General features: G+C 39.8%; 9 protein-coding genes, 1 long non-coding RNA gene and 1 pseudogene across 15 annotated transcripts; 7 read left to right on the top strand and 4 right to left on the bottom strand.

Annotated features, from left to right (window-relative positions):
• Positions 1-10,243: 10,243 nt before the first annotated feature.
• Positions 10,244-18,525, top strand: LOC103711971 (uncharacterized). The gene is made up of 3 exons (XR_604868.5): positions 10,244-10,382; positions 12,992-13,050; positions 18,385-18,525. It is a non-coding gene; the product is annotated as an uncharacterized LOC103711971 (long non-coding RNA).
• Positions 18,526-18,720: 195 nt separating this feature from the next.
• SMC3 (structural maintenance of chromosome 3) lies at positions 18,721-35,944 on the bottom strand. The gene is made up of 28 exons (XM_008798319.5): positions 35,712-35,944; positions 35,224-35,313; positions 34,892-34,993; positions 34,645-34,821; positions 34,203-34,333; positions 31,901-31,979; positions 31,670-31,827; positions 31,518-31,593; positions 30,233-30,361; positions 29,998-30,142; positions 29,744-29,874; positions 29,247-29,399; positions 28,968-29,157; positions 27,857-27,990; positions 24,863-25,021; positions 24,037-24,342; positions 23,750-23,926; positions 23,423-23,506; positions 23,141-23,350; positions 22,949-23,038; positions 22,719-22,840; positions 22,480-22,635; positions 22,293-22,400; positions 22,123-22,183; positions 21,778-21,912; positions 19,439-19,526; positions 19,289-19,361; positions 18,721-19,127 (listed from the first exon to the last, which is right to left on the bottom strand). Exons 1-28 carry the CDS (start codon positions 35,859-35,861, stop codon positions 19,007-19,009), a joined length of 3,735 nt encoding a protein of 1,244 aa, XP_008796541.3. The 5' UTR covers positions 35,862-35,944; the 3' UTR covers positions 18,721-19,006.
• A 3,108-nt stretch (positions 35,945-39,052) lies between these two features.
• LOC103711963 (putative receptor-like protein kinase At2g21480 pseudogene) lies at positions 39,053-42,294 on the bottom strand (annotated as a pseudogene).
• Positions 42,295-46,539: 4,245 nt separating this feature from the next.
• On the top strand, positions 46,540-54,034 carry LOC103711948 (hydroxyproline-rich glycoprotein family protein). Of its 2 annotated transcripts, none has more exons than XM_008798284.3 (3): positions 46,540-47,190; positions 52,027-53,230; positions 53,568-54,034. In XM_008798284.3, exons 1-3 carry the CDS (start codon positions 47,083-47,085, stop codon positions 53,783-53,785), a joined length of 1,530 nt encoding a protein of 509 aa, XP_008796506.1. In that variant the 5' UTR covers positions 46,540-47,082; the 3' UTR covers positions 53,786-54,034. The 2 variants fall into 2 exon arrangements, with proteins under 2 accessions (XP_008796506.1, XP_038971951.1); XM_039116023.2 differs by having other exon boundaries at positions 53,346-54,034.
• A 1,381-nt stretch (positions 54,035-55,415) lies between these two features.
• Positions 55,416-58,480, bottom strand: LOC103711939 (small ribosomal subunit protein uS19). The gene is made up of 5 exons (XM_008798271.4): positions 58,359-58,480; positions 58,091-58,242; positions 57,939-57,996; positions 56,245-56,379; positions 55,416-55,733 (listed from the first exon to the last, which is right to left on the bottom strand). The coding sequence occupies exons 1-5, from the start codon at positions 58,359-58,361 to the stop codon at positions 55,620-55,622; spliced, it is 462 nt and encodes a 153-aa protein (XP_008796493.3). The 5' UTR covers positions 58,362-58,480; the 3' UTR covers positions 55,416-55,619.
• Positions 58,481-63,923: 5,443 nt separating this feature from the next.
• On the top strand, positions 63,924-66,869 carry LOC103711927 (Lojap-related protein). Of its 2 annotated transcripts, XM_026806690.4 has the most exons (6): positions 63,924-64,186; positions 64,405-64,534; positions 65,473-65,611; positions 65,809-65,897; positions 66,296-66,465; positions 66,567-66,805. In XM_026806690.4, the coding sequence occupies exons 1-5, from the start codon at positions 64,004-64,006 to the stop codon at positions 66,415-66,417; spliced, it is 663 nt and encodes a 220-aa protein (XP_026662491.1). In that variant the 5' UTR covers positions 63,924-64,003; the 3' UTR covers positions 66,418-66,465; positions 66,567-66,805. The 2 variants fall into 2 exon arrangements, with proteins under 2 accessions (XP_026662491.1, XP_008796472.1); XM_008798250.5 differs by having other exon boundaries at positions 66,296-66,869.
• LOC103711893 (amino acid transporter ANT1-like) lies at positions 66,860-71,936 on the top strand. 2 transcript variants are annotated; one of them, XM_026806683.3, is made up of 4 exons: positions 66,860-68,721; positions 68,858-69,514; positions 71,028-71,148; positions 71,254-71,576. In XM_026806683.3, exons 1-4 carry the CDS (start codon positions 68,491-68,493, stop codon positions 71,436-71,438), a joined length of 1,194 nt encoding a protein of 397 aa, XP_026662484.3. In that variant the 5' UTR covers positions 66,860-68,490; the 3' UTR covers positions 71,439-71,576. The 2 variants fall into 2 exon arrangements, with proteins under 2 accessions (XP_026662484.3, XP_008796438.3); XM_008798216.5 differs by having other exon boundaries at positions 68,339-68,721; positions 71,028-71,936.
• Positions 71,937-72,647: 711 nt separating this feature from the next.
• Positions 72,648-78,443, bottom strand: ANT1 (aromatic and neutral transporter 1). 2 transcript variants are annotated; one of them, XM_008798225.4, is made up of 3 exons: positions 77,994-78,443; positions 75,175-75,840; positions 72,648-73,408 (listed from the first exon to the last, which is right to left on the bottom strand). In XM_008798225.4, exons 1-3 carry the CDS (start codon positions 78,261-78,263, stop codon positions 73,004-73,006), a joined length of 1,341 nt encoding a protein of 446 aa, XP_008796447.3. In that variant the 5' UTR covers positions 78,264-78,443; the 3' UTR covers positions 72,648-73,003. The 2 variants fall into 2 exon arrangements, with proteins under 2 accessions (XP_008796447.3, XP_026662482.3); XM_026806681.3 differs by having other exon boundaries at positions 78,008-78,388.
• A 3,732-nt stretch (positions 78,444-82,175) lies between these two features.
• On the top strand, positions 82,176-84,283 carry LOC120104607 (putative calcium-binding protein CML31). Its single transcript, XM_039116022.2, has one exon. It carries the CDS (start codon positions 82,769-82,771, stop codon positions 83,351-83,353), a length of 585 nt encoding a protein of 194 aa, XP_038971950.2. The 5' UTR covers positions 82,176-82,768; the 3' UTR covers positions 83,354-84,283.
• A 7,557-nt stretch (positions 84,284-91,840) lies between these two features.
• On the top strand, positions 91,841-97,135 carry LOC113463060 (wall-associated receptor kinase 2-like). Of its 2 annotated transcripts, none has more exons than XM_039116015.2 (4): positions 91,841-92,935; positions 94,123-94,278; positions 94,422-95,586; positions 96,478-97,135. In XM_039116015.2, the coding sequence occupies exons 1-4, from the start codon at positions 92,035-92,037 to the stop codon at positions 96,491-96,493; spliced, it is 2,238 nt and encodes a 745-aa protein (XP_038971943.2). In that variant the 5' UTR covers positions 91,841-92,034; the 3' UTR covers positions 96,494-97,135. The 2 variants fall into 2 exon arrangements, with proteins under 2 accessions (XP_038971943.2, XP_026662477.3); XM_026806676.3 differs by having other exon boundaries at positions 96,428-97,135.
• Positions 97,136-100,947: 3,812 nt separating this feature from the next.
• On the top strand, positions 100,948-105,064 carry LOC103713485 (putative wall-associated receptor kinase-like 16). The gene is made up of 3 exons (XM_026806673.3): positions 100,948-102,001; positions 103,552-103,707; positions 103,846-105,064. Exons 1-3 carry the CDS (start codon positions 101,149-101,151, stop codon positions 104,931-104,933), a joined length of 2,097 nt encoding a protein of 698 aa, XP_026662474.1. The 5' UTR covers positions 100,948-101,148; the 3' UTR covers positions 104,934-105,064.
• The last annotated feature ends 3,584 nt before the right edge of the window (positions 105,065-108,648 follow it).

The following is a 108,648-nucleotide window of genomic DNA, read 5'->3' as shown; positions in this document are numbered from 1 at the left end:
ACATGTAGTGTACAGTAGTTTGAACAGTGCAATATAAGGGGAAGTTGGAATGTGCGCATGCTAGCTAGAGGAGATAGAATTTGAGAAGGTTTGCTGGATTTCTCGTGACATATATTCACCTTTCGACGTATTTATATTATGGCATGATTTACTAACTTTTATGAATCATGCCCTCATTTGGTGCACACTAACTGGAGGGTTGAAATTTGGGAAAAAGTTGGAAACGCCATGGCATGAAGTCATCTTCATATGTGCCCTGCGACATGGTTTATTCATCTTTGCAAGTCATGTCCTCATCTGAAGTCACCAGATAGAGATGATATGCCAATACACTAATTTACATGATAAGATGAAGATTATAATCAATTATTTTTTATGTATTGATTTTGGTGTTTGATCATCAAGAACCTCATTAAGATAGCAGTAACAGTATTAAAAGATATCGAATAATCTATCGTTAACATGTTCATTGGTATTTTTGGAACATATAAACTTATAAGGACTAAGATAACATCGATAGTTTTAACTCCACCATTTATATGATTAAATTAGAAGGTTGATGCACAGCAAGGCATGAGATAACAGGTTCATACGAATTGTGTTTCTGTTCAGCATAAATTATCTAAATAGAATGGGATTCAAGGAGGCTGCTAAATTTCATGTGACACATATATTCATCTTTCGATGTGTTTATATTATAATAGGACTTGTGAACACCTTTACTAAGTCATGTTTTAGAGGGGTGGAATCTAAGGAAGAAGTAGGAAACTGCATAGCAAGCAATTATCTTCATATATGGTGTGATTCATTTACCCTTGTGAATCGTATTCTTTAGAGCACAACGGATAAGATTAATACATCAGTAAGTTAACCAATATCATAATTAAGATTATAATTACTATTTTGATTCTTTTTGATTGATTATCAGGAATCTCGTTGAGATAGTAATAAAAAGATTAAAGGATCTCTGCTAATGTTTTACTACCAGTTTGCTTGATGTTCTTGAAATATATTGATTCATACTAATTGAGATAACACAAAATTGTTGCAACTCATTGAATTACGAGGTGGATGCACATCATGATAGTATCCAATTCAGTCTTTTGAGTCATGGCCTTGTTTAGCATGTGCTAGTTGGAGAAGAAGATGCAATTCAAAAGGGATGTTGGACTTCCAACTCACCAAACTTGACGACTCATATTCCCATCCAGTGTGCACTGGCTAAAAGGGTAAAAATCGAGGGGAAGTTAGAAACAACATGAGATGCAGTCACCTTTGCATATGCCTTGTGACATGGTTTATTGACCCTTGTAGATCATACCTTTACCTAAAGCACACCTACAATAGAGGATATATCAGTATATCGATTAATATCATAAAATTAAAATGATAATTGTTATTTTAGGTATGGATCTCTGCATTTGATGATTAAGAACCTCATTGAGACAGTAGTAGCAAGATTAAAAGATCTTAACTAATATAGTAGTACCATATCATTCGACATTTTCAGAATACACTAGTTTATTCAATAGCATGAAATAATTTTGACTCCTCTTAATTTGATCAAGTTAGTAGGTGGGTGCACGCTATTACAGTATCCAATTGGCTATCGCAAATCATAGCCTTGTCCTGTATGCAATAGTTGGAGATCGTTGGATTTCTGTTTTTACCTCTTTCATCTGGAGAGAGAGAGAGAGAGAGATAGGTATGCCAAAAAGCTTCCATTACTAATTAGAGTACACTAGCAAGAGTAATGCATGCATCAAGTGCCTTTTAATGTCATGAACATGATTGATCAACATCTTGGTCATCAGAAAATAATACACCAAGGAATTAGGTAGAGAGAGACATCACCAAGATACCGCAATCCACTATAACAACTAATTTTAGGACACCGTAAAGTATCCCCAGATCATCACTAGATTTTGGACAACTCCTTGAGAAGGGGAAAGGATGGAAGTAGAACAAAAGGAGCTTGTATTTTATCGATTTTATTCAATGGGCATGATTATCTTGGCTTTCTTACTAAATGTTCTAATGTTATCTCAATAGTCTCCAATTTGCTTTTTTTTTTTTGGCCTGTAACCCAGATGAGAGACTCCATCCCTCTATTTAGTAATGCTCACTACCACTCATGCTTCTCTCTCTGGCCCCAATTAGGTGACATCGAGACAAAGAAGCTTGGTTGGTAGCCAGTCTCACAATGACCCTCTTAAAAGCCAAAGGATTGAAAGGATTCTTTGATGGTGCGCTGGCCCATTATATCATGCTGCACGCCACATATATTTGCTCTCTCTCTCTCTCTCATTTACATGACATTCTTCCTGCTTTGGAGAGTTCTAACAAGTTGCCTTTTTTTTTTTTTTTTTGCTAAAACGAATAATTAACTCATATCTGATGAATATGAATACATTCAATAAAATCAGAAAACAAAATATCTCAAAGTATCCGGTCCCATCCCAGGCTATAAGGTACCATCTGCATAGCTGGCTACATAAGCGGCATCTCAACTTTATTGTCAAATAAGAAAGAAAGGGGGAAAGATGAGGAGATTAGGATAAGATAACAGTCCACCCTTGTTTGCACATGCTTTGGTGGATTAAAAAAAGATGAGAATACAGTCATTAACAAGCATGAAGGGCTTCCCTGTATTATTCTTTCTTTTCACCACCTTTCCTCCCACCAACTTCGGCAAAGGACTTTAACTAAAACATTTTTAATACAGTAGCGTAACTTATATATAGTGCTGCTTCCAACTGGATGTACGGTTTAGAAAACAACATTTCAACCGTAGGTGTAGCATTGAGCTTGGCATCTCTACGTTATATGAGGTTCATTTATTCCCAAGTCCTAAAAGCCGGTTAGTTGCAGGCAGAGACCATCGAATTATCGAGATCTGGAAGCTGCATTAGATGCCCTTTTCTACTTGGTTGTCTTTTCTTCCGAGGCCACACCGACAAGAAGGGGGAGACCTGTTTAACTGTAGATCCAGAGAGTGAAAGTAACCCATCAAGCAAGGTTTACAAATAACAGCCAATCAATGTTGTTATAATAATCGTTCCCCACTTCTAGTTTCAGGCCCCTCCCCATTTGTTACATTTATAATGACCATCACATAATAATGCAAATAACCAAGTTGTTATCATTCTCTTTGGAAATAATGCAAATGCCAAGTTGGGGCTGCTTAGGTAAATGGGCACCACTATATAAGTACCCAAGATATATCAAGCGAATAACCGATGTAGAACTAAACACACGCCCGCACGAGTCTTCACATATTCTTTGCGTTTAAGTTTTGACATTTTTTATCAGGCTAAGAATTCAAATCCATTTAAATCTAATCATAAGCACCACGATCGACCTATGACCAACTCCAATAGAACCATGCTCCAGTATCCCCTAATCCATATAGGTTATGGACTGGGGTCTGCTTTTATATCATTTGTCGCAATTCAATATCTCACCCAAAAAAAGTTAGTCGAAAAGTATTTTTTAAGTTTCTTAATTTCGTATAAGTATTTAAGATTTTCTTGGCGAATAACTGATACAGGATTATTTTTATTTTAATTATGAAAAAACAAAAAAAATCATCAATCAGAGCAAACATTAGCCATTATTTTTATTTCAGGGACATTGGTGGTTGAAAATCTTAGCACTGATACTATTTAAGTTATGGAGGAGGTCGACAATTCATGCTTTAAAAGCTAGGCCCAGCTTTTAAAGACACAGCGAGCAACAAATAGCATGCAGTTCTGGACTTGGAGAGAATCTAGGCAGTTGGTTAGGTCCGAACCATTCCAATATCTCCGTTAGCCGAGTGTCATGTCTCATGTGCCCCTTCATCAACAGCACCTTAATGCCTATTCCCTTTGCTTGGGTATCCTCCTTTTATACATTGCACGCGTTCTTGATAAAGGATGGAGCCTAGAGATCAACATTTTGTAAGAGGAAAGTGGATTTGGGAGCCCCAATAATTGCCGTTGCCACTACTGATGGAAGTTTCCCAAGAAGATTCTGCAATCCATGGCCTGAAAGCTACCTTAACTTTTTCTTCTATTCTTATTATTTTTCTCATACACCTCTCTCTAGTCTCTCTATATATATATATACATATATATATATATATATATATATATATATGTTCAACGTGGCTTTTCTCATACATAAAATTAACTCTCTCACGTCTCTCTCCGCTGCCATCTTTAAAGCCGCCCGCTTTTCGTCATTTTTTACTACCTACTTACCGTTAGGTGACACTACATCCATAATTCTAATGAGTCATCCAATGCTTGATAGCTATTTACCGAATGGTGCCTCCCTAATTATTTTCTCTTTGACAACGACCCTTCTCTGCAACTCGGCTTTTTTTAAGCCCTAATCATTGGGTAGCGATTTACTACTTGTAACAGTGCGTGATAAACTCAATTATATACGTGGAAGTTTGGGTGCTGATGATAGTGAAAGCCCAACCTACGAAACTGACACTGACTACCCATTTAATTCACTCGGTCCTCTCATATCCACTACTTGTCAAAGTAGCCCATTCTTTCAGCTTTTTCATCTTCTTCATATATATTTTTTTTTACCCCATCTACTGCTACTACTATACTAATATAAATAGATTTGCCAAAATCCGGTCCTTACTTTTATTTTTGTAAAAAGAGGGCTCTTGCTTTTATTTTACACCTAACTTTACTGAGTCATTAGCACCAATCTTATCTTATTTTATCAGGTGAAGACAGGAACTGAATCCAAGTGCAAAACTTTCCTAACCCTATCATTAGCACCAATTTTGGTGAAGAAAATTGCCACATTAAGGACTATGATACGATGCTTTGATAAATTACAAAATAAAATGTTCTGGGGAAATTACCAGAACTATCATTTTATAAAAAATTAAAAAGTGATATTGCTCTTATTACCATATATAGAATAACAATATATCAGGGGATATGAACTTTGAGGGCTAGAAAATGATGAGTGACGAAGGGTATTAAAAAGGGCCTTCGAGACTTAGTTTTAAAAAGTCAACAAAAGCAAGAGGAAGAGATTCGGCCATCGTGATTAGCTGGTGACTCCATTAGCTGGTGACTCCAGCGGTGGTGGAACGAGCCACCCCTATTTTGAAATATATTGGAGCTATGATGAGTGTTAGCATGGTCTTTCAGACTAAGCATGTGTTCAGAGAGGCAAACAGAGCTGTGGGCTAAGTGATTTTGTATATGGTCAGTCACTTTAAGTGTATTTTGTGGACTAGAAAGGAAGAGTTGTCTAAAGTATTTTTAAATTTGATATTTTTTTAATTTTATTGGATGTACCATATTTGCATTGTATGAATTATTTATTTTTTTTAAAAAAAAAGAAAAAAAAAAGAAGCAAAGAATAGAAGAGCAGCCAAAGAAAAACGAGACACGAAGAATAGGTCGAACAAAAATATACAAAGGGCGACACGAGCACCACTCACGCCGACGGCAGCTTCTCCCTTTCATCACCAGCGATGTCCGGTTCTTTGCGGGCCCGGGGATATAATCTACAAAAACAGGAGTGCAAATATCAAGATGCACATAGCAAGGAAGAGGCCAGGACGACGGTGGGGCCCCTGCGTGGGAGGGATCCAGCACGGCATGGACCAATGGCGACCGTCCGATCCACAAGTCCAACGGTAGATATCTCATTACAGCCTGGCTGGGTTCCGGACTTTTCCTGCCGACAACTCGTCTCACCTTTTCTTTATTTATTTCATATATTTTCCTTAATTATAAAACTAAATTTTTGAGCGCCAGTTAATCTCCACGTCACTGAGTCGCCGTTGCTTATAAAATTAAATTTATTATTTATTTATTGTCGTCTGTAAAATAATATAAGTATACTAAATAGTTGATAAGGACGTGAGATGTCACGTTTCTTAGATGAGCAAAAAGTTAAGGAGCCCAATCACAATACCGAATCGGTTCTTTTGATATCCGGATTCACGTGCCATAACCTATCGGTGCTTATAACCGAAATCACACGTAACAACCGAACGTGGGGTAGTTCTAAATACACCCCCCCTATTGCTCAGGACACCCCCCAAAAATTAAAAAAAAAATACCCAAACTAACCTTTAGTGTAATTACCATATTGCCCTTGAAATTTTCTCAGTACACCCCCCTTCCTCCTCCTCCGTTTCGTGCTCCGTTCGGCACTGGATCGCCGAACAAAATCCTTCTGTTCGGCTGAACGGTGCCGAACAGAAGGCTTCTGTTCGGCGATCCAGTGCCAAACAGAAGGCTTCTGTTCGGCAACCCTCAACCGAACAGAATCCTTCTGTTCGGCGGAGGGAAGGGGAGGAGGGGTAGGAGGGTGGGGAGGAGGCGGCGGAGGGGGGAGGGGTAGGAGGGGTAGTTGGAGGAGGGGGAGGTGGAGGAGAAGGGGGAGGAGGGGTAGGAGGAGAAGGAGGAATGGGAGCAGGGAGGAATAGGGGGTGGAGGAGGAGGCAAAGAAGGGGGAGAAGGCGGAGGGGGATGCAGAGTAAGAGGGGATGGGGATGGGGGGCGGAGGTAGAGGGGTGGAGGAGTAGGAGGAGGGAGGAGGGAGGAGGAGGAGGAGGGTGAATAGGCGGAGGAGGAGGGGAGAGGGATGAGGGGGAGGCAGAGGTGGGCGGGAAGAGGGGGAGGGGGAGGAGGAGGAGGCAGAGGCGGGGCGGAGGAGGAGGGGAGAGGGATGAGGGGGAGGCAGAGGTGGGCGAGAAGAGGGGGAGGGGGAGGAGGAGGATGAGGAGGGGGAGGAGGAGGAGGCAGAGGCGGGGGGTGGGGAGGTGGGGGGTGGGGAGGGTGGGGGTAATTTAGGAATTTTTAAATTTTTAGGGGTGTCCTTAGCAAATGGGGGGGTGTAGAGAGTATTTAATTTTTTTTTAATTTTTGGGGGGTGTCCTTAGCAATAGGAGGGGTGTATTTAGAACTAAACGTGGCGTGACGGCTGAAGGACCAGAGTTTGGTACCAGGATTGGGCTTCGTAGACGTGTGAGGTTAATACGGGCAGCGGGCAGCGGGCAGTGGGCAGCGTCGGCAGCGGGCAGGTTGACCGGGAGTCCGCGGGAGAGCGAAATGCGCTGCTCCGCGCGCGCGCATTTTTTTGAGAATGGAGATGACGGCATCCACAGTCGGCAAATCCCCAAGTCCTTCACATAGGAGTCGTCACAATGGTGGGGCCCGCCGTCTAGTCGTAGGCTTTCCATCGAGAGTTTGTTTGTTACTTCAGATCTTGAGAACATGATGAGGTATTGAAAGTACGCAAAAAAAAAAAAAATGGCGCACGATAGTTAAAGAGAAACTCGGGACAGCGCACTGGTGGCACGTGGGTTCGGGTGGGATCTTTTGCAGCCACCTGCACGGATCGTAAAGCGATCTTTGCGCGATCCAACGGTGGATTCGCGCGAAGGAAGGTGAATCCTTCATTAGGGAATGGGCCTTCTTTTGGTTCGGTCCAAAAGGGTCACTTAGGATCAAGGGGCCAACTTGGAGCCCATATTCAATTTTCAAAGCATGACTGCCTCTAACAAGGATGTCTTCTATCTAGAGACATGATCAAAGAAAGGTCTGTTCTCCTCCCTTCCATCCTTCTTCTTATAGACTTAGGTGAAAAGGGTCAACAACTGAAGGTAGTGCTTGTGCTAGTTTTGAAAATGAGTATGGTGCTTTATACAAAAGAGGCTATATCAGAAATTACGCAAACAAGAGTAGTTAGAGAAAGAACATGATCGATTAGAGCTTGTCCATAAAATGTTGATTTTGCTACCAATAATGTTCGGCTTTATGATGTCCAATATCACATGAATAGAATTCTATTGAGCGAAAATCTCCATATGTTGCACTGCCTAAATGAGTAATCATTTTGATCGCCTGTCTTTTTTTCTTTCTTTCTTCGCTAGTTCACCAAAGAGGCCCCGGTAAATCAGCACGTAAGATCCCTCTAGAATTGAACTTCCATTTTTCATATAAAAGGATGTTTTAAGTAGCTAGCAATAGCTTGGACTTCGGTGTAGGGTTGGATAGTAATCTCTTTTGTTGTTGATGGGTGATGATAAATATTAGTCATGGTCCAAAACAAATAATTAACATGCTATATTTTTGCAAGTTTCTTTTTTTTCATGATGCGAATTAAGGTACCTATGAGAACTAGGGTTATATTAATTTTTGGGTCTAAGCTGTCTTTTCCAAGACATAACTTGAGTTTTACATTCCCATTTAGGTCACAAGAGTACTCATTTCGAAGCTAACTTCAGTCTTGAAAAGTTTTAATTATGAGTTTTAACTTGTTTGCTTATATAGGGATCAAAATTAGGCTTGAAGTTGATAAACAAGCTTATTCCTAAGTTTGAGTTGTTTCGGGAGAGACTTTACTGATATGTTTTTTTATGTTTTATTAGGAGTTTTTAATGATACACTATTGGCTGAGAATGTCCTTCAGGTATCCTATTTGATCTAGGAGTTATCTTGATGGTTTTATAAATAAGAAAAGATATATCTATGAACTTAATAATTTTTTTCTTATTTACGAATAAAATTTCTTTTCATGGTAGATCTTATAAAAAAGGTTCTCCCCTCAATTTTTTCATTTTGCGTCGCTCCAATATTGTGATTTAAGCATAGAAAACAAGTCCTCCTAACAAGTTTTTATGAAGATAAGTCATCCTAACAAGTTGTGAAGTTGGTCAAGGAAGTAGCTAGGGATCTTAGACCAACAAGACTTTACAAAAAGCGGGACAACATCTTCTACATTTTTCGATGAGGAAATCATCCTACTGGTTATCTTGCAAACTTGGCTCATAGTCACCCAAGTGCTTCTTCGTGGCTTCTCAATTTTCCTGTGATATTATCTTGTTTGTAAATGCTGATGGTCAGGGTTGCACCTATTTAATAATAATATAAAGGGTATCCCTTGCTTCTTTCCAAAATTTTTTGGTAAAGTTGTTAACCATGAACAAGTTGAGACTTGCTAATGGATTACCATTTACTTTTCATGCCAAAGAAAACTATGGCAGACATTTTTTTGTCTCATATGGAGTGTAGAAAATTATACTTTCATGATTTGAGTGGAGTGTTTCTTGATATGTATATGTAAGGTTTTTTTGATGCAAGGCTCCCCTTTCTTACCCTTTTTTTTTCCCCACCTATTTTGTCAAGGGGTTTCGGCGTGTCCTCTAGATAATTTACACTTATAATTGGGATCAAGGAGGTAGTCTATTGACCTGCCATTGGCATCATGTTAACGGTAGCCAGTGACATTTTTTAGTATGTTTTGGATATAAAAGTTAACTAAAAACATTAGTTTTTATATATAAATTAATATATATATTAATTTATGATTTATAAATGTACAAATATATTAGAGATACGTTTTGTTTGAGATCTGAATCAGAATTGAAATCGAAATTAGAATTGAAATAAATTAAAATATAAATTGGAATGGCCGTATCTTTCAATATGTTTGATTTATAACTAAAATCAAAATGAGATTTGAATACTTGAAAAAGGTGAGAATTGAGTTTTGAAATATTGGAACATTTTTATTCTCTTTTGAATGAGAGTAAAACTTCTTCTAACTAAATAACTCTAATTGAATCACTTGTTCACGTTCCCATTTCACAATCCAACTTTTTTTCATCCAAATATACTTTAGATTTTTTTTTTTTTCGGTGAAGGCATGGAGTTAGCCTAATCAATAGTTGGAAATTGAATAAATGTGGCTTGAAAACCTTGGCACTAAGTAAAATATTGTACAAATCCAAAGGGCTTCCATTCCAAATGCCATTGAAAGGATGGCATATTAGAGAAGAAAACTTTAACCCTCAAGCCGACGTCTCCATGTAACGAGCCTTGTCCGGACCAGACTACGAGTTCACCCATCCCAACCCATCTCAGCCACTCGTTTTCTGGTCGATTCCTATCGAACGGATGCAAATAGAGATCCTGTTCCGAGCCACTAAGCCCGTGTGATCCATGGATCCCGCGCCCAGAGTCCTCATGTTATTAATGAGCTATTTCCGGCCTCCCCAAATTACCTTTTTCTATCATCTCCTCACCGTCGTCTCTCCTCGGCCGCTCCCCCGCCCACCCCCCGGCGCCGGCGCCCCGGCCCCGGGGGCACCCTCCTCTCTCTCTCTTCTCCTTCTTCTCTCTCTATCTCTGTGCCCCCATCTTGCCCTCTCCCTTCCTTTTGGGATCTCTTTTCTCGTTTAAACCCTATTGCCGATGTCTTCTTGAGGCCCCAATCTTGCTTCGCTGGGCTCGAGATCGCATCGTAGTGTTCGACTCAGAGGACGGTTTGATCTCCAGAAGCCGCAGATCTGTCTCGCTCCTCCGCGCGGCCCTTCCCGGATCGTCTGCTCCCTCTCGGCTTCGGTGAGTTTCCTATCGGTTCTTGAAGTTTTGGATGCAATTTATGGTTTGATTTCGTCGCGTCAAAAAGAGGCATATATTAACTTGGTTTATTAATCTAGAAGGAAAAGCCAGCCGTACGTGGTTTTCTTTTATCCTGTCGAGTGTCGTTTCAAATCTGGAAGGATTAGGGCTATAAAAGTAGAAAACAAGAACTGATTTTGGATTGTTCTTTCCAGATGTCCGCAAAAACCCTAGAAAACTATCGATTATCGTGAAAATTTTTCTTGTTTACCCTATCGAATATTGTTTTAGATCTGTTCGTGGCATCCCATGTTTACTATTAGTTCCTTCTTATTAGCATGGAATTTGCATGATCGGAATGCTGTTTTTCATGAACAGTTATAATGATTAATAAAATCGGTTATTTATTTGTTTTTTTTGTTTTTTTCCCACCGTTATCTGCAATCAAGATTTGATTATTCCCCATTTGATTTTGTTATTTGCATAAGAAGGACTGTTGGGGTTTTATCATATAGTAATAGAAGCATAATAGAAGTATCATGTAATGATTTGGTGCTGGATTTATAAATCTGTCTTGCCTTTAGTTTCCAGCGAAGGCCAAGTTTTACATAATGGAAATGTATTCAAATTCCTCAGTGCCATCGCCGTTGTATTCAAGTTCCTTCCCACCACTATTCCTAGGTTGAGATCTTGATTATACCACTAACCAGTGACAACAGCATAAATAAGCATGAGTGGCATGTTAATTAGAAGCTTGATGGGGTCAATTGAGGTAAGATTTGAGTGAAAATGCTACAAATTTAAATTGAGGTCCTATCGGGGAATGTCAAGGATATGGGGTTATTAATTTACAAGTATGTAAAGGGGGAGTCTCTATATGCGAATAACATATAAAAGAAGCATTTTTATGCAAAAGCCTCAAATAAAAAAAAAATGTTATTCTAAAAGCCATATTATTTGTAATGTAAAGAACTGCATGACAGGTTTAAGGTGTTTTGAGAACAAAAATTGGGGCAAACTGATTATACCTAAAATAATCCTAAAATTCAAAACCGTCTTTCCGAAGAGTATAGACTGGAGCATAGAATGCAACACAGACTGCATATTCAACCATTAGATTGGAACTTATAATATGTAATAATTGTGAGTTGTCCTTTAATTGTTTCAGTCATTGGCTTCAATTTATATTACTGACATGCTTCCAAGGATAGATCAGTACTTAAGGTTTCCCATGATATGCGATTGTACCATATCATTAGTTAAGTTGTTTCCTTCTTTTTAATTAGATTTGTCTACCTATTTTTGACTTTATCTCTTCAAGCGATGTTATTTGATTTGTTTAACATTTTCAATTTCAGTTGACTTGTCATCATTTTTGAGTCATGGGATGAAAGGTTTTGTAATAGCCTAAGATCTCACCCAAAAAAGCTAGCCGAAAGGTGTTATTTGAATTTTTTGGCCTTGCATTGTTACCTCAGATCTACCTAGTGCATACTGACGTAAGGACCTATGCAGGCGTTCATTAGTCCCATGTCTAATATGCATTGGGCAGATCTTAGTTACTTATACAGGACTAAAAAATCCATATAACACTTTTTGGCTAGCTTTTTTGGGTGAGGTCTTAGGTTGCTACTAATAACATCGAAGCAAACTTGACCCATGGCCCGTGCGGACTAGGGGATGCTGTTGCATGAGCCTAGTTGGGGCTAAAAACTAGCTGGTCATAGTATTTCTGATTGGATTTAGCTCTTAGCCTTGCGAGGACACTAAAGCTTACATGGGGAGATTAAGTAAGAGCCCATATTGGCATGTGTTTAGTCCCACATATTTTGTGCATTGGAGAGATCTTGGATATATATGCAAGGCCAAGAAAACTAAATAATACATTCTAGATAGCCTTTTTAAATGAGGTTCCGGGTTATTACAGGATCACTTTCTTCCCCTTTTTGCAAATTTGGGTTTTCTTTACTAGTTAAGTGATGCAAATGCCTAAAAAGTATGAAAAGGTTGAGTTTGCTTCTCTGAACATCAGAAACCAATAGTACCTGGAGTTTAGAATTTGTAGTGGGTGCAGTTCATTTTCAAATTGGACCCATAAATCTATCCTTAAACTAAATATTTGCTCAGCTTAAATATGCACTTTCTACGAAATCGTACCTAATAGGTAAAGTGTTTTTTTTCACCATATGATATCTGTAATGGTCAGAAATATCCATACAGTGTGTGGTCCCCAAGAGGGGTAAATTGAAGGAAGATAGAAGGGTAGTCGCATTTGGGTATCTGGATATAAAGGTCTCGTTGTCCCCAAAAAAAATCTTTGATGACTAAATTTTAAGCTGCAACTTATATTTTGCATGCTAATTGGTAGTACTTTATTTTGACAATGGTCTAACCTTTTCTTACTTTTGAGTATGTGCAACATATCATTGAATTAGTAACAGAGCTTTACTGTTTCTCATGGTGTGTATGGCATGTTTCCTTATTATTATTCTTTTTATAGTTTCTGGTCTTAGTTTTATGTGGAATTACAATTTCTGTTAAATCAATGGTTGTCCATCTTATATATTTTCTTATTATGTTTAATATTTGCTAAACTAAAATTTTTATAGGTCATTTTATCTGTCGCTCTTGGATAGGCCAGCGATGAGTTTGTAATTGTTTCCTTGAGGTATGAAGTTATATTCCAAGAACTTTTCTCTTGGATTTTTTCCTCATGGTTGGTGATGCTATTATTAGTGGTGTGCAACAATACCAGCCAAACCATAAAACCGTTCCGAACCGGTTATTTCGGTTCGGTTTGGATTTTTTTTTTTGGTAAATGCGGCAATTTATATAGCTCTAACTTGAGTACATCCTGCCAATTTGTTTTTTCCATATTCAATTCGATTTTAGTTTGGATTTTTGGAAGCAGAAAAATCAATTCTGTTTAGGTTTAAGTTAGAAAAAAACCAACTTAAACCGAACCGATGTGCATATATACTGTTACTTAAAACGGGCGAACCAACCCAATGCATTGATCACACCCAAACCCATAACCCTTAAACCAAACCCAAATGTAAACTCGTCTATATTACGCTTCGGTGAAAAAATCTGAAAGGATTCTCCCTTTAAAAGAAGAAGCTTTCAATTAAATAGCCGTTGTGGGACTAAAAGGAACCTATAAGTTATCCAAACACATATGAGTCATTCGATCAAATATAAACGGCCTCCATCCCCCAAGCCCTAATATATATTTGAAACGATGGATTCCCCTAAATCCTAGTCGTCCTCTTGCCTCCCTCCCCCCTCCAACTCTCCTTGCTGCATGGCCTCCTTCCCTTCGAAAATTGCTGCCTCTCTTGCGGCTCCCTGCGAGCCCCCAGCCATCCAACGTCAAGCCTCTCTTGCTTCTCCAGCACTCTCCTCATTGCTCGGCTTCCTTCCCTCAAGAAACTGCCGCCACTCTCATGGCTCCCCCCGAGCCCCCAACCATCCAAGGCTCCTAACCCAAACCAATGATCCCTCTTCTGACCCCCCTCTTTGATCCCCCTTGTCGGCCTTCTCTCATGGTTGCCGCCACCGTCACCTCATCTTTCCCCCTCTGGCATGGATTGGGCGCTTTCTGCTCCTTCACCAGGAGTTTTGAGGCCAATGTGAGGAGATAACTCTTATTCTCTCCCCAACTTCACCATTCATAGCAATGGCGAACCTCACAATGGAAATCATTTCCGGTTTGGTTACCCAACTTCTTCCTAATCCTCTCTTCCCCTAAAATTGTCTTCCAGGATGCAATGAAGAGGAAGTAATCTCTACCCAGATTGCTGGATTCGTGTGTGCGGATCAGGCGAGATGATATACTTCTATATGGTTCGTATTCACCGAGCATCCAATCTACCATCTCGTTCTTTTTTTTTTTTTAATTTTTATCCGAATTCAATCTCTAAAACGAAGGCCCTATGGAGGGATCGCTTTAGAATGATGCGATCTTATCCAAGTTTGCCTTCAAATAGGAAAAAAAAGTGATTATTGGATCGGCGAATTTTGAACTATGTTTAAAGTTTGATCTTTGATCTGTCTGTTATCAGATTTTGTTTTCACACTGAGAAATTGGGTAAAGACCACTCATCTCCCTCCTTACTCTCTTTCTCTCTTCATCGTCTTTTCCTCTTCTAACTCGATAAACCGAACTGAATCCAAACCAAAATTTTCGGTTCAGTTTGAACCGGTTTTCCTATTAGTTTGGTTTCAGTTTTAGTTTAAGGAAACCAATTTAAGTTGGTTTGGTTTCAAACATATATTTAAACTGACCAGACCTGAATCGTACACACCCTTAGCTATTATGCTGCCCTCTTTCTCCTGCTACCGATATGCTCTCGGCAACCAATGGGTTTAGACTGCAATCAAGAAGTAAATTATAAAAGGATGTGCTAAGGCTTGTTGAACTACTTCATAGTTTACATTCATGATTCAAGATTCAAGTCTGACAATTATTTGAATATGATATGGTGTGTCGGTTTCTAACTTTCTGTTATAAACTTGCATGGTACACATTTTAAATTGACATTATGCTGCTTATGCTAACATCTTTTGAGTGTCTTATATCTTTATCAAACAAAGCTGCAATAAAAAATGATGGGCATAACAAACTAAAGCTTTATAAATGTATTTTGGGCATATATGAGCTGAAACATTGTATATTTTGGGCAAAAATAAGCTGGAAGTTTGTTTGCGTATTTTGGGCCTGAAGCGAAAATTCACACCGAAAGAACATTGGCACTCTTTTTAATAGATGCTAGGATTATTATTTGATCGAGTCCACATCAGCAATTCATGATTCATATCCTGAAATCCAAGGGAAAACCCTTCAGTCATCTAACAGCAATTTAAGGAACTCCTGGATGCTGGTTTTACCCAGCCATCAAAAGCACCCTATGGAGCCCCCTTTTTTTCCTGGAAGAAGATTGATAGGGCCTCCATCAATGTATCAACTATCAGGCACTTAACAAGGTGACCATCAAAAACAAGTATCCCATCCCTCTAGCGGCAAGCCTCTTTGGTTGGCTTGGTGAGGCCCGATTCTTTATTAAGCTTGACTTGTAGTCGAGATACTATCAACTAAGGATCGCGGAAGGGGTCGAGGCCAAGATAACTTGTGTCATTATGTATAGCTCTTTTGTGATCCTGGTTATGCCATTCCATTTGGGTTGATGAATGCTCTAGCCACATTTTGCACCCTCATGAATAAGCTCTTCCAGCCCTACCTTACAAACAAGCAGCAGTTAAATTTTCGATGCACAAGGTTCATCTGTATGCATAAAACAGTGTAGAACAATTTAGCTTCAGCTAAGGGACACAGCATACAGCACCAAAACCTCCAACAATCGTATTTACACTTACCTTAAGTTAATGAAACCAGTACTAGAAAGTAGTAAGTGACAGAATGGGTACTTCATGTTGGGAAGAAGAATGACCAATATTCTTTGTTTTTTATGTTAGGAAGGAGGAGGAGGAGAAACAAGTTGAACATGTGCACATGCATGTGGCCATTGGACAAGAAAATCACAAGTTCGTCTAGGTTCTACTAGTTGATAAAATAATTAATACAAAACTACTTGCATCTATACTTCCAATATAGGACTAAAAACAATGAACTAGTTAGTAATATTACTGGCATGGGGGTTTTATAAATAATGTTCTGCCTAAGCATATCTTAAGCTGTATCAAAAGGAAAGAGCAGGTGGGGCCTTTTCCGTGCCAATGCTGGCATTTGTTTTGGTAGAAGATTATATCTGAAAAGTTTATTCTAACGGCAAATTACTTTGAATATTAGAAAATACATGCTATTCTCTGGTTAGCTTTGACTAAAGTTATCCATATCTCAACTCTAATTGAAGAGAATCTTTAGAGGAATGCTAAATTAACAAAGGGGTCTTGCGGAAAATTCTTAGTAAACAGTATCAGGGCCTCAGGAAATCATTGTGAGGGGTGACGTCCATGTTGTTAGGTGGCAGGTCCTTTGGGCAAAGCCTTCTTGCGGCCTCACTCTTTTAAAAGGGATGTATATAAGTGTTGTTGCTTGAGCAATTCTTCTCCGGGTTCCATATTGATCACGTTTCTCCCTCGACGTCATGCACGTCTGGTGGTAACTTGTGTGATCTAAAGAGGCACTTCGCGTTATGTTCCTGTCAATATTTTTATTCTCTGCTCCTTTTTGTACTTTCATTTGTTGTTTACGCGGGAAGGTCGTTTGCGGGTGAATAAACAGCCTTGGTATATCTTCCTTCCCCGCCTACCACCCTTCATCTTTGTTGGCTTAGTTGTGCTATTTCCACGGGCCCTTAGGCCAGGAGCTATTCTGAACATGACTTAGATCTTGATGGGTTGGCCGCCTCTCTCTCCTCCCCTTCTCATAATCATTCTATCGGGAATCAGGCTTGTGGAGAATCAAATCGTCAAGACCCGCTTTCAGAAATCCAGGTTATGCAATATATTCTACTATGGTTCAATTTTGAGTGGAGTGCCTTAACCGGTTTCATTTATTGCAACTGAGATATATTCATTGTCTAGGTGAATCTGGTTGGGCTTTGCCAAAGTCTTTCACTTGAAAAAAAATAAATAAAAAAACAATATTCTCTAAGGTATTCATTTAAAATAAGGATTTTTTTTTAATCTTTTCTTGGAGCAAGGTATACGGAAAGATGCGTATGTTTCAGCCTTGGTTTAGTGACTTTCAAACAAAATGAATTCTATGTTACCCTGTTACTCGCAAATTGGAACCATATTGTGCGTGTTGAAACAGCATATTCACGTCTCTACATCTTTCACTTTGATATTTCTCTTCAGTTATTCCTGCTTAATTACAGGCAGGCCATTTTAAGCAGTCTTGCATTTGGAATAAATGTGTTCCTCAATTATAATTAATTTTCAATGCATTAGCACCTCTCTGGTTCTTAATGGTTTTGATTTTGTCTCATATTTGGAATAAATGCATTCTTCAATGAGAATTAATTTCCAACGCATTAGCACCCCTCTGGTTCTAATGCATTAGCACCACTCTGGTTCTTAATGGTTTTGATTTTTAGTCTCGAACATTTGGAATAAATGCATTCCTCAATGATGATTAATTTCCAATGCATTAGCACCCCTCTGGTTCTTAGTGGTTTTGATTTTTAGTTCCTTGATGGTGGGTGATTCATTTGGCATTACTTGCTCGAAGATAGGAGGATTGAGGTTTAGAGTTCCTCCATTTGGCATGACTACTAAAAGACAGGCAGGCATATGTGGGATATTTTCAGTTTTTGGAAGTGAAAATTAACTTATTGTCTCCGTACCCGTGCCTTCCGCCAAACACTGATGCTCCTATATCTTGTATGGTAAAAATTGAGGCCCGACTTTATGGCAGTCGGAGGATCTCGCCTGGCGAATTTTTATAGCTTCCTATAATCATCGGTTTGTTTCACATTCATCAAGCTGGCAGCTGCAGTCCTTTGCATGCTATTGCTGTCTAGAGCATATGTATACACCTGGCATTTGCCTTGGTTCCGGTGTGGGCTCAAAAAGCCAAATGAGTTTTCTAATCAATTGGCTTTGCTTTGACAGAAAACAGAACTCTAATTTTATTGATGCGTATATGATTGGATATTAAAACATAGTTTTAGCTGTAGAAAAGTTTTCAACGAAATGGTAGCGCTCGAGTAGATTAACGGGTAACATCTCTGTACGAAGCTAAACTCGATTCACCATTTTCCTCATGACCAACCGAATTATTTAAAGGTCTGGAGTTGCATTGCTGCATTTGTGGTAGGTTGTGAAGAAAAGAGAGGGCACGGCGCGGAAGCCGTCTCTGCCGAATGGCTGGCCTGTCCAATATTCTTTGTGCTGAAACACAACCGTCCCTGAGACAGAAAAATGATCCTTTCACCTATACTCCTCGTATCCTGATAAATTTAAGATTTGTTTCTATGTCATTTAGTACAACCATTACGGGCTTTACCGGCTTGATAAGCTCTCATTCATGCAACAGAGATTTCTCCCTGCCACTTGTTACAAGGAGATTAGTGTGGCTTCCAGAAATTGATGCATCGTGAAGGCTGAATTGAGTTGACAAGCCAGCATGACATGGCCCAAAGGAACGTCGTTTCATCTGCACTAAACGGGCAACCTCGAAACATTTCCAGGGATAATGGACAGTGCCAACTCTTAACATCCAGGCGACTGGAGCAACAGATGGTGGTTCAGGTAGAGAGCAGAGCATCGCAGAGGGTTGCAGACAACTCATGATGAAAGAGTCTGCTTGACGACCCACCACATTATTTTTGAGCAAGGTCCTTTTTCTCCTGACCACCACTACAGGAATCCGGAGCGAGAAATACTAGACGATTCTCATTTACCTGTACGCCAGCAGAAAGCATTGGGGATTAAAAGAAAACATGTAGTTCTCCGCGTCCACCCTAATGTCCATATCAATCTTGTGATCTAAATATTTTGGAGGATACCCTTTTCTGCCCACAATAGAATAGACTTAGTAAATGCGTGGCTTGCATGATAAAGCCCCATATTTTACAACTTGATTTCACAAAAGGATCAAAACATCGCTGTACGATTGTTATGCATTAGGCAAGCGTCGTCTCCTGTCTGAGGCGAACTTAAGCAGCCTTTCCACAATCCACAAAGCTCCCAGGGTTGATGGTTATACTCTTAGTGCAATTGTCAGTCTTATAAATGCCTACGAGTCGGTCAGCTAGTTCAAACATGTTATTTCTTAGACTGCATGCAAAACAAAAGAATTGGTACGCACAGTTGCATGTTAGCAAGGGACAAAATCTGTAACAAGAATATAAATCAACTATTGACAATAACAATAAAGATTAAACCAATGCATGAACATAAATCACCCAGGAAAAAAAAAAAAAAACAAACGAGCTTACCTAATGATAATAAATTGGGCATCGCTTGTTCGCTCCTTGACATAATGACCAACGATCGAAACATTTTTGAAATCTACGAGGCAGTGCTAAAAGCCAGCTCAAAAGAATAATGACAAGAAGCAAATAGAAGAATGAATTGAAAGCACATACCCAGTGCAGCATCTATCTCATCCATAACATACAGTGGAGTGGGCTTGTAATGATGGAGAGCAAATACAAGAGCTAACGAACTAAGCGTCTGCAAGTATCAGTTTTGGTCAAACAATGATAAATGGCTTTTCTATCTGGACTCTAGGCTATACCAGTATTTAGATAAAACAGAATGTACTGGCAATTAAGATTTTAGGAATATCTTAGCATTTAAAAGCCAATTTTTATTCCAACCCCCAAAATTCAGGAACTTTAATTAAAGGTGAGAAGTAAATTTTTATTCTTACGAAATTTGAATTTGTGTAATTTCATTTGACTCAGAAGGAGGGTGTTTCTTATTAGTATGTCAGATCTGACTTAAATGGATATAAAAAGAAATACATGAAGTTTAGACCTAACTTTGGATAGGCTTTTGATAGAGCGGATGTAAGTATAAGACAAGGATTTTGCGATCTTTCTTTGGTATTAAACTACAAGTAACTTTCTCCATGCGTTTGAATTTAATATTTGATTGGTGTTTTCAAGTCTTGTCACTTTCAACCTTATGCATTCATTTGAATTTCTAAACTATATTATTGTAAGCCCAGGCCAAATAGCACATTCTATGTTAAGCCAATACCGGCACCTTGCAGAGGACGACATGATACTAAGGGCTATGCAACAGATTTCCAAAAACCAGTTTTATCGGTCAAAGGGCATGGATGTTAAATGTGTCAAATGAATAAACTCCATTTATTTTGCTTGTTTATTTATTCTATTATTTGAAATTGAGGGGGGAGAGAGAAGGATTAATTTGGCAAAGCATTACTGATATAAAAGGAATACTCTATATGCTACTCTCTTTGTGAGCTGATTGCAATGAAGTTGTACAAAAATATTCAAGTGATCTTAAATTCTTAGATTAAATGTCACTTCCTCTGGATTGCAATCACATCCATGGAATAGTTCTTACCCACCCATCTAATAAGAAATCAAGAGAGTCACCCTCATCAGCCACTTAACATTATGAACAAAAATGTAAACAATTTGTAACTCAATGACTTGTCCTGCTTGATCCATGCTTTCTTTTAGTGTGTCCGCTGAGAAGAAAGATTTATTAAAATAGGCTCTTACTTCTTTACTCTTCAATTTTTTCCTACCATCATAACCTTAATCTGAGCATCAAGGTCTCATATATTGGCATCAAGATCTGTTACCCCATGAAATAATTTTGACACATTGGTTTATTTCTTATATATTTTGGGTGAAGCAGTTTGGAACTAGAAAAGAATTTTTAAAATAATAAGAAAAAAGAGAAATATTCATGATGAATGTCCAAGTAAAAAAAAGGTAAAATGTTATTTCAAACTTCTTGTAATGGTGTCTCTATTATAACTATAAAGTGTACTTTTTGTTGATAGATCAATACATTCAACAAGTAAAAAGTGTTGATTTGCATATGTCATTAAATAGAAAAGAAAAGAAAGTATTCGCCAATATAAACAACAGTTTCAACCCAACAGAATAATATTGATAAATTACAATTTTGGCATCTGTCTAAATTTCATAGGTTGATTCAAGATTCTTCAAGCTAAACAATTTATTTCAAACTAAATTTCATGTCATCCCAAGTGATTTTTCATAATTTTGCCATCTATTGATATCGCTGCTAGTATTCCTTTGATATTATCATCCACATTATTCCTCCTCTTTACAAGCATATACACAGGTCCTTCTCACTTCCCACCAATCAGATTCATGCAATTGAACTGGTCCTATGGCCTCACATAATGTTCTTTTGGGTCTCAACAGAGCAGAATTTTTACTTGCACACAATGTTTGATCCAGTTGGAGACATCCTCCACTATCTTCTTCTAATTCAAGGTAGTCAAAGAAAGTTTTGTTTGGCAAAACTCTTGTTCCTCAATTTTTTTACCTCTGCCGCTATAACCATTTAGGTGCAACTGCCTGTATACTCAATTTTGTTACAACTATTATACTCAAAAAATTTCATTGATATCACCTTTTTAAGCTATTTTCATCCTAATCTAGAAATCTCATCTACCAATGCTTCAATAATTGCAAATAACAAATTCTAAATGCCTTAAGTAGAGGTAAGGAAAAAAATTAAAACAGAGTGAAGGTCTATCCTGACTTTGACATTGTAATCAAGGCTTCAAGCAAAAGCATACGTATGATACAGCCAAATGTTATGCTCTACTTTTCAAATCTTATGCTAGTAAAAATGAGGTAAGTTACCAAGATTATGAAATGGCAGGTAAAAGGGCGGAACTTACCCAAGCAGGCCATAGTAAGCAATAAGAGTATTGTAGTATGATATGTCTGATGCTAGAACATACCTTCTCACCACCAGATAAATTAGCAATATTCTTCCAGCTTTTCTTGGGGGGCCTAACACTGAAAACAACACCTTCTGAGAAAGGATCCAAGGAATCAACAAGTTCCAGTTCCGCATCACCTCCAAGAGTGATCATCTGCAGTCCAAATTAAAAATTTTCCATATATATGGTTTATAAATACTACTCTCATATTATGAGAAAAAAAAATGAATATACATCTTGATAAACCATCTCAAGAAAAACCAATGTTACAAACAGTTCATACAAATGACAATGAAAACAAGGGAAAGATAAAATTTCCAGCCACGCACCCCAAAATTTAACTTAAGAAGTTATTTGCCATACCTGATACATTTCCTTCAACTTTAGGGATATTATATTGAATCCCAACATGAATTCGTCTAACCTGAAATGTCATTCAACCAGGCAGCAATCTGATTAATATTTTCAGGAGCACATTAACTGGTCAGTGCACATATGGATTCACTTGAAATAGAAAGTGAGGAAGCACTTGCCGTTTCTTTCTCAATCCATCATATTGCCTTTTCAGATCATCACGCTCCTGTGTTGCGGCATTCAGCTCTTCAACACGTTCATTATACAAGAGAGCCTTCTTCCGGTATCTGGTCAATCCAGAATACTTTTTTAAGCATTTTGAGCAACAATGTTATGAAAGAAGTCCAACTAATGAAATATTCATACTCTGAAACTGAATCCAGGTTCGGATTCATGTCTTTCAGCTGAGCTTCTAGTAATGCCACTATTTCCATTGCTCTTTTCATATCACAGGCATCGTTTAGTGACTCATCACTTATAGTTGCTTGAAGCTTTTCTGGGTCAATTGCATCTTTTTGAATTCTGCCACCACATATACTCATTCAAAAAGCTAAAATGAACAATTGACTTGAGAGTTTCAGGAATGCAAAGCAATCGCAACTTACTGGTCCATGTGTTTCACAAGATCCCTCTGAATATCATCAAGCTTTTTATTAAAGCCCTTCACCTTCATTTCCCAGTCCTTCATAAGCTTCTTCATATCTTGCAATTTGTAATCAACATCAACCTGTAATATTGGTAAATGTTACTGTGGGTAAATGGCGGCGAAAAAAGGTAAGACGTTTGTTATAACAACAGCAGCAGAAAAGGATTGGATAGGTTCATCCAACAAAACCTCAGCAGCTCGTAGCTCATCCATAGATTTCTTTAGTTTGTTGTATTCTGCCTTTGTTTCATCCAGTACATCCTTATGCTGGTCAAGGAGCTGCAGAAAGCATAAGATTAGCACAGTGCATTTGAGATGAAGCCATGCATTTAACAATTACTTTAGTCACTAACACCAGGTTAACAAAAGCTAGCTTAATACCTCTTGAGTTTTTTTATAGTTTTCTTGAACCAAAAATGCCTTCTGCTCTATCTCTTTAAAAACAGTCATCATTTTCTCCTTCTCCTCAATAAATTTTTCTTTTTCCTTCTTTGACTCTTCAATTCCTTTAGTCAATTTTTTTACCATCTTCTCTCCAGTAGCGATCTTAACTCTGTGGCGGTTGATTTCAGTACTGGTTTTATCGATATCCTGAAAGGAAGATTGCAGATATCAACAAGATATTTTCTGGCACCAAGACAATCCACTAAAACATATACTCACAGACTGGATCTTCATGACTTTTAACTTTTGATTTTTCAGCATTTCACCGCCAGCATTTTCAATTTTCTTCTGAAGTTCAGTGGCCTAGAATTACATAAAGAAGCAAACAAGTTATCAAAAGTTGCACAATCCCACCGGTACCAATAACTGTGTAACCATTACTATATGTCTGAAATTATCCAGAAAGCAGATAAATTACAAAGCTTGTGGAAGGAACATGCTTTTAGGACATATATGCTCTACCAAGACAGGAGTTATTCTCCATGTATCTGCAACTTGAAACTAGTAAGAATTCTTCAAAACCAACTCTTATATTTGACCACTTACTCTCTCTTTAAGATTACTAGAGCATTTAACAAGTCTCTCTAGTTCTGCTTGCTCAGCAGATATAATTCTATCCAGCTCCTTCAATCTGTTCACCTCATCTTTTTTCGGTTCTGTTGCAGACTTCAGTGAATCAAGCTGTTTTTCGATGTAGCTGTGTTGAACATTCAGACTGTCTATCTGCATGAGAGAGAATTAACACATCATGGCATCAAGTGCACAGTCATGAGGCACATGGAAACACAATATAGAAATTATCTGCTGCAAACAGAAGCACAACAAATACTTGCCTCCTTCTGACTCTTAGCTAATTCCATTTCTAAATGGGCTTCAGCTTTCTCAGAGGCCTGATAACGCCTTGTAGCTTCACCAATTCTTTGACGCAAGTCATTGAGTTGGTCAACAAGTTGTGCGAGCTCCTTGTCAGCATTTGCAACAGCTTCTCCTGAAACACTTTCCCTGATTGATGTACCCATCTTACCACCTCGGGGCTTGCCCCCACCACCACTCATTGTACCAGACTTCTCAAAAAGTGCACCTTCCAGTGTCACCACACGTCGAAATTCTCTCTCTCCACCATACGCAATTCTAGTAGCCTAACACAAGAAGGAAAAGGACTTCAATCAAAGATGAACAATTTTTTTTCAATCATTACTATCAGGAGATGATTTTTTGCATCATAGGCTGAGTCTCCAAGAAGGAAAAGGTAATAGCCGATGAAGTCTTGCAAGACCAACCATGAAACCCGTACAGACAAGTAGCAACAATGAGTCCATAAAAATTCCTAAAATAAAGCACCGGAAAAATCTAATCTCTCCTTTAATAAATGTCAGCTCAAGCTGCTCAACAGCGGCTAATATTTACTCGCACAGGACCTTCTGTGAACAGATAGTTTTCTTAGTGACAGCTCAGAATAAATTACACACTGCTGAAAAATTTTAGGCACAAGTATATGAATCATTCCTAGCAGCCAAAATAAAAGCATAACATTTGGTTAGCCAGGTGGTGACAGCATATCATCTCAGAAACACAAAGCAAGAAGATTGTCCCACCATGTATACCAATTTTCATGGAAACCAGAACTGTGGAAGTCATGAAAAGAGTAAAGAACCTTACTTGATCAAGGTCTTTTGCTACAACAGTGTTTCCCAATGCAGCAAAAAAGGCTAGCTTCAGCCTCTCATCCTTTACTGTAACCAGATCAAAAAGGCGAGGAACTCCCTCGGGGGTTTTGACTTTCTCCTTCAACTTGCGTAGATGATCTACCTGTTTTTCCTGCATTAGAATATAAACAATTTATACTTCAAGCATGACAGCTCAGCAACAACATAGGCAAGATGCCATAACTTGCGTAGTGTTTCCCAAAACAAGGCTGTATTTAACATTTAGGTGAAAAATTCAGTGAACTAAGATTTCTGTTGTTGCTGGACGGCAAGGATAAAGGAGACAAGTTGAAGGAGTTATGGCAAATAAATGTGCAAATAAGAGTTTAGATTTGATAAACATAAGGATTTTTTTAAGTCGATAATATAGTATAATCTAGATCTGACGTCAAGAGATTCAAAATAGCTTCTTTGCAGAAAGAGCGTACAACAAAGAAAAAATCATGATCTATATGAGTAGGAATTATGTTAGTCAAGGTTGTCAAAAGTAAAAGGAGCCCTTAATGTTGTATGCTCTTTCTAAAGGCGCTCATCTAAAGAAGCAAGGCACCAATTTAAAGAAAATTCAAGAAAATCATTAAAAATAAATACCATTTGTATCTAAAAACAACACTACCATCATAACGTTAATTGTTCAAATTTTAACATCCCAAATCATAATCATCTAGAAGATTAGACATCATTTTCCACATATTTCAAAACATCAATGAAAAAACCACTTCACCTGACATGTTTTTACAAAAGGCAGCAAAAGTTAACAATTGGACATCCTAAACTATCTATGAAGTTCAAACAACATCAAATTCCCACTTTTTAGAACGTATTTCTACACAAAACATAACAACAAAAGTAAATATCTACCATCCTAGAGTAGCTTCAACATTCAAGCCTTCAAGCATTGTCATATTAATCACAACTAGAAGTCTCGTCGCTTCCATCTCCACTAGATCTATAATCATCATTATACTTGTCTATCTCTTGTCAGAATTAGCCTCCTCCATTAACCCTCATTTGATATCAAGTTCGCTGGACAAAATAACTTTAACACCACTCTCAGGAAAAAAAGGCATAAAAGAGAGTTAGGGTGGGTAATGGATCAGGTCTGGTATGGTTCAGGTTAGGTTGACATATAGGCACCAGGGGAAACTAGTCAACCCAATCTGACCAGTTTATTAATCAGGTCAAAAATCCAAACAAAACCCCACCTTTTTATTAAGCAAGTAACTTGACTCGACATGCACAATAAACAGGTCTAATTAAGTCAGCTCTATGATAACATGTTAAAAGGGTCTTAAATGGGTTGGGCTGTAACCATGTCAATTGACCTAATTATTAACAGGTCAAAACAAGTTAGACAAGTTAAATAGTTCAGACTCCGGACCTAAAATCAACCCATTTAGTAAATGGTCTAAGACAAGTCGACCCATTTACAACTAAAATATATTTATGTCAAACCCAAACATTCTTATCTCAAGTCCGTTGTCAATCGAGTTGGCATATGAAGTCACAAAATTGCCTCCCTTAAGAATAGGCTTGCAACCTAATGCTTCTCACCTTGGCCTAGGTGCTTAACTAAACAATGCATTGCTAAATCCACCATGCTTAAGGATTTTTGAGGTGCTCCAGAGCTGCCTCGCCTCACTCAAGTGCCTTAGACAACACCAATGTCAGTGTTTATGGGAAGGGGAAAAAAGATAGATTTCCAGATCTTTACAATGGATATGGTACAGACAAATCAATCATAAAAGGCTTTAAAGTTGGTCATTGATGGAGAGATCAATGCAACTAAACCCAAAATTCATCCTTGGGTCTCAATGCAACTAAGCCCAAAATTCACCCTTGGGATCTTGAAATGTTGTTCACCTTCAATATGGAATCCACGTAATAAAAGCACTTTGCTGAAATTAATTATGATTATTAGCACTGGAGAGTGTGAGAGAGCAAGCAAACAAGGAGGGAGGGAGGAGGATTGACTATATTTAATTCTTTATGTACCTAGTCACCTATAAAACCCCTCATCACTTTTCCTATTATGATGACAAAAACATAAAGCAATCTCTCAAGCACTTATGCCACCCCGCTTAATAAATACAATATTCAGTGAATAATTGGAAGTAGGGGGCACCTAAAGATTAAAAGAATAATCAAGAAATATGCAAAATCAAACCTTTAGTGACCTTCAGTGACAATTTGATGCTCATAGACAATTTAAGAGGGAAAAGGCAAAAATACGTAAAGCAACCTAACAACACGGTGAAGTTAAAGCATAGTATCTTCTCTAGAAAAGACAAAGTAGATCACTCTCCTTCTATTCCTGTGGAGAAAAAAGAAAATACATAACTAAGTATTCCAAATAAATCAATAGCTCATAAGATCACATCCATCCATCAGATATTCCTCTTGCTACTTCATCATTTTTTTTATTAACATTTTTTAGTTATGTATTTTTTTTAGTTTAGTTGTGTTGTATCTTCTTATCCTTTTCTCCTGTATTCTGTTTTACATTCTGTTTTTACTTTTTCTTGGGTTATTTCTTAATTTATTTTGTTTGTATTCATTATTATATATACTTATCTTTCAGTAGACATGCCTTTGTCATTGCCCTTTTGCTAGTAAACATGAAAAAGAATACTACTACTACTCTTTGAAGGTCAGAGAAAGGTGATCAGAGATAAAAAGATTCTGAACCATTGTTTAACTCTAATGTATGGTAATTGTATGCCCAACCAATACTAGAAAAATACTTTAAACTTCCAGCATTTATATTGACCTACACAGTTCGCGCAAGCACATGGTGGTCGGCAAGATAAAATACAAGGTATATAAATTTTTTTATCATAGGCAAACTATTTATGTAGCTATCTAACCTATGCAACATGGCGGAGAGTTGCAGAAAGGACATGCAGAAAAATTTTAGGAAGTAAAACGTAAACCAGCTAGCAAGTACCAGGATCATGAAAGTTGCGATGCCCAGATTTTTCCTTCGAAGCAACTCCACACATGCTTGTGCTGCAAGTGTTGTCTCGACCACAATGAAATCAAGTCCAGGACATGCTGTTGATATGGCAACATTATATTTTCCTGCAGCAAGTCGAATTTACTAATATAAGTATCCACAAACCAGAGCATACCCTCCCCTCGCAGTTTGGGGTAATGGAGCAGGGTTGTTAAAAAACAAAGAGATTGAATGATAGAGATAATGATGGAGAAATAAATAACACATAGATATGGAATTTTAAGTGTCCAGCAGAAAGGGATACAAATTCCACATATCGACATGAAAGAATGATTCCAGGTCTTTCCTTTCGCACAGTCTTACAAGTGAATGATGACCAGAAAGGTGTCAAACCCCCCACACGCCCAGGGTAATGGATAAGATTTCTGTTTAAATTCTTTTCAGTCTACCAGAGCATGAAAGTTACTGGAATACACTGGCATGCATTATCTTTAAGCAAAGCTCAACCTATTATTTGCCCCCCAACCTATGACTTTGAAGCATCAGTAGCAGTTATGCCATCAAATATTGGTCCAAGTAAAACAATTCCAAAGATATTCTTTCACAGCATAATTCAGTCTGAGACATGTGACTACTTTTGATCATGAAAGCTTGCATCTACAACTTGCACTCTGCTATTATGTTAGGCATATCACTAATTCTAGGCCCCAAAAACATCATCTTGCCAACAAATTATAAATCAGACCTAGCAGCATCTCATAACACTATGGTGTAATTAACTAAATTAAAGAAACAGTGAGCACATTTCTGAATAGCATATTTTCTTATAAAAATAGAAAATACAGTTTCAGCATGCATATGCACTAAGCATTTGCAAATAAGGCTACGAAATTATGATAATGCCTTAATATGCAACGTGATAAAAACCTGAAATACAAGAAATTTACCACTCTTCTACCAAAAATAGCATCTGAACAAATGTACAGTACAAACCAAGAAACCAATACTTACAATAAGCTTTGAGCCATCAAGATAAGATTTTATATATATAAAAATTTGAAGGCAATCTTAAGTAAATCAAATATATGTGAACAAAACTCACCATCAATTGCACCAAGATGCCCTAATCGACCATAAATTCCTTCTATTTCCTTTGACTCTTTAGCATGCAATATTGCTTTTAGAACAGACCCCTGACTCCTTTCTGATTCCAGAATAGACATAAATTCTGTAACTTTCTGCCTGGCTGCTTGTTCAAGAGGAATAAGTAATTCTTGCTTCTTTATGCATTCCTGTGGAGCGTCCCATTTTTATAAATTATACTATAAAATAACTACACAGCAGGGGAAAGGTAGGATGGAGTTATGATACAAATGGATACCTGTTCCAGTTTACGAGCCTCCGATGCTTCAAGCCTGTTTTTCTCTATCATAGTTTGGACCTCAGCATTATGTGTCTTCTTTTGTTTGATTTTGCCCACTATATCGTCCATTTGTCGCTGAGCATCCTCAAATGCTGCCTGAGCAGCATCATGCTGAAGAAAGATGGAAATGATCAAACCAGCTCAAAGACAGTATCACAAGTGTACAAGTTCTAACTAGAGAGTTTCGCAGACTGCATGATACATGACTAAGCCATGCAGATAAGTAGAAGGAAAAGAAAGATTAAGAAAAGAGTCCTGCCATGTGAAACAAAAAATAAATATATACCATAAAAATTCCCAAGATTTTACTTAGTATGTATAACAAGATAGAAAGTGTCAAAATGCTTAAAAAAAATCAGATTAGTCAATATGATTACAATAACTGTATGCTCCTAGTCTTGGTTTTTATATAAATTCAATGTATACTCCATTAGTCAAAATAAAGGTACACCCACCTTTTGTTTCAAAAGCTTACTTTCAGCACAAGCAACATCAAGTTTTCCTTTGTGCCCAATCAGTTGGTTCTCCCAAGGTTCCAACTCCGCGCGAACCTCCATGAGCTCAGAGCGATGCCTCTCAGTTTCATCTGTCTCTCGAGAAAAGAAAATAAAGCAAAGAATACTCAATAGAACAGTAGTAACCAAGGAATTGATCAAAAAGATGGCTAAGATCAATAAAGAGATGATAGATGTTTTGAGAAAAGGTTCACCTTTAGATCTTTCTTTTATTTCTTCCAAGATTTTTTCTTCATCCAGCAGGAGGCGTTGCAGCTTTGGAATCTCTTGCTCAAGTTTTGGAATAAGATTTGAAGATTCCTCATTCTCCTTTAGAAGCTCATCAATTTTAGATGTGTCCTGTGATTCGAAGATTCCTCATTCTCCTTTAGAAGTGACTCAGGTGCATATCATTTCTTAGCTGGAATATATATGAAATATTTGAAATACCTTTTCAAGTTTGTTCTCTGTTTTTTTGATTTTTTGCTTTAGGTGCTTTAAATCTTCTCGATATTTCACATCTTGTCTCTCAAACTCCTTGAATTGTTCTTTGCAAGTCCTCATGTCAGTATCAAGCTCCTGAACATTTCATCAGCATAAGTACCAAGAAGAAAATGCAGTTAGTACCACATGCATATGGCAACATTAAGAACACATCATCAAAATGCATATTAAGGGATAACATAGATGATGTTTAAAGTGGAAAGATTTAAAAAGTAGCAACGCAAATTCTTTCAGGGGTTTGGAGTAATGACAGCGTACGAAAACTTGTGTTTAAAAATTAGGAAGCCAGGAAAAATTTGCATCAAGGTTTGCATTAAGGGGAGGAAAGAAAAAAGTTATCCCAGTGTACAGCAAATACTTGGACTAGATAAAACAATTGGTTAGTTTTAAAAGCTCATCTATACACATAGCCAAGCATGATAGATCACTAGGGGAAAAAACAATTACGCCAGTGCACATGAAAATCCCGTGGAAAATGAGATTTAGACTGGACAAATTTGATTGATTTGAAAAGCTGGTTATTTGCATAAGATTATTGTGCATCTGATAATAAATTAGATAGTGTCCCCAACCGTAATGGTATGTATAACACAGAAATTCGTTGCACATTTGTCGATGCTAATTAGTATTATCAACTTGCTCTATTGCACATTAGTTTCTATATTGCTGTCATACTAATTAAATATCATTGTTATTAACAATGCTATCGATGTGCATCCTCTGCCATGTCTACATGACTGAGTGGGAAAAGAAAAAAAGAAAAGAGAAACCTCTGCATATAACTAACTAATATCAAGTGACTCACTCATCTCTCACACTCATATAGGTTTTCTGGGGAAAATAAAAAGAAATACTCGTACTTTTCAAATGTGCAAACAGTGGCCATCATTTTGCATGACCTTATTTAAGCTAGAAGTTAAACATTGTAATAACCAAATGAAATCTTGCTGACAAGAGCATCCGAATGTAGACTAATTCCTGTTTAAAAAAGATTGCTGACCAAATTATCACTTTCTGAAATTATTAATGTGACATTACCTGCCACTGTAAGACATGCATTTTCATACTTAAAATATACAATAATAAAAATAATATATGGACAGAATTCAAGTTAGGTTGACAATAAGTATCATGGGACAAAGGAAAACTACTTGCTTGTCATGATTAGCCCTGAGCTCTGTGTCTAGTGAGGCTAATGGAGAGCATCAAATGTCTTCACAAGCAAATATACCTCTTGTCTTTTCATATATCTGTTGTACACAACCTCTAGTTCCTTCAAGGCTGTAGAATTTTGTTGAATCTTCTCCCTGGGATATGAAGCAACATTTTTAGCTAGCACATTTTCTATATTTGCAAAGTATCAAGAAGCAGTGACATGACGACCTTTCATTTGTGAGATTTTCTTGCAAGCTGGATACATTCTCTCGCAATGGAGCAATACGGGAGGTAGCATCATCATAGGCCAATTTAGTCGCCTTCTCTTGCCATTTCAGAAGGGTTAGTTCCTTCAGCATATAGGCTTCTGCTTCATTCTTGACACTCTACAGAACAGCATGTACATAAAATTAGTTCCTTTATTACGAACAGTGCAAGAAGACAAAGCATGTATTTCACCTCCAAGCTGTCCCTTTCTTTCTCAGCTAACTTCACCAACTGCACTGCTGCAGTACGTTTTTCATTGAGGACCTCAAGCCTACAAAGACCAAAATTTTGTATAGCAATGATGTGAAGAATCTTTGTAAGGATAAAAGCTATCAGCTCCGCAAATGACATGACTAGAATGATGTTTTCACATAACTGTGGTAAAATTTCATAAATAAAGTAAAAAATATGCAATAAGCAAACACTTTTACAGGAGAAAAAAAGGAAAGGATATATGGATAAAAGTGGAGGTGTAAGACAAAGATATACCATGATCCTAAGCCAGTACGAAGCCAAAACACAGAAACAGCCGGATCTAAGAAGTTCAGCTATCTGAACAACTCGAGCATATCTGCCGAAGAAGTATCGAGAAATGCTCTCGCAAATCCTTTTCTTTGACCTGGCATCTCCCTGAATCATATGGATTTTCTTTCCTTCCCTACCAGATGCCAAAATTGCATCTGGGATTGTCTTCCAAAACATACTCCACTTTTTGCAAATTGAGGAGTCAGAGATGTGCAAGAAGAATTATAAAAAAAAAAATTCTAAGTTCCGAGGGGCACCCATATTATGGAGGCCCTTTTCTGTTGTTAACACAAAAACAGGTATGAGATCTGAACTCAGATCTGATTTACAGAAGATAATTGCTTCACAAGCAGTGGAAATGAGGAGAAATTGGAAAAGAATAGAGAAGATTAAGAGTGGAGAAGGGAGAGGACTAGCGAGAGGATTAGAGGAAGAAGGTAGAAAGGTCTCCAGCCTGTTTATTTCTCCAAGTACAACATAGAAACTTCAATGACCCCCTAAAGCTAAAAGTAAATATTGAAAAAACACTGAAAATAACTCCTGACGCATCAACGCGCCTCCAAGAAAGGTTAAAGGAAAGGATGTAACCTATAAATTTTTAAAATGATCATTGGTGTACCCCGTAAAAATAGGAGCTCAACACTCTCACAACAAGTGGTTCACATTCATACAAATTTTTTGCACCCTGAAATGTCTCACTAACAAGCTCAATAACATAATGAGCATCATCTGTTGATGCCCACCAAACAACCACACATGGTAATATGCCATATGACATGTACGACTTATACTAACTAAATGCACGTTCCACCTCCTATAGGTATATCTTTCCAACACTTGAGACATTGCATGAAACGAAACTGGTTGGTTCTCAATTCTCAAATATGCTTGTTGCAGGTCTTATTATTAGCTCAGCTGGTTTCATGATTTCTCTCTGGCTTGTAAAATTGATTCCTTTAAAGAAAGGGTATTTCTATGCATCATCTATGTTCTTATAGATTAGAATTATAAAATTATAACACTTTCTCTTCTCCAATTATCGAGCATATTCACTGTTTCAGAATCTCACTAGTAATTTGATCAACCAGCCCAGCCTAAATAATAGCATAATCCTCCACACAACTGCCAGAATACCATATGTCCTAAGGCCTTGCCCCCTCTACATTATTTCAACAATTCCACTAGTTCAGCTATAATAACCTCCAAATGTTTATGTCAGTCTACTTGGTTCTTCTATGTATGTTTCACTCGAAAAAATTAATCATATTCTGATCTAATAATTTACAATATTATCTATTCCAATCATCCATGTCTGAACTGTGAAGCAAGAGCAATGTCGCCTCACTCCAGACTTTATATGATTTATACCCCTATTCTTCCAGTACCTCAATAACGTGGTTTATAGATGTATGTGTGTCCCTCCCTTGCGACTAGTCTACTGTATATATCACCATGAGTTGTCAATTTAAGCATACTTCTTGATTATTTGACTTCTCATGAGGAGACATGGTATCATCCAATGCAGTATATTATGTTGATATGTTCATTCCTCGATCTTTTGCAGTGAATGCAAAGAATATTCTAAAATCTAAATGAATTTATGTGGACATTGGAAATCACCGAATGCAAGAAAATGGAATATATAACACCTTGTCCATACGACATGCTATCATGCAGCAGCTTTGCTCTACAAGTTTTTTTTTTGAAATATATATATATTAGCACATGACTAGCATTCCCATAATTGTTAGTTTTAAAATAAGTTATGTGCAGAGCAATGCTAGCATGACTATACACTACTCCTCTTTGCCAATCAAGCAATTTAAGAATCCACTAAAGTAGTTATACCTTAGCATTAAATTTCTAGCTTGCATGCATATGTAAACCAAGAATATATCAAAAAGTTGAAGAATGAAGAGATGTGCAGTGCCAGATTTTTTCAAGGAAAGAAATTAAAATATCAACTTACTGTTTATAGGCTTCTTCAATCTTGTCTATATATTGATTTGTTCCAATGATATCCTCAAGATATTCTAAGAAGCCTTCATCATGGGGCCCTTGAGCCTTTGGTTTCATTAGTGAGATCTGCTCAACTTCACCCTGAGTAGCAATCATGCAAATGTCATTTGGTTAGGGGAAGAAAGAAAAAGTTACTTTCCTTTAGTAGAATCCAATTGCACCAACAGGGAATAAGATCATAAACCAATTTCTTTTTGGGCTTGATTTTGTACAATATAACCAGCATCCTTTACCCCAACTACTAGGGATTTTAAGTATGAGCCATTATTTTCCAATCATTTCTTTTAAAGCCTAAGCCTTCGCCAAATAAGATATTTTTGAGAACAACTCTTGCAAATTATGGGCCCAAGTACTCAAAATAATAATAATAATGATGGTAATAGATCACAGACCTGGAGGATCAAAAACCGATTGTTGTCCAAATCCACTCCTTTTGCTTTCAGCTTCTTGGTGACCTCAGTGAAATTACTTCCACGATCATTTATGTAGTACTTAGAAGAATTGTCCCGGAATGCAACTCTAGTAATGATAAAGTCGCTGCCCTCAACAGCCTTGTAGGTTTCATCATCCTGAATGATCAGAGCACCCAAAAATGAGAGTCTGGTATGATAATTAATCTCCAAACAGCAAAAGGCATACCAGATCAATAATTTCTTGAAAGTGAACAGAAACCCCAGCGCTTTCCAGGTTTTGGTGGTTGCTGGAATGATGTATCAGCTCGGATACTTTGTTCAGGCGCATCTTCAATCAAAACAACCAGCATTAGTATCGTTGAAAAAAATCATAAGTAACTGGTGACGAATTATATTGATCACCATTCAGTTTTTATCATTAATAGCTTTTCCTCTTTGATTGGTAAGTCGTGATAGACCTAGAAAACCTCAAGATTTCAAGACCAAAAAAGTACAGGCGAAGCATGATAGGATCTCTTCGCATTTGATGGGTCAGTTTATACCGGAATGGAAATTTACCTGCTTTGCCCGCTTCCCAAACACAAAGAGCATTGCATCGATGACATTGCTTTTTCCGCTCCCGTTAGGCCCTACAACCGCCGAAAAGCTCTGCCAAAATAGGATGTTGATTTAGAGGAGTAACAAGAAAATCAAAAATTCCCCCAAAAAAATCGATTCTAGGGTTTGCAGATGACGCCACTTCAATCCCCTCTATATAGACAAATACCCAAAAAATTATGAAATTAGTTCGACAGAAAGTCACGAAAATTAGGGAAAATGGCGCTGGCGAACAACGCCTAAACGGCATTCCGGGGCCTTTTGTTTGCAGATTCTGCTGGGTGTATTCGTACCCGTGTAGTATGATATGCCCGTTCTTAGCAAAAAAAAAAAAAAAAAAAAAAAAAAAAAAACAACAACAACGCCTAAACGGCATCTGATCCTTAACAATCTCAAGAAAGAATAATTTATAGTAAAATAAGGAGTAGGTCAGGGGAGACTGGAAAGACCTTGTGGAAGGGGCCAATCCGCTGCTCGCCGGCGTAGGATTTGAAGTTCCGCAGCACCATTTTCTTGATGAAGAGCCGCGGCTTCCTCGACGACGGCGCCGGCGACCCAATTCTTGGATCCATGCCTGGATCTCTCGACTCCGTCTCCATGGCGGCTTCCGTGAGCTCTATGGTAGGAGGGTTCTTGGGGTTTAGAGGGGGAAAACGAAAAGAAGGGTTTCGAATTTTTTGGGCGGTTTGGGAGGGAATGTACGCGGAACTGTCCATTTCTAGCGGGTTCCATAGCGGGTCGTCTCTTGGATGCGGGTGGCTACCGAAACCAAAAACCCGTTAACCCGGATTGGGTCCCTCTAAATGTTGGTGGATCACGTCCATAATTAGATCCAGGCCTTGCCACCTGGATTGATGGATGCAATTTTTTTTTTTTTTTGTTAGAGCGGGTATATTCATACCTGACGAGTATGAATGCACCCAATAAAGTCAGAAAATAAAATTCCCCAAAGTGCTCAGGGTACCTCACCGTCTCCAGCCCACAAGATACCTTCAAAGTGACTGGCCACGTAAGCAGCCAGCCAGCCACCCAATTTGTAGCCCTATTGGCTTCTCGAAAGACATGCTTGGCCTAGAAAGCCCTCGTCCCTCGCCATAGCCCAAATGTCATGACATGCTGCTATTCAGCCCATTTTTACTACAGTGATAACGTCGAGTTCAGTCATGCCTCAAGTCTCTCCCTCTCCCTCTCTGACACACACAAACACATGTGATTTTGATAGATATTTTTGTATGAGCTTCCAAATCTATGGTCCTCATAAAAGCATATAGTTTTGATTTTGATAGATATTTTTGTTTGAGCATCCAATTCTATATTTCTCTATGTTCCATTTTTATCTAGCCAAGCCGTAAAACCCATCAGGTTTCTCCTATTTAAAGAGACAAAAAAATGAAACAGTCGCTACATATTTATGACTGTTATTTTAGATTGATTAAAAATTATTTTTTCCAATGAAATTTGATTTTTTTCCCCATCTTTCACCTGCAATACACATGTTAAACATTAGTGTCTACTATTTAAATGACAAGTATTCTTATTATGGTCGGACTCTCTTTTGTAACCAAAGATTTTTTTTTTTCATCTGGTTGAATTTTTTTGAGAAATTTTTTAAAAGTATATTTGAAATTTTTGACAGGATAGGATGAAGAGACTGAATATGCCAATAAGAACCGATGACGTAGAATCATCTCGATGCTTTAGCCTATCTTTTGCAAGATGGAATAAAGGTTTGCATTGAAAAATACTAAAGTACGGTGGGTGCAGAATTCACTTGGTGCTTGTAGTGGTACAAAGAAGAGGTGTACAAGCTTGGTTTACATTGGGGTAGCCAAAAATTCATATATATAAAGTGCGAGAGATCTTGAATGGAATCTTCTTCCTCTATTTATTATAGATTGGTAATTATTTTCGATAACAACCACTTGCACTTTTAAGCGATTTTTTGTTTTGGTGACTTGATTTTTTATGGATGGGGATGATTACTTGCATTAATAACTCCTTATTATATTAACAACTCCTAAATAGTTAGTTTCAGCAATCAACCATTCAAATACAGTGGCTTGTATTGGTGACAAGCGACCAAATTATGAACAAAGTTATTAACTAAATATTGGTCAATGTAATATTATCAACTACATTTATCACACTTGGTTAATTATTTTGGGGTGTTGTTGCCGCTCAAACCGGCTCGACCGGATGTCGAGTTACCAGGATCACTGCACACCTCCATGACGATGGTTCGGTGGCTACTGCGCTTGATCGGTAATGATCTCGATACCGAGCATATGTGAGTTGCTATTAGACGGTGAATAAATGGCCTTAATCAGTGCTTCGACACTAGCTCAAATCTGAAGCAGCAAAAACAAAAAAGTCTACCTACCATAGCGTGTTCAGTGAGAGATCTTTCGATGCCTAAGTTAAACACATCTCTCAAAAAATAAGAGGAGACTAAAAGAGAACTTATCTGAAAAATCGTCGGAAATGCAATATATAGACGAGGTCGGAGTCTACCGCCTAATAATTTGGAGCCATACACTAGTTAACAAGATAATAAACAATGTATCTTGCCTGTAAATTATGCTCGAATTTTTGGGTTGTGTGGATCGCATTTGTTAGGAAACGGTTAACAATCACGACCGAGTTGTTTGGAGCTATGAAGAGAATTTGAAATATAGAGAATTCTTTGTGCATCTTTTGGGTTAGTCATATAATAAGCTTTAAATGGTTTGCAGCTTGATGGCTAGCCTTTATTAGTCAGTTTGCTTTGCTGGTAGAGATCGGTTCCAAGAGGCAACGGATGTAAAACAGTAGCATAATCTTTTTCATTATAAACTGCAGGCTGACTCCGTGGGATATATATATATTGTGCAGACCTGCATAACTATTTAAATTATTAGTTTTTGAATAAAACGCCAACGACATGGCACGTGAGAAAAAAAGAGCTTTACCACCGACAGCTGGTATAGGCCTCCCAGGCCTATATCAAGTGGGTTGTAGCCTGTAGATTTTACAGGGACACGAGTCAAGGTACGTAGGGCCCGATCTTGCATGCTTGCCGTGCTCATGCACACGTCTACGTATGTTCAACAATCAACCAACAAGGAGAATCTAGTTTTTTCTGGCGTTTTGGTGGGCTCTGCATGCAAATCTAACATCCATCTTCATTCTGACCAGTATCTGAATGGCGACAGCCCCAGCCCTTCCACCAGAGATATTGGTAGTTTCCTCCGTCGTGTTCAATAAGCACTTTAGCTGAAGGGCAGCCACTTTATACGTGAGAGAGGAAAACCAAACAGTGCATGGATGTGTTTGGTGAAAAAATTGATATATGTTACCGCTAAATTTTGAACCGAGATCATAGTGATGTTCGGCTTGCTCTGAGGTTTGTAAGAATCGAACTAAATGAGGTTGGATAAGACTGAGATGAGAAAGATCTGGTTGCTTTCAAAACCAACCTATAAAAAGTTCACTTGTCGTAAAGTTTCCGGCGGGAGACCCTCCGATGTCTAAATTAGAATTATAGAACAACAGTGTGGAAGGAAGAAAATTTATAGAGAGAAGTCTCTAAATGAGCTTACATGAAGATCTCCGGACCTCCTCTTTATATAGAGTAGTATACTGATCCGTTATCTGATTTGGCGCGACGTGCCTTAACTATATGGTAATAGTCGGTCGTACGTTAACAATGTAGCAACTATCCTGCGTAAGCAGCACGTGGCGGCAATTATGCCGATTATGTGTTGACTACGATATCTATAACTACTAGTCTTTATTAGTACGAGCAAAATGATATCTCAATTTTTATTGAAGTTGTTCACTTCGGTTAATACCGATGGTCTAATCCGAGGCGAAGACATCCAATATTTTTCTCAATCTCAAGAGACTCTCGCTATTACATACAATAATTTTATATTATGTTAAATATCGTGACACCAGACGGACTAAACCAATTCATCTTATCATACCAACATAACTCTCACATGAACACGAAGAGAGCTAGGCAAAAACAAGAGAGAATCGAGCCTATCCATCCAATGGTAACCCCAACAACCCCTCTCGTAATCCTTATATTACTTTCAGTTAAAGAAGATACTGAAGTTATTCATGCTAGCAGACTTCCTCACCTTCCTTGCATCCCCGCAAGCTGGGCGAACAACTCATTGGCCACCGCCGTGCTAGAATTCTCCACTGCATCACGGCTAATGGCACGGATCTCAGCCGCCTCCTCAGCCACCGCCCGAGGGGAATCACCCTCCGATGAAGAAGAAGATCTGGCAGACACGCTGCCGTCGCCTTTCTTAGGAGCCGGCGGCGTCGGGGGGTTGGCATCTTGCAGCTGGAGCGCGTACTCGAGGTTCCACAGCACATCGCCCATCGATGGCCGGTCGACGCCGTGCTCGGCCAAGCATTTCTCGGCGGCCTCGACGAACTTGTTCAGCGAGTCATTGTTGATCGTTCCAGCGAGGTACGGGTCGATGATCTTTTCGATCAGCCCCTTCCTCTTCCACTGCATTGCCCACTCAGCGAGGTTCACCTGCTCCCTCGGGAGCGCCGGGTTGATCGCCGGCCTCGCGCAGAGGACCTCGAGCAGCACGACGCCGAACGAGTACACATCGGACTTCTCAGTGAGCTGCTGGCACCGGAAGTACTCCGGGTCGAGGTACCCGAAGCTCCCCTTCACAGCCGTGCTGACATGCGTCTGGTTCATCCCCGGCGCATCCTTCGAGAGCCCGAAATCGGAGACCTTGGCGATGAAGTTCTCGTCGAGGAGAATGTTGGTGGTCTTGACGTCACGGTGGATGATGCCCTGCGCCGTGCCGGTGTGGAGGTAGTGCAGCCCGCGCGCCGCCCCGATGCAAATCTCGAGCCGCTGCCTCCATGACAGCGGCGGCAGGTCCTTCCCGTAGATGTGATCTCTGAGAGGCCCGTGCTTTATGTACTCGTACACCAGGATCATTTCCGAGTTCTCGTCGCAGTATCCGATCAGCGAGACGAGGTGGCGATGACGCAGCTTCGACAGCATCTGGATCTCAGTCTGGAATTCGGTGATCCCCTGCTCAGACTCCGCATTCGCGCGCTTGACGGCCACCTTCGTCCCGTCATCGAGCTCGCCGAGGTACACATTCCCGAACCCTCCGACTCCGATGATGGTGTTCGGATCGAAGTTCTTCGTCGCGGCCTGCAGCTCGGCAAAAGACATGTACCGGCCGAGCCCCATGGTCGAGGAGAAGGTGAAGCCGCTCTTGTGGGAGCCGAAGCCGGATCCCTTGCTGGTCATGAAGCTAGAATTGCCGGTGTGGATGGGAAGGAGCCATGAAGAGAAGCTATTTCTCCTCTCCCAGTCCTGCGGCCTCTTGTACCACTTAACAACCATGGCGCCGAGCCCGGCGAAGGCCCCGAACATCATGGCGAATCCAACAGCGGCGACCACCTTGCGGCTTGAGCTGCTGTCGTCGGCCTTCTTGCCGTCTACTCCGAACGCACCATCCAAGCTCCCGACCGAATTGTTCATCTTCAGAACCTCCACGCCATTCAGCAATGCATCGATACTGCCGGTGTCCTGGTTCAACGGGCCAATCTGCAAGGTGATCTGGTCATCGCCGGAGTTGATGGAGAAGTCTTTGTAGTAAGCCGCTGCGAGGTCTCCAGTGAGGGTAGACAAGTCAAGCCCGGAAATTGCCATCTTCCCATTAATGTAGACGTTGAAGTAGAGGTCGTTGAGCGATTTGCTGATGATGTCGCAGAAGTGCAGCCGGACGAGGTAGCTGAAATCCAAGTCCACGTCGAGACGCCATGAGACGTTGAAGTTCTGGCTCCCGGTTTTTGCGTCTGCCATCTTCGCAGCGGTGGCGTAGATCAAGCTGGGGGCGATCAACGGCGAGGTTCCGTCAGGAAACTTAACGACGCTGGGGGACACCGACGCATTGGCGGCGGTGGCATTTGACGTCAGATACGGGGCATCCCGCTCCCATCGGCGGCCGAGGGTGTCATTGGCGGAGGCGAGCTCGGGCCCGCCCACGTTGAGCCGGTAGACGGTCTGATAGGCATGCCTCGAGAGGCCGTCGGTCTGGCCGACGGGGACGAGCGTGGAGCCAGTGTCGGAGATGAGAATGTCGGGGGCGGAGACGACCTCGATTCCGTTGATGAAGGCGACCTTGTCGGTGAGCGGCTGGAATTTGAGCTTGACGTGATCATCCTCGGTGGCGTTGATGAGGAACTCCTTGAGGACCCACTGGTTCGGGTTGTCGACGCAGAAGTTGTGGAGGAGAACGTTGACGTCGGTCTGGACGCCGAAGGAGGCCTTGGTGAGGTCGAAGTCGGTGTTGTTCACGGGGTAGAAATGGAGGCGGATCCAATGCCAGCCGGGGCGGTTGAGGCGGAAGTTGTAAATGGCTTCCTGGTGGAAGATCCGGGCGGAGAGGTAGAGCGGCGAGGGGACGTCGGTGGTGGCGTCGGCGACCGACACTCGGATCTCGTCTTTCGCCGAGAGGTAGGAATTGGCCTGGGGGTCGGTCTTGAAGGTGCGGCCATCGGGCATGGTGACAGGGGAGGTGGCGCCGCAGTCGATGAGGATGTTGTCGGTCGGCGTGAACTGCGCCGACGGGCCTCCGCTCACCGACAAGACGAAGGCGAGGAGGAAGATGACCGGGAGGAATAACTCCATTTTATAGCGAATCATGGCCTAGTTTTCTCTATATTTTTTTCCCTTACTCTTTTGGGTTTGAATTGAATTTTTAGAGGGATGGGCTATGCAATGGGGTTCTCTCTCGGTGCCTTTCCGATCCCGGGAGGGAACTCGGGAACGGGAGAAGGGGGAGAGAGAGAAGAATAGGTGATTTTGAGTCCCAGAAACGCGGCCTCTGCGGTGTTTGATGGCGAACTGATGGCCTGTCCTGCTTGACGGAACTGCACTTCGGCCGTAAAGAGGATGATGACCGGGTCAACTAAGGACCAGAATTCTGGTCCACCTCTCCCCTCAGCCGCTCGCCCTGGGCCTAGGTTTTTCTCGCGGCCACCTCCTCTCTCTCTCTCTCTCTGGCCGCGAGACACCAACGGTAAGGATTCAGTTTCTGATGCATATATAGCTTGCAGTAATTAGAAAATAAAAAATTATGAAGTGCCCCAGACAACTCCGTTTTTCCGGCCCACAAAGTGCTTCTAGCATGACTGGCCACATAGATGACTACCCGATCAGCTGGCAATCTCTTTTGCACTTCTTTTTATTTATAAATTAGCACTTCATCTTTCACCATAGTAGATCGATGAGCGCTCTCTCTTTCATCAAACCAAGCTTTAGCAGCAACAATTAACACACAAAAAGAAGGAAAGAAAGCAACCATCCTGATAGAGAGAAACAGAGTTTCATCACTAGGAAAAATGAAAGAAAAACAGAGAATGTGAGCTGAGAATTGGAACATGGGAATTTGAAAGAATCGATACTTTTATTTGAGATCATTAGTTTTTTATTTTCTATATTTTTATTCTCTTAATTTCCAATTTTCCCTCACATATTACTTTAGCAGTACGCGAGGACTTTGCTGAACCGGGATCGAAGCAATGTTCGATGCAAGTGGAGTCATTTATACAAACATATGGAAAGGAGCATGGAGGCAAAACGCTACTGCAGAAAGATATTTTCCCCATGAGATCGCTTCATTGTGGACTAGAGTGATTTCGTTAGATGAGATGTGAACAATGACAATAAAAACAGCTGAAAGAAAGAGATGTAGAGACGGAACAAATAGGCACTTCGAGAATTTGATTCAGTAGTACTATAAAATCTACAACGTTGAGTGGCTGACAAGGTTTGGACGTCTAAGGTTTTGGAGTTGGATTACGATGTTACAAGCAATGCAGGCATAACTCCGGTTCAACAGAAAAGTCTCTCTAATATAGAGATTGAAACGCGTTTAATGATTTCAGATCAATCCTAGAGTGCCAATGAAATTTTCAAGGGAAAAAGGTAACGTAATTGATGCCTACTTTTTTCTGTTGCAGCGTTTTTGAGGACTTGCACCATGGTAAATGTAAATGAGTTGTCAATGAGATTAAAAGTAGAACCGAGACACTTCAGCTCTGGACCTCACCATTCACGTTGCTCTGCAAAGAGAATTGTCTCTAGCAAGCAAAAATAATTTAAAAAGAAAAAGTAAAAGAAAGGCTCTACATCAGCAAACGGAAATATTCCTTGATTTCGTGCAAGCTGCACCCAACAATAGATAGACCCACAGAACTTAATTCTTGGAGTGGCCTCCGAGAACAATTATCTGTTGCTTAGCTCCTCTAAAGGTGGCCTACTTAAAGAACAGAATCTTCGATTTCTTTTATATTTGTTATTTTAAATTACAGAATCATATTCCTATTAGATGATAATGCATACATCAAGATACGTTATCTCGATATCGGGCTTTGTGATGGTGCCATCCTATTATTATATTGGTATCTCCGGTATGAAATTTGCTCGGCGTACCGAATATCATAACGTCCTCTACACCATATATTGGTATGCTCTTTGTACTATGTGCCAGTACCGATCTGGTATGATGCGGTATATTCCATAAGACATGCCATGGTAAGCGTACAGGCAGGGAAAACATTGGTGATCAGAAAGAAAGCTGGGATGTAGAGCGGAGTTCAATGAAAGGTTTGAGAAAGGAAAATGAAGCCAAAATACAGAAAATAACTTCAATAATCAAAGCTAATCCCTTGACTGTTCATACGATCTTTTATCCAGCTCACGCATGGGAACCCTGGGACGATCCAACGTTGGAATAGTCCAAGAGAGGACTGGATGTTAGGTTTCCCAGGTCAAAACCTTAGTCCACCATCAGTCTTCTCATTTTAAACTACAATGGAATTCCCATGTCAGTCTAATTCAAACCTAATACACTAACTGCCGTCATATACCATCTAGTTTGACTTGAACTCAAATTGAGATGATCAATGTTCGAAACTCACTTTGGATCAGATGGTATGGTTTCTGCCATCCAAAATAGATCTATGAGTATTGTCATTCAATAAATGATGCCATAAACCTTGCTGGTAGATTTTTGGTCTTGGATTGCACTAACACTGCTTCAGTAGTTCGACTACAACTTCCTCATCCAAGCTTTGATTGAGGTGATTTAAGTGGTGCTGCAAAGATTGTTCGATGTCAGATTGATGAAAGTGTTTAAATGAGTTTGAAATTCAATTTGTACCAATCAGGATGAAGGCATCTTTTGGGCTGATATATGCTAAAATTCATTTTTCATTGCACTTTGACCTAATTTAAAAAATGTTGAGTATTTTGGAGGCTTGCAAGTTAAGTGTTATTTAATATTCTCTCGCTAGTTGTGGGTCTGAAGGTCGCCTGAGAGTCTTATGATGGGGGTTGGTGTGCATCATTAACATTTGAAACCATTACCTACTCCAATCTCGAAAAGGAATAAGGGAATACCCTAGTTTTGGAATATGTCCTTTTTATTTAATGATGAGAAGCTTTTAATTCGCCATCAACAATTGCTAGTAACATTGCTTATTACCTCTCTATCCATTAGAGTAATTCTAAGCTGAATCAAGTATCATAATTAATTGACCCCATGATTTACATGCTATCAATGATGAGTAATGAGAGAAGTCCCGGTGTTTTTCATTTTTTAGGAAAAAAGAAATTAAACTACTAAAAAAAAATAGCATTGTGAAAAGGGCTCGAAATAAGTTTTTCTATATCTTCTTTCTTTGATTTCACTTTGAATATGTTAATCAGAGTAGATGACTTTAATTAAACTTTAGAATGTTGAGACATAATTCGACCTAGGCGCTGAGCTAACAAGGTGGCTGGAGAGGTTGGTGGATTTGTTATCTAAAACGAAGGGGTTAGCGTAACAATCGTTGCATGTCTTTGAGGAAGCGAGGGCACTCGAATGATAGCTCCAACCTAAAATATTACAGACAAAGAAAGTCCTCTTACCGAAGAGTATCCGATGAGGAATCCTCCGATGCTTAAATTAGGCTCAATTTTCACAAAATCGTAGAAGTGTTTTAAGAGTGGCAGTGTAAGGGAATGGATGTAAGAGCGCTCCAAGGACTCAATAAAACTTAGAGAATCCTCTGAGAGTGGTTTATATAATTGAGGGTTGGCGGTTGTCATCGAGAAAATTGGGAGCACAAATCGGCCATTTTTTTGTAATAGATCATGCGTCATGAGTATTGCGTCTGGGCGTTTTGCTCGCGCATCTTATTCGTTTGTCACGCGGTTATGATCATGGCTAAGTTGTCTCTGATTGGGGGAAGAGCTTGAAATTTAATTCTGCTGGGTGTATTCGTACCTGAGTCGTATGAATTGCCCGTTTTAGCAAAAAAAAAAAGCTTAAAATTTGAGGATTCTCTGCACGTCTCTGGGTCGGCTACATGGTGGATTTTTATCTATTATTTAAAGGCTTCATAGCGAGCTCTCATTGGTCGGTCTGCCACATCGGTTGTAGCCGTTTTAAAGATATATCAATTTTCATAAGCAAGATTCGTCGTCTCAATACTAGATCCTATACTAGTACTATTCTATTATAATATCAGCATGCGATTTAGTATAGTGTAGCTAGGCATATCGAGTATCGATATAGTATTGTACAATATACCGGTTCGATATTGATACCATACTGGTATGGTACAATATAGTAAATCTTACTCATTAAAAAGATTGATTGAAGCGAATGTTACCATCTAGCTACTCTAGTTATCATTTTTGTTCGTGATATATAAATAACGTAGCATTTAAGTCACTTTGATAGCATCCTGACGGCACAAACAGTTTTCTACTTTTGGATAAATTCCAAGCCAAAATTAAATGTAGAAATTTCATTATTGGAACAAAACTCAAAAATTAAAATTCAAATCCTTCTTGATTTAATTAACATCGAGAATCATATACGTAGCTCCTGCCAGCTCCAACTTCTCCCCCTTCCTACCAATAAAAACCTCCCGTCCAATTGCTTCTGAAGCACACTACTTGCTAAAACCTCGAGATCCAGAAAATAACAAAAGCTCTAACGAATCGATAATTCAAAGTTTCAATAGATCGAGAAAATATTTGCTTACAAAAGACTCTAATTTTGATACTTGATTTATTTTTTTCTCAAATGAGAAACGAATCAAGCACGCTCACGGATTTCAGGTCTGAAATTAATTTAAGCCAGACCTGATCGGACCCCACGCGGACTTGACCCATGCGGGGCTCCGTGACGCGCCCTGCTTGCTTGCGTGCTTGCTTGCTTGAGAGTGAAGAAGAATAGATGAGACACAGCACACAATTATTAAAATGGGAGAGAGGGGCATCTTGGGGATCCTCGAGATTTTGTTCGTACTCCGTGCTTCCCGAGCCAACCAGCCTCGTCTTCTCCCGAGCCTCCCTCCAAGCCTAAGCTCCCCTACTTTTTACCACAACAAGCAACGAAGAAATAGAGAGAGAAAACAAACCAATCCAGGGCAAAGAGTAAAGAAGAAGAAGAAAATAAAAAGAAGAAAGAGGAAGATAGAAGAAAAAGAAAAGCAGAGAGAGAGAGAGAGGTAACAAAGCGGAGGCCACCGCATCTCTAGTGAGAACACACAACCGAGCATCGCGGGCTCTCGAGGCTCTCGAGTTCCGAGCTCCATCCCACTAATACTCGCTCCCTGTAGCATTCTCTCGAGCACTTAAATAGCTTATACTTGGCTTCTGGATCTCCAAGTTCGGTTCTCTAGGCTGAGCTTGAGCTTGTGATTCTCTTGATTCTAAAGATCCGGCGGAATTTGGGGGCGATCTCGGTCTCGCGGGCCGGAGAATGTGAAGAGATTTAGAGGAGAATGGCTGGAAATGGTGGAGGAGGCAGCACTAGAGTCAGTGGGGCTTCGATCAGCGCCGCGGCCACGGCCATTGGCTCGGCGGAGACCAGATTTCGCCCCACGGAAAGGGTCTGCTTTCTTCTCCTCCTTTTGAATATCGATTTTTCGGTTCTTGTTTTTTTTTTTGGTGTTTTGAGCTGAGGATCTTTGGTTGATGGTGGTTTATATGTGGTTGCAGCGTTTTGGTTGTGGTGGGTTTCGCTTTCTGCGGGCATTTTGGGAAAAATGGGGGTAATTTTATGGCTTCTTTTTATTCTAGGGTCGTTCTGGCTAGATCTAGGGTTCTCAGCTGTCGATTATGGTGATTTTGCTTGATGAGTGGCTTTGGAGCTGAATGCGGCTTATTTTGGTAGCTTGTGAAACCAATTATTTGTGGATTCCTGGAGAAAGGGTTTCCTAGTGGGAATGACTGGGCTTGGTTGGATGAAGTTGAGATAAAGGCGTATCAGTTGATTTCTATCTGCTTATGGTCGCTGAGATTTGCTTTTTATTTTGTCATCTCCTTCTCAATTTTGGATCTTTTTAGTTTCTTTGTCTGATCTACTTTGTAGATATGTCCTTGTTGGCTGACCATCATTGTGGAGTATTTCGGATGGATCTAATGCATCTTGAAATTTTTGAAGGTGAAAATGCCTTTCAACTAGATAGAAGCCGTTCTGATCAACTTAGTAGAAGAGAATACTATTTCAAGAGGGCAGAAAAACCTTTTCCAACTAGATAGATTTTAGTCACAGATCACAAGTATGGTTGCAGTTTGTAATCTGACTTGTAAAACTGAATCTGTTTTTATTCACAACCATGGAGGACGATTCGGTGCTTACAATTCATGATTTTCCACCGAAGGTGCTGCTGTTATGCAATAATATTCTTTAGAAGATCTGGTTGCGGGATAAATTTCACTAAGCTTCTTCCTTTACCTTCTATACTCTACGTACAAATGTCTATATTGTATCTTCATATATAAAATTAGTAGGGGAAGTTCATGTATAATTTATAGAATACAGGCTCATGCAGTTCCATATTGATCTTGTATATGCTGGGCCATGAGGTTATTATTCATCTTTGGAATCTGAATTATCATGGTATAGCAAATTTAAGGCCATCCTTACTATGGAAACTCTAATTAAGTAGGTAGTTCAAGATTCTCGATTTTGACTACCTGGCATGCAGCCAAGTTGGTTCCCATAGATTACTTTTACTTGTCTTAGTCTTTGCTTCAATACATTCTTATATCTTCATACTATGACTATGTTAATTCTCATAATAGTTGGTGCACCATGGTGTATCACTCTTGTTTTTATATATTCATACAATGATAGTTACTCAGTCATTCTGAATTTTTCTTGCATTCGCTCTTACATTTATTAAGCTGGTAAATAAACTAAAACTATGCAACCTTTACATTCTTCAATTGCTTGTTTGCCTCATGGCTGCAAATAATACATTCATGTTATTTTGCATATTTCCATGTCCTAAGTGAGTTCAGCTGCTGATTTTGCTGGTCTTGAATGTGGGAAATGAGAGCTATGTATGACAAGGGTCTAAAATTAGTACAACTTTATGGAAATGTAACTTGAAATGAAGGCCCAATTGTAATTAATTGCAAGAGAAACCAAGTATGATAATCAAAAATTTTCAATAGAGAAACACCGACATTAGACAAACAAATATCAACTAGAATTTGAAAAGGAAATGAAAGTTGTAGGCAGTTTTGGAGAATTGTGCGACCACTTTATGAGTTAGATTCAAATGTTGTATGAATTAGAGTCTTCGATTGTAAGAAGATCCAAGCACATTAAGTAGCATGACGGAAATGAGAATACTAATGTCTGCAAAAATAAGGTTAGAGATGAATACATTTTAGGAAGCATAGAGTTGCACCAACCGTAGTGGCAGGGCATTGATAATGATGGTATGAATATTGATGGTGAAGTTTTGAGGGTGCCATATAAGGAGTGACCTATGCTTGTACCATAAGGGAAGGCCTAAAATTGATATGGTTGGGAACATTGTGACAGTCTTTTGAAAAGTTGGTGGCTATATTACATGTGGCTCTTATAGGATCCAATAGGTAAGAAGGAAATGCAATGTTGATAATTGGGATAAAAGCTGATTGTTATAATAACACAACGCACTAGATGACACTGTACAGAATGCTTGATTATTTTTAAGGACATACAGATAATCCTATTGGAAAAACATCTTTTTGAATGTGGCAAATGGATTTGATAAATTTGAGTTGGTTTGATGAAGTTTTCTTGAAAAGCTGGTTAGGTGCATATAATTGTAGAGGAAATTCGTGTGCTTAGAATTTTAGGCTCGCACTGAGATGACAATTGAGAGTTACTAAAGAAAACAATAGTATGGCTTAAGATAATTGGTGCTGAACATGGAAAGGAATGGTTGACCTCATCAGAGAGTAAAAAATGTCTACATCTCCTTGGGGAGGTGTCCATATTGAGGAGATAAAATTTCTAAATTGTAGGTTAACAATTAACTAAAGGGGTTAATTGAATGATAAACAATATCATTCATGAGACTCAAATCTGAGTTCTATATATTATTGGTTAAATAACAGTTGGTGAGAAAGTTGATCATCAAAGTCAAGCTTGATGTCTATTTCCACGAGAAATTATGTTATACTATTTGGATAGTAAGATGACCTAAATTGCTGTGAGGGTGAGATCCAAGGTGGCAATGATTATTATAACCAATAATTTTTGGGTACAGTCATCTTCAAAGATATGCTTCTATTTGAGTTGCTAGATATGCGAAGTAGCACTTTCTCTGAATGTCTTGAGATAATTGGTAAGGATGATTGATTCTTAGGTCTGTTGGCATACAGATCCAACAACTCCAGTAGAAGTCGAGAATTCTAGCATGAGTAGGTAAAAGGGTCTTAATGTTTAGAATGGACCTTAAAACACAAGGTTCTCTCTTGAAAGATCGAAAGAGAGTCTAATTTCAAACTTCTTGAGGAAGGAAGCTTTGGTGGATATTTGTATTTATAAGAAAAAATGTATTTGAAGTTTTGGTTGACCTGCATGGAGTCTCTTTAGCTACTTGAAACATGAAAGGTTTACTTAATAATAGAACAGTAATTTATCAAAACGTGGTTGAAGAACTCATGATTCTATTGGATGATTCCTGAACCTGTTGTAAGTGGTTGGACAAGTGATGATTCTATTAGAAAGGTCATCAATGGCCAGTTTTAGTCTTCATATTTCTTAAGTGAAGTATTTAAGTTTTTTGTTGCTTATTTATTTAGGTTGTATATATGTTGAATTAGGGAAGTAGTGGAGTCATTAAGATTATGTGTCATTGTATGATTTCATTCGAACCCAGTCTTTGTTATGTGAGATTATTTTAGTAAACAAAGAATTTGTTCTTCTTCCTCATATTCTTTCTCCTTTTTTCTGTTTCCTTCTTTTCAACTGGTCATTTGCCGGAGGCAGCAATACAAACCAGAAACTACTGTTTTTCTTCATCTATCTCATCTTTCTATTTGCCTTGGCCTTTGTATTTATTGAAAACCAGCAATATTTTCCTATCTTTGCTCTTGTTCATTGTTGTTTCTCTTCTTTCTATTCTTCTTTTCACGGTGGCAGCAAGCAACAGCAACAGCAACAACCGCCGCTGCCCCCCAAACCACCTCCCCCCCAACACACACACACACACAAACAAAACCTGACCTACCCACCCACACCAATAATATTTGATGATTCTTTTCTTTTATTTACTCAACCAAAAGACAGATTGTTCAAGAGGTAGTATCGGCCTTAAGTTTTTCCAAAACTATCATAAGATACTGAAACTATCTCGTTTTTGCATCATGTTGGATCTTGATTGAGGAAGGTAAGAAAAGATTCCATCGGGATGAATTGTAAAGTTACAAAAGTTAGAGCAATTGCCTGAATGAAGGAAACAAAAGCTTTTCCTTAATTCACGAGTTGGTCTTGGAGGACCAAAGTTTGAAGGACTTGATGGATATCTTTGAGAATTAAATGACTTCTTTAAGTTCCTTGCCATCGTCTCCAATCCCCCCAGCGCAGTCTCCAGTAGGGAATGATGAATTTCACTGATTTAGAGGCACAATGAAGTAAGTTTGAACCCTTAAGAAATGTTACAAAGAGAAAACTTGTTAAAACAATCCTCCCCTCGAAAGAGAGAAGTTTGCCTAATCACCTCGAAATTCAGATCCACTACATTATGTATTGGGTCCAATCATGTTTCATTGTCTTTTCTAGACTCAATTGCATCTCTACGTATTTATAGGAAAATATATTATTGTTTAAAAATGGAAGTTTTACGCAATAGCCAATGCAGATAGGAATCAAAGCCAATTGAAATGATAGCCCTAAAATCAGCTCAGAAATATGTAATACACCTCAAAATTCAGTCCATAAAATCAAACTGAACGAAAGTCAAGACTTTATGTAACTTTGTCTATAGTGATTTCTGCCAGCTCAGAAACCTTTAGAATGTAATTACATCCATCAGCGATTCTAAGTCACCAATGAATCTGTTTTTGAGTAGGAAGCCAACGTCAAGTAGGACTAGGGATAAATATTGACTCAGGATTCGTAAAAATGCTGGTCATTTCCATGCTTTGACAGAACCAAACCCACTTTCTGCACTTATATCTTTTCTTTTTTCTTGTTTTGGCTTAGATTTAAGATAGGCAAAATGATTCACGTTAAGCAGGCTCCGCCCATCTGGATTCCAGTAAGAAAATTTTCATAATAAATTGCTCAACTTATAGTCTTTATATTATTAAGAAAAATCTTGTTTATATTTCTATACTGGTTAATGTATGCTTGTTGATGTCTTCTGCAAAGTTGGAACGCAAATGCATGCACATGTGCTATTACATTCAACTGATTCATGTTTCTCTATTTTGGCCAGCGGAGTAGATGGGGAGGCTGCTTTGGTGGATTATCCTGTTTTGGATCACAGAAAGGGGGGAAACGTATTGTTCCAGCATCCCGTATCCCAGATGGAAATGCATCAACAAGTCGTGCAAACGGTTCCCAGCCTGGTGGACTTTCTAATCAAAATACAGCTCTGAACCTGTCACTTCTTGCTCCACCGTCCTCACCAGCATCTTTTACAAACTCTGCACTCCCTTCGACGGCTCAGTCACCTAGTTGTTTCTTGTCAATATCTGCCAATTCTCCTGGAGGTCCATCTTCAACGATGTTTGCGACAGGGCCATATGCTCACGAAACCCAGTTGGTCTCGCCTCCTGTATTCTCAACTTTTACAACAGAGCCTTCTACTGCTCCACTCACCCCTCCACCTGAGCTGGCTCACCCTACAACTCCCTCGTCCCCAGATGTGCCTTTTGCACGGTTTCTTTCATCTTCAGTGGATCTTAAAGGTGCTGGTAAAGAGAATGGAATGCCTTACTTGTCATCAAATTATGCTATGGGTAGCGATCTCCAAGCAAATTATCCACTTTATCCAGGAAGCCCTTCTAGCAGCCTTATATCACCTGCTTCAGGAACTCCCAGGACTGGGTTGTCTTCGCCTTTTCCTGAGCAGGAGAATCCCGGACAGTGGGATACTGCTGCATCTGCACATGCTTCACCCTATTCCAGGACTGGGTCTTCCAAACTTTTTGGACTTGGTTCTTCTACCTCCAGAAATTTTATGTTGTCTCCGGATTCTAGTTTCTTTTACCCTGCGGCATCTGCACAATTTTACTTGGACCAGGCACAGCAATCATTTCCTTATGGTGGAGCACGGCTGAGCATTTCCAGGGAGTCAGATGTTTACTCCAGTAGTGGAAACAGACACAGCAAAGCTTGCAAACAAGATGTGGAGGAGATTGAAGCTTACAGAGCATCATTTGGATTCAGTGCGGATGAAATCATCACTACGCAAAACTATGTGGAGTTATCTGATGCACTTGATGAGTCCTTTACCATGTCTCCCTTTCCAAACAATAAAATATGTACAGAGCAATGCCCAATAACTGAGTTGGGCAGTGAATGTCAAAAGATGGAGACAATACAGTCAGATATCCCAGACACTGCAAGTCCGAAGGTAGTTTTAGATCAGCTGGCCAATGGAGTTCATTGTGAAATGCCCAGCAACACAAATGCAGGTGAATAATTTTGAGCTATTTTTAGTTTCCTAAGTTGGATAAATTATGCCTTTTCTTGGGTAGGAGGATAGATTATGCTTTGTGAATGCAAAAGAAGCTTTCTTGTATCCAACAGAAAATTTTCTGTTACGTGCTGCTCAACATGATTGAACACGAGCTATCCAGATCTGCATTCAGCCTTAATTACTCCACTGGCTTTCCAAGTTAGGAATCTCCAGAGTACTTGCATGTGAAGATCATAAAATGTGACACAGCAACAAAGGAAAATTTTATCAGGCTATTATATATATCAATTCATATTCATTTGGTATTTTCTTCTTATCTTCGTGTATCGCAGGTCCTCAACCAAATTGTCAATCTAAAGATGCTTCTCTTTGGCATGATGGCAACCATTCTGTAAAGGGCGCGGAGAATAATCCAAAGGCCTCAGACCCCTTAGTCAGCAAGAGAGTTCGGCCAGGTGAGTCATGCTCAGATGCAGAAATTGATTATAGAAGAGCAAGAAGTTTGAGAGAAGCAAATGGCATTCTGGCCTGGCGCAACTCGCTGCCTTAACTGGCAGCATGTCTGTACTAATTTGCAGGATAATTTTATTTTCGTAGTCAGTTATCAAGAATTTGTTTGAGCTGTCTCTGGAGAAAGTATCGGTCTTTATGCTGGTTGTACTATTTGTGAATTCTAATTTCTGATAGCGCGTTGATATGTGACAGACGCTACTTCTAATTTCATTTAAGTTGCTGTGCTTCTGTAACCATCGACAGTTTCATGTCTGCAATGAATTGCTGATCGTGCTATTGGAATGGATATGAGCCTTGTATGCTATGCTGTTCATTTTTAGTCCACTGCAAGGTAGCTATATCCTGTATCCTTATTCCAGAGGCAGGCAGTGATGATGTCGTGATGCAAGCGCAAGACAATTTTGGTCTAGAAATAGGATATAGGCTGATTTTCTTTCTTGAATTTGCTCCTTTTATTCTTTTCTTTCTGAATCTGTACTGAGATATAGACCTGCTGCCGGTGGTCGCTGATGAACAATGAGCAAAGAGTGCCATGTTTTGCTGTAAGCTCCTGCGGTTTTATTCCCAGAGAAACACAGATTGGTTCCATGGATGGCGGTCTTGCTCTGTTTTATCGGGACACTAGTTTAGCTGCTGCATCTTAACTGGCGTTAATTCCATTCATTTAATAATTCCAATCCCGTTAAAAGTCAGGAAAACCCTGGTTGTATATAGGCAGCTTTTACCTCTGAACGCCAAAGTTACTTGTTTCAACATACGATCAACATCTCCTAGATATGCCATCAGCTTTAGCTTCCCTCTGAAAACACCACTTTTGTTTGAACCATTTAACGTTTAAGCGGAAGCCCGGCTGAATAGCAGGGTGAAAGCAACACCTTGAAGGTCTCATCGGTGTCCAAGACCCCGTAGGGGGCACCGTGCCAAGCACCCTACCTGTCTGATGGTTCCAGGAAAGCCGAGGTACCGAGATACACCAGAGAGTTGAACGAGCGTTGATCTTACCATTGGAGTGCCACCAGCGGCTTCATAGCTGCCCAAGCCACTTCATGGATCCATTTATCACGAAGACTCCCCAGAGTAATTGGTGAGGCAATGATTATAAAACAACAGCCCCGACACCACTTCCCTAAATAGATGACGCCACGTCACACAGACAAACAAGCTTACCTGGCATCGGAAGGTCCCAAAGACTGACGGCGACCAAATCACTCGATAGGATGCGGCTTCGTATGGTTAGGTCATCACCACAACAACGTACTCCACACCCTTTTTAACTCATCTTCTCCTCCATTCTGGCAGGGAACTCAAGGCTTATTAGCTCATTACAACAGAGCTGGGAATGCAAGGCTTTAGTCTATTGAGTTATAATAACACCAGAGCAATTGTTTGCAACGCTTAAGAACATTGGCGAAAGCAGAGAACATCAATGGAGGTCAAATATCAGTTCAGCACAGAACTTGGAACATGCGCATCCAAGCGGCACAATTTTTAGACAAGATTTTCACTCAACCACGTAGCAACTGACTTGGAAAATACATTCAAATCAGCTTCAGCAGTTACAGGCAAACTAAGATGAAACTAGACTTTCCTATCAAACTCAAATTTGTAGAACAAGTGCCAAAATACCTGTTACACATCTAAAGACGCTGCAATCGGAGCTTGTATGATACTTAAGAAGGGACAAAACTCAATTAAGGATTCAATATAAATTCAAGTTGGACAAGTCATGACACAACGAGCAAAAGCGAGAATATATTCCTTAGAAATACAGCACTGAAAGCTAAAGCTTGAACTGACCAAAGCAAGAAAAATTCAATAACAACCAGAAGCACTGTCTTTGATCCCCTAACCCTTTGCCTGATATTTGGCTTTTACTTGAGAGGAATGAAACGGGAGGAGTGGGTGGCACCAATACCAGGCCTTCCATGCTTCACAGGCTTATATGAGATGGAGAACTCCGCCAAGTAGTGACCAATCATTTCAGGCTGCACAATTTAAAACACAAAAAGAGTATAAGATTACTCTATTGCCTGAGGAAAAACAACTGAAAATGACTTCACATTTGGATGCCTCATTCAACTTCCAACTATAATTCAACCTGGTGAATATTTGCTTAAGCAGTAACAATATTTTACTCTAACGGGTGTTATCATTTGCACATGCCAGATGCAGGTCTAGACACATGCACAAGTGCAGTTGCATGTACACGGTACAGCCAGGTTAATGGAATGATGATCAAATGCAATGAGCCAAGTTAGTTCCTTGTGGATAATGAAATGATTCTGAAGGATTACATAGAGAAAAAAAATAGATGACTGCAAAATAAACGAAGAAGATTAAATAAATGAATTGATGAAAACCACCACCAACAAGAAGTTGCTAAATCTCAACCACATGTAAACAGATCAACTTTTCGTGCCTATCTGCATTGTCTCTTAATGGAATGCCATAATATATCATCCCTCCTAACACATTAAATTTAAACAAGAACCTTACCTTGATTTCAACCTGGTTGAAAGTTTTCCCATTATAGACACCGATAATGCTTCCAATCATCTCTGGGACTATTATCATGTTCCGAAGGTGGGTTCTCACAGGTTCAGGCTTCTCCCCAGGAGGAGCATCACGCTTCTGCACACATCCCACCAACACCAGAAAACGATGTACAATATATTAGTTATATCATGTTCCGCTTCTTTAGTCTCATGGACTGAAGATGAGACAACTGACATCAGCAACTTCAAGAAAAATAAGAAAGGCATAACAACAACTTTGATCATGGCTAGTCATGTAATGTACATCTAAAATGTAATAAACAATATCCCCATGTATAATTAAGCTAGAAAACAGAGATACGAAGATTAAAAATTTGGTTATACAACCAAAAAACCATGAACACTCCCATATGCATATGATCGGATATAATTTGATTTCACATGAGAAGTTAGGGGCACAGAAGAATTTGGCACATACATGGTTGTGCATGCATGTCTACTTACAGCGGATGAAAATCATATAAATGAATACAACATGTGTTTATTTCAGATGCAGGCAGGCCTGAAATGTATCTGATATGCATATATTTATGTTTTCATGCATGTCTAATACATAGTTGTTCATTCAAGACAATGATTGACATGTTCAGTCATCCAAAATGCCGTGAAATTAAAAATTAAATGATTAGGAGAGCTAGCTATACATTTAAGATCACTGGAAGAATAGCAATAAAAGACAAGAAAAGTATCTAGTTTGAGCCCATGGGGAGGAAGAAATTAACTAGAGTATCAGCCTGCTGGATCTCATTGAAAGAAAACATTTTCAAATTCCGTAATCCTAAATATCTCGAAAGATAAAGAAAACAAATTTAAATTCCATCATTTTGGATAAAATTAGAAACTCAACCAAATATTGATTGGTGATAATACACTTGTTTATAAATGTTAACCTTTACATGGAATTTACTATGTCGGCCACCAGACCAGATCTAGAATATCACACTCAAAAGTGCACCCACTTCATGACATATAATTCAGTTCAGAAGGTGCTTCCAACATTCATTTCAACATATCTTATTAATATCCTATTCCTAACAAATCAACCTTCCTCAAGACTAAGTATAGTTGTTCTTATCAAATTCTCATATTGTTAATTCAATCCATCATTTGTTTTCGTCTTAAAATGCAACCAACAGATTGACTTATATATAATACGAAACAATTTATCTGGAATAGCAATTATGCTCCCAAGGAGCTCCTATTTCTGCAATTCTAATCTGCCAAACTTTCCTTGCACCACTTCCTGATTCACACTACCTGTGCTGGTGTAAAAACCATAAAACAGTCCCCCTCCATTCACCCACGTTTATTTATTTATTTTTTTGGTACAACGGCATTCACCCACGTTTATCAGTGCTTAACAATGGATCTAAAACGTCCAGCAGGCACCCGGATTCTTCTTACAATCAAAGGATCTATCCAACGAATTTCTGCATAAATGATCGTAATCCAGAAATAGATCAAAGGACCGGAAAGAAAAGCTGAAGATTTAAAAAGGCCTCAAAAACTCAAGACAAACAAAAAAAATCAACAAAATAAATCTCAAAATGCACTGGCTCCAACATACCACATAGATCTGCACAAAGATCAAATTAACATTCGAATTAAATAAAAAGGAAAATAATAGAAAAATACCGCCTTGCGAAGCTTCTTGATCAGAGCCATGGGCTTCCTCTTCAGACCTCTCTGAAACCTAACTCAGAGGAAAAAGAAGTCGAACACGAGTAAAATTAAACCTGCAACTCAAAACAAGAAACTCAACGATCACGGAGAGAGGAGCACCAAACCTTCTGCGAGCTCGGGCATGGAAGAGCTTGACAAGCTCGTCGGTTCCCATGTCGAGGAGCTGATCGAGATCGACACCTCGGTAGGAGAACTTCCTGAAGGTCCTCTTCTTCGGCTGCGCCCCTCCCACGTCCGCCACATTTGAAACATCCGCCTAGGAAACCAAGCAAAATCGAATAACAATCAGGAAAAAAAAAGAACCATCAAAAACCGTAGAAGAAACCATTAGCGATCCGAATCGAAGAAGACGGAGAAGAATCGAGGGCTAACCATGGCTGTCGAGCTCGTCCTCTCTCCGCTAGGGTTAGGGTTAAGTTTTGCGGCCGGTAGGCGAGAGAGTCTAGGGTTTTGGGGTGCGGCGTGGAAGGTTATTTATAGGTGCCGTGCCAGGTACTTAATTTACCATTATGTCCCTTACTTAAGCCTTTCCGGAAGCCGGCTCTGGTGTTATTCTTCTCAAATATTAGGGCTGAATATATCCTTCCATATTGGCAGGCCGGCCTTCTGGGCTTATGCCCATCAGTATCTGGAAGCCCATCGCTCATTAGATTTTTGAACGAAATTTTCTCTTATTAAGGAAAGCTGTAAAAGTATGAAGGGAAATAATAATAATAATAAGACCTAAATATAATGTTTATAAATCAAATTATTTCATAATAAAATGATGATATCATTGTAATATATGTACCAGATTATCATCCTTGTATAATATTATATACAACATCAAACGTGCTTTGTGCATAAGGCCTTTTATCGTTATTTCTTTTTTTTGTGTTTTGGGTAAAAGATGGCAACGGGTGTATGTTCGTAAAAAAATATTAGTTGGTTAGATAGGTTTATGTTGTTAAATATGGTGGATGGATTGGTCATGCATGTATATGAAATGAACTTACCAATAATTTTCTTGCATTTGGGCTTCAAATTCGAACCTAGGTCTATTCTCACTACCAAAACTAAGCTAGGTCCATTCTCCTACCTAAATGCGATCATGACATTTTTATGGCTAACACTTGGACATCGAGGAGACTTATTGACCTCATTTTTCCTCTTTTTTTTTCTTTTCAAAGTTTCAAAGTGTGGTATGCTTGCGCTGATGGTACATCACAAGAGTTTTTCATTCAAATACATCATAAAATATATTGAACTTATAGTTAGTGATCATAATAACTTTTGATAGCCCTGTCGTATTTAAATGTCATATAGATTATCTCTATGTCACCAAATTTTAAGAAAAAAACTTTAGAATGAATAATTTTCAAAGGCAACCCTTATTAGAAAAATAACTTAGTCCATTGAAATTTTTGCTTATGGCAGTGCACTTCATGTAAGCATGAGATCAACCGCCGCAGAATATGAATAAGTTTGATGCTAAATTAGTCTCTCAAGGGAGTGTATACTACTTCCTTGCTTCTAATCATTATTTACTCTTAAAATATTTTTCTAGCAAAGATTTCAACATTTAAATATTGCTTTTTAGTAGACATCACTACAATTTATCACTGCAAGAAATTATACTATTATCAGTGGCCAAAGCAGGCAATAAAAATAGCTAAAGCTGTGTATATTATTATTGTTGATAGCTAGTAAAAAAGTTAATGACACAAGTTAGGTAAAAAAGTTTGGTAAAAGATCCTTGCCGACAACATGGAGCCTACCTTTATATAAATTATTAAATGTTAATGATACAAGTTGCATCCATGATTTCAATTATACCATAAGAAAAGAAAAATAGAGATTTCAATGTATGCCATCCTCAGCCTTCTTGGCCTCCTGCCTTCCTCACTGTTCAGGGTGAGGGATGGGTAAATCCTTGGCCTCCTCAGCCTCCTGTCCCCCTCATTGTTTATGGTGAGGGATGGGTAAAGGGAGTTATAAGTAAGACATCAAAGTGAGGGTGAACGGAATTTGGAGAGGATCAACTATGAGCTTCCTTTAGCTAGTTCTCATTGCATGCTCTCCAAGGGAATCTCAAAACTATCCACAAAGAATGTAGCTAATTAACTCTGCGTATCCATTAGTGCAATCCAACTTGATTAGATCATCTCGACCTAGCCAGGCTGATCTTGTTCCAATCCATCCCAATTCAACTAAACCCAACCCATCTTGACTAAACCAAGTGCTAAATTAACTAAAAATTGCGCATAAAAGACTTGATTAGGCCCCATACAAACCCAAACCAACAAAAAATCTCTAACCTCATTAACACTCACGGGGTCAATTAACCAACCTAAAACAAGCCCTTTAAATCCAGACTAAAAAGTTCAAAAGCTTGTGGCATTCTGTTAATTAAACCAAAAAAATAAAGAAGTTAAAAGAAAAACAGATAAAAGTAACATAGCCATTTCATTTCTTTTACATGACACACGCAAATACATTAATGGGGTTATATAACTAACTTAAATCTGAATATAAATAAATACATACATAAAAGAAAATGTTTGCTTCCTCATGTCAACAGGTGGCTAACCTCAATCATGCCTGTTAATTTTGACACAAAGGAATGAGGAAGCAAGGAGAAAAGTGATAAAAATGATGATTGTCATTATACTTAATTTTGACCATTTCAACAATAAAGTATGAATAATTCATGAGATTCGCAGTTGAACAATTTGTGAATAATTCAATTCTCAGGAACAATTCCGTGAATGATGCAACCAAGACAAGTTCATGGTATTTGAAAAATATCATGACGCTTCGAACCATGTTTATAATATGACAGGAATTTATGAAACGAGATAGAATGAATCTTTTTCTTCGCCAGTTTTTCATCGTGCACAACCTATCTAGAATTATTTCAAGAGAGATCTGTGTGTGAACTTTCCACATGATCCTTTTTACCTCAATGTTGTGTACTGCCTATAAATCCCATCCGAATGAGTAAGTTCGGAGAAGAGGCTTCATAGAAGCAACTTGAATATTAAGGTTTGATCCAATCTATTACCCTATTAATATGGTAAGTAATAGCTATTTCTTATCATTGATTTCTTTTTCCCCTCATATATAGTCATGTTATTTTCATCAAACTTGAACACTATTATGTTTTGTATTAGCTTAGTAACCATTTTCAAGAAACAAAGCATCATTTGCAATATCCTGGGATACATCAAAATCGAGATGAAACACACATATAATGCCAATTACTTGTACCACTATCTCAGAGATTTTGTGAAAGCAAATGTCAAATTACATCTGACTTTACTTTCTCAGATACATGCCTCTATGTGCATCTGCAGAGTTAATGCAGACATTCTACATGTATTTATTTTCTGGCACTTCCTTCTTTTTTGCAGTTGGTAACACTTCTTTCTATATACTTAAATAACCTACTGGATGTGCATGATCTAACTGAATTAGTTTCTATGCGCACATCCACAGACCTGGTGCAGCATTTAGTGATGATGGCTGATACATTAGGACTGGATCAGCTCAGCAAGTCAAGTCACATGAAGCAAAATTATGTGAAGAATTCGCTGCTGACACAATAGCAGCAATTTTGCATAGACTCTGCACTAGCTGGATAAATATTACGAGGTAGGTACTCTGAAATGATTTACAGAATGAAGAAAGACCGGTGAAGAGCAGATGGGAGGTTAAAGAAGATTAATTGTAGTATCTCGATAGTGCCGGCAAGAGAAGACGAAAACCCAAAGACAATAGGTCTGATGAAAAAATTTTGGAATAAGGATAGGATTTGAGAGGACGAAGAAGAGGTGTGAAGCACATTGTTGGTTTGGATGGACATGATGCGTTAAGAAAAGCAAGAATGAGTGGATGACTGTAATGGCCATCGACACGTAAAAGATTTTCCTTTGCATGTATCTTGATAAAACCTTCCAAATTTTGTATCATGCATACCTTTATAGAGAAACAAATCATCAGGAGATGTGCATATGCTAAAAGTATCTTCATCCAAAAAAAGACCTTATGTGCAGTCTGACAATGTATTTTTTTTTTAAAAAAATTGCAAGCTGACATGCAACTTAGTGCATGAGATGGAGCGTTGATATTTGAGATTAGATATGATCAATTTTTTTGTATCCTTATGTCGTTGATATGTGAGAAGCAATTAGAAAACTAACTCTTTAGGTTTGTTTTCATCTAATATTGCAATATACTTCGCAGAAGGGTCAAGAAACAGCAGATGCTATCAATTACAACTCTTATCTAGTCTGATATCCTGACTCTGATTTTAAATAATTATGAAATGGCAATCCAGAAGCAAGATGATACCTTCATCAGCCATGTAGTCTGGTAATCTTCTCACTTCTGCATATATCCTTCATTTCAGGGTGCTGCGGGTCTGCAACAACAAAAGCATGAACTCTTCTCACCGATTCCACATTGATAAGCATATTTACCATCTTATTACTGTACTAGTCCAACTATGATTAATATTTCCTTGATACATTTTCCTTTCTAGCCACATTGTTAGGCTATATATTGATGTACATATTGCTGTAACAATGAATACAAGATACTGAGATTATCTCTCTTGCTCATTTTTACTCACATCATCCCATCTGCCCCAGCCAGCATCTATGTTTGACAGCAAAGTGTAAGCAGAAGAATCCTGCGAGCCCAATTCCGTCAATCTCTCTCCAGCATATGCTCTTATATCACAACATTGTGGTAGCCTGTCAATGGTACTGATTCTATGGAGTCTTTGGCTTCCTTTAACATGCTGACTTGGCTAAGGTTATCAACCATGCAAGCATAGCGTTCAACCCTTGTTGCTGATCCAAAAGGATTTTGTGCATCTATGTGAAGTAAACCCATCCTCTGTCATCTTGGCCTACGTGGCTACAAGCACAGAAGCAGTGATGAATGCAAGGTTTGGTACCCTCCAGCTTCATCTCCTAAAAAGAAAAAAAAGGTGTAGAGCTTCATTTCCATGTCCATTTTGTGAAAATCCTGGTATAGTTGAATTCCATGCGATGACATCCCTTTTCGGCATTCGTTCAAACACACGGTTGCATTCTTCCAGATTCCCACACTTTGTGTTCATAGTAGATATTATGCTCCGAAAAGCAGTTTTTGCATATTTGGTTGGCTATGGAAAAGTGAAAATTGTGTAAAATATCCATCTAAAAACTTAAGAGCACTTTTGAAAAAAAAATTTCTCCAATTCCAGCATATGGTAATTGGACTTTCCATCTTTTTCTTTCGAAAACTCCAACCAAATGTAAGGTATTTCTCCATTTTTTCATTGGCTATTGTTCCTCTTTCCTCTTTTCTTCCCGTACGAAACGAATCCTAATTCCCTTACATTTGCTTTCCTTGCTCCAAGGCAGCGAGATTCGAGCATGCCTTAAGGATGCTAGCCATGAGTGATATCAGCTTCCAACCATCGAAGTCCATGGAGCGATACCAGCCTCATGCAGCTGAACAAATCCTTTTCTCGCATCGACCGCTTTAAATGAAGTCAGGAAGACTCAAAGCACCAAAAATGCCGGTGAAATCAAACTCGTTGCTGCATTCATCTTCCTTCGGCATCAACTCGAACAGCTCAAAAGCGTCGGATCCCCTTTTCTCGACAGCATACCCCGAAACCATGCCGCCCAGAAAACCGAGTTTCTTTCCCGCATCCCATCAAACACCATCCGAGCATCGGGAGAAGTCCGACTTTGCGGTACATGTTAGGCGGCGAGCTCCCCGTAAAAAACCATCACTGCAATCCGCCGTCCTGACTGCGACAACTGGTGGGACCTGTCTAAATTGGACGGTCCGTGATTTAACGGGAGAACAATAGATGGAAACTTGACTCGAGGCTTAGCGGTTCTTATTCCATGGTTCATTATCCCCGGCTCGGGTTAAATACCCTGAACCATCCGGAGATATTTATTTTTCTGGGACTTTATCCCGTCTTCTTTCTTTCTACCTCTCCCCCATTCCTCCCCTCCGCTCGCTGCTCTAATATGCGGGCGTTAGCAACGGCGGCGGCAATTCCTTCTTGCGTCCAATTCCATGACTATTCCCAGGAGCCAGTCCACGGTCTCGGTTTGAGGAGGAGGAGGAGGTGTTATCCCTGCGCTCGCGTGCCCTCGAGCAGCCGTACTACTCGGTTTCAGGTCTTTCTTAGCCAGAGACCGCCGGACCATGTGCGTCGCACCTCTCTCCATTACTTGCTCTCTCATTTTCTACTCCCTTTCTCCCTTAAATTTCTTATTCCCCTTGCTTTCTCCTCTGAATAAATCTCGACTCGCTTAACATCTCTTCCTCTTTTGTTAGCTAATTTGACTTTATCTCCTCAGTTCAAAGATCGGCTATTAGAAGATATCAGTTGCTATAATACTTGCAACGGTTAAATGTGTTGCAGAATGTCAGGGGACGAGACACGGATGAGATGTTCGACGATTTGTTAAAGAAGTATGGCAAGGTGGTGTATGGAAGTGGTGATCGGCAGCCCCCCAGTGCAGAGTCTGATGATGATGCCGTGAGCTTATCCTGTATGCTCATTTCGTTCCCTGACTTATAAACTTACCTTCTTCGAAATCAATGCAAACAGTAGAATTTATATGCAATGTCGGGAAAAAAATGGAAGCTTAATTTCTGGTATGATTGGCAAAAGCGTCTTAGAAAATGGTTAGGTTGGAGATATCAACCATTTGATGGGATCTCTGTGCTAGAGAGAGGAACACTGGAAATCATTTGGGCTCCCTGGCCTTGCATGGCCGAGTAACCCCCCTTATTCCTCTCCTTCTTCCATCTCTTTCTCTTCTCCTCGCTCCTTCCTCTTATACTCTTCAAGGCTGGCAGAGCCCTTTGGTATTGTTACTAGGGCGAGCTGCCCACTGTTGGGAGCCCGAAAACGGAGTTGCGGAGGAGGTGAAGGAATAAATGGCCAGTCCGATGGGGCTCAGTGAGCCTGCGGAGTTTGGTCGGAGGTAGAGGATTTGGCAAGCGTAGGTGGTAGATGGCTGCAATGGCGCAGTTCTTTGGCTGCTCTCTCCCCATTGAGAATGTGAAGCTATGTTTGGTGTACCATCTTGACATTAATGGCGGGGTGTGGCTGTTGGCCTACTAGTTCTGCACCGTGGGGATCAGTGTGTCGTCTGGGATGCATGACCAGCTATCCTGGTTTCATGTTTGTATAGGTTCTCTTCTTTGGGTTTGTCGCATCTCTTGTGTATGTGTTCTACTATGGCCTATGGGTGATTGGACGTTGCATGGACCTGCATGGGGCTCTGCCTCACATCCTCTTCTACTTCTCATCACTTTAATGTAAACTACTTTGTAAAAAAATAGATTGCTTGTTCTTTTCAGTATGCTCATGGACAACAGCAATTTTGCCTTTCGAAGAATATTATGATAGCTATTAATTTGTTTTTTCTAAAACAAACTCAACTGTATTATGTCATGAGATGCAAGTTGCTCTTTTTTGCAGTTGCTGTTACATTAGCTAAAGTTGCTGATGAGGTAAAGGCTGCTGATATCCGTGTTCTCTTCGTGAAGCCTCTGGTTTATTGGACCCGGTTTTTTATCATTGTCACAGCCTTCTCCCGCCCTCAAATTGATGCTATTGGGTATTTTACCTTACTATCTATGCATCTACTTGTTCGAGTTAAATTCTCGTAAGATAAAATTACCATTAAAAAGATGGCTGCAGAACATTCAAATCAAATCAAACCAACAAGTTGATTGCTTATTTATAATGTTCCATCAGTAAACTTTATGCATGGAGCATGATCAGTCTAAACCTTCTTTGCAAATTAAATTGTAGGTCAAGAATAAGAGATATAGCTGAGAAGCAGTTTAACAAAGTTGCATCTGGAGATACCAAGCCCAACTCATGGACCTTACTGGACTTTGGTTAGTCTTCCATTAGCCGATCTCTTCAATTGGCATTATATTATATTTATTTTATTTTGTCACAAGTAATATACCATTAAGATATTGATAAATTTGTATTCAGTTGATGACTTTGATCCTAATGATGCTTTGATAGTACTTACTGCTGAAGCAATCTGAGTCAAATTGGCAGTTTCTATGAATTTCTATTTCTTAGTTCAAGATCCCTCTTTCTGAAATAAAAGAAGCAGTAGATCTGTTTCGCCCAAAATGGGAATGGGCTGGATTGAACAAAAACCATTTCTTTTGGATTGTCTGTGTTCAGTTATTTAATATTTACCACTTGGTTTGAAGACCTATTTTCTTTTCATATGTATTTGGTTTTAAGTGTCAATTTACTTATCAAGCTTCCCCTGCAGGTGATGTAGTTGTTCATATATTTCTTCCACAGCAACGAGCCTTCTACAACTTGGAAGAGTTTTATGGCAATGCCACGCCCATTGAACTACCTTTTGATAATCAATCCCAATTTCGTAGCTGAGACAATTTGAATCGCTTCCAAAGGCATGAAGCCTCTGAGCAAAAGCAGGTTATCCTTGTGCTGAACAAGTCCTTTCTTTTGTTAGCCACTTGGGCACCTTCTAAATCATCTTAAGGCTGTGGTAGCCTCCTAATGCTTGAAGTTCCCAGGAAAACAAGGCTTGCTTCTGCTGCTATTATCTGTCAAGAGTGGTTTTTTTTAAGAACAACTTATGTTAAATTTGAAGAGACAAAGCAGGATAGTGCTTTTGATTGCCCAAATTGATGAAGGAACACCTCTGATTACGCAGCCATTGTACCTGCATCAGATGCTTTCAGTGAAAGGAAGGAAACATAATTGTATTTTAATTATTTAGCTTATTATTGTCTCATCCGTACCTTAGATTGTATTCATATTACAATGTGATGCTTTTTATCCAATCGGAGAGAAAGAAATTCATTGAAGTTGCTCAACTTGAATCTTGTAAAAGCATAAGAAAAAAATTAAGAGATTTCTTATTAATTAAAATATGAAAATAAAAAAGAAAATAAAAAAGAAAGAACTTACTTCAAGTTGCTCAACTCGAAAATGGGGTTCCGCATCCCTTTTTTCATCAATTCAATAACAGAATTGATCGTGATGCTTTTATTTGTACAAGTCTCAGCTATAATATTTAAGTTGAATTCTACTAGTTGAAAGAAATTATTGCTTTTGCGAGAATGGCCATAATTAATGAAGATAATATAAAAATAAAAAAATCTTTCTATAGCTAAATCTTGAATTTTTACATTTATGTTGTTTTTATTTGTGCCATGCAACTTTTTGTGGATTTAGAGTTATACTCGGTCAAATTTTTTTCTGAAAAGAAATTTTTATTTTACTAGCTTATTTATGGTCTAAACATTGTTATATGCTCTTGATCAGTGCGCGTGTCAAACATCATAGAGCATGATATATCATTGTAGATCTCGAAAATAAGCTAATTTGTGAACAAAAGTTTTGATGTATAATTCATTTTTTGATATGACAGATTTTACTTCTAAATTTTATGTTGACCTATCCAAAATCGAAGTGGTCATGGACGGTTCCGGTGATCCTCATGAATTAGGATTCCCTCTATTTGAAGAATTTAGCTTCGACTAAATTAAGATTAGAGAAAGAAAAATATTTGATTCCCTCTTTTACAATCGAACCACTTGGTCTTGTTAGAAAATTGACTTTTCTAGTAAATCCAAAAAATATCGTTACTCTCGCACTTGGTTTCTACAACATCTCTCGTGATTTTGATGTGTTTATTGAAACTTGGAAGTTGATAATCATTTGAGCTCAAACCAATTTTTTATTTAGGATGACATAGAGTTTCCATGACGGAATATGATGGTCTCTCATTCTTCAACAAAAATCTTGCTTTTGTTACCTTACCATCTTTCCATGGCTAAAGATAACAGAAATTATGCTTCCAGTCCAATTCTATTTTCTTGAGCCCTAACTTTTTTATCTTATTATGTATAACCTTTAAATGTTCATTGTCGTAGGGCATCATAGAACAATATGATCTCTTGCTTTAAATTCTATTAATTAACTTAATTATGCATGTAAATGATGTTCACCAGGATTAAGAATTTTACTTTGCGCTTCATGTTGGACTGTCCAAAATCTTAGGATCAATTTGTTTGGCAAAGTTTGGAAGTCGAAATTTATTCACAGTATTTATCATGCCAGGTATCTGGCCAGCCAAAAGCAAGCTTATCCATTGATTTGATGTCATTTGAACACCAGAGCTTTTTTTTGTGCAATCTATATTTTAGATATGGGCATGGCGGTGGTCAAACCCTATCCAAAACTGATCCGCTGACTCCGTACAAGTTCCAATCATCTCCAAATCCGCGGCCGCCGTAGTGAAAAGAAGAAACAGGAATGTTGGATATCCCCAGCCGTTGATTGCATCAACACCGCTCTCTCTCTCTCTCTCTCTCTATTCTCTCTCGTTTGTCGCTCGTCTCTTTAAAATCTCCTCGTCCCCGTACTCGAACGAAGGCCAAAACAAAATCCTCGGGCAATCTCCCTTCTTACCCTCCCCTTGTTTTCTTTTTGATGGAGACGACCGAAGCGCCGCTTCCACTCCTCGACGCGAACCAAAGAAGCAAAAGCGGCGGCGGCGGCGGTGGGGCCACCTCCGCCCAGACCCTCGGCAACATCGTGGTCTCCCTCCTGGGCACCGGCGCCCTCGGCCTCCCCTACGCCTTCCGCGTCTCCGGCTGGCTCTCCGGTTCCCTCGGCCTCGCCGCCGCTGCTGCTGTCGTTTATTACTGCATGCTCCTTCTCGTCGGTGCTTCTATGCTTCTCCTCTCGCCGCTCTCTCTTTCTCTCTGTGTCACCATACATATAACATCTTCTTCTCAACCGTAACCCTTACATTTCTTGTTTTTTTGGTTTTTTTTTTTGTTATGACGTCGATCAGATAAGATGCAGAAATAAATTGGAAGAAGGACGAGATAAAGATGGGGCGGCGGTCCAGATCCAAACCTATGGAGATTTGGGCGCGGAGGCATTCGGAGTCCCCGGCCGCTGCCTGACCGAAGTACTTGTCGTCATCTCCTATGCCGGCACCACCGTCTCCTATCTCTTCTTCATGGGTGAAAACCTCTCCTCCGTCTTCTCCTCTTACGGCATCTCGCCCTCAGCATTCGTCTTTGCGCTCCTCCTCCCCCTCGAGGCTGCTCTTTCCTTCATCCGCTCCTTCTCCGTGCTCGCCCCCTTCAGCATCTTGGCCGACGCATGCAATGTCCTCGCGATGGCCATCGTCCTTGCGGTGGACGTTCAGCAGCTTAGAAAGCCTTCGAGGAAGGCCAAAAGGAGCGCTTTTAATGGTGCTTGGAGCTTGCCGTTCGCCGGAGGTGTGGCCGTGTTTTGCTTCGAGGCATTTGGGTTGACGCTGTCGCTGGAGGCATCGATGGCGGAGAGGAGAAAGTTCCCTTGGGTGCTGCTTCAGGCGTTTCTTGGGACTGCAGCGGCTTATATATGTTTTGGAGTTTTTGGCTATCTGGCTTATGGCGAAGACACAAACGATATCATAACGCTGAATCTTCCAAGCAACTGGCTTGCTTCCATTGTTAAGGCGAGTAACTTAACTTGCTCTTTGTCTACCGCTAGTACTCATCATTCCTACTATCTTACTACTTCTTTTGCATTCTGAATTAAGTGTGTGTTCTAGGTTTGAAGCACACTCTAGCTAGGGCCCTTAAAAGGCTTATATTGGTCCGATCCTTGCACTTGTTTCTTCTTTTGTTTGATAGAAAAGAAATTTGCCTTCTCTTAATGAGTATTCTTCTGAGCTTTAAGTTAGTTTCCTATGTGCTTCCCACCACAGATTTATCAAGTACCTTAAGTTGTTATTTGAGAAGCTGAACTTGGTATTGTAGTTTCAAATCGGGTAAAATATTGTAGTGTACTTTGTTATTGAGAAGCTGAAAGATTCTTAAGTTGTTATTCAGAATCAGGTCTTTTATTTGTTATAATTTCAAAAACAAGCACAAGAAATGTTGTAGTGTACTATAGTATTTTAGTTTTAAACCAAGCTACACCAATAACCGGGAGAATTCAAGAAAAGCAAAATCTACATACAAACCCCAGCGAGGCTTACAAAGAGCAGCAAACTCTATGAAAAGTATCCTTGACATCGGCTTTACTAGATGAAGATTACTACTTGCTGTTGTGACTGAGAGATGCATCATTTTTGGGGGATAGGATGTGTTAGGGTGTCTTTTGTTTGTTGTACTGCTAGAAAAGATATCATTTTGTTTGTATTATTTTGTCAAGCAACAAAAGGATTTCTTATACGATGCCAAACATATTCAGACTCTTAACCCTTATAGTTTTGAATCTGTACTTGGAATTACTAACCCGTAATTTTAGTATTCAAGATGATAAGTCTTGCTACCATAAGAAGCATATGCAGTATGGTTTAAACCATGACACACAAAGAATCACTGAAACTATTTAGCTAGCATGCAACATATTTCTTAGATTCCAGGAAAATCTTCATATTCAACCTACATTTCATGTTAATATGCTGGGCTGCCAATATGGATATCCTATAATTTTTGTATTAACTAGTAACATTTTGTGTGCGTGTGAATATCAAAAATATTAATATGAAACAATTTGAAATGCTGCAAGTAGTGATAGTGTTCAAGGAGCTGCAAAAATTGTTGATTCTAGGGTGTATCCGAGTCCAAAACCAAGAGATAAACTTTAAGCCTGCACCACTTTTATCTGTTACAGTATAAATCGACATCTTGCTGCTCAAGAACCTCGAGACTAATTAGAGACATTTCATTCCCAGAAAGATTTATTTAACAAATCGAACTAATCTTTTCTAGTTTTTTGGAGACCATCTTTTCTTTGAGTGTCCTTGTAAGATAGCAGGGACTAGGGAGGGAGGATTTAGGAATTCTCTTTATAGCCTTCTTTGTGCCATGCTGAATTTTGATGCATCTGTTTACATAAAAAACTGAGCAATCTAATCAACGATGGATGAGTTAGGAGGAAAAACATCTGCTATTTTTTTTTTCTTTCTTGCACTCGAATTCATTCATTCTGCTAAACATGCGTGCCGGATGCTCGAACAGGTTGGACTTTGCATTGCTCTAGCATTTACCTTTCCGATGATTATTCATCCAGTCAATGAGATCATAGAGAACAAGCTGGACTCGAGCGAATGGTTTCAGAAGCTCTGCCAGAATTTACCAGGTAGGAATTGGTTAGGACTGCAAGCTGTCCGCTTGCTGATTGTGGTGGCTGTGGCCTTTTTAGCTACTTCAGTTCCAGGCTTCGCAATACTCATATCATTTACAGGGAGCACGGTCTGCGCGCTGCTCGCTTTTGTCTTGCCTGCCACATTTCACCTCAAGCTCTTGGGGTCTTCCTCGACTCCATTGCAGAGAGTGTTGGATTACAGTATACTTGCCACTGGCCTGGTATTTGCAGGGTACAGCATTTACAGTGCCGTGTCAGGTCACTCTATGGGGTTCATGACTTGATTTCGTTTACAGGCCTGTGTATCTTTTTCCTTTTTCTCTTGATTCATTCTTCTGTTTTTGTGACAAGAATGAGGAAATTACGTCAACTGGTTTCAATGAGAACATCACATTATGGGATTTGGTTTTGCGAAGGGCAAACTGAAGAAATTTTTTTCCCTTTGCTTGCAGCTCAGCTCGATGGACATGTTTGCATCGCTGTTCGCATCATGCTAGTGTATAACTTCCATTTCCAGAGCTATCAAGGTGTGGTAGTAGTTCATTATATGCGATTGCATGAAGCACAAGATTGAAAGGAGAGCAGGAATACGGGGAGCTCGACCATTTACATAAGTTCCTAAGGCCACCATGTCGCAAATCTTGCATATTATCATGCAGTGATCCCACTGGAGAAAGCAGGAGATACGACAAGTGGGAGCCTGACACTGTGATTGGATGTCGGCAGCAATTGTTCTTGTTTCACCCATCGCAAAGGCTTTTGAGGAAATGAATTGGGGCTCACAAGTATCTATTCACAAAATAAGCAACAGAGAGCCCAAGCAAACCATCCCAAGCCCCTTAACATTCAGGGCTCGTTTGGTTCGCAGGAAAAGGAGGGGGGAAAGTGTGGTCAACGGGAAAGTAATGAAATGCCTCTTGTTTGGTTGGAGTTTTTAAAGGAGAGAGATGGGAAAGTTATATTCCCATGGGAATATGATTCCCACATTTCATGGGAAAGTCTTTCCCATGAGAAACATGGGAAAGTTACTTTCCCATGAGGTGGGAATCACTCATTTTTTATTTTTTTCCAAAAAGACCCTTCAACATTAAAGAAGCATTAAAGAGGCATTAAAGAACTAATTTTTATTAAGGGCATAATAGGAATTATACATAATTTTCCTAGGAAAGTGGATGGTCAACCAAACATAAGCACTTTGGAAATTTGTCACTTTCCCATGGTTAACCAAACATGCTAAAAATACTTTCCTAGGTATCCTCTTTCTAGGAATATGATTCCCAGGAATCATATTCCTAGGAGGAAAAATACTTTCCGCGAACCAAACGAGCCCTCAGAACTCCTAGAACTGGCCCAAAGGGGGATGACGTCTCATACTTGGAGGCTGAACGAATTTATATGGCCCAACTGTAATCATCCTTCCTGTAAAAGTTCTTTATAACAGGTCAAAAAAACCAACACCTTTCAGACAATTACAAAAAGTTAATGCTCACAGATAAAAACAAAGTATATCATGTCCGTTTTATTGACTCTGCAACTTGTGAGGGACCCCAGCGTACAATGTTAATTAAAAATTGTGCGGTGTGACGATTGATTCAAGAGATCTTCTCCTGGGAAATGCTGCAAACTGGACGCTAGTTATATGCTTCTCCAAAAAGATTACACAAGCGTCATGCAGCCGTCCCGCTAAGCTATGATGACTGCATAGGCTTACATTACCAAGGACATGAAGGCTAATCCCTCAGCAACCAGCTAAGAGCTGTTTATCCTGCCACCTGTGACTTCATCCTATGGAATCAAGCCAAGAGCACATAAACTGAGGCTGAGATCTCCTCTGACCAACAAAGTCATATCAAGAACTGATGGAATGGCCCGAGATGGCATCATATGTTCCATATAAAGCAAACACCAGACCAACAAGAAGTATACAATAATCCAACATTCTCTGCCATAATGCCATTGATGAACCCAGGAAGGTGAGATGAAATGAGGCTGGCAAGACAAAAGAGAGCAGGGCACACAGAGTGCTTCCAACGAAAGAGATGAATGCCCCAAAGCCCGGGATAAATGAAGCCGACACAGCCAGCGCCACCAAGGCAAGTATGCGGATCCCATGCAAGCCTATCCACTCAGCAGCTTGGACTCTGTTGCACGCCTTGTGAAACCATCTGCTTGACTTCAGCTTTGCCTCGAGAATCTCATGAATTGGGTGCATCATGAACGGAAATGTGAATGCTAGAGCAATGCAGAGCCCAACCTGTTGAATATTAGTAACCACATTTTAGAAAAAAGAATCATTAAGGCTATAAACTCAAGATGTACTATGTAAAATGCAAGCACCATGTAGCAAATGATGTGGTGCACTTTGCATACATAAACTAATATAATGCAAGAGAAGTCAAATATTCTGACTTTCCAATCAATATAGCATGTGCTATCAAACTGTCAAATAATCACTAATTAATTATACAGATTAGTGAAATCACTTTCAGAGGAGAGATTCCAATTAATCATTTAAAAGAGAAAAAAGTACAAGTTTTAGCTCTAGAAGAATGGTTTGCAATTTCAACTGATGTCAACAAGAATTTGCCACTGTCTGTGACTGCATAGTGTAATTGGAACCAAGTGATGCAGGTGATATATTCATTTCACGTAGTGAACAGTCATCTGTTAGTAATTTCACGGATAATTTGTAACTTGTTTGCTATTTTACTGCAGAAAATTTAGAAAACCAAGATATTCAGAATGGAGTGGGCAATCAATCTGAATGAATAAAGAAAAGCTAAGCTCTAGTCCACTTCAATCTTCAATAAAAAGAAATCTGAAATTGTCAAACATACTAAAACAGCACCAAAAGCTTGTATCAGCCGCTTTTATCTATTTTCTTCTTTTAATGGATTGTATTTGAAATTTGAATATTTTTGTACTCTCATAATGCAAGTTCAACACTGGATCATAGTCTAGAAGGTTGCTCCTTGGCTGCATGAGCTGAAGTTGCAACTTATAAGGTAGATCTCCTTACCTGCTAACCAGCCATATAGGTTTCATGGCATGGCCTCTTCTGCCTATACCTGCCTTGATCAGGAACTATGCATCATTTTTTAGAGGATTCTGGCAGACAGCTGGTTGCAAAATCTACTCAGTCCTAATGGAGCTATCTTAGCCAATTAAACATTTTATGGAAGAAGGTTTTGAGGATAATGACAACAACGAAACAATGGGAAATCAAGGGTCAGGCCTGTAATAGCAGTTGTATTATGAGAAAAAATATTACGAGGACTGTTCATTTACCCAGAGTACACGCACCGGAACTAAGAGCCAGGTAGGGTTATGATTCTTGTGTATAGGTCCTCAAGAAAAGTTTTTTTAAAGATCAGAATGATTTGATGCCTAGGCATGGGTCTGTAACGCATAACCTTTTACCTAAGTTCATGTAACACAGATGGTAAGTAGACCGGTCAGTTTGAAGACATTGGCTTAATGGAATCCTTACCATACCAAGCACAGACACTTTGATCTCTCTCTTTCATCCCTATGGTGCAGCAATCTAAAAATGCAGCGTATATGTTCCTAAAGAATAACTTCACATGGCCTCCAAAGCCAAACAACAGTCTAATTTATCCCCCAGTTAAATCATTTGCCATCACAGTTATTTGGGATCAACATACCATGTCAAACATGCACAGACACTAGCTTTGGGAATGAAAACCTCATTACTTGCATACCTTAGCAGCTAGAATCCTCCAGCTAAGCTGTTAACCTGTTGTAAATGGTCCAAAATCTTGTGCACTACCTTATACTTACACCACTGTCTTTGAATATCTTTTGTTGTGATTGGATTTTATTTATGCACCTCTTGAACACAAAACCATCAAACTCATGGTTCTTTATTGCTATATTTAGATACTTTTTCCTTTTCTTTTTGATGTGCATTCGCACTATAACATCCAATTCAAAATATTTTTTAATACACATGCAAAGCAAAACATTAAGGGAGAGAAGAGGCAGAAATTTTGCACTAACCTTCACTGCAATAGCAGACCAGTTGTTGGGAAGATTGAGCGTTATGATATCTTTAGTCTCATCACCATAGGCGAAGTAGCCAAATATCCCAAAACAAATATAAGCAAGAGAAATCCCAAGAAATGCCTGACAGAGCACCCAGTGAAACTTCTTTCTTTCAGTCATCGATCTCTCCAAGGCCAGAGTCATGCTGAAGCCCTCAAAACAGAAGACAGCCACCCCAGCTGCGAATGGTAAACCCAAAGCCCCGTTAAAAGCATTCCTTGTCTTAAGGGGCCTAATGAATAGTTGGAAATCCTCCTTCATGACTATAGCCATGGAAAGAACATTGCAGGCATCAGCAAAGGCACTGAAGGGGGCAAGCGAGGCAAGAGATCGGATGAATGAAAGGACAATTTCAACTGGAAGGAGGACAAGAAAAATAAAAACAGAAGGTGAGATTGGTTGGTCTTTGGTTTTAGTCGAAGAGAAGACAGAGGAGAGGTTCTGTCCAATGAAGACAAGGTAAGCTACAGAACCTCCAGTTTGGGCAACTAAGATAAGAAGTTCAGTTAGATAGCGGCCTACCGACCCAAAGGCCTTTTCACCCAAATCTCCATAAGTTTGGATTTGATTTGGCTTATCTATTTCTTCTTCTTCTTCTTCTAACTTATGTCTGCACTGGACCTGTGAAAAGTAGAAAAGTTGAAGCATCATGATTAAAAAAAACTAATGGGAGATATCCAAAAGTAAACTTCTATTTTTATAAATATTTAGGCTTTGAGTCTTTTAAGTGAACATACTGTAGCATATACTGTAGACATTTTTTTGTCTATCCCAAGAGATATTATTGATGAACCTACTGCTCAAAATAACCACCTTGACACTAAAATTTGAATTTGCAAGCACTTTCTTTTCTATTATAACTCTGCACCGACAAAAGATGAAGTGATAAACAATTGCTTCTTTCAGGGAGAAATATTTCATGGTATGGTGGATGTCGTTTTGTTGCTGGTAAACTAAGCTGCAAAGTTGCAAAGTTCAGAGAAGCAACATTTTAATGGAAATATTACAAATTTTTATAGTGATAGAACATTAATTTAAAGTCAAATGTTCCTTTGATGGTTGAATGTTTACAGGGGAACAACTTCAAAAAGAAAGTGTAGCCATCCAAGTATTACCAAATCTCAGATGAAGATGTTTGTTTGCTTCCTTACTACATTTTATAAGCCTATTTGGTCACATCATTGGACTCATCAATGGGCCAATGAACCAGAGATGCACATTGAAAATGCTGTATAGTGATTCAATAAAAGATACTATGAATTTTTTTTATTTAATAATAGGGCAGTGAAAAAGCATACTTCAGTAACGAAAGAAAAGCAACCTAAATGAAACTAAGCTGCCCACTAAGATGTTGACACAGAAAAAAAAATGGTGGATTGTAATGCTGCTGCATGCGGTTATTTTGGTGCGAAGTTACTAAGAACCGAAACACATTTCTAACTATGAAAACTCATATGCAATCAAATCCGCATACAGGAAACCAAAGAAGCAGATTTATTATCGAAGAAGGATTAGAAATAAACCTTACAAACCAAGCTTTTGGATATTGTTCTTAGGACTTCCCTCTGCCCTTTTCCAGGTCTCACCTTCTTACTCCCTAAGCATCATAGAGAGTCAAGCATCCCCTTCACCTATGCCTCTCCAATCTTTGTTCTACATGCCTTTACCATCTCAAAACATTTTCCCATCAATTTATCTTTTAATAGTGGAACTAATATGGCTCTTTAGTTTGCTAGCAACCCATGACCATTTTAGCTTCTACATACATTTCAGCATTCTTATATCCGGAGACTCATCATTTTCGCTTATGCTATATATATATCATCTAAAAGAACAGATTGTACAATACAATTGAAACACACTTATGAGAATAATGTGGATCGGTGCCAGCTTGATGTCAAACGAATTCAGTTTTGATGCTTCAGAAGATAATGGAAAAAAGTATGTACCTGAAGTTTTGTTCACCTTGGGTTTTACGATTACAATTATAAAGGGAGAGCCAAACTGAACAACCATGGAGGTTTAAAACGGACCAACTGTTAAAAATGTGCATGCTTTATCAACATATCTCGTCCCAATCATATAATATGAATTCAGTACTACAAAAATGATTCCAATTTAATCTAAAAAATTGTGGCCATCAGTAAGTTGATTGGAGATGGCCAATCATTACAATATTTAAGTTTGTTGCACCCACGGAAAGGATTCCTTCTCCAGTAGCCTATTACATTAGAGAAGAAAAGGTAGGCAGTTCTCAGAGTTCTGCTGCACTGTTCTAGTTAGTTCTAAGAAAAGGATGTTAACAAGAATTTAATATTTCAACCACATTTTTTCCTTCTAATTTCCAAGTAACTTGGTGGGATACAAACTATCAATCATTCTATATAAAATAACTAATTGACCTATCTATTGAAGATAGATTTCGTGAAATAAATCTGGCAGCAACGTAATTCCCCAAGTTTGCTTTAAAACCTTTGCAAGAGTTAGATGGTATTATTATTTAAATTTAGGAAGAGTCCCTCTTCCACATTTCTGCATTATATAACTATCATCAAAATAATGCCTGATTATTTTTGTGCAAACGCTTCTCGCTCCAATTCTGAAGCCCATGATTCCTCCCACAAATATAATGCTTCTCGAAACGAAACAGTAGCAAAAAACAAGATCAGGATAAATTATTCCAAAAATGAAAAAAGAAAAAACAGATCAAGATAAATACCTAGTACTAAAGAAACAGATTACTCAAGAAGGAGAGGAGGAGGAGAGATACTGACGAGGAGAAGCATACAATAGTAGTTGCCCAGTCCGGCGGCAGCGACGCCGAGGGAGCCGGCGAGCCAGCCGGCGACGCGGAAGGCGAAGGGGAGGCCGAGCACTCCGGTGCCGACGATGGAGACCACGATGTTCCCCAGGGTCTGGGCCCACGTGGCCCCTCCACCGCTCGTCGCCTGTCCATCCGGCCCCCGCCATCGCCCCGGCGATCCCGCCGGCGAAGAGGGCCCCAGCAGCGGGACCGCCACCGCCTCTTCCGCCTTCTCTCCCATTCTCCGGAACAACGTCTCGTCGTCTACTTCCGCTGCTTTAGCTTTCCGTTCTTCCTCTCTCACCCCTTTTCACTACGATCTAGAGGTTGCAATCGGATCGGGCCACACGAGACCACCAGATAGTTATTACAAGCAAAACGAAAACGGTGTATAAGTAATGGCAATGGATAGACCACCAGCAAAATTTACCATATCCATTTCAGAATCTATTTAAAATTTTGCTATCCGAATCTATCCGAAATTTGATTAAAAATTAGTACACAAATCCTAAATGCATTCCATAAAAAATCATTAATTTCGTTGGATATCCGAAGCCGCTCAATTAATCTTTATTCAGATCATATTGAATCGGGTACCGGATAAATATGAGAAGAAACAAAATTAAAAAAGAGGGAAAAAAATAAAAAGATGAACGAGCCCAAATAACCTAAAAGCCCAAGCTGCCTCATGAAGGTCAGGCCCAACCTAAGGTAGCCTAGGTTGTTAAACCTACGCCACGATGCCAAGCAACCCAGCTCCTTGGCTACACCACTGGCCCACTCAATCACAGGGGATATGCGGCTCGGGTTGGGTCGGGCTAGATACGGGCTTGGTCGGATGTAAGATCGGTCAAAAAAATTTTTCAACCCGAACCCAATCTATTTATTAAACAAGTAAACTTACCTGATCTAAAATAGGTTGAAACACTACGGTCAGTTCAATAATAGACTAGTTTAAGCTTCTCTAATAACACGAGGGGAGCTAAAAAATTACCAGAGGTTGAATTTGAGCATCTTGGGCTTGCAGCAATGTATGAGCTTGGTTGGGCTTGACAAGAAGCCTGGTTGAGCTCAAATAAAATGACAAGCCAACCAAGCTCAAACACAGCACATCAGCTTAACCACTCCTTTCTATTAAAAGCTGCGCTTGAGTAATCTACTGTTTCAGCTTGGCTCAGGGCATTTATTTGCATATGATGCTCTCCATCCAACCTAATCCCATCTCTATGTGATACACATGGCGGATGATGATGAACTAGGACTAATTTATCTAGTTAAAGCACAGACCTGAGACAATCCGAACCTTCTATATGCTAGTCTTAGTAGCCAAGTCAAGTCATCTATACTTAAAAAAAAGAGTCTCCTTTAATTTTCCCTAGTCCAAGAGCCATGTTAGAAAATACAGGAGAATAGCTCAAGAGGTGCAGTTCATCAGAGATTGCAGCGTGTAGAAGCTACCTAGAAGTATATCCTGTCAGGCGTTAGCATATCCTCAGCTCCTGATATCACCCTCCTCTCCACACGGATTTTACTCGTTTTGACTAGAGAAAGTCGAAGTCACAAGTCAAGAAAAAGAAAAAAAAAAGACTCTGTAAAGTCGAAGTCTAAGGTCAATCACGAAATTGCTGCGAAGTTCACACCTTCTCTATGTCCGTTTGCCTCCGTATTCTCAGCTTTCTTTCTCTCCATTCATATGGGCACCAAAAAGACGCTGGCCCGGCCAACCATAAGGTAAAGGAAAACCAGACGTTAAACTGGGGATGTGGCTTTCCAAGTTCCATTGCTGGCTTCTCGAACGCTTTCCGAGAGTAGGAATCATCGGTAACAAGGCCAGATTGATGGGAATCGGGTTGGGGGAAGAGTTTTAGTGAGATTCTCACGGGAGGAAGACCAACAGTAATCTTCCTGCTGTTTGGTAGTAACTCAAAATGGTCTATTATCTGCATTCCGTGCATGGACTGTAAATATTCCTCTTCTCCTTGATAATTAAACTGGGTTAGGAATTCCTAACTCTTTTCTGAATAAAAAAAAAGATAGAAGAAACTTAAACACACCTACTTCTATGCGTATACGAAACGCAAAGTTGATTATTGGTTTACTTAATCAAACCCAACTCGCACTGAAAAATTTGATTGTTAGGATCACTCATTAATCCTCGAGTCTTTCTTATTAATTGGTCAACAAATTCTGGTTGGGCGTGTGGTTGCCATAAGTCCGGGACAATGCTTCTTTGGGGTTCAGGTTGTATGTTTTTTTCATGCGAAAGAATGATTGTTCTTCTTTCATGATGTCAATCATTGGATCACATCCAACGCAGATCTCAAAATACTCTAAATTTCTTCATTCATTCATCTAAGCAACCATTGCATGATTCCATAATAGATTCGTGCCTGCGAAGGAAGAAAAACCCCTCTTTCATATGAAAAATACACCCCCCATCCAATTCTCAATTTGAGTTGGGCTCCATATGACATTGAAGTGGCAAATATTTTTTTTCCTTTTTTTTATTGACCACGTAAATTGGCGGTCCTTATTGGCAGCAATCTGTGTGTGGGAGAGAACAATAACTTTCTTTGATGACTAAGTCAAATTTTATTGGCAATAAAACTTGGCTCTGGATCTCCCATGTTGGGGGTTGAATGGGAGAAGATCAGTCCTATAATCATCAGTCTCCATGAATCGTGTGATCATCTGCGATTGTACTGATCTATCCTACTTGCGGGGCATTCTCCATGTGTAGCCAAAGGCCCATGCAATCATGGGCGATTGCGTGATTTACAGATGGCTAACACAATTAATTTCGAGCCCAAATTAGAGATGAACCTAACCATGTGTACGATAGACTCACGAAGTTGATAACTAGATTAGAGATGAACCTAACCATGTGTACGATAGACTCACGAAGTTGATAACTAGATTTTTTACAATAGCAGTTTGTTTTGTTTGAGGCATCGATAACGATTAATTAAATCAATTATCATATTCTAATCTATCCTTTTTTAAGATCGCATCTATATATCTGCACTCTCTCTTTGCGTAGCCAAAAACGAGTAGACCAAGGCTAATGCTCATAGCATCGAGATTCTAAAAAATAAGAGCTCCAGAGAGATGATCGGCGTCCTTTGCTTAAGAGACAAGGGATGATACCATCCCAACTACTATTTGGTGGTTACCTAATTTGTATATTTAATATCATCATGGAATTGGGTTGATTTTATTTTTTTAATGATTTGGTCGACGGAAATATAACAGCCATCCACTAGATTCTTGGTTCCTTTCGAACCAGCCAAAATGAGAGAATATTTCCTTGCCATTTGGCCTACTTTGTTATATTTTTATTCGATTCTTATCTCCTTTGGAACCAACCGAACATGAGTTACGGGGCATTTTTCTACCCTTTGGCCTACTTTGTTGACGTTTGTGGTTGTAGTCGTGCACGCTAGATGACCGATGACCGAGAAAAATGCTGCTGCTAAAAATATGAAGCTTACTAGCTCATTCATATAACATGGTGTTATTAGACAATTTGCGAGGGATTAAACTATTTTTTAGATGAGTCATATCTACCGCGAGGCTAATAAAATAGTGAATTGGATTGCAATATTCTATATTGCATGAAACTAGGTCTTTCTTTATGTTCGATATACTTATATTTGATTTGTGTGATTTGTTAATTCCCTCCATTGAAGAAAAAATTGTAACCTAGTGCATGTTTTGCTACAAAATAGATATTAAACAGTCCTAATCTAATTATGATGCGGACCGTGGGTGAGAAGAGGCTGCACCCTGTCGTGTTTCATGCATAGGATTGCGGAGCCAACTAATGGGTTGGGTCCAGTGTTACAACTTAGATCTCATTTTGGATGCAAACTATGCTGTCTCGAATAAGCTAAGACTCTATAAACAACTTGCCGTGCAGGCTATCACAAATGTTTTCTCGTATCTGATTTGCTTTCTTATTACAATAGAATTCCGCCGTCAATTCTTACGTCTACATCACAGGAACTTGCTCGGAACCTTCGCCTCCTTCAGGAAGGAGCTTTCCTGCTTGAATACGTCGACGGCAATGGCCGTTGAGTACGGTATAAGACATTAAAAGTCTTTTCAGCCACTCTATATATACTTAAGAAACCCCAAGCCAAGATTCCAAGCTCGCAAAGCTTCCTCAGCTTCAATCCCTCTCTTCCTCCCTCCTCCTTGCAATAAGGGGATCCATATTGTAGTTGAGAAACCTTCTCTCTCACCCACTTTTTGACCCAAGTCTTCTCTCAGTTCTCACCATGTTGTACTCTCTAATATGCGGCCATGAAGCTCCATTACCATCAAAACACAAAAGCAAACAATAGGTGTACTTCCCAACTCTCTCTTTTCTTTTGCTTTCGGTAACTTGCTACTTCTTGTTTTCCTCTATAATCCATTCTCTAGTTAAGCCCTGTCCCCCAGTCTTGTAGTCTATTGAACTCCCACCATTCCTCTGAATGGCAGGTGCACCCAATTACCCAGGTCATCCTAACCTTCCACCAAATTCCCTTGCTTCTCTCACTATGTCGCACTCGTTTGCCGATTTCATGAGATTTAATCACAATCCAATCTCAGAACAACGCCTCTCTTTAATCTCCATGGAACAACAGTCTCTCTATAGATTCACCAGCTCCATAGCTTCTGCCCACTTCTTGTGTTTATGAGCTTGTAGCCATCCAAATTCTAGCCGAAGGAAACATTGGCAGCCAATTTCTGCGTTCAAACATGAAGTCAGAAGCGGGAGCCTCCACCAGCTCCACAGCACCTCAGAAGAAAGAGCGGTCCTTTCTCGGTTGGCTGAGCTGCATCCTGTGGCCACCAAAGAAGGAGCAGCCTGAAAAGGCCAAGCCCATTGGGCCCCCGAAGGCATCTCGCATGCTATTGGCTGGGCCGAGTACCCCGCCGTTGCAGCGGCTCTTCCGCTACTTCGACGGCAACGGCGACGGCAAGATCTCCCCGGCGGAGCTCCAGAGCTGCATGCGGACGATCGGCGAAGAGCTCTCGCCGGAGGACGCGGCAGCCCTGGTGGAGTCCACCGATTCTGATGGTGATGGGCTGTTGGCCTTTGATGAGTTCGTCGAGCTGGTGACCCCCGAGGGAGAGGAGGAGAAAGGGAGGAATTTGAGGGAGGCTTTCCGGGTCTACGAGATGGACGACCAGGAGTGCATCACACCCACCAGCCTCAAGAGGGCACTTGGCAACCTTGGAGTGTCCAAAACAATCGAGGACTGCACGATCATGATTCGTCAGTTTGATATCAACGGGGATGGTGTGATCAGCTTTGATGAGTTCAGAATCATGATGCTATGACTGCAAGGCCATAGTATGGGTGCATGTATGTCATGTGGTTTGTGGACCAGTGACATAGTGAATATCAGCGTAATTATTTCGGACTCGTTTGGTCTGTGAAAGGAATTTTGCTTTGCTCGAATATTTTTTTTCTGAAAAATTGATACTTGAATATATATAATACTTAAAAAATAATTTTTACATATTTAGTTGACCATAAAAAAAATGATATAGGGGCGACGTCTGAGCTCAGAGCAGAGGAGGTGTAGATTTTGTGATCAGGTACAGAGCTGGCCCAATCCTTAGGCGACCGAGGCGGTCGCCTAAGGCTCCGACCTAAAGAAGGCCCACCGTAGGAAAGACCTCAAAGACAAAATGGAAAGGAAAAAAGTCCTCCTGTGAGTTCGCCTTAGGCCGACTCACTGCAAAGAATGCCTCAAAGACAAAATGGCTTAAGGCTTTTAAATACATTAGGTTGCTCTTGATTAGAAATCATGATTCCAGGTTGATTGCTGTTAGGGGACAACGCACCTTTGGATGCTAGCCATAGGGTTGGAGCTCAGGGCAGCATGGAAGGGTATCACTTATGTGAGACGGATTTTGGGGGCTGAGAGTATCCTCCTTGAAGGGGACGCAGCCACGGTGATTGAGTGGATATGACATAAGGGGCGGGAGGGAGATGGATATTCGTTGCTGTGCGACATTCGTTGGCTGGAGAGAGAGAGTGCAGCACCTTTCAGGCTGTGCATATATACCGAGAGGCGAACAGAGCTATAGGCTGGGTCGCCTCTTTTACTGCTCAACACTCAGGAGAGGTTCTCTGGACATATCATGCAGTTGCTCCACCTCTACACTATCTTTTCTTCATTGACTCTCTTGGTTGTACTCACATTAGCTCTGTCTGAGCAGCTGTTGTACCAAAAAAAATAATATAGAAAATATTTTTCAGAATGACTTATGTTTGGCTAAGCATCCACTTTTTTAGAATAGTTGTATAAAATATATGTTATGCCTTTAATAAAGGGACTATAAGAAAAACATATCATATGCATAAATTTTAAAATCAAATATTTGGAACATGTTTTGATAGCTATTTTTACATATTTTTAATTATAAAAATATTTGTTCCTGCGGCTGCTCTATTTTTTCGTTTAATAGAATGAATTTTCTTAAAACATCAATTTATGTTTGGTTTAAAAGTGAGCTTTGGTTCAAGGATAAGATTGCTCCAACATGATCTAGAGATCATGAGTTCGAAATATGAAAATTGTCTTTCTACATACGAGGTAAGGCTACATATATATATATATATATATATATATATATATATATATATATATATATATATAAAAACCATTTTTAGACCCTGCAATAACAGCAACCATGTGCACCAGCCACCATTCATGAAAGTGAGGCTTGGCGCAATCGTAAAATTATTCCATTAAGTTCGAAATACAGAAATAGTCTTTCCATATACGAGGTAAAACTACATACATCTGAGTCTGATTCAATAATGGTGGAAGCCTCGTGCACTGATCATCTATTTTGTTATCTAGTTATGTTTGTTTCAAGACCAATTAGCACTTATCTTAACATTTTGATAGGAAAAGAAGAAGCAAGCATTTAAAAAATGTCGGTCTGCCTACCTGCCAAGTCCCCATATTGAGCTGGCCACCGATGATTGGAATCCTCGGCATATGTATGTATGTATGTATGTATGTATGTATATGTATATATATATATGTATATATATTTTTATATGCTGAAGTTTTAATACCATAAACATTCAGAGAGAGATGGCATTACCACCAAAAAAGAAAAAAAATACTTACGTCAGGGCACAACCAAACATCGATGATTTGATGTGTGCTAACATGTCATCAGCTAACTCTCTCCTTTGATCTGACACTAATCAAAGATGCTCAAAATCACTTTTTGGCAATATATACAATTAAGCTAAAATGAACTAACTATAGCCTATAGGCAAAGTTATAGCTCAAAATGATAAGGAGAGACTTTTCCTATAATGTTATTAGACTGTAGAGGTGGCAATCTACAGGTCATGTCGGTTCATGTTTAGGTCAAGTTCAGATCATATGCAAAGGACCATAGAGCCTGACCAAACCCGATCGACGGCCAGCCTGCCGATCTGCAACCAACCCGACTGGCTTCACTTGGCCCAATTCTATCTAATTTTGGACTTTACACCATGTGAGTACATTATTTTTACCATAATTTTCAAACTAAATCACATGACATAAAAGAACAGCATATATCACAAATCTCTAAACAAGTATTACATACCAATTCGAGTTTTAAAACAAGCTAACAAGATCATTGATCCAGTGGCTGATATTCACTCCACAAAGCCATAAATATGAACCCGACCCGACCCGCTCGACAAGCGAACCCAAACAGGTTGGGAATTGGGATGGGCGAGTGGGATCCAGTTCGGTCACGGGGCAAATGGGTTCAGTTCAAAAATTACCACCCCCAAAAATTAAGTTTATCTGATCCATATTTTCCTTTTGGTTTCTTGTTTTGGTCGGCATGTCCAAATGAAACTTTTTTGTCACCTCAGAAGTGTTAAACAAACAAACACCCCTTCCCGAAGTAGAACTAAAAAGATCACATTCTTCCCAAGTGAAAAACACCGGAGGCTTCGAAAGAAAGCACTCAAATTCACAGAGAAAGGGAGGAAAATTAGACAAAAAGAATTCGACATAAAATAGAAGCATAGAGTAAAGGAATTAGGAAAGGGAGGGATTAGAGAGAGCGGAAAAACTGAGAGGGGAAAGGCTCTAATTTTTACCTTGAGGTGATGAGACGGCAGCCTCGCCTATGGGAAGGGATGACGGGGCTTTTTTTTTTTTGTCAAAACGGTATTTGAATTCATATAGTTTTAACGTGAGTACAATATGCCAAATCAAGTAAAAGTAAATAGTACAAAAAGTATGAAATATTAGCTAAGTTTGTCTATAGGACTTTTCTGGAATACTGGACGACATGAGAGGTGATCCAATCTGCTGCACTGTTCGTCTTTAGATATATATGAGCTATCTGAAAAGAGGTCAACTTCTTCGGAGCCCACTTGGTGGCCATGAATAGAGATAGGCCCACCGGGCCACAGACCAAACGGGCCGTGCCTGGCCCGACCTGTTACTAAATGGGCCGTGCCTGGCCCGGCCCGCTTAACCTAAAGGCTAAGCCCGGCACGGCCCTAGGCCCGTGGGGTGGCGGGCCATGCCGGGCCTGGCACGGGCCGTGCCAGGCACAAGACGGCCCGCCTGTCAAAAAAAAATAGCCGTTATGGGTAGCCCATAACGGCTATTTTTTTGGTCCATAACGGCTATTTGTGGCTTTTTACCCATTTTGCCCCACCCAACAACCATAAAACGGCTAATTTGAGGGGTATTTTGGAGGAAAAAAATTGGAGTCCTATAAATACCCCTTTCCTCTCTCATTCTCACCACACCACACCAACTCTTCTCTCCTTCTCTACTACTACTATTTCTCTCTTCTAGCAATATTTAGCAAGTGCTCTAGGCTTCTAGCAATTTAATTTTTAGTTTGCATTTAGCAAATGTTCAAATGCTATACAAGAGGGAGTTATGTCTGCCATTGCACGCGATATTTTAGCTGTGCCGATGTCCACAGTAGCATCGGAATCCACTTTTAGTGCAGGTCGGCGTGTTCTTGACGAAAAGAGAAGTAGGATGACTGGCGAAACAGTTGAGATGCTTCTCTGCTTCAAAGATTGGTTGGATGCTGAGGCGAGACTTCAAGATAAATGTGGACATGATACAACATCCTCTGATGATGATGATACAAACACTACTGAATAGTGAATACTGATGATTAGTAAGATTTTGATCATTTATTTTTATTTCTTAATTTTTTATAATTGTACATTTTTATTTTTTTAATTGTTAAAGTGAGTCATCTCTATTTTTTCTCCTTTCTTATTGTATTCTGGAGGTCAGACCAAACCTCCCTTCATGTACCATTTTGATTTAAATTAATAAACTGGTAGGGGTCTATGCCAAACCCTCCACCATTAAGGTGGCTTTATATTAATAAATCCTTAGTTCCCAACATTTATTAATTTATTAAAAAAAATTTTATAAATAAAAAATTTTATTCCCATTTATTTTAAGGGGGACGAGCCGTGCCTGGCCCGGCCTAGGCCTTTATGGGCAGTGCCGGGCCGGCCCGCGGGCCGTGCCGTGCTTGACCCACGAATCGTGCCAGCCCAGGCCCTTATGGGCCGTGCTGGGTTCGGCCCGCGGGCCAGAAATCCTTAATCCAGCCCGGCCTCCTTTTATGAGCCGTGCCTGGCACGACCCGTTACTGTAGCAAGCGGGCCGTGCCGGAGGTGGCCCGGCACGGTCCGGCATGAGGCACGACCTGCTTCGTGCCGAGCCATGGGCGGCTTTTCAGTACGGCCCGGTCCAATACCTAACTCTGGCCATGAATTTGGGGAAAGGGGTGCTCGAAGTGACACAATAGTTTGTAAAAGAGCTCCATGCCTTTTTCTCATACACAGCTTCCTTCGTTAGGTTTTGAAGTGGCCAGTTTTTAACCCTCCAGTTTGGAGATGTGACTGGAGACTAATATCATTTTTTATTTATTATTTAGAGATTACGACAAGCACTTGCAAGTTGCAACCTTGTCTCACGAGGACCTCCCAACAACCGATGAAAGCACCAAGGCGGAAGCATCTCGTCTCTTTTCATGGCCAGCTCACCCCACTCGATCTCTCGTTGGGAAACGTATCTAATTAAACCACGCAGCGCCCCTCTAAACCCATAGTTGATAAGCCCATTACTCTTTTCCATGACAAGGCTGGATATTAAATTAATCTCCATACGACATTTATTGCTCTATTTTAACGCCCACCGTCCCTTTTTTCTCTTAATTATATATAATGATGCTGCAAATTTTTTTCTTTTCTCTTTGTATAATTAAATAATATAGTACTCACCAGGCAATAATAGTCCGTATAACCTAACTCAAATAATTAACAAATAAAATAATCAAATAATTCAGAAACAAGGTACATCATAATTTTTTAATGTAAAAAATCTTTCTATATGATGAAAAAAAATCATGAGATCTAGATTAGACAAAAAATACTACTATTTAAAATAATAGGATTATAATAGATTCTCTCTAGTTCAACTAGAGGTTGTACAAACATCAACAAAATTTAATTTTAACTTTCACAACAAAAATATTTATCACCAATAAGACAGATTTCAGCAATAAACAATAAAATAGGGAATATATCTCACCAAATGTTGAGGCTTGAAATCATCAATGGAGAATGCATTTCAAAGATCCAAACTGTTCAATCTGTAGCTCTCAATGCCGAAACAACATATTGAAATTTCAACCAAATCTGCATACAATCAATTGTCCAATCATCCGACAAAGCAACACCTTTCTTTCTCTCCTTCTCTATTTTTTTTTATTCCGTTTCTGTAGAGTCCCCGACTCCACAGTCTCTATTTGCGATAACCTCACCCAACCAGCTGTTTCTTTCTTTTTTTTTATTTAAATAATATGGGTCCCACATGAGGAGGAACCACACCAACAAATCTTTCTCTTTCAACTCATCTGGGAGGTTCTACCAAGCCCACTTTCTTTCTACAAGCAATAATATTTTTCATAAGCAAGATTTTAGTAGCCCATTATCATCAGTATGAATTTTTTCAAGAGACAATACCTTCATCTTCAAAGCATCCCGAACCCAATGATATCTCACATCAATATGTTTGGATCTCGAATGAAATGTTGGATTCTTTGAGAGATGGATGATACTTCGATTGTCATAATAAAGTATATATTTCTCTTGTTCTTGGCCCAACTCTTGTAAGAAATTTTTTATCCACAAAAGTTCATTACAAACTTATGTAATTGCAATATATTCGGCCTCCGTAGTGGACAAAGCAACACATTTTTGTAGCTTAGATTGCCATAACACTGCTCCCACTGGAAAAGTCATCAAATACCATGATGTGGATTTTCTATAATCTATATCATTGACCATATCAGTATCTGTATATCCATCCAACACAGGTTTACCATTACCAAACATAAATAGACTTTAGAAGTGCCTCTGAGATACCTGAGAATTCATTTGACAGCTGCCCAATGTTCCTTACCAAGATTAGAAAGAAACCGACTTACAATACCAACTGCATGAGCAATATCCGGCTTTGTGCAAACCATGACGTACATCAAACTGCCAACTACGAATGCATAAAAAATCTTCTTCATTTCTTCTTTATCTTTCTGACTTGTAGGACACTGCTTGGAATTTAACTTTAAGTGACCTATAAGTGGAGAGCAAACTGGTTTGGACGTGCTCATGTTGAACCTTTCTAATGCCTTTTCGATATATCTCTCTTGAGATAACTAAAGCTTTCTATTTTTCCTGTCACGAGTAATTATTATGCTAAGCACTTGTTTAGCTAGCCCCAAGTCCTTCATAGCTACCAATCATCAAGACAAGCGCATGGCGAATGGATCCCATAGGAACAAGACATGGAGATTGGTGTAGTGCATGACCGCCTAGCGATAAAATACTTACTAAAATCTTTTAATGATGAAAGTAAACAATTTTATGGCCAAATTTTTTGTTGTTAAAAGTTTGTGTTTTTTTAGTGAAATAAGCCATGCAGTAAAACATAAACCGTAGGACATTGTCTCCATGGCCTGGTGGCTTCAACGAAAAGCCACTTTAGTAAGATACTGAACCAGAATGAATAAATATCTCAGGTATAGAAGTCCTCGCAGGAGGCTGCATAAGTTAATTTTAACTTTTTAGAACTAGAACAAGTAGAAGTCCGGTAGATTCAAACCCAGGTCACTAATATTAACATCCAAGAACTTCATCAACCAAAATTGAATCAGCATCTTTTTTGATGTAATGTAAGATTTGAATCTAGATGTTGTAGAATTGTTTCTGCAGGTCTGCCTCACATTGACCAATATTTTGTTGTCAAAAAATGTTAAGTGTCTCATCTCTTGATCTTGATGATCATTTTACATCTTAATCTCTAGCTGTTTACGTATTTATATACAATTGCATGCAAAACATATATAAGTGTCTAGAGCAATAGATTTAATGATGTGGACCAATAATTAACTATATATAACAAGGACTAACACAAAATCCTAACCAATAGCAAATCTAAAATATACAGGCCAGTTCAGAAGCCATTCAATACCTTAAGATCCACCTGAAAGGCCTTTCTTAACACCGCATTTTTCTTTTTCAAAAGGAGGGTTATACATAGGTCATCTTCGTGGAACAAAAGATGCTATTTCTAGTAGTTTTTGTTGACGTCTCTCTTTTTTTGATGAAGCTTTGTGACCCCTCTTTAATTTGTTGACCTCTCTTTTTGTTGACCTCTCATGGCCACCTAACTGCTACTAGTAGAAACGGTAGAGCGAGTCTCAATTCACTCCCTTTTTCATTGGTTCTTTCTTCATCGGTGAACGTCTACCCAAGAGCTCATGTTTTACCTTCTCCTCTGCTGTCCCTCTAAACATACGTATTGCATCACCATGAATATTCCCTAGTTTGAAATTATCTTCATATAGGTAGGTGTCTTCTATTCTTTGATGGACCCCAAAGGAAGACTTTAGCCTCTAACGGGGCTTTGGTCCCTCATTTTAGTCAAGCCGACTGGGGCTTTGTGCCTCAATTATTGGCATAAAGATAACGAAAGCTTCAAGAAGATGATATCCTTTTTATTCACATCCATATTTTATCCATCTTCAGAGTAACTGATCTCCTCACTGGGCCGGGGGTTGTCCTCCAGATATTCCAGAAGTCATCTATTTGATCTACTTAGTCCGCCAAATCCAGATATTTACCATAGCATGTTGTTTATCCTCTGTATATACTCTTCTCCGAATCCCTAAACTTTGTTTATACGACGGGAAAAGTACTTGTGAACGCACAAGTGCTTTTGAACACCTTAAACTGAGGCTCATAAGGCTATGTAGATCAGATTTAGTAATTGCAGTCAATCGATCGTGAAATCTTTTTTCCATGAGAATGAGTTTGGATCCTCTATAATGCACTACAGAGGATGATGGGTATATATTTGGATGGATGATCTTATTGGCATACCAAACACGCTAGCTCGATGAACACCATAGGTTGAGGGCTGGGCCCCAGCCACCAATATTATCTCCAAGATAGGTGATGTGTTGCCTGTCTATATATATATATATATATATATATGGTGCGTCCGCTGCTCATCTATATATATATATATGGTGCAAAATGGACATTGCTCTTATCTTTCGCATGAAAGGTTCAGCAACCCGAACCCATGCAAAACACGCGGAGGATCCAAGACATCCATCCATATAAGCTCGCTGAATCTGACGGCCAGAAATACTCTAGGTTGACTAAAAGTAAACATCAAACTTTGAAGTCTTTGTCGCACCTTGTTTAATATAAAGTACTAGTACTCCGACAAGAACGCCATTGCTGTCATACTTCGCCTTTAGCTTTTGCGTCGTTCTGGCACTGTGGGAATTGATTAGACGGGCTATGATGATAATGGAGCTCGTCCAAGTGGGGCAGCCGTCGACTATTCTTCGCAATCAGGTGAGCACGCAGCCGTGACGCCGGAGCTCTGTCAATTTAAAGGATACCATAGCCCAAAATAGATCTGCAAATGGAGCAGCACTACTCAGCCCCCCTTGTGAGGAAGAAGCTAGAAAGAATGGTTTGGCAAGCAGCTCTTCTTGTTCAGTTGGCGAGCCTTGCAGCAGCATCAGGAGCACGGCATATCGCTCGGTCCGGCTGCCAAGCGAATTGCGGAAACGTCAGCATCCCCTACCCTTTCGGCATCGGCAAAGGCTGCTTCCTCCAAGGCTTTGAAATCACATGCAACACATCCTTCAACCCTCCCAAGGCCTTCCTTGGCCGTGGCAACATCGATGTCGAAGAGATCCAGCTTCTCCAGGGTCTGGTGGTCGTCAATAACCTTATAGCCCGTGACTGCTACGCCAAGAATGGCAGCCGCCTCAACCGCACGTGGACAAGCATCAGGCTTTCCAAGCCCTACAAGTTTTCCAGCACCCGCAACAAGTTCGTGGCGATCGGGTGCGACACCATCGGACGCCTCGCGGACATGGAGATGAAGTTCGAGACCGGGTGCTTCTCGCTGTGCAATAGCACCAGCTACATCACTAATGGGACCTGCAGCGGCATCGGCTGCTGCGAAGCAGTTATTCCAAAGAAACTCAGGTCGTTCGGGGTCTACATCAACAGCTATCAAAACCACACCAAGTGTTGGGATTTCAATCCTTGCAGCTACGGTTTCTTGGCTGATGAGGCGCGGCTAAACTTTAGCGTCGACAGCTTCTCTCGTCTTGCCAGGAAGAAAAAGATCCTGGTGACGCTGGACTGGGCCGTAGGGAACAAGAGCTGCGAGGAAGCTCGCAATAACCGGACGAGTTTTGCGTGCAAGGCCGAGCACAGCTACTGCGTGAACTCCACCAACGGAGGGGGATACCGCTGCAATTGCTCGGAAGGATTTGAAGGCAATCCTTATCTAGAAGACGGATGCCAAGGTAATTCCGTTTCTCTTTTTTTTTTTTTTTTTTTTGGGTAAAAGCGGCAATTTATATAGCTCTAACCTGAGTACATCCTCCCAAGTCACGAAAAAGTAAAGAATACAGAGAAGAGGGAATGTCTCCTATAAAAAAAAAAGTAATTCCGTATCTCTTAGAAACGCACCATGTACAACTCATAGAATCCCACTCTTTCAACTGAAGATATATAGTGGCTACCGAACAACTTAATCTAGTTTTCCATTACTGCTAGTTATCGTTCCATTATAACATCTAATAATAGTTATTTCATTAAAAAAGAAATCCAATCAGATGTTTTACTATGCAAATGACAATCATGTTTTTTTAATGCAATAAATTTTGCAACTTTTTGATGTCTCGTTGTTGGGGGATATTAGCCCCCCTTTACATCATTGCCTCCCCTTTACATCAAAAAAGAATGTTGGGCTTTGCGTGGTTAAATGAATTCTTGAGCTTATATAGCCTAATACTACTTTGCCTACTCCCTTCTCGGCAGAACAACAACACGTTCATTTGATTTTGAGTGTTGATTACTCGACTGATGACACCCTTTTAAGACTTGGGAATGGTTTGCCTAATTCCTATCCCACTTTCTGGAAAAGTTCAGAAGTTCTTATTAGTTGGATCAGGTCACCAGGACCGGTCCAACCATAAAGAGGCGCGCACAAACACGGACGAGGAGCAATAACTAATAAGGGCATGTTTGTGCGCTGTCCCAATGCAAGTTATGGTTGGACTGGTCTATCTCTGAGTTGGTCAGGCATCTCTTTCACCAAGCTCAGGCATCTCTTTTTGGTCCATCGCCAACTCCAATCAGGCTTGGGTTGCATTGGTGTTAAGTCATGCCCGGCTTGTTTAATGGGCGGGCTTAAATTTCAGACCCAGCCGATTTTTTGGGCTCAAAAATCAGGCCGAAGCTCGTCCTAAACAGTCCAGTCCTCAGAATCAGAGTAGCTCTAAATTAGACCTCTCTCTAGCAATCTAGCATCCTCCCGGATCTTCACCCTTATTATCTTAGATTCGGTGGAGGAGAGGGGTAAAGGTGGTAAATCATTTATTTGTTAGATTTGGTGACTGGCTTATGTCATCTTAGATTTCTGCCTGCATGCTCAAGTGGGAATATCTTAGTACTCTTTCTGACTAACATCTTGATGGCTACTCTCTAGATATTGATGAATGTACATCTTCACCCTGCGTAGAAAGATGTGAGAATGTACCTGCAGGAAGCTATACCTGCTATTGTCCTTGGCACATGTATGGGGATGGCAAGAAAAATGGAAGCGGCTGCAAATCTATATCCAAGCTCCTCCACTGGGTTCTAGGTAAGGCTCTCTACACAGCCAAACCAAACCAAATTAGCCAAGTGTTATTAGATCTTCATGCATGGTATACATTGCAGATGAAAGAGCCTGGTTTCACATGTATATAAACTTCCAATTTACCTCTACGTACTTAATTCTTGTAGGCTCAGGGTTTGGTCTCTTAGTTCTGGCTGTCCTCAGTTCTTTGCTTTATCTGATGATCAAGAAACGAAGACATATTAAGCTCAAGGAGAAGTTCTTCAAAAAAAATGGAGGTATTCTGCTACAGCAGCAACTCTATTCGCTAGAGGGTAGTGCCCCAGTGACAAAGTTGTTTACCAAAGAGGAGCTCTTAGCAGCCACTGACAACTACTTGGAGAGCCGCATCCTTGGCCAGGGAGGTGCCGGGACAGTATATAAAGGAATTCTTCCGGACAAAACAATCGTGGCGATCAAGAAATCTAGAATATCCGACGATAGCGAAATCGAGCTGTTCATAAATGAGGTGGTGGTTCTTTCCCAGATCAACCATAGAAACGTAGTGAAGCTCTTGGGGTGCTGCTTGGAAACCAGAGTCCCACTGCTCGTTTTTGAATTCGTGCCCCACGGATCCCTCGCTCACATGTTACACAGTGAAGGCGGCAAAGCCTCGCTGTCCTTGGAGTGCCGTCTGAGGATCGCAGCAGAAGTAGCAGGAGCGCTGGCTTACCTGCACTCCGCAGCCTCCGTGCCTATTATTCACAGAGATGTCAAGCCCAGCAATATACTCTTGGATGAGAACTACACGGCGAAAGTATCTGATTTCGGAACTTCGAGGCTGGTTCCCTTCAATCAGAAAGCATTTGAATCATTGATCCGAGGGACCTTTGGATACGTGGATCCTGAGTATTTCCTCACCGGCATGTTCACCGACAAGAGCGATGTCTACAGTTTTGGGGTGGTTCTAGTCGAGCTCCTCACAGGCGAGAAGCCAGTAGTACCGGCAAAATCTATGGAGTTCACCAATCTCGCCATGCAGTTCGGTTCTCATGTGAAGGAAGGCCGTCTTCTCGAGATTCTGGAGCAACGTCTGGTCCAAGAAGGATCTCCTAAGTTGCTTCTAGCAGTTGCAGAGCTTGCGACCCGATGCCTCAGCTTGAAGTGGGAAGAAAGGCCTGCGATGAAGGAAGTCGCCATGGAGCTGGAGGGGTTGAGAACATCCAGCAGGCATCCTTGGGTTGAAAAGAACGAAGAAGAGGGAGACCGTTTGACGGCAGTTGAATGCTCCACAAGTACCTTTGGTGAGGGTGATTCTTCCTCGCACATCATGCTGTCCTTCGACATCTCGCGGTAATTGGATTGGATCAAACTGCTCTAGGATTTAATATGCTGCATGTCCTATATCTTTATTTTCAAGATAAGGATGTTTGTCTAATTTTGAAGATCACATAACAACTTGTATGGAGTTTTTTTTTTTTTTTTTAATGGAGTTTGGACATGAGTATATATTATTTCTAAGATATACCAAATGTGTTGGAATAGAAAAATAAAATCATTTTTTTCTCTCTTATTTTTTTCCTCTTCTACAAATATTTTAACATAGTACCTCCGATATAGCATAATTTTAGAGGTCACGTAACAATATGTATCAGCCTATAATATTTTTTTATTAGTATGATCTTATCAAAATGATTTTAAGAAACACACAATAATTTTATCAGTAAGTATTATTTTTTTATTTAATGTCCGAGTATATATAACTCCGGAGATGTGCCGAAATAAAAAAATAAAATTACTTTTTTTCCTCTTTCCCTCTTTTTTTTTTCTTCTTTTCTTCTACAAATATTTTAATAAGGGAGACTGCAACATGGCAGATCCCAAGGTTCTAAAAACTACATTAAAGTCTCTTTTTAGCTTTGTTTCTTTAGGTTTATGAGTAACTTCTTGACCCTGTGTACTTTAAGACAAGCTTATTAGAATATGAAGAGTAGTATATATTAGACAATCTGAGCCCAAGGCGAGGTAAACAAGATAAACATTGGACACTACAGTACTAGCAGTCGGCATAAAAAAACTAAAAAAAACATAAAAGAGACATTACTATTTGTTTTTATAAGCTGCATCAATTGTCGAGGTCTCAACAATGTCGTAATCTTATAATGAACTTAAAATCCTTATTGATTCTTGCTAGAGAAAATATTGCACTTCGACCTCGAACTAGACCAATCTCATTGACCTCAGATGTAAACCGAGATGAATGATTTCGGCCTCAACTGAGGAGCATACCAGCTTAGGAACCGCCAGCCGAAGAGAACAATCAGCGAGCATCGACAAAGGCTGACAGTCCTAACAACCGACAACCTTGCAGGCCGTAGTTGCGGCAGCACCACACTCTGCGCTAGGCCTATGCGGCATGCCTCCCACGTGGACTGACCTTTGCACTGCATCCTATCACTGGTTATTGCCTATCTATCATTTTATGCCACGCTGGCCTAGATAACAACAAAGTTGATTTTTCTATATAAAGGGGGAAACTTGGGGGACCTTACAGAGCGACCCTCTACTAAAATCCTCTTCCTTCCATACTGTTGTCTTGATATGCATTGGAAGGTTCCTCTCCAGAAACTCTCCAAAAGTGGACTTCTTGAAGGCCATCCAGTGGAGGAGACCAACGCCCGACGCCTCAACTAGCCTACTCAGTCCGCTTCTAGCAGACCTCAGGGTCGTCCAAGCTGCTCTCCCACCTCGGTCTGAATTCGAATAATGGTTATATAGTAGCCATTTGTTCTCCAAATTTTCTGAAATTGGGATTATTTTGGAAGATAGATTGTTTAAATTTGTAAAAGCATAGTGACAATTTGTGTTAAGAAATCATATAAAAAAGAGGAATTACATGGGATATTGCTTGCCCAAATTTTGAATATGTACTGCAAAATTCTAGCTGGTTATCGAACCAAGAGTACAATATAGGTGGGCATTTTGGCGTGACAGGGCTTTGAACATTTCCGGCTATCGTCCGAGAAAATGCAACCGAAAAGGAGTGTATCAAAATTGGAAATACTAAAAGTAATTGAGTTTCCTTTCACGAAATAATCCTAATCATCTAAAATTGGTTGAGATAAATGGATTTGCTGGTGCTATGAACGAAGTATAGCTTGTAGTATCCTCGGTATATGGTTCTATTCTCCTTTGGGCTATATTTGGGCTTGGACGGGCCTGAGGCCCGTCAGGCTTGGCCTCAGTGTCAGGTAGTGGAGTCCAAACAACAATGAGGCTAGCCCGACTCGGAGCCCAACATGGCTCAGCCCAGTCTGCCACCTAATTGGAATATAGGAACCCTTCACCCTTCCTTTCCACCTCTCATCTCCTCTCTCTCTCTCTCACAATTCCCTTCCCAACTCCCTTATCATTTCTCTTCCTGAGAGCCTCCGGTTGGGTGGTGCCGTCCCCACTGCATCGGGCTAGATTTGGATAGGGCATGTTGGATATTTCGGCCGGCCTTGACTTCGGGCTTGAGTTGGGTTCGAGCTTTAATCTTTAATATTTCGGGTCTAGGCCCAGACCAAATCTTGAAAAATTCATCAAAACTTGAAAAAAAATCATCTGAGCTAGGACCATGCTGCATGGAAACCTGACCCAACCCAGACTAATAATTTCATCTCTAACATCCGATAAAAAAGGGTGCGACCATGTTAAGATTGATGAAGGTTAGTCCATGGAAAACATTTCATGGGATAGATAAAACATGGGGCTATCTGGTCAACAGAATTAGTGAAATTAATGGGACGAAAAGGGTTCCCTGTGAGTTCCTCTCTTGGGAAGTTTCACCTACTATCAAACAAGTCTTGTGATGATACATCCAATTTACCATTGTACAGATCCTGTGGTTCCATTTCCTTAAAAGGAACATGTGCTGCATGACAATTAGTTACCTTTGTTATATGTGCGATCAACTTTAATGTGTGAACAAATCTTGCATGTAACATTAGACCTTTCATATCTTCAGTCCTAGAAGTTGGGCCAGCCCACAGACTGAGTTTTATATTGTTGGAATAAATTGCTAGGCTTTCTTTTTTTATAAAAAGAGAAAAGTTCTGAGATGGAAGTGATGTCATGGTCTCATGGAGTCGCGGCAGAGATATTGTACAGAATAGAACTTTTTTTGAAGGATTAATGAGAAAATATTTGCTAGAAATGCAGAGCAATCAGTTTCAGGCTACAAAAATCCAAAATTTTAATCAAAAGAAAAAAAAAAAACTAGACACAAGGGTCAAAGAGCATAAAATTTTGCAAGGGAGCTAACCTCCCTCGTTCCTATGTTTTGCATTGTAGAGAGCTACATAAAGTTGGATAGCCACCACATCATTCATTTCGGAGATGAAAAATTATGTCGTACACCACATGTACCAGTATGGCTGTGCACCATGCCAATTATCGTGTCTCGTTCTTGTGGGCCAAGACACGAGAGTATGACGAATGGATCCTGTTGCCGGGGGGAGGGGCCTTGAATTTAGTCCCACATCGGTTAGTAGCGGAAATGTTCTGTGCCTTAAATGAGGGGTGGAAATCTTTTCCTCTCGAGGTGCCTTTTGAAGGGCAAAACTGTAAGGGCAACACATCCTATAGAAACAAGACCCCCTGGGGACAAAATATTTTTGGTTACTAAAATTTGTTAATGATGAAGGTAAACAATTTTATGGCCGAATTTTTTGTTGCTAAAAGTCCGAGTCCTTTTAGTGAAATAAGTCATGCAGTAAAACATAAACCGTTGGACGTTGTCTCCAGTACATGCCCCGGTGGCTTCAACGAAAAGCCACTTTAGTAAGATACTAAACCAGAATGAATAAATATCTCGGGTATAGAAGTCCTCGCAGGAGGTTGCATAACATTTGTTTTTAATTTTAACTTTTTAGAACTAGAACAACTAGAAGTCCGGTAGATTCAAACTCAGGTCACTAATATTAACATCCAAGAACTTCATCAACTGAGATTTGAATCTGCATCTTTTTTGATGCAATATTATGTAAGATTTGAATCTAGATGTTGTAGAATAGTTTCTGCCTCACACTGACCAATATTTCGTTGTCTAAAAATGTTGTATCTCATCTCTTGATTTTGATGATCATTTTACATCTTAATCTCTAGCTGTTTACGTATTTATATACAATTGCATGCAAAACATATATAAGTGTGTAGAGAAATAGATTTAATGATGTGGACCAATATTTAACTATATATAACAAGGACTAACACAAAATCCTAACCAATAGCAAATCTAAAATATACAGGCCAGTTCAGAAGCCATTCAATACCTTAAGATCCACCTGAAAGGCCTTTCTTAACCCCCCATTTTTCTTTTTCAAAAAGGAGGGTTATACATAGGTCATCTTTGTTGAGCAAAAGATGCCATTTCTGGCAGTTTTTGTTGACGTCTCTCTTTTTTTGATGAATTTTTGTGACCTCTCTTTAATTTGTTGACCTCTCTTTTTGTTGACCTCTCTTATTGTTGACCTCTGATGGCCACCTAACTAGTAATAGTAGACAGGATAGAGCGAGTCTCAATTCACTCCCTTTTTCATTGGTTCTTTATTCATCGGTGAACGTCTACCCAAGAACTCATGTTTTATCTTCTCCTCTGCTGTCCCGCTCAACTTACGTATTGCATCACCGTGAATATTCCTTAGTTTGAAATTATCTTCAGGTTTCTATTCTTTGATGGACCCCAATGGAAGACTTTAGCCTCGCGGGACTTTGGTCGACCATCACTTGATTTAAGCCGATTGGGGCTTTGTGCCTCAATTATTGGCATAAAAATAACGAAAGCTTCTAGAAGATGGTATCCTTTTTATCCACATCCATATTTTATCCATCTTCAAAGTAACTGATCTCCTCAGTGGGCCGGGGGTGGTCCTCCAGATATTCCGGAAGTACTCCATTTGATGCTCTACTTATTCCTCCAATTCCAGATATTTACCCCGTAGCATGCTGTTTATCCTCTATATATACTCTTCTCCGAATCCCTAAGCTTTGTTCATACGACGGGAATAGTACTTGTGAACGCCCAAGTGCCTTTGAACACCTTAAAGCGTGGCTCATAAGGCTATGCATGATCAGATTTAGTAATTGCAGCTAGCCAATCGACCGTGAAATCTTTTTTCCATGAGAATTCTCATGAGTTTGGATCCTTTATAATGCATTACAGAGGAATAAAGGATGGTGCACATTTGGATGGATGATCTAATTGGCATACCAAACAAGCTAGCTCGACGAACCCCATAAGTTGATCTATATTATCTTCAAGATAGGTGATGTATTAACCATCCATATATATATAGCTTTTTTTTTTTTTTTTTTTTCCATACGTCCACCATTGGATCATACAATAGTTATTTCGAGATATGTGTAGATAGATCGATAAAAAAAGTTTCGAGTGCCTTAAGAGCCGTGCGCACATTGTTGAGGAAGATCAGTCTGCCTTCCTTTGCTCGGGAGGTTCACCAACCCGAACCCATGCAAAACACGCGGAGGATCCAAGACATCCATCCATAGAAGCTCACCGAATCTGACGGCCAGAAATACTCTAGGTGGACTAAAAGTAAACATCAAACTTTGAAGTCTTCGTCGCACCTTGTTTAATATAAATTACTCGTACTTTGATCAGAACACCATCGCTGTCATACTTCGCCTTTAGCTATAGCGTCGTTCTGGCACTGTGGGAATTGATTTGCCGGGCTATGATGATAATGGAGGTCGTCCGAGTGGGGCAGCCGTCGACTATTCTTCGCAATCAAGTGAGCACGCAGCCGTGACGCCGGAGCTGTGTCAATTAAAAGGATACGTACCATAGCCCAAAATAGATCCGCAAACGGAGCAGCAGTTAGCCCCTTGTGAGGAAGAAGCTAGAAATTAAGAATGGTTTGGCAAGCAGCGCTTCTTGTTCAGTTGGCGAGCCTTGCAGCAGCATCAGGAGCACGGCATATCGCTCGGTCCGGCTGCCAGGCGAAGTGCGGAAACGTCAGCATCCCCTACCCTTTCGGCATCGGCGAAGGCTGCTTCCTCCATGGCTTTGAAATCACATGCAACACATCCTTCAACCCTCCCAAGGCCTTCCTTGGCCGTGGCAACATCGATGTCGAAGAGATCCTGCTTTTCCAGGGTCTGGTGGTCGTCAATAACCATATAGCCCGTGACTGCTACGCCAAGAATGGCAGTCGCCTCAATAGCACGTCCCCGAGAATCCGGCTTTACAAGCCCTACAAGTTCTCCAGCACCCGCAACAAGTTCGTGGCGATCGGGTGCGACACCATCGGACGCCTCGCGGACATGGAGATGAAGTTCGAGACCGGGTGCTTGTCGCTGTGCAATAGCACCAGCTACATCACTAATGGGACCTGCAACGGCATCGGCTGCTGCGAAACATTTATTCCAAATGAACTCAGGTCCTTCCAGGTCCACGTCGACAGCTACCAAAACCACACCAAGTGTTGGGATTTCAATCCTTGCAGCTACGGTTTCTTGGCTGATGAGAGACGGCTAAACTTTAGCGTCGACAGCTTCTCTCGTCTTGCCAGCACGGAAAAGATCCCGGTGACGCTGGACTGGGCCGTAGGGGACAAGAGCTGCGAGGAAGCTCGCAATAACCAGACGAGTTTTGCGTGCAAGGCCGAGAACAGCTACTGCGTGAACTCCACCAACGGAGGGGGATACCGCTGCAATTGCTCGGAAGGATTTGAAGGCAACCCTTATCTAGAAGACGGATGCCAAGGTAATTCCGTTTCTCTTCCCGGTAGCCAGAATTCCGTCTTGACTTGGTAAAACTGAGTATACGTACCGTGCTCTTCCATGCGAGGTTCAAATCTTGGTTGGGAGGTCTCGCCAGGTGTTTAATTAACGGGAATATTTTCATTAATTGTTTTATGAGAGAGATCGCTCTAAACTTCCCACTCCTGGTATAGCTCGAATAATTTCAGAAACACACCATGTAAAACTCATAGAATCCCACTCTTTCAACTGAAGATAGTGACTACCGATCGCAACTTTATCTAGTTTTCCATTACTGCTAGTTACCGTTCCATTATAACATCCAATAATAATTATTTCATTAAAAAAAATCCAATCAGATGTTTTACCATCCAAATGACAATCATGTTATTTTAATACTATAAACTCTGCAACTTTTTGATGTCTATTCAAACCTTGATCGTGAGTTTGAATCTCTAGGCATCAGGAAGATCACGGTTGGGCTTTGTGTGGTTAAATGAATTCTTGAGCAGGACACCAGGGCCAGTACTCCAACCAGACGCACAAACACAGACGAGGAGCAATGAGGTCATGTTTGTGCGCTGTCCCAAGTTATGGTTGGACTGGTCCATCTCTGAGTTGGTCAGGCATCTCTTTCACCAAGCTCAGGCATCTCTTTTTGGTCCATCGCCAACCCCAAGCCTCGGAGTTTGGTAAGGTATGGCCAAGCTTACTCAAACAGTCAAACTAGAGATCCACTTGATAAACCGAGTTTGGGTTGTGAAACTTACATCCAAGATTCGGCTAAGGGTTCGCAGATAAGCGTGCAGGTTGTAAGCCAAGTCATGCTTGGCTCAGAAATTCATTTTTCTGAGCTCGGCTTCCTCTGAGCTAGCCGAGCCGAGTCATTTTTCTTTTTATCTTGGAAGTTAAATGAGCCCCATTGAGCTAGGCTCAGCTTGCCCGATTGGCTCATACCCAGTTCAAAATGAAAAAACAAGTAAAGATAAATATCATATAATTTTTTTGTACATATTAAGATACTTGGGAGCCCTTCAAGTTGGCGACAATTAGGGTAGAGTGGTGCAAGAGCTTGTGAGATCATGCGTGAGGATGCAAAATTAAAAAGAAAGGTGTGCCTGAAGAGATAATTTCATATTATATTTTATCACATTATATAATATGTATTTATATTATATTATAATATATATAATATATATTAGATAAAATCAGGTTTGGGCCGTGTTGATGTAAACTTGCGCTCGGCTCGTTTAACAATCGGGCTTAAGTTTCAGACTCGTCCGATTTTTTGGGCTCAAAAATAAGGCCGAAGCTTGTCCTAAACAGTCCAGTCCTTAGCTCTAAATTAGACCTCCCTCTAGCAACCAAGCATCCTCCCCGATCTTTACCTTTAGTATCTTAGATTCGGCGGAGGAGAGAGGTCAAGGTGGTAAATCATTTATTTGTTAGATTTGGTGACTGGCTTATGTCATCTTAGATTTCTGCTTGCATGCTCGAGTGGGAATATCTTAGTACTCTTTCTGACTAACATCTTGATGGCTACTCGATCTCTAGATATTGATGAATGTACATCTTCACCCTGCGTAGAAAGATGTGAGAATATCCCTGCAGGAAGCTATACCTGCTATTGTCCTTGGCATATGTATGGGGATGGCAAGAAAAATGGAAGCGGCTGCAAATCTATATCCAAGCTCCTCCACTGGGTTCTAGGTAAGGCTCTCTACACAACCAAACCAAACCAAATTAACCAAGTGTTATTAGATCTTCGTGCATGACATTCATTGCAGATGAAAGAGCCTGGTTTCACATGTATATAAACTTCCAATTTATCTCTACTTATTCTTGTAGGCTCAGGGTTTGGTCTCTTAGTTCTGGCTGTCCTCAGTTCTTTGCTTTATCTGATTACCAAGAAGAGAAGACACATTAAGCTCAAGGAGAAGTTCTTCAAAAAAAATGGAGGTATTCTGCTACAGCAGCAACTCTCTTCACTAAAGGGTAGTGCCCCAGTGACAAGGATGTTTACCAAAGAGGAGCTTTTAGCAGCAACCGACAACTACTTGGAGAGCCGCATCCTCGGCCAGGGAGGTGTCGGGACAGTCTATAAAGGAATTCTTCCAGACAAAAGAATCGTGGCGATCAAGAAATCCAGAATATCTGACGATAGCGAAATCGAGGTATTCATAAATGAGGTGGTGGTTCTTTCCCAGATCAACCATAGAAATGTGGTGAAGCTCTTGGGGTGCTGCCTGGAAACCAGAGTCCCACTGCTCGTTTTTGAATTCGTGCCCAATGGATCCCTCGCTCACATCTTGCACAGTGAAGGTGGCAAAGCCTCGCTGTCCTTGGAGTGCCGTCTGAGGATCGCAACAGAAGTAGCAGGAGCGCTGGCTTACCTGCACTCTGCAGCCTCCGTGCCTATTATTCACAGAGATGTCAAGCCCAGTAATATACTCTTGGATGAGAACTATACGGCGAAAGTATCTGATTTCGGAACTTCGAGGCTGGTTCCCTTCAATCAGAAAGGACTTGAATCATTGATCAGAGGGACCTTTGGATACGTGGATCCTGAGTACTTCCTCACTGGCATGTTCACCGACAAGAGTGATGTCTACAGTTTTGGGGTGGTTCTGGTCGAGCTCCTCACGGGCGAGAAGCCAGTAGTACCAGCAAAATCTATGGAGTTCACCAATCTCGCCTTGCAGTTCGATTCTCATGTAAAGGAAGGCCGTCTTCTCCAGATTCTGGAGCAACGTGTGGTCCAAGAAGGATCTCCTGAGCTGCTTCTAGCAGTTGCGGAGCTTGCGACCCGATGCCTCAGCTTGAAGTGGGAAGAAAGGCCTGCGATGAAGGAAGTCGCCATGGAGTTGGAGGCGTTGAGAACATCCAGCAGGCACCCTTGGGTTGAAAAGAATGAAGAAGAGGGAGACCGAATGTAATTTAAAGATCACATAACATATTTATCAGCGAGTATTATTTTTCTTATATAAAGTTTGTACATAAATATATATAACTTCTTAGATGTGCCAATTGTGCTGAAACAAAAAAAAAAAAAACTTGGTTTTCTTTCTTTTCTTCTTCTTCTATAAATATTTTAACAAAAGAGATTGAAAAATGGCAAAACCAAAGGTTCTGAAAACTGCATTAAAGGCTCTTCTTAGTTCTATTTCTATAGGTTTATGAGTACCTTCTTCGCCGTGTGTGCATTAAGAGACAAGCTTATTAGAACATGAAGAGTAATATATATTAAACAATCTGAGCCCAAGGCGAGGTAAGCAAGATGAACATTGGACACTACAGTACTAGCGGTCAGCATCAAGACAACTACAAAGAAACATAAAATAGACATCACTATTTGTTTTTATAACCTGCAACTATTGCCAAGGTTTCAACAATGCCTTAATCTTATAATGGCCTTAAAATCCTTAGTGATTCTTCCTGCAGAAAGTATTACACCTCGACTTCGGATTAAACCAACCTCATTGGCCTCGGACATAAACTGAGGCGAATGATTTCAGCCTCAGCCGAGGAGTAGACCAGCTTAGGAGCCGCCAGCCGAGGAGAACAATTAGCACGTATCGACAACGGCTGATATCCCTAACAACCGACAGCTTTGCAGCTCGCAGTCGCGGTAGTACCACATCTTGCGCCAGACCTGCACTGCACGCCTCCCACACGGAATGGCCCCCGCGCCGCGGCCTACCACCGGCTATTGTCTGCCATCATTGTATGCCACATCGGCCCAGGTAACAACAAAGTTGGTTTTCCTATATAAAGAGAAAAACCTGGGGGACCTCACAGAGTGACCCACTGCTAAAACCCTCTCCCCTCCATACTGCTGCCTCCTTGTGCATTGGAGGGTTCCTCCCCAGATACTCTCCAGCAAGTGGATTTCTTGCAGGCCACTCAGTGGAGGAAATCAACACCCGACGCCTCAACCAGCCTGCTCAACCCGCTTCCAGCCTACCTTAGAGTCGTTCGAGCTGCTCTCCCACCTCGGTCCAGATTCGGATAATGGTTGTATAGCAGCCATTTCTTCTCCAAATTTGCCTAAGTTGGGATTATTTTGGAAGATGGATTGTTCAAATTTGTAAAAACCTAGTGACAAAATTTGTGTTAAGAAATCATATATAAAAAAGGGAATTACACGAGATATTGCTTGCCCAAATGTTGAATATATACTGCAAAATTCTAGATGGTTATCGAACCAAGAACATAATATAGGTTTGCATTTTGGAGAAACAGGCCTTTGAACATTTCCGGCTATTGTCGGAGAACATGCATCCGAAAAGGAGTGTATCAAATTGGAAATACTAAAAGTAACTGCGTTTCCTTTCACGAAATCATCCTAATCATCTAAAAATGGTTGAGATAAACGGATTTGCTGGTGCTATGAACCAAGTATAGCTTGTAAAATCCTCCGCATATGGTTCTATTGGATTCTCCTTGGGGCTATATTTGGGATTGGACAGGCCTAAGGCCCATCAGGCTTGGGCTCAGTTTCCGGTAGTGGAGTCCAAACAACAATGAGGCTAGCCCGACTTGGAGCCCGACATGGCTCAGCCCAGTCTGCCACCTAATTGGAATATAGGAACCTTCACCCTTCCTTTCTTCCTTTCTACCTCTCATCTCCTCTCGCTCTCACAATTCCCTTACCAACTCCCCTCTCACTTCTCTTCCTTAGAGCCTCCAGTTGGGAGGTGCCGTCCCCACTGCATTGGGCTAGATTTGGATCGGGCATGTTGGATATTTCGGCCGGCCTCTATTTCAGGCTTGAGTTGGGTTCGGGCTGTAATCTTTAAGATTTCGGGTCTAGAACCGGACCAAATCTTGAAAAATTCATCAAAATTTGAAACAATCATCTAAGCTAGGACCATGCTGCATGGAAACCTGACCCAACCCAGACTAATAATTCCAGCTCTAACATCCGATAAAAAAGGGTGTGACCATGTTAAGATTGATGAAGATTAGTCCATGGAAATCATTTCATGAGATAGATAAAACATAGGGCTATCGGGTCGACAGAATTAGCGAAAGGGGACAAAAGGGGTACCCTGTGAGCTCCTCTCTTGGGAAGTTTCACCTACTATCAAACAAGTCCTGTGAGGATACATCCAATTTACCACTGTACAAGTCCTATGGTTCCATTTCCTTAAAAGGAACATGTGCTACATGACAATTAGTTACCTTTGTTATATGTACGATCAACTTTAATGTATGAACAAATCTTGCATATAACACCAGTTCTTTCATATCTTCAGTCCTAGAAGATGGGCCAGCCCACTAATAAATTGCTAAGCTTCCTTTTTTTTAAAAAAAGGAGAAAAGTTCTGAGATGGAAGTGATGTCATGGTCTCATGGAGTCGCGCCAGAGATATTTTACAGAATAGAACCTTTTTTGAAGGATTCATGAGAAAATATTTGCTAGAAATGCAGAGAAATCAGTTTCAGTCTACAATATCCAAAATTTTCATCAAAAAAAAAAACCCAGACACAAGGCTCAAAGGGCATAAAATTTTGCAAGGGAGCTAACCTCTCTGTTTGCTGACAGTTCTAAAAATCTAAAGTAAGAAACAGTTCTTAAATGAGCTAGGCCAGAGTAAGGAGCACTGCCATTCAAACAGAATTAACTGCACTAGAATCCAATTATAATGGATGATGCCTGAAATCATTATTGGGCATTATAATTGTCATATGTTATTCATGCAAATATGCGTGGATTTAGGATTATTTAAAATTAACGCATTGACTGTTGTCATGGTCATTATTTGTCATTATAACATAAAATAACAGTCAATAAGTTAAAAATGCAATGATGTTATCCACCAAAATAATTATTCACTGGATAAAATATCATTATAAAAATATCATTTTATGTAGATGAATAGTTTAAATATTAAATAATGGCTAAATATAACGAAATAATGGTCAGAGCCATCAAATTTTTGCAATTAATACATTACAACCTAACAGACCACCTCCAAAGCCATTACAACTATGACAACTTAACATTATAATCATGGTATAATTGCTCCAAAATGTTCTTCATACATTAGAGGAAAAAGCTCTGGCACTAGCCAAGGTTAATTAATCACTTAGCTTGTGTTTGGACTTTTAGGTAGAGGGGGTTTATCCCTACTTTATTCTATTCATATTCCCTCCTCCATCTTTAAGAACACATGACCAATTTAGCCTCCTATAGTATTAGTATAGTATGAATATTATAATGATATAATATTATAGGATATATCAAATACAATATTATAAAACATTATATATAATATTGTTATATAATACAATATTATAGCATAGATATATAATATTATATATTATATAATAGAGTAATAGGGATTGGAAAGACAAACTAGCCTAATTAAAATACAAAATTATTATTTTTTTTCTTTCCACCGCTTATTTCTAATAACATCCAAAGACTACGTTACTTAAAACATGAAATAAGAGCTATACATCAAACCTGGTATAAATCCAACATAACCTATCTTTATTCTTGAAAAAACCATCTCCATTCCAAACGAAGTGCTCATGATCTCATTTGTGTGGCCAAGGACAATCTCTAAGTCAAAATATTAATGATAGCTTTGTCCGCAAGATTGGAGTTTTATCTTTCAAGAAGGAAGGAAGGAAAAAGGATTA

The sequence above is a fragment of the Phoenix dactylifera genome, chromosome 11, assembly GCF_051530095.1.
Source record: "Phoenix dactylifera cultivar Ajwa chromosome 11, Ajwa_hap1_PhDact_Kaust_v1.1, whole genome shotgun sequence".
Lineage (NCBI taxonomy): Eukaryota > Viridiplantae > Streptophyta > Magnoliopsida > Arecales > Arecaceae > Phoenix > Phoenix dactylifera.
The sequence above is the reverse complement of the archived record's forward strand: the minus strand, read 5'-3'. Positions and strand labels throughout refer to the sequence as shown.

Excerpts from the sequence above, each read along its gene's own strand:
- LOC120104607 (XM_039116022.2), top strand. The coding sequence starts at position 82,769 with ATGAAGTCAGAAGCGGGAGCCTCCACCAGCTCCACAGCACCTCAGAAG.
- SMC3 (XM_008798319.5), bottom strand. The coding sequence starts at position 35,861 with ATGGAGACGGAGTCGAGAGATCCAGGCATGGATCCAAGAATTGGGTCG. Across the intron at positions 31,594-31,669 it reads GAAAATCTCACAAATGAAAG|GGAGAAGATTCAACAAAATT; the intron begins GTCGTCATGTCA and ends TTCATATCCCAG. Across the intron at positions 24,343-24,862 it reads TAGCAAAAGACCTTGATCAA|GCTACTAGAATTGCGTATGG; the intron begins GTAAGGTTCTTT and ends TTCTTGTGTTAG.
- LOC103711927 (XM_008798250.5), top strand. The coding sequence starts at position 64,004 with ATGCGGGCGTTAGCAACGGCGGCGGCAATTCCTTCTTGCGTCCAATTC. Across the intron at positions 64,535-65,472 it reads TGATGCCGTGAGCTTATCCT|TTGCTGTTACATTAGCTAAA; the intron begins GTATGCTCATTT and ends TCTTTTTTGCAG. Across the intron at positions 65,612-65,808 it reads CCTCAAATTGATGCTATTGG|GTCAAGAATAAGAGATATAG; the intron begins GTATTTTACCTT and ends ATTAAATTGTAG.
- LOC103711948 (XM_008798284.3), top strand. The coding sequence starts at position 47,083 with ATGGCTGGAAATGGTGGAGGAGGCAGCACTAGAGTCAGTGGGGCTTCG. Across the intron at positions 47,191-52,026 it reads GATTTCGCCCCACGGAAAGG|CGGAGTAGATGGGGAGGCTG; the intron begins GTCTGCTTTCTT and ends TATTTTGGCCAG. Across the intron at positions 53,231-53,567 it reads GCCCAGCAACACAAATGCAG|GTCCTCAACCAAATTGTCAA; the intron begins GTGAATAATTTT and ends CGTGTATCGCAG.
- LOC103711939 (XM_008798271.4), bottom strand. Across the intron at positions 57,997-58,090 it reads CATGCCCGAGCTCGCAGAAG|GTTTCAGAGAGGTCTGAAGA; the intron begins GTTTGGTGCTCC and ends CCTCTGAGTTAG. Across the intron at positions 56,380-57,938 it reads TCAAGAAGCTTCGCAAGGCG|AAGCGTGATGCTCCTCCTGG; the intron begins GTATTTTTCTAT and ends GGATGTGTGCAG.
- LOC103713485 (XM_026806673.3), top strand. The coding sequence starts at position 101,149 with ATGGTTTGGCAAGCAGCGCTTCTTGTTCAGTTGGCGAGCCTTGCAGCA. Across the intron at positions 102,002-103,551 it reads TCTAGAAGACGGATGCCAAG|ATATTGATGAATGTACATCT; the intron begins GTAATTCCGTTT and ends CTCGATCTCTAG. Across the intron at positions 103,708-103,845 it reads GCTCCTCCACTGGGTTCTAG|GCTCAGGGTTTGGTCTCTTA; the intron begins GTAAGGCTCTCT and ends TTATTCTTGTAG.
- LOC113463060 (XM_026806676.3), top strand. The coding sequence starts at position 92,035 with ATGGAGCAGCACTACTCAGCCCCCCTTGTGAGGAAGAAGCTAGAAAGA. Across the intron at positions 94,279-94,421 it reads GCTCCTCCACTGGGTTCTAG|GCTCAGGGTTTGGTCTCTTA; the intron begins GTAAGGCTCTCT and ends TAATTCTTGTAG. Across the intron at positions 95,587-96,427 it reads CTGTCCTTCGACATCTCGCG|AGAAAATATTGCACTTCGAC; the intron begins GTAATTGGATTG and ends GATTCTTGCTAG.
- LOC103711893 (XM_008798216.5), top strand. The coding sequence starts at position 68,491 with ATGGAGACGACCGAAGCGCCGCTTCCACTCCTCGACGCGAACCAAAGA. Across the intron at positions 68,722-68,857 it reads ATTACTGCATGCTCCTTCTC|ATAAGATGCAGAAATAAATT; the intron begins GTCGGTGCTTCT and ends GACGTCGATCAG. Across the intron at positions 69,515-71,027 it reads GGCTTGCTTCCATTGTTAAG|GTTGGACTTTGCATTGCTCT; the intron begins GCGAGTAACTTA and ends ATGCTCGAACAG.
- ANT1 (XM_008798225.4), bottom strand. The coding sequence starts at position 78,263 with ATGGGAGAGAAGGCGGAAGAGGCGGTGGCGGTCCCGCTGCTGGGGCCC. Across the intron at positions 75,841-77,993 it reads ACTATTGTATGCTTCTCCTC|GTCCAGTGCAGACATAAGTT; the intron begins GTCAGTATCTCT and ends TACTTTTCACAG. Across the intron at positions 73,409-75,174 it reads GGTCTGCTATTGCAGTGAAG|GTTGGGCTCTGCATTGCTCT; the intron begins GTTAGTGCAAAA and ends AATATTCAACAG.